General features: G+C 50.4%; 1 protein-coding gene across 1 annotated transcript; it reads left to right on the top strand.

Annotated features, from left to right (window-relative positions):
• The first annotated feature begins 42885 nt into the window (after window positions 1-42885).
• Window positions 42886-124883, top strand: SLCO2A1 (solute carrier organic anion transporter family member 2A1). Its single transcript, XM_047782840.1, has 14 exons — window positions 42886-43346; window positions 81319-81456; window positions 86246-86408; window positions 104739-104966; window positions 105770-105868; window positions 108139-108275; window positions 110799-110877; window positions 111345-111509; window positions 112540-112729; window positions 114350-114515; window positions 116853-117016; window positions 120508-120572; window positions 123020-123143; window positions 123960-124883. The coding sequence occupies exons 1-14, from the start codon at window positions 43251-43253 to the stop codon at window positions 124078-124080; spliced, it is 1935 nt and encodes a 644-aa protein (XP_047638796.1). The 5' UTR covers window positions 42886-43250; the 3' UTR covers window positions 124081-124883.
• Window positions 124884-142600: the final 17717 nt, after the last annotated feature.

Here is a 142600-nt window from a genome sequence, read left to right as displayed (position 1 = left end):
GGAGGGGAGGGTCCATGGGGAGGAGGGAGTCAAAGATCACGGCCCTTCCCTGTGGTCTGGGAGGACTGGGGCTTCCTCCCTGCAAGCAGATTTGTGGCAGACCAGGCTGCCAGGGATCTGTCCCTTCCCCTACTATGTCCCATGTGGCTGCAGAGAGGTGGGCAAAGAGAGAGAGGAGGGAGGATCAGCCTGATCAACCTGAGCCCAGGAGAGCTGATGGCGGAGTTATGGCACAGAGTGAGGGTACCTTGTGGATTCAGGGAGGGGGTGGGAGGCAGGGGTGGAGGAAGCCAGGACAGCATGTGAGTGAGCCCACTACCACTCCTGCCCAGTCCAAAGGGTTCCATCTTTTCAAGTGTATTGATCCCCTTTTGGTATCCAAAATTCTGATGTCTTTCACATGACTGACAGTATTTTTACCTCCTCTTTATGCTAACCATTTCCAGAAAGTAAATTAAAAGCAGACTGTCTACTGAGGTATGGACACTGGACAAAATATTCCTGAATGCTGCTTAGGAAGGAATGTCCACGTTTTTGAGAAAACTATCTTCATTTCAATAGGTTAAGTCCTTCTTCTCAGATTTGATGTACTGTTCTCTTTCCATCCAATATGTAACTGTGGTGTATTTGGATTCAATTAGTTGCATTATTTAAGAAGCCCACGAATTGTAGCATGTTGCTTAAAAATACTTTTTTTTTTTTTTGACTATGGAGATTTTCAATAACAAAAGTAAACAGTAAAACAAATCCCCATGTGCCTATGACCAGCTTTAATAATTAACATATGATGGATCCTGTTTCATCTCCAAGGCCCATTCTCACCCCTTCCCCAGCCTCTGGCCACCGGATTATGTTAAAGTAAATTCCAGACATATCTTTTCATCTGTGCATACTTTGTTTAAGAAGTAAGGACTCTTTCTTCAAAAACATAACCACATGCTATTGTGACACCTGAAAGTTAACAATTATTCATTAATAGCAAATATTCCATTATGTTTAAATTCCTCAGTTGTCTCATTAATGGCTTTTTACAGATGGTTTGTTTAAGTCAGGATCCAAACATTACACATGGATTGCTTTGGGCTGATATCTCTGAAATCTCCTGTAATATCAAGCAGTTCTGCCTCCCTCTTTTTGTTTTTTTCCCTGGTTTTATTGAAGAAACCAAGTCATCTGTCCTGCGGTGTTTTCCATACTCAGGACTTTGTTGATTGCACCCTCTTGGTGTCAGTCACATTTCTCTGTTCCTTCTCTTTCCTATGAATAGTAGTTAAGTCTGGAAGTTTAATTAGATTCATAGGCAATTTCCTTTAAGAACACTTCATAGATGGTGTGATTTAGTTCTTATTTTATTGCAGCAGGAGTCACAGAAATGCCTATTGTCTCTGTTTTGCGAGATATACTTCGTAGCGTGAGGCACTGCGGAGATTTCCATCAACATTCTAGCTCATGGTTTTGAAGGACAGTCATTGACAAACATCCCCTAGATCCATTATTACATTAGGGTGTACCAATGGATGATTTTCAAACCCTATCCCCCCCCCTTTTGAATTTATGAGCTAACATTCTTCTATAAAGAAATTTAGACATCAACTGTTTAGTGATATTGATATATAGTTTGCACAGGAATTGCAATAAATGATTGCTTTTAACCAATATTCAAAATAATAAGCTGGCATCCTAATAACTTCTAAAGGTGACCAGATTAGCGCTTTGGATGCCTGTCCGGCTGAGACTGGAACTTACTTACTAAGAGCCACTGAGTTCACTGCCACAGCCGATGGCTGTCAGCCAAACACAGCAGCTCCCGGCTCAGAGACAACAGACGTTTACTTAGGTCACAGCAAGCAGCATGGGCTTCATGTTGGGGTCAGTCCCTTTGTCTCCCAGGTCCTATGGGATGACATGGAGCACCCCAAGTGAGTATTACACATGCACTTGTGTTGCCTCACAATGTGAAACACTTAGATTTGAGGCTAAGGAGTCATCTTTGTCCTGGAGGGAGAGAATGCTCACCCCCAAAGTTGCTCTCTGTGAACATAACCCTGATGAAAACCCTGGACAAAGATTGGCTGGGGCCCTGCATCCTTTGCCTACCCATTGAAGAAGGCAGGCGTGCTCAGGGCCGTGGCCTACCCCAGGGTCTTTGTTTTTGTATTATGATGTAATGACTGAGTTAGTTTAAGTATATTTGACATGAATTTCATTGCGGTCACTATTCTTTTTGATGCTCAAATTTTTCCCTATCTGGCCAGTGGGACTTGACGCTTGTGATCTTCTGAAGTGATCCTAGTAGTCTTGGGTAGCATCCTTGCTTTCTAGTTTAACAAGGTTATTGTAGGATCATCTTGTAAATTTCTTGCTTCAACCTCTGGGCATTTCTCCCAGAAGTCTTTCATCAGGAGATGATAAGGACCATAATGCAGGTGCTAGAGGTGCTCATTGTTACTAGGTGGGTCATAAATTCTAGGTCTTTTCAGAGGGCAAAACTGGGAAATTCTTATTTGTTTTTAAATGTAAAAATAAATTATGAATCAATATTAATATTTCAGATTAAACTTTAAGATTACAGAATTTGACTTCACATTTAAAATTTTTGTATTTGTATCTCCTTTCTCTTACACTGAAAATTTTGATTCCTATAACACTAACATAATTACTTATTTAATTCTAATATAAAATAGTTTCAAAATAATATTACTAATACCATCACACAGTATGATTACTGGAATAAGCAATTTAAGATGTTGTTTCAGTTTCTTTATCACATGTCTTATTTGGAAGAATCAGCCAACTTACTGTATTTTAAGGTTGTTTTAATAATTCTCTTGATACCCAATTTGGTTCATTTGATTTAATTTTCTTTAATTACTTTGTAAAACATTAACTTGGTCCCAGAGTCAAAGCCATAAAGATAAATTCATAGAAATTCATGGAGTTACCATTGTGGCTCTACAGAAACAAATCTGGTTAGTATCCATGAGGATGCAGATTCGATCCCTGGCCTCACTCAATGGGTTAAGGATCCAGCATTGCTGTGAGCTGTGGTGTAGGCCAGCAGCTACAGCTCCCATTCGACCCCTAGCCTGGGAACCTCCATATGCTGTGGATGTGGCCCTTAAAAAAAAAAGAGAGAGATAAAATCATAGAAATTCAGCTTCCATTCTCTTCCCCTAAATCCTTTACACTCTCTTTTCAGGTAGGAAGCCGTTTTTAATTCCTCTTCAACATTGCTTTGGGTTTTGAAATATAAGCAAATATGAATGAATATATATATGCCCACAGTACTTATATAAAAGTAGTGTACTAGACACATGATTCTACACCTTCTCTTTTTTTCATAAAACAATGCATGCCCTATAGATTACACCAAGAATGTATACAGAAATCCTATTTCTCTTCATAGCTGCATGGAACCCCATTGTCTTGACTTTCTGTGGTTTATTAAACCAGTTCCAGATGGCTGGAAATGTGTATTTCCAGACTTTGGCTGTTATAAGCAGTGCTTCAGTCTTACATTAGGTTGCTTTGTATTTTTTGCTAGTGAATCTTTGGGATAGATTCCTGGAAGTAGGATAGGTGAGTAAAGGTGTAATTTTGCTAGGTGTTACCAAATTCCCCTCCATAGAGTTTGTGCTATTTTGCATTTCCTTCCTTGCATACAGTTTAAAGAGGGATGTGACTGTTTTAGTTACTATTTACAATATATCAAAATTGTGTATTTTAGAGCAATTTAGACTTGTGATAAAATACTTTAGAGTTAAATTTTGAAAAAGTACGGAGTGTTTCAAAAATCTTTTAGGACTTTCCGAGCAATGTCTTAAAAGACAAGTGGTATATATATGAAACAGTAGGATGATTGTCTGGTTTATATTCGTGTTGTTCCCAGGAGAAGGGTGAGGCTTTGACGTCAGGTAGACCTGCGTCCTCATTCCTGCCTTTCCATCTATTGTCTGAGTGACCTGGGAGAAGTCATTTAACCTCTCTGGGATTCCAGGGGAAAGCATTAGTGGAAAGTGTGAGATGAGATACAAGGTGTGAAAAGCCCTTGGCATAGAGTCTGGAGCAGGCAGACCCCCACATGGGAGAAATTACTAGGAGCTGACTTGTTCTTATTGGAACCACACTGCCTCTCCCCATCCTCACGGATCAGAGCAGAGAAAGCAGCTATGGCAGGACTAGGTTGAGAAATTTGTCCTGGTTTGCCCTGGACTTTTCTGGATTCTGCTCTGAAAGCCCCATGCCCTGGGAACCGTCTCAGTCCCGCACAAACTGGGACGGTTGGTCACGCTCTTGGGGAAACAGGCCTGGCTTGAGGGCCCCAGGACCCCTGCCAGAGGTTGGAGAGAGCACCACCCCATTGTTCTGGGGAGGTCACATGGCAGAACAAAACAAGCTACTACAGAGGGGACCCGAAATGTTTTGCAGTTGAACCAGAGCCCTCCTCTTGAAAGGCTGATGCCAAGGGAAATTGGGAGTGCTCTGCTCCTTTCTCTGAGTCTGTGGCTAGGACGCATTTTCCATAAGGCCTTTGGCCTCTTGCTGTCCACCATAACTGAAAGTCCTTTTGGCTGTCCCCAAAAGGTTGCTATCTTATTGATAACAATAGTAAGGTGTACAGTAGCCTATTAGGTATTTCAGAATATAAATTTTAATGTAATGAAAAGCAATCCCTGGAAACTTTATTTAATCATCCCTATTCACAGAAGGAAGTCATTGTTTAATATTGACCCAGCAAGTGAGAACACTGGTGTTTAGCAGCCTGAGCTTCAGGACTCACAGCAGGGATCTTCGTGTCAGACTTGTATCACTCAGTTCCAATTATTTCAATATCTTTGTAAAAGAAAAATGTCCTTCCATAGACTGCGGGGTGCCCCAAGATTGTCAAGAAGAAGGCCACTCAGCCAGAAAGTTCCAGAATGTGCCAGGACCCAGAGTCCATCTCTGACATTCTCCAGCGGCTGAGCCTCCCCAGGAACATCGCTGGCGCTCAGCTCTGATTCCTGCCAAGAACCAGGCTCAGGGTGTGGCTGTGGCACGCCAGCCACTCCAAATGTTAACCCTGATCGGCTTATAGCATGAGTCACACAACCAAATCCCATTAATTGCCTCTGAAATTGTAACTTCATGTTCAGAAGAGCTTTGCAGTCCTTCCAGACCCAGGTCCCTTTCTCCCACGGGGTGCTCTGTCAACAGGAAAGGCTCGAAGCCTCCTGGGGCAGGTTACTCACTCCCTCACTTCCTTTGATCTGCCCGCCCACTGGGCCACATTTCTCCCCTGTAGTTTCAAGCGTGGTGTGTTCCGTCACCCCCGAGGGGGATATTCAGCCAGTTGTGGTCTGACACCCGACAGCACCCAGTGGAGTGAGTGAAGTTTCTTCACTGTGGGCAGCCCTGGTAGAGGTGACCCCAGGCGCCATCAGGGTGTCCATTCCCAGCCCCAGGCCCTTCCTATTATCACCCAGATGCAGCCAAGGGCTGGTCAGTGGGACCTCCTTCCCAGGGACCTTGATTCTCCAACAGAGCCATCTGAGGGCTAAGCAAATATTTGGACTTGACCCCACTCGGGGTGCAGTGGCGGCAGTGGCGCAGATGCAGCCTGGCTCTCCAGGTCCCTGCTGCAGGCTCCCAGGCACCTTCCAGTCCAGGTGTTGTGTGTACAGGTGGGCCAGAGCCCGTAGTGTCCCTGGAGATGCAGCACTTCGCCGGCATCCACTGGTGGGGCAGGTCTGTGGGCTACCATGCTTGGGGACTTGCTTGTGAAGCAGTCTGGCTCCTCAGAGCCTGGGGATTTTTTTTTTAAGTGTTAAAAATTAGTTTCTTATTTTGATTAAGTCATACATAAACCTGAAACAAAATTCAAAATGTATCATAAAACACAGGAAAAATGAAATCTCTATCCCTCTCCTGTCCCCCACTCCATGCTTCCAGCATCTTAGTTTCTTCCCAGAGCTAACCTCTATCCATCCATCACTATGCTAACTTTTAACATCATCAATGGAATCCCCCTCCCCACGCGTTGTTGCACACCCTGCTTTTCCCCAAGAAGGACACCTTAGTGTCTCAGTGTTTCTGAAGGGAGGGAGTTGGGTGCTTCTGTTGGAAGAAACAAGGGCCACTCGAAAGGATTCGTTTCAAGGCAGGAGGCTGGCCTCCAGGGGCCTGTGGGCCAGCAGCTGGGGGCAGCCCATGGGTTGCTCTGTGGATCTTCCAGTGCCACTGCCTGTTTTCTTTTTCTTTCTTTCTTTCTTTCTTTCTTGCTTGCTTGCTTGCTTGCTTGCTTGCTTGCTTGCTTTCTCTCTCTCTCTCTTTCTTTCTTTCTTTCCTTCCCCTCTTCTCTCTCCCTCCATTCCTTCCTTCCTTCCTTTTTTGCTTTTGAGGGCCATACCCATGCATATGGAGGTTCCAGTCTAGGGGTCGAATAGGAGCTGTAGCCGCCAGCCTACACCACAGCCACAGCAGCGCCAGATCCAAGCTGCATCTGAGACCTACACCACAGCTCACGGCAACGCCGGATCCTTAACCCACTGAGTGAGGCCAGGGGGATTGAACCCGTGACCTCATGATATTAATCTGGTTCGAAACCATTGAGCCACAGGAGAACACTGATCACTGCCTGTTTTCTATTGGGAGAAAGTTTCAGAGACTTGACAAGGGCCACTGAAGAAACTCTCACCCAAATATGTCTTCTCCATGTAAGTGTGTGAAAATTCATTGTGTGTGTGCATAAGCGTGTATGTGTGTGTGTGTGTGTGTGTGTGTGATGCTGACTGCACATGTATTTCTGACACCATTGCCTTGTGCAGAGTGAGATAGGGCAGGGAAATCAAGCCTTGTTTGTCTTCTAGCACTGAGCACATGACAAGGACTGGAGAAACATTTAATCATCTCTTCCTGCCTCCCCCGCCGCCCCCCCAGCATGAATCCTACACTTTAGCCAATCTACACAAATGTTCTCCAGCTTCTCAGCCTCTGCTCAGGAAACAATTTTGTTGTTTCTTATTGCATTTTAATTCTTCTACGTGGAATATTCTCCCAAATTCATGATCACCTATTGAAGCTGAGAACACGCTTTTTGGCCCTCCTTCTCTGGAGTGATTTTTCTGGCCAGCTGGACTAGCCAAAGGCCACCAACGGCATTCCTCTGTCTCACACAAAACTGCTCTGAACCCTAACCCTAACACACAGTAATCCATTCCTTTCCCTGCTCCCAATTCTAACATCGACACCAGCAACACAACATTATACATGTAAATAGAACAGTCCTTCCCCAGGGCCTGGAACCAGAGGGTTGGGACAGCCTGGGGCTCATCCGTGGACTCGTGGTCTTTCCATGGGGAGCCACTGTCTCTGCAGCTGAGAACCCTCAGCAGGTAACTTCTATGCCTTGCTGTCTCCTGGCTGATCTTCTCTCTAAACTCCCAAGAAAGAGGAAACTGGAGTCCAAAGAGGGCCTTGCCTGCACAGCCCCAACTTGCCTGAAGGCTGAGTTTTTTCTAGGTGCTGGGTCACCTGGGGACCTGTGGTACCCAGTCCCATCTGCTATGGGTGGAGAAGCGGAGTCATGGCTGTCTGGCGCTGCCCTCAGCATCCACTCATTTAATCCTCATTTATTCAACAAGTGTTATTCCAGACCCCAACAAGCCAGTGATGAGCAGAGAGCTGAGGAGTCAGCAATGCTGTGAAGTGAATTGCAGAGGAGAATCGGGTATGCAGTGGAACAGACACTGGCAATTTGTCAGGATGGGTAGGGAAGGGTTCTCTGATCACGGGATCCCTGAGCAGGGACTCAGGAAGTGAGGAAGGCTGTGTGGAGCAGGGGGAACAGCTGGGCTGTCTTGGGGTCGGGATGGGGGAGTGTTCAGGGGAGAAGGAAGGTCTCAGTGAGCCTGGGAGGGGTGGCTGAAGGGACAGTGGTAAGAGCTGAGGCCCAAGGTTACTGTGCTGGGATCAGGGGTGGGGGTGGAAACAGGCAGTACAGGCCATGGAAAGGACTCTGGATTTGATTCATGTCAGCTGGGAAGGGTCCTCTTGGCTCTGGAACATTCTGAAAGAGTGACAACATCAGACTTACATTTAAAATTGATCATTCTGGAGTTCCCTGGTGGACTAGGATCTGGCATTGTCACTGTTGTAGCCTGGGCTGCTGCCATGGCATGAGTTTGATCCCTGGCCCAAGAACCTCATGCCACAGGCATGGCCAGAAAAAAAAAAAGAAAAAAAAAAAGAAGATGGTTCTCTAGCCAGTAGATGATAGAGGGGTGAAAGCAGAGACAGGGAGACCCAGGAGGAGCCACAAGAGTGACCCAGTAGGAGACGGTGCTTGGGCCGGGCAGCCACCATGGAGGCCGTGGGAGGTGGTCCAGTTCTGGGCAGATGCAGAAGGAAGGTCAGCAGTTGTAGGAGGGAGAGGCACCCGTGTTTGTCAGGAGCCCCTGGAAGGTGGAGATGGGGAAGGCGGCGGGCCCTGGGGTGTCCAGGACAAAACTAAGGAGCGCCCCTCAACCTCGCTGTCTGGCTCAGGAGAACCAGCCCTCTCCACAAGGGCCTTCCTTCGGTTTCTTCCTCATTATCAGAACTTTCGGGGTTAGACTTGAGGAAGACAAAGTCCTGCTCCCCTTCAGGCCCTTGGGGCAGGGCGGCTGCACCGCCAGCCTTCCACGGGGCCACTATTTTCTCTGCAACACCCGTCGGGTCTTTGTAGGAACACCTTCTGTAGCAAGTAAACCCATTGGTCATATTTAGACCAAAGTTCTCAAATTTGATACTGGAAGATGGCTTTTAGTAAATAATTTTGATAAAATGATGACCTTTTTTGGTAAACAAACAGCCCAGCCAGGACGGCCTGCAAGACGTGAGGAATTCTGACCCCATCCCGCCATTGTTGTGGGAAGTGGCCGCTGTGTCCTCTGAAACAATAGAGTCTGCAGAAATGTAAACAACGCCCTTTCCCCTTGGTGCCCTGGCTGGGACACCCCCTCTCCTCCTCCAAAGTCTCTGCAAATTGAATAGCGTCTGTAAGGAGGCTCTTCTCCTAAGTTAGAGGTCAGGGATGAGCCTGGAACCCCTCCAGCCTCCCAGGCAGGGCTCCAGCTTTGGGTGAGGAAGTGGGGGGACTTTGTGCATCTCTTCATCTGTACGTTTGGGGCTGGGAAGACCCTCAAGTGTCTGGGTCTCTGGACACTGTGCTTGGGGCTTTGTTCTGGCCACACAGCACTACCGCCCAAGAGGCTGCCCCTTGCATGGTGGGGGCACTTTCTGCTCCTCCGTGAAGAAGCCATGTCAGGGCTGGGCTGTGAAGCCAGACAAAGACCCAGGAGTCCGGAGGAAAAGAGGCCTCCTCCAGGGGCTGGTTCTGATGTGCAGGCTGCCGGACTCTGCAGGAATGTAATGATAGTGGTGGCTAATGTCAGCATTAGCTTCCTACAGGGCTTCCTACAGGTCTGGCACCGTTCTAAGCACTTGGCCTGGATTATACAATCTAATCTCAAAATCGGTAAATGGGGTAGGTGGTTCCGAGGTGCCAGCTCTCCATTGAGGAAAAGGCAATGTGCCTTGGGTCACACAGACTAGGGATAGTGGGGCCAGGGTGGGAGCCCTCATGGCCCAGCAAAAGAGTCTGCATGGTGACAGCGGCCTGTGGTCCAGTGCATGGTGGGTGGGGCATTGGCTACAGGGCCTTGCAACACTCGCAGACCCGCTCTGGGAGTCCAAGGATGAACAGGACAAAGTCCCTACCCTTTGGGAGATCATGGCCTAATAAAGCCAGGACCTGTGTTAAGTCCACTACCCTGGCCAGGGACCCTGACCCAGTCATCATTGTTCCCTAGTGTCCCCACGTGGGCAAGAGTAGAGAAGTGGCTTCTGCTGGGGTGCTAACCATACCGGGCTGAGATACTCACCTTTGGGGGCTTGGATGTTACAAAGCTCTTCCCTATAGCAGTAAGTCATGACCTTCAGCAGGGTGAACCCTGAGGGCTCATGGGGCTCACACTGTCCTGGCACGTTGCAGGTGCCTGGGGAGGTTCCAGTGAACAAAGAGCATGGCTTGTTGAGGGAGGGGCTGCTGCACCATCAGCCTGCAGCCCTGGCACCTGGTCACCCAGGTGACTCCAGATGGCCCAGGTGGACCCAGTCAATGACTCCCCGGGACCCTGTCCTGTGCCCTGGGAAGGGACAGCACTTTGGAAATCTCTCTTAGTTTTGAGTCCATTAACGAATATGCCTCTGAGCACCAGCCCAACTGCCACCCCTCCCCGCAACCCCACCAAGCAAGCCTCCCCAGGGTGTGCATGGGAAGCTAGGGGGAGCTTTTAAAGATGAATGGGAAGACTGGGGCCTCTCCAGACTGTGTCTAGACAGATACTCCCGACCACAGGACTTGGGGGAGGGAGATATGCCTGGGATGCCAGCGGCTCCTTTGAAGGAGTCAGTCTCCTGGGAACAGGGGTTCAGGACTTCCTCAGGGGCAATATGAGCAGCTCGACCAAGAGCAGCAGGGCAGCACAAGGCAGGGGCCACCAGCACTGCCCCCCGCCACTTTCCTCCCCTCCCCAGGGCTCAGGGGGAACCTCCAGGCCCTCGAAGACCTTTGGATTACATGTTGCTTTCATTTGATGAGTTTTTAACAAGCACCCACTTGTGCCAGGCACAAAGCAGCTAACCCCCTGCTCCTGTGGCACCCACCCTCCACTAGCAGGGTAAACCCCCTTCTCTAAAAGCTGAGAACACCAGAGGGGGCTGTGTCTCTCTTGCAGCTGAGAGGGGGACTAAATGGAAAGGGCCAGAGCTGGAGAGTCAGTCTGTGCTGTGTGATGAACAAATTCCAGCTGGACACCGGCTTTTGTGGCTACAGATTTTTCTATTTAACGAATATTACCTAGAGTTCCCACTGTGGCACCGTGGGTTAAGAATCTAACTGCAGTGGCTCAGGTCACTGCAGAAATGTGGGTTTGATCCCTGGCCAGTGCAGTGGGTTAAAGGATCACAGGTCACAGCCGCGACTCGGATTCAATCCCTGGCCTGGGAACTTCCATATGCGTGTGGCCATTAAAAAAAAAAAAAAAAAAAACTTATCTGGAATCCCAAGGAAACTGTGTTTTATTAAGCATAACTTCATTTGGTGCCTTCCTATCTGTAGTGTAGACTTAACAACAGTTGGGGAGAACAATACGGCAGTTTTGATCAACACAACCACCTGAAACCCAGGGTTATGAGAATTAGTGAGAGTCTTACTCCAACCTAGCCCTCAGCGCCTTCCCTTCATCAGAGTTCCTCAACCTCAGTGCTATTGACATGCGGGGCAGATGCTTCTTTATGGTGGGGGCGTCCTGCGCACTGTAGGATGTTTACCAGCATCCCCAGCTTCCACCCACTAGATACCAGTAGTAACACTCCCTTCACTTGTGAAAATCAAAACTGTCTGCCGATATTGTCCGGTGTCCCCTGGGGGATAAAATCCCCCCAGTTGAGAACCACTCTTGTCTATTTCGATTGAGTAAGATCAGGAAATCTAGTATTTGCAATTGTTAAAAGTGCTCTTTTTCTTCTTTTAAATCAGCTCTCTCTCTCTCTTTTTTTTTTTTGTATTTTTTTGCTATTTCTTGGGCCGCTTCCACGGCATATGGAGGTTCCCAGGCTAGGGGTCGAATCGGAGCTGTAGCCGCCAGCCTACACCACAGCTCACGGCAACACCGGATTGTTAACCCACTGAGCAAGGGCAGGGACCGAACCCACAACCTCATGGTTCCTAGTCGGATTCGTTAGCCACTGCGCCACAACGGGAACTCCTAAATCAGCTCTCTTGATCCTCCTAGGACCACCTTTAATTAAATAAAAGTTTCGTTCTGAGATCTGCACAGAAAACAAGTTCATGCCTCAGCCCAAGTTAATGTGTGGGTAGTTTTCAACATACTAAAATTTGTATGTAACACATTTGTGTGGGTATGTTTTTTTCATTACAATTTTGAGGAATAGGAAAATCTTCATATTAAAAACTTTCAGACCACACGTTGGCAGAACCCCTAAGCCTTCTGGAGGCAGGTTCAGAGCTGCTGGTTTCACACTGGGAAGCGGCCGCAGAGAGAGACCAGGATTTGATGAGGCTGCAGGTTGGGTGGGAGGGCAGGTTCAAAGGGCCTGTCTGCTGCCCCAAGACCCTGAGGCCTCATCAGACAAAGCCTGCAGGAGGTTGGGGGGAGCGTGTGGAAGACTGGAGCTGGCTCAGGAGAGGCTCCAGAATTGAGGGAAGACAAATAAAACTGATTCAGGGAGTGAGCAGAGGGAAAGAAAGGCCTCTCATCCCACGCGGTTCTAGGAAAGAACCCCCAGTTTTTGGTGACGCAGGGCCAGGAGGTTAAATCCAGAATAATCATAATGAAAACAATCTGTTTGCACCATTCATTGCTTCCAGAAATTCCCGGGAGCAAGTCCAAGGTGGAGAATCCCAGTGGAAGTGCTGCTGGTTGGAAGGGAGAGGGGGCTGGTGGGAGGGAAGGGTGGAGCATGTCTCACCCAGGTCCCAAGGGTGGGGGCACCAGCCACCCTTGGGTGATGGGGTGGGGACCCCCCTGCAGGCCTCAGAAACAACAGCTGGCTTTAATGTTCCAGAAAAAATTGTCCTTCCCTGGAATCAATTCGTTCTCCCTCCTCTAAAATTGGGAGCTGATTTCAGGGCTCACTCCTGCAAAATCTGCCTCGGCTGTGGTGGGACAAGCTGACCACAGGCCAGGACTTGCCACACAGCAAAATGCAGCCAACAGGACCAGGGGCCTGACAACCACCCGCTGGCTGTGTCCTCGGCTCCCCAGGCAGCTCTGGGAAGGAGGGGGGCTGGCCTGGGTGGACGGGGGGCCCCAGGCCTGGAGAGCAGGGGTGCAGCCCCGGTGCCTGAGCACCTCCTCTCCTCCTCCAGTCACTGGGGGGGAATTTCGATCTCGTGACACTACTGGGCACTTTCAACGCATCAGGGTTCTGGTGCTGAGAGGCAGGGGGTCCAACTCCTCACTTCAGATGGGAATCTGAGACCCTGCCAGTGACTTTTCCAATGTCATTGTCCAGGTGTCTTGGTCACCAGCTCAGGGAGCTCTACAACGATTGCTTCTTTCTGGTGGAGGAGGGTGACTTGTCCGGAGCCTCACACTTTATCATCCAACCCGGTGTCCCTCAAGAAAGGGTGCAGGGGTGAGGGAGCATGTGCTGGTGTGCGCCTGGCCCACCGGGAGAGCCGATGCACGTTCATCTGGTGGCACAGACCCCCTGTCCAGTGGTGGGATGGGGTAAAGCCTGGGGAAAGTGTTGGAGCTGGGGTGTGGGAGTGTTGAGAGTGGGGCGGTCCCTTGTAGGATGAGGCAAGTCCTTGGAGGTGTTTGGGTGGCACTGGGTTGGGGTCCGGCTGGTCAGAGAAGGCATCTTGGGAATGCGGGCCCACAGAGGATGCTCAGAACTTCAGTCTAGGGAGACGTGCTGCAGAAGGAACAAGGGCGGGGAGGCTGGAGAACAGGAGGCACGCTTGGGAAAGGGCGAGCCATCCATATTGACTGCAGGGCAGGGTATTTGGGGAAAAAATGATCAGCTTCAGGACACTTATTGAGCACTGGCTGTATGCAGATGCTGTGCCAGGTTCTAGAGACAAAGGTAGAGGAGACTTGAGAGTTTATCGAGTTTATGCTGCTCATTTTCCCAAGAGACGTACAGAGGCCCTGCTCTTTGGCACACACTGTGGGTTCCAAGGGGAATAAAGCACGGTCCAAGGCTTCGAGAACTCACTGGCCACAGGAAGGCTTCTGGAAGACAGACACACAAGGAATGCAGAGGGCTGTGGGAGCTGCCCGGTGAGGGCTCCTGCTTCGTTCTCGACTCCCAGCCTAATACTCACTCCAGCATGCCCACCTCCAGAGCCCTTATGCCGGGATCCTCACACCCCAGGGAGTCTCTGTGTGTATTCCCCCGCTGCCGTCAAAAATTCTCAGAGGAACCAGCATCCCCAGGGCAAGCCTGCATCTTGGCCTGTGCGGGAGTTCAGAGCTCAGTTTATCTGGGAAAAGAATCCCAGGGCTCTGGATTTCAGAATCAAGGATGCTGAGAACGTCTTCAGACCTTGCCTGACGCCTCATTCTGAGGGTCTTGCTGTGCCCTCAGGCAGCAGAGAACCCCAGTCTAGCAGCTTCTCTGCTCCACATTGACGATTGCCACTGGCTACCTCAGTGTCCTCTCCTAGGATGACCCGAGCCTGAAAAGAGTCTCACCTGTGCAGCTTCCTGTGACCCCCAAACACTTTCTTTGGCCCTGGTAGAGCAGCTGTGTTTTCCATTTCACAGCTGAGGCCCCTGAGGCTTGGGGAGGCTGAGGGTGAACTTCCTTTTAGCTTGCGTTCCTTTCCACACCCAGGCCCTGCCTGGTAGCCCCCTCTCCTACCCATCACCCGTTGAATTCTACACAGGCCACGTGTGCTCTCTTCCTATGCAACGGGAGTGGTTTCCAAAACCAAATGTGAGGTTTCCTGAAAGGTGCTCCGGGACTGCCAGCTTTCACAGGCTGGGGCAGGGCCCTGCCCAGGAAACACTGAGCCAGTACTGGCTGGCGTGCAGTGCTGACCCCGGCCTCAGAGGCCTTCCTCTCTTCATCAGGGAAGGATGCTGGGGAGGGTGAAGGAGGCCCTTCTGGGAACCATCCTAGGAGAAATGTCCCTCCTGCCTGGCCCTGCCCAGTGCTGGGTCATGCCCATACTTCAGCAGGACTTGGTGCTGGGAAGAATGGGCCTTAGCTCCTGGGCATTGCAGGAGGCAGAGGTAAGCACATTCCAGGGCCTGGCCTTTCTGCCTCAGTTGGAAACTCACAGCAGAAGGAAGGCTTGGGCCTCCCCCTGGGCTGCACAGAGCCGGCAAAGGGCAGGGTGTGGGGACTGACAGCCTCCCCTCAGCTGGGCAAAGCTCTTGGAGCTTTGCTTCCGTGGGCCCCAAATGACCCCAAGGAACTCTTGACAGCCTCCCCTCTGCTGGGCAAAGCTCTTGGAGCTTTGCTTGGCTTCTGTTGAGCAGGAAATGACCTGGGAGCCTCCCTCCCCAGGTGCTGCAAGGCCCTAGGCCCCTGCCTGCTCCTAGGACCTGGGCCCCAGCCATTGAGCCTTCTGAGAGAAGGGCATGCATCTCTGCTGGTGGATAAGACACAGTGCTTCTGGTCCCACCTCCTGTCTGGATGTCCCCAGTGGTCCTGCCTGATGTCCCCCATCAAGGTACATGGGCCTTCTCTGTCCCTCACAGCTTGGCCAGCTCCCTCCTCCGCCTGGAGCAATCTCTCCTCCATGTTCCCCCAGTGATTCTACTCATCCTTCAGCCCCAGCTCTCCTCTACCTTTCCCGGAACATCTTTGTGGATCCGGGGATGGCTGGTCCCTCCCCTGGCCTTTTCCTCCAGAGCAAGCCTCAAGGTCAAAGTTAATGACCTGAGGTGGACCCACTGACCTCCCCTTTCCAGTCACAGGAGGGTAAGGACAGTGCCCGCCTCTTGTGTGCCGGGCCAGACACAGTAGGAGCTGCCCAACTGTGTTTATTGGGTGAGTTAAATGTTCTAGTAGGGTTGGGATTTCTAGAAGTTACTGTCATGAGGCCTTGCATGCACTTGGGGTGTGAGGAAGTGGGCATGGCCCAGAGCAGGTCCTTTAAGACAGAGTGGGGTCGGGGAGTGTGGGCTCACATGGACAGGATACTAAGGCATGGGGCTGGGCAGCGAGATGGGAGGACAGCTAGTCCAAACAGGACACGGTGTCTTACCACAGGTCTGCAGAGAGAGGAGAGCCTTGTGGACGGGGCAGTGCCCTGCAGAGGATGGCCAGAAGCAGATGCCCTCATGCCTTCATGCCACCCAGGGCCACCAAAAGTCCCGTCTTACAAAAGAAATTCCTCCTTGCAGGAGGCAGCAGTGGACTCAAAGGCAGGGGGTTCTGACCCCGTCCTGTCTCTTCTCTGGAGCCCCGCTTTCCTCATCTGCAAAGTAGGGACCTAAATGATGGGGTTATTGGGAGGTCAGCTGAGAGAATGTTCTTGAAAGGCAAGTCAAATGTCATCTTGCTTTTTCCTTCTTTGCAGAATCATGGGCCAGAGGTGAGGCCCACAGGAAGCGTTCATCACTGTCTGGGCACTCGCCCTCCAGCGGTGGTGAAGGGTCACTAACCCTGCTCCTGTGATTCATGTGCTGGGAAGAAACAGGTTCCTGCACACACTGCAGAGGTGAGGAGAGGTTTCCTTGCCCTCCCAGCCTGGTTGTTGAACAAACATGAACCTAGCTCTTCCCAGGGACCAGGCACTGGGCAGATGGAATGACGCTCTGCCCTCAAAAGGCCCCCTTTCCTGGGCTCTGGGAGGCCTGAGCCCTGGAGGGGAGCAGACACTTTCTAGAAGAACCAGCCCCGACTGAGACCTTGGTGGGAGACCAGGGCCCCGCCAACACTCGCTCCTTGGAGGTAGTGCCGGTCACTGGCTGTCAATCCTTCTCTGTAGGTCTCCAGCCCAGAGTCTCTGAAACCCTGGGCTCCTAGGGCCAACCACCCCCGATCCTAGGAGCACCAACCTCCCCTGGCCCCCACCTCACCTCCAAGGACGGCGGCTCAGGCCTCCTGGTCTTCGGCCATAATCCTGGAGGCCCCTCTTTCTCTCACGGCCCACACCCTGTCTGCCAACCAGTTCTGTCCATCTTGCCTTCACATAGACACCCAAAATTAATCAATAGGGACAGAAAGCAGGCCCGAGGTTGCCTGCAGTGTCAGCAAGGGTGATGGGACAAAGGCACACAAGGAAACGTCTGGGGATGACTGGAAGGTTAAGTAGCCCGTCTGTGGCGATGGGGTAATGGGTGTGTATGGACATTAGGACTCATTCACCCGGGCCCTTCATGTGGCATTTAATAAGCCACTTGCACTTTGATAAAGCTGTTGTTTAGTAAAACAAACAGATGTTTCCAGTGACCTCTGTGAGACCTGGGACAAGTCCCTCCCCCTCTCTTAGCCTCAGCTTCCCCAGCTGTAAGGTGGGGGCCTCTCAGGGACTTCCAGCTGGACTGTCTGATCGCTCATCCACCGTGACCCCCCCTCCCCTCGCCTCCCCGAAACACATATGTCCTTCAGAAGCAGTGCCCTTCTTGTGTGGAAGGCATGAGGCCGTGTGGCCCAGGTTTGTCCCAGCACTTTTCTGACCCTGGCTCAGCTCACCAGCTCTGCCTGCAGAAGTGGCTCAGACCAAGTGCTTGCTTAGAGAGAGCTGGATGCCAGGAAACAGGGCCAAGTCATAGGAAAAGAAGGAAGTGAGTAACCCCGCCACTCCACAGCTCCCCAGGCTCCTCTCGGGCCCAGAAAACCATCAGAAAGCCAGAGCAGCACAGAAGTTTTGCCAAGACCCATGTCTGAGGGATGGAGGAACTGAGATCCAGGGAGTCGTTGTCTCTCAAGTACGCAAAGCTGAAACCTGGCAGAGCTGATGCTGCAAATGCAGGTTGCTGTTAACGAGACTTACCGCAGTGACCATTCGCAATGTATGCAATTATTACGGTTGTTCATCCAAAATGAATCTAGTTGTATATCAATTATATCTCAATTATTTTAAAGAAGAAAGAAGTGCAGGCTCCTAGACTCCTAATCCAGTGCTCACCCACAGCCCCCTCTTCTGAGAGTTGGGAGACATGAAGCTAATCCCTGGGTTCCTGGGCCTCACTGAGCTGGTCCCCCCATGACCTTGGGCTCTGCCTTTGGGGCCTCACTGAAGGCTGCATCCACCCCTGAGACCTGTGTGCTCCAAGGGCTCCCATTTGGGGCAGGAGGACAAGGGCTCAGAGCCTCCATCTGAGACAGAGTTCAGGCCCTGGAGGGACCTGGACAGGCCCAGGTGGGATCGAGCATCTATTCCCTGCTAAGTGCACCTCCTCCTCCTCCATCCATCAGCCCTGTGAGGGGGCACTCACCAACAGCCCTGTGAGGCTGGCCTCACTAATCCCGCTTTACCCCATTTTCTCAAGGAAAAAACTGATACTCTGAGCATGGAAGTGGCTTTCTCTGCCTCAGAGCTGCTCACTGGGAACACCAGGACTGGAACGCAGTCAGCCCCTTTCCATAGACTTTCCAAAAAGGAGGAGGAGGAGACAGGGAGAGGGAGAAACAGCAGCCACAGCAGCAGAGCCTGGCCCTTTCGGCATCAGGACCACCTTGTCCAGGCCACTGTCTGGATTCCTTCAGAAGCCTCTTAGCTAGTGTCTCTGTTTCCTCTCTGTTCCCTCGCCATCTGTTCTCAGCACATCAGCAGCAATCCTACTAGAATGTCATCAGACCATGCTCCGCCCACCTTTGCTCAGAGCCCTGCAGATGGTCCCACTTCTGAGAGCCAAGCCCAGGTCCTCAAGTGGCCTGGAAGCCTGATCCAGCCAGCCCTGTTTCACTCTGATTTCCCCTCTGCACCCCTCCTTCTGCCTGCCCAGTCACAGGACCAGGCGCCCTTCTGGCTCAGGGCCTTTGCACTGGTTCTCTCTGCCTGGAGCCCTCTTCTCCAGGCATCCTCATACTCTAACCTCTTCTTTCCCTTGAGTCTGTGCTCTAGGATGCCTTCCCGGTATGGCAGCTTCTCCTCCCTAGCCCAGCATTCCTGATCACCCCTTCTTGCTCTGTTTCTTTTTTCCACAGCACTTACATATAACACAATTAACTTATTTATTAATTTATTGTTTGTTTCCCTCTGGAAGACTCTAACTTCAAAAGGCCAGGGGTCAGTCTCCTTTGTAAGCGGTGAATCCCGTTCATCCCCAAGAACAGCCCGGTGCCTGGCAGAGAGCAGGCCCCTGATAAACACTTGCTGAATAAATGGATGTGATGAGGGCCATTACTCTGGAAAGACAAGGGCTTGTGACTTGTCCTTATCAGGGTTCAGTGCACCCCTCCAGCCTTGACTGGCTGCTCAGTTTTACTTCCTTAAGCTTCCATTTTCTTTTCAATTTTTTTCTTGAAATTACTATTTTTTTTATTAAAGTACAGCTGATTTGCGATGTTGTCCAATTTCTGCTGTACAGCAAAGCGAACCAGTTTTACACACACACACATACACACACATTTTTTTTCTCATATTACCTTCCATCCTGTTCTATCCCAAGAGACTGGGTGTAATTCCCTGTGCTATACAGTAGGACCCCATTGCTTATCCATTCTAAATGTAATAGTTTGCATGTTCTAACCCCAAACTCCGTCCACCCCTGACCCCTGCCCCACTTGGCAACCACAAGTCTGCCCTCTATATCTGTGAATCTCTTTCTGTTTTGTAGATAGGTTCATTTGTGCTATATTTTAGATTCCACATATAAGTAATATCGTATGGTATTTGTCTTGCTCTTTCTGCTTATTTCACTTAGTATGAGACTCTCTAGTTGCATCCATGTTGCTGCAAATTAAGCCTCCTTTTTCTCATCTACAAAATGTGATTTATTTTTTGATGTATTACGCATGAGGGGCCTTGCAGAGCGCCTGGCTCACAGTGGCCAGATGAGAGCCAGCTGCGGGGAGAAGTGACTTATTTAGCAAATAAATGTTATGAGATAAAGTTCTAGTTCATTAAATAGGATAGTAGAACAAGTGCCTGCAAACTTGATTCTTTTCAGAAGAAATATTTTCTTCCTTCCTTGGAGGGAAATGTTTTGGGCCCAGTCTCAGCCCAGCTTGCTTACTTCCTGGCAGGGGGCTCAGGGCCACCAACGTCACCTCTTTACCTCTTTTTTTTTTTTCATCTTTTTGCCTTTTCTAGGGCTGCTCCCACAGCATATGGAGGTTTGCAGGCTAGGGGTCCAATTGGAGCTGCAGCCGCCGGCCTATACCACAGCCACAGCAACACAGGATCCGAGTCACATCTGTGACCTACACCACAGCTCATGGCAACACCGGATTCTTAACCCACTAGCAAGGCCAGGGATCGGACCTCCAACCTCATGGTTCCTAGTCGGATTCGTTAACCACTGAGCCACGAAGGGAACTCCTCTCTTTTTTTTTTTTTTTTTTTTTTGTCTTTTTAGTGCTGCACTCGTGGTATGTGGAAGTTCCCAGGCTACGGGTTGAATCAGAGCTGTAGCCACTGGTCTATACCACAGCCACAGCAACGTCAGATCTTCTTTAACCCACTGAGCGAGACCAGGGATCGAACCCGCATCCTCATAGATACCAGTCGGGTTTGTTACCACCGAACCACAAAGGGAACTCTCACTTCACCTCTTCAGACATTTTCTCATCTGTGAAATGAGACAAGGATGTCTTCTCTGCTGACTTCAGGGGACTTTTAAGGATTAAAGGAGAAAGGCCATGTGAAATAGTTTATGGGCAACATGGGATTGCCCTTATGGGGGTAGGCCCAGCTGCATCCTGGATAGGATGCTTGTTGCTTTCACAGCTGTTATGGGCTAGACCGCATCTTGCCCTCATCACATGTTGAACTCCTTCCCTCGTAATGCGACCGCACTTAGAGGTAGGGTCTGTGAAGAGGTAATTCAGTTAAAATGAGGTCACTAGGGTCACTCTAATCCTATATGGCTGGTGTCTTATAAGAAGGGGAATTTGGGACATGGATACGCATACAGAGAAGACCATGTGACGACACAGGGAGAAGACGGGACATCTACAAGCCAAGGAGAGATGCCTCAGAGGAAACCGCCTCTGCTGACACCTTGACCTTGGATTTCTAGCCTCCAGAACTGTGAGATGATAAGTTTCTGTCATGGAAGCCCCCTCGCCTGCGGGACTGTGGGACTGCTGATGCAGGAAACTAAGAAGGTAGGTCTGAGTGAGATTCACGGAACGTAAGGAAGCCCCCAGAACCGAGAGCTTGCCTCCTCTCCTGCTGAGAAGCATCCTCCCCAAGCACACACTGACCCCAGACGTCAGTCCCCCGGGGCCCTGTGCTCACCCCCTGCCTCCCTGGGTCCCGGAGTTGTCCAGCTAGGTGTCTCAGGGGAATACCGAGTCTTTCAAGGGGAGTTCTGTTGGCACCATGGGGCTGTCTCCGGGTAAAGATGCAGAGGGACACACCCTGTCAAGGTTCCACGAGGAGGGGGTGTCTGGGAGGGTCTTGGTCACACTGATTCCGCTCACTTTTTTTCCCACTGGCAGTCCAAGGAGAGAGGGAGGCTGTTCTCTCTGGAAAGGGCAGGCACAGGCCCAGGGCCCTGTGCCCCCCCTTTCATCTCTCACCTGCTCCAAGACCCCATCTGGGGCACTGGGCTGTCAGGTTGGGAGACCTGCTCGTGATTGCCTCTGGGCAGCAGCGTCTCAGATCCTTCCCTGGAGAACGCAGAGCTCTGGAGAGCCGCCTCTGGGCCATCCTCTTGCCTCTCAGGGATCACTTTCAGGTGGTGGGGGGCGGTGGCAGTGGGCAGCCCATCTCCAGACCCTCCTCTCCTGCACTGGGTCTATTTAGCCATGACATTCGGTGGGTCCACTCGCCTCCCCAAGAACCACACTGCCCTGACCCCCTCTCAGGCCACACACCACTTTAAATTGCTTCCATCAACAACACAGGCTAAGAGCCAGGGGCATGAGACCCACCTAACAACTCTGTGAAGGTGGACCCTCCTGGAAGAGTTCGCAAGCCAGGTGCTGGGGTATGAATCCTGTGAAACCTTGGTAGAAAGCCTCCTATTTCTTCTGCAGAGTAAGGGGGAACATGAGCAAAACAAGGATTTTTCTTGGCCAAACACAGGCCACCCACACACACTCTTTTTTAAAAAAGCTAGGCATAACTGTGAGCATTGGTCTCTTGTCGTGTGTCACAGGGCAGCTCGTGGTCTGAGGCCATCTCCTCATTGGACTTAGGGAAACAGGAGCCCATGCCCCGGCCCGTGGGGAGAGAGGTTGAATTCCAGCTCCACAGCCTCGAGCCAAAGGGCCACTGGGGCTGAAGGAGACTCAGAAGGTCAACCCCACTCAGTCAGCTCCGGCACAGTCCCCAGACTGGCTGTCCTCTGAAAGCCTGGCCTGCACGGTAGCTGCTGGCATGTGGGGTTTCAGATCCGCAGGGAATCCTGTTTGACGTTGAATGGGGGCCGGGGTCCAGACCGTAATTTTGGGTGTGAACATTCTGTTCCACTCAATTATTCTCAGGGAAGGGTTTGGGATTTTTTGCTCCTTCCTTCATGCTTCTCCATAAAAAATATGGATGTTTTCTGACAGAAGCTGGACAACAGGCTGTTGCTGAGGTCTGTGGCCTCTAATCCATTAGTGCAATGGATCAAATTGAAATGGCCTTTTCCTGACAGTTCCAAGGGTGGATTAGCAGCCCTTGCTTGTAAGTGCTATGGGTTGAGTGACCTGAGACCCCACCTCCCATCCTCTGGCAGCGGGGAGGCAGATGACCAAGGCTGGCCTGGGCCCCACAAGCCCAGACATCCCCAGAAGCCTCTGGGTGTAGGCGGCCTCTGCAGCCTGGGCTGGAAGGTCCCCGGGGAAGGAAGCCGCCTCTTCCAGGGGGTCTGCCTGCCTCTGCAGCTCATACCAAAATGCCTGAGCTCACTGCCAGGGAATTTCCTCCTTGTTGTGGCCTCCACATTAACGTGAAGGCAAATAACCCATCAGGAATGTTTTAAAAGATGTTTAGGGAGTTTCCAGGTTGGCACCACACATTAGCCCTCCACACCTCCTCCTTCGGCGCCTGATGCAGTTGGAATTCAGGAGGATGCCCCAGGAATCATAAAATCCTGACTAATTTTTGGAGATATTCAATTATGCTCACTAGATGAATCTTACAAAGTCAGGAAAATATATTCGGACAAATTTCCAATAACAGCATTTGAAACCACAGGGGACAATTGGTGGTCAGTAGAGGGATGTCCCACCCCTGGGGGCTCAGAGAGTGACTGGCTGTCCTGACCACAGCTGAGCATCCCACCCTAGGCAGCTGCTGGCTGGTGGGAAAGAAAGGAGCCAGATGTTGGTCCAGTCTGGCCAGTGCTTTTCTGGCTTTGCATTCAGAGCAGTTCCACACTCAGAGAGGGTTCCTCTCTCAGGGAGTTTGGAATTGGGACACGCAGAGCAAGAAGGAGAGGGACAGACAGCCATGCAGAGGTGTGGGGAAGTCATCTTGAGAGAAAGGGAGGTCCACCGAGGCGAGAGCCACAGATGCCAGCCTCCAGTCATCCGGGAGCAGCAGGATGAGTGGTCACCTTGGCGGGCTGGTCTCCCGGGCACATGGGTGGGACCCCGACAGCGTGGGCTTGCATCCCAGCTGTGCGCTTACTAGCAGTAGGACGTCAGGTGGGTCACAGGCCCTCTCAGCCTCACCGTCCTCCTCCTCAAGTGGACAGGGATGGGAAGTATTCCAGAAGGCTGCCGTGAAGTCACACGATAACACACACTGGGCATCTGGTGCCCTGACCGGGACGCAGGCGGGGCAGGTGCTCAATGAATGCTCAGTGTTCTTAGTGTTAAACCCAAACCCACATCTTGACTGCAGGACACTGCTGAGGTCCTGCTCTGTATCACTCTCTGGCTTCCTTTCTTCCTTTCCAACAAACGGCCATCACCCCAAGGAACTTGAGTATGTCTGTGTTTCTGGCAGCTTGGAAATCTCTCTAGCATGGAAATAAAAAGAATCATTTCTATTTGCCCAGGAGCCCAGGTGGCCGAGACGCCCAGTTCCTCCAGTGCTCACTCTGTGTTAAACATGTGGGAAAAGCAGCTGGCAGGCAGTGGCTTGGCCCTTGAAGGGCTGGGTCTCAAGTGCCCTTTGGGTCAGTGCAAACACAACAAGATGCAGCTATGGGGCCCTGCCCAGCTGGTTGAGCTCAGGAAGGTGGTGGAAGCCACTCCAAGACTGGAGTGGAGGGAGGAAGCTGGTGTCCCTGCCCTGACCAAGCTCCAGGAGCTTGATGGCCATCAGCAGGGAGGCTGTGCACGTGTGTGTGTGTGTGTGTGTGTGTGTGTGTGTGTGTGTGTGCTGGGCATGAACACATGCAGGGAGGGTGGATACGCCAGAGTCCAGGCTGTCCTGTGTCTATGCACGCAAATGCGCTCATGCCACGACGGGCGTTTGAGGGCAGAGCTGGAGAAGGGGTATGTTGAGGCTCATGTTTGGGAAGAGCTGCAGGGGGACCTGAGAATGGTTAACGTGAACAGGTGTGAGCACGGCCCTGTGTGCAGACGGCCGTGCATACCCAAGCCTGTGTGTGACTTTATGCATGGCCAGCATGTGGGGGAACGACCTTCTGTCTTCAGTGGCTCAGCTGGCCCCAGGGCGGGATGGGGTGGGGGTGGGGCAGTCACTGGTCACCTGGCTGACAGGGCTGTCATGACAGCCCAAGCCATCCAGGAACTGGTGATGGGAGACAGGAATGAGGAAGTGCCAAATGTTTCTTTGGGTTTTCATTTCAAAGGAGACAAAGTGACCTTTGCCTCTGCCACTTGGGCCGCTGCTGCTCTGCCCTTATGCCCCAGGGAGGGGAGAGGCCAGTTTCACTTTTCTTCCTGTTGTTTTCACTTTCAGGCTCCCTTGAGTAAAGGCTGAGGAAGGTGGAACAGTGAGCGAGGTGGGTGCCAGCTCAGGTACCAATGAGGCCATCCTGCATGGAGGTGCAGGAACCTGCCTGGTCTGTAGCAACAGCTGTGCTGGGCCAGCCCGGCCGACCTGACGAGAGAGGCTGTGACTTCCTGAAGCACATAGAATGGGACTCCTTGTGCTGCTGAGAACCCACACCTGAAAGGAGGCATGGTTTGTTCAAAGTAACACAGAGATGGTGCCTGGCGGGGGACCCCGGTGTGGGTGAAAGACACCTGGTTGGTCCCTGGCCTCACTCAGTGGGTTAAGGATCCAGTGTTGCTGTGGCTGTGGTGCAGGCCAGCAGCTATAGCTCCGATTGGACCCCTAGCCTGGAAACTCCATATGCCGCGGTAGTGGCCCTAAAAAGAAAAAAACAAAAAGAAAGACACCTGGATGATTGGCCAACAGCAGGTAAAGGCAGGAGCTAAACCCTGACCTATGTGCTAACAGTCTAAGTCAGACAGGCTCCCTACACCTCTATCCACCTAGGCCACTCGGGGCACTTTCCCTTGTGATCACTCTGTTACTGCCCTCACTGTGCCCTCCGGCCCGATCAGGTGCCAGGCAGGTCCCAACCACTCCTACTGGGGCCACAATCACCCAACAGGCCCTGGGGTCCCTTCAAGACTTCTCCCAGGTGATAAATCTGGGCTTCTCAGCCCTAATCTCCAACCCTTCAGACAGGTCCCCCACTCCCAGGAGGGTCCCTTCTGTGGGACAGGCCCTGAGCTGACCCCAATTTCTCTCCTGGTGGCCAACCTCCAGCCCCCATGTCTCCTCCCACTTGGGCTGTGCCTGACTAGCCCTTGCCTATTGCCCTCCCAGGGCCTGGGGCTCTGGTGGATAGTCATCTGGGCTCTGAATTCTCCAGAGTGCCTCCAACAACACACACACACACACACAACCCCTAGGCCACCATGTGCACCCACAGATACTGTGCATCCTTAGGAAATACTCACCTTCCCCAAAACACTGCTTGCTTGCAGGCTGGCTGCCTACCTCTCCTGGCCACTGCAAGGTGGTCCAGCTCTGCCAGAGGCTTGCTCTCCTGCGTCCTTCTCCCATCATCTCCGAGGTCTCCATCTATGTTACGAGTTTGCGTTAACAAGATGTGTCGTGGTGGATCCTTGACATTCCTCAGGCTGAAGTAGGTATGTTTTGCATTTCAAATCCAATAATGATAGTCTTTTCCCAATTCACAGAGAAAGTTAATAGAGAGATATCTCTTTTAAGTCCTTCTCCCCTTAAACTTTTTTCTTTCTTTCTTTTTTTTTTTGCTTTTCTTTTCTTTACTTTCTTTTTTTTTTTTTTTTTTTGCTTTTTAGGGCTGAACCTGTGGCATGTGGAGGTTCCCAAGCTAGGGGTCTAATCAGAGCTGTAGCTTCAGGCCTACGCCACAGCCACAGCAATGCGGGATCTGAGCCTCATCTTTGACCTACACCACAGCTCATGGCAATGCTGGATCCTTAACCCACTGCCCAAGGTCAGGGATCGAACCCGCACCCTCAGGGATAGTAGTCAGATTCATTTCTGCTGAGTCACGACAGGAACTCCTCCCCTTAAACTTTTGGCATCTGTGATCTCAAAGAAAAAGAGAGAAACAATAACGATATCAAGCATCTTGATTCAGTTTGTCACCCTCAGTCTGCACATTATATTTGGCTATTGTTTATTTTTACCCCACTGACATGTTTGGTGTGTCTGAGATGAAATGCACGAGGACCCTTGCTTGTAGAATGCATCAAACAGCCCCATTTTCTGGGAGGACACCCAAGAATGGCTTTGCTGTCACCTGACCCTGGGGAACCCCCCCATCTGAGCGTCTCAGGAGGCCTGGCCAAGCTGGATGCTTGTCACCAGCACCCTGACCTGGTCCAGAAACGGCCCTTGGCCACCTAGTGTAGGGTTGCTAGATTTCGCAAATAAAAATACAGGGCACCCAGTTCGATGTGAATTTCCAGTAAACAATGAAAAATTTGTTAGTATAAGCATGTCCCATGAGAAAAAAAATCGTTGTTTGTTGAAAATTCAAATTGACCTGGGCATCCTGTATCTTATCTAAGGACTTTAACCTGGCACCTGCATCCACTGGTGTGTCCCAGGTGGTGTCAGAGACTCTACAAGCAGCTTGGAACTCACAGTAAAGAACTGAGGTTTGTCAATGATCTATACAGGAGGGCAGGCACTGGCCTCTCCTGGCATAATGCCGCTCTCTCAGGTTCTAGAAAGTACACACACCCTCTAGGCAATCTCACTGATGCCCAGCCCTTCAGCCCCTCAGAGGTCACTCAAGTGCATCAGTTTAGACTGGTCACCAGACATGCAGTGCTGTGGTTTATGTTTTCACCATCTCTCTTGCTTTCTCCTTTCTCCAATTGCTGAATGTTTATGTCCCTCAAATACCTATGTTGAAACTTAACCCCCCAGGTGATGGTATTTGGAGGTGGGACTTTTAGGAGCAGATGAGGTCATGAGGTGGAGCCCTCGAGTATGAGATTAGTGTCCTTATAAAAAAGACCCCAGAGAGCTCCTTTGCCCTTTCTGCCTGTGAGGACACAGCGAGGAGACGCTGTCTGTGAACCAGGAAGCCGACGCTGAGTCTGCCGGCATCTTGATCTTGGACTTCCAACCTCCAGAAATGTGAGAAACATTTCTGTTGCTTACAAGCCCCCCGGGCTGTGGTATTTTGTTACAGAAGCCTGAAAGCACTTGTAGAGGCAGAAGGCAGCTTGACAAGAGCCTCCAGCTCAGCATCCAGTCGGTCGGGCACAAAAGATGCTGTGAACATCTTTGTGACTGAGGCCCACACGAGCTCAGAGCTGGACAGGATCCAAGTAATGACACCGCTGTTTGCTTCTGTAAGTTAAATAATAAAGAGGGTTTCTCTATTCTTCATCTTTAATAGCGTTTCCAAACCTTCTTAGTAACACTCTGTGAATTGGAGATATGCAAGTGGAATCAACATTTATTGAAAAGTAGCCAGTATTGGAAACCTGAGACTAATCTTATTCATTTTTCCTATGAAGGGTCACATTTGTTTACTCATATACTTGTGAAATGCTCGGGGATGATTGCTCGAGAAGATGGCTTCTGCACCACACTCTGCCCTGCTTCCCTGCACAGGGATCAAGTCAGCCCCCAGGAGGAGTTAAGGGCTGGGTTCCTTTCCATTCCCCAGCTTCAAGGGGGTGGCCCACACATTTCCCTCGACATCAGTCTGGGCTGAAATCCCTGGCAGGTTGACTCTTATTTCTTCTCTTTGTGGTTTCCCTAAAGATGCCAGGTCACGAGCTGCATCAGATGTTGACAGAACAAGGGAGGAGAGAGGAGCCGCTCTGTCTTTTATTTGTGGAGGCGAAGGGCCAGGATGGGAGGGCGGCAGACCCTGGCCTCGGCTGACGGATGAACAGTCTTCCTGGTCTCTCTGCTTCAGGGGTTCTGCTCCAAGAAGTCACTTAGGCATCCGAGCCCAGAGAGGGAAACCTGGGGCTCTGACTTTGGGCCACATGCTGCCCAAGCCCATCCAGCATGAGCCCTGCTGCCTGCGGGGTCTTCTGGGGCTGGGGTCCTGAGGCAATACCGCCCAAGGAAAGGAGCAAGTTCCATGGTACATATTTGCCATGAGTTTAGCTGCACAAACTTTAGCACTTTTGTTCATGGTTTTAATTTTTTCCTAACACAAACTAGAAAAATGTGCTACCAAACTCACCAATATCTTTATTATGCAGTGGCACGGGGTAGTCTGCTTTCCTCAGCCCCACTGTGACATTGTGTAGTTGTTTCGATGAAGATAGCGTTGTCTGCTCAGGGAGACTGTGACGTCCTTACGGAGAGGGCTATGCCCGCATTCACGAGGTTTTGGCATTGAGAGCGCAATCAACACGGGGAATAGGCATGAAAAGAAGCGGAGCTGGGCGTGATCTTCCCAACACTTGGCTCCAAAAAGCAAGTCCATTTTACAAGTTGGCGACCAAATCAATTCTTTAAACACATCTTTCATCTGCCTTTTATTGACCCCTGACTCCCATCTCTGGCCTTTCTTTGTTCTTTGGTCTTCCTTTTAGATCTCAGATCTCCTGATGCCTGGGAGCAGTGGGTGACAGGGTTAGGGGGTGGAGAGGTACCACTTTATGAAGGATCTTCAACGGGAGGGACGCCTGCAAAGCGTCCAGGGGACATAGGCTCCTGCAGAGTCCCAGAGCTTTAAATCATCAGAGAAGGTAAGTCACTCTTACAACCTGTTGGGGGGCCATCAGAAGGTGGTCAGGGGCTCCTTCTGGAGTAGGGTCCATGGAAGCAGGGCTGGGCTGGCTGAACGGTCAGGGAGCCTATGGCCTGGGATTTTCATGTGTGCGTGGGTTGCACATGACTGCTCCATGTTCCCTGGCAGGATGAAAGAGGATTTGTTTTATGCCCCATCTGAGAACTTTTAAAAAGGAAGGATTAGAAGAAACAGGAGAAACTCAGTTTGGATGAGAGGAGCCAGGATCGCGTCAGATCTTCTGGAATGGACAGATTATCCTGGAGTGAATGCATTCATTCACTCAACAAATATTTATTGAGCATCTTCTGAGTGCCAGGCAGGGATCCAGGCACTGCTCCACAGGCTGTATTAAAGTGTAGCTGTTTTCAATGATTGAGTCAGATCTGGGTCTTGGGAAGGAAGTGAGTCCTACGTTATTACAGTATTTATCAAAGAAAGCATCCAACATTCTTAGGCTTCACGCAAAGAAACGCCCCCAACACCCCCTCAGCGGCTTCGTACATTCACGAGCACAGAAGCACCAGATGCCCCTCCTTCCTGGGCAGATAGGATCAGCCCTTGCCGGCTGTGGGAAACAGGGCAGACCCTTGGCAGGGGCTCAAGGTAAAGGCTGCTTATTTAGCCCCTCGTGCAGACAGAGGGCAGAGAGGAAGGAGCCAGGCAGCTCTGAGGCTCAGCCCCTGGGGAGCAAGGCTGGCCTGTGTCAGGGCTGTCTTCACGCTCCTGCAAAAGAAACGTGTTCACTCTGTTTTCTCTTCGGGGGGGGGGGGGGGTCCTTCCTTCCCCCGCAAACCCCCACCCCGCGTGGAGGATCCTCTGACTCTCAGCCCAGAAGTGGATGCTGGGGAGGGAGCTCAGAGGGGCCTTAGAGGAAACAGAAAGAATTCTGAATGCAATTATTAGATAATTTTTTCAAGGTCTTTGCGGAAGCATGGCTTTGTGTGCTTTTCAAACACAAAGGATGGGGCACAGAGAAAGTGCAGCCATAAGAAGGGAAGGTCTGAGTCTAACCCAGGAGCAGGCAGAGCACTCTCTGAAGGTCACTGCCACTTACCTCAGCCTTGAGCACCATTAATGACCATTAGTACCTATTTTCTGTTCTCCAGACATAGCAACAATGACCAAGAGTAAGTTGAAAGGAGTTCCCATTGTGGCTCAGCGAGTTAAGGACCAGACTTTTGTCTCCATGAGGATTCGGGTTGGATCCCTGGCCCGACTCAGTGGGTTAAGGGTGAAGCGTTGCTGTAAGCTGTGGCATAGGTTGCAGATGCGGCTAAGATCTGGTGTTGCCCTGGCTGTGGCGTCAGCCGCAGTTGCAGCTCTGATTGGACCTCTAGCCCAGGAGCTTCCATATGCCACAGGTGTGGCCATAAAAAGAAAAAAGAGTAAGTTGGAAAATGAGCCAAGAGTGGGTCTGAGCCAATGTCAAGGGCCTCACCATTGTGAGCAGAGCCCAAGGGGGGCCAGAACCTTCCCTGGGCTTGGTTCCCACTTTGGCCTGAGCCTGCTGTATCCACCTCTAAAGTGGTGGTTCTCAAAGCATAATTTGTGGACCAGCAGCAGCAGGAACACATAAGAAATGCAAATTCTTGGCCTCTCCCAGACTTGCTGCATTAGAAGCTCCCAGGGGCTCTGTACCATGGGGATGCCCTAGGGAGCCTGAGAAGCAGCACAAAGGGGGGCAAGGGAAATGGGGGGTGGGGGGAGCTTATAAACTAAGCTTCCATGGGGGCATATGTGAGACTGTGGAGATCCTGCCAGGAGCAGAACCCAGGTGTCAGGGAATAAATTAATAAGGTCCCTGGTGATCCTGTCAAGAGCAATCCTCTGTGGTTGTTTGCTTGTTTGTTTGTTTTTGCTTTTTACTTAGGGTTGTACCCTCAGCATATGGAAGTTCCCAGGCTAGGGGTCAATTGGGAGCTACTGCCGCTGACCTATGCCACAGCCACAGCAATTCGGGATCTGAGCCGCATCTGGGACCTACACCACAGTTCACGGCAATGCTGGATCCTCGACGCACTGAGCGAGGCTGGGGCTCAAACCCCCATTCTCATGAATACTAGTGGATTCATTTCCACTGAGCCACAGTGGGAACTCACAAGAGTAATCCATTGTGATGGTGAGATCCCCAGGCTAATCTACGGTGGGTTGAGCCATGAATGATAAATGAGAAAGCTAGAGACAACCTCAGGTAGCTTGACCATAAAAGAGGATAAAAAACAGGACGGTGGCAAGAGGAAGCTAAGGGGTGGTCCGTTGCTCTGTCATTAATGTGGGGAAACATGGAAACACAAGCAGATTTATTGAAGGAAGAGATTCAGAAGACAGGGAGAGAGAGAGAGTTGAATTTGCAGTGGAGATGGAGGAGGTTCAAAGGAGCAAATCGCTGCGCAAGAAAGCAGAAGGAGATGGACTCAGGGCACAGTCTGAGGGTTGGTCACTCTGGGTCAAGGTGAGGGACAGCACTTCAGGGAATTCTCTGGGTTCTAGGCTGGAAGGAAGTGGAAATAGGTGGGGTGGGGAGGCACAAATGAGGAAGGGGATGAGGGGGCCTGGGCTGGATGTCAGAGCCTTTCAGGAGGCAGGGCTTAAGGAGCAGAGGCTTGGAAGTAGCCTCAGGGATCCAGTAGCAAGCCTCCAGCCAGCCCTGCAGACACTGCCTGGGCCTGGGTGTTAGAGAATGAGCAGAAGGCGCAGGGGAGTGGGCCCTGAGGGCAGCCAGTTCCAGGAGACACAGTGGAGGAAGCAGAGGGGCAGAGGCTGAGAAGGTGGGGTATGGGGACCACAGACCCAGGGTTCACGGTGGGCTGGGCTGGGCTAGAAGGACCACAGGAGCAATTGGGTCTGGGAAGCAGCATGTTGGCGGGGCGGGGGTGGGGGTGGGGGGGGATGTTGGGGGTGGAGGAGGCAGAGTATCTGGCTCCAAAGACCTTGAGTTTGGGCCCTGTCCCTGGATTGGGCGGGCATAACTGAATGGCAGGGGGACAAGCCTCCACTCTGCAGGCTCCAAGTCTGAGAGAGGAGGCAGAGATGAGGGGACTGAAAACCCATCCCCTGAGTTAGGCTGGATGCACCTCCACAGAGTTGTGGTTGGTGAGGTCCTCTTGTTACTTTGATGGCCTCTTCTCTCACTCTGCCTGGATAAAGCCCATCCTAGTGCAGCTCTCACCTTCTCCACAAGCCTTGCCTGGTCATCCTGAGACACACTTTCACGTACACGGACATAGAAGCAAAATTATCTTTTCTGAGTCTAGACAATTCGTCACATCTATTTTATATGGATGTCGTGATATCTATATATAATGCATATTGTAAATGCCCAAAAATAGAAATGGAAAATTATTCGACAGAATACAGCTATAAATAGAAGCTGTGATATATTCCCACCCTGCACAAAGGACGGTCCTGCACCCCCACAGGCCGCACACGCTCCCCTGGAGATCGCTGGGCTGCATGATGAGTCGCTGGGATGTTCTAGGGCCTCAGATTTCCTCTGTGTCTCCTTTGTGAATAAGAATTGTGTCATGGGCATAGTGGGTGCTCAGTAAATATTTGTGAAAGGGACAAATAAGCAAGTGACCCAGGAAGGTTTTAGAATAGAGGCCACGTCACAGCACAGCCAGTGGCGTGGACTTTGGAGTCAGTTGGGTTGCCTTTCAAGTTCCAGCTCTGCCCCTCACCAGCCCTGGGACGGAGGGCAAATTCTCAGGCTTGCCAGACCTCAGTTTTCTCCCCAAGGGAGACAATGCCCGGAGCTCCCTATAGGCTTCTGTGGGCTGGAGTTTACTGTGAGGGGGGCCACCGCCCTGTAGCAGCCCCTTAGGCTGTGTGATGTGAAGGCTCCAAGTAGCCAAGCTCACATAGAAGGAAATAGAATGCGTGTGAATTTCAGCTGTTGTCAGTGACTGGAAAGTGAGTGCCAGGGAGAGTGGTCAAGGTAGGGCTGGACCAGGAGCAGCCTCCCAGATGACTTCCAGATAAGGGACTGATTTAATTTCAATCCTGAAAATGGTACTTATGAAAAACTGCGGAGTTTCTGTCGTGGCTCAGTGGTTAATGAACCTGACTAGCATCCATGAGGATGTGGGTTCGATCCCTGGCCTCGATCAGTGGGTTAAGGACCCGGCATTGCTGTGAGCTGTGGTATAGTTCACAGAAGCAGCTCAGATCCCGCATTGCTGTGGCTGTGGCGTAGGCCAGCAGCTGCAGCTCTGATTGGACCCCTAGCCTGGGAACATCCATATGCTGTGGGTGTGGCCCTAAAAAGACAAAGAGACAAAAAAAAAAAAGAAAGAAAATAAAAACTGCTATGCGATCAAGTGATTCCTTCCTTCCTTTGTTTTTTATAAAGCTTATTGCATTTGCTTCTTTATAATGTAAATTTATCGTAGAAATGAGAAAGACGTAGAAAAAATGAAATTGAAAAAACTCATATTCCTACCATGGAAATATCATCTTTATTAAAATTTTGCTATATTTTCTTTTAGTCTTAAAAAAATTCTATGCACCAGCTTTTTTTTCCCCTTGGCCTCACCCATGGCTTTCAGAAGTTCCTGGGCCAGGCATTGAACCAGAACTACAGCAGGGACGATGCTGGATCCATAACCAATAGCCCACCAGGGGACTCCCTGCACCAGCTTTTTGAAAAACATAATTGCAAGTATTAAGTATATGTGTATGTGTGTAACCTATAAATTTGTCCTATTTTTTAGTTGCCATCATGATGTAGTATTTTCCTCATTATTACAGATTCTCCGTGAGCATGATCTTTAGTGGCCATGTACACCCACGGAGCTGCTTCTCTACATGTTTTCAGAGCCTCTGCAGCTTGGTCATCTCCCCGAGGCCCTGGGCAGTCCTGCCTCTGCCCTTGCATCTTCAGCTGCCAGGGCCCAACTCCAGCACACCATTCGTGGCTCCTTGGCAGGTGAGACCCAGCAGAAGGACAAGATCTGTGTCCAGAAGACCCAGGTGCCAGGCCACACTCACCTCTCACCTTCATTCCTCTTCTTTGAAAGGAGAGTAATGATGATCAGACTCGCCTATCAAAGCAGCTTTGACTCTGAGGCCGCTCTGGGAACTGCCCGATGTCATCAAACCTTGGTTTATTGGACTCTTCAGAGCTCTTTACATGCCAGCAACAGGAAATCCAGCTTAAGAGAACTAAAATTGGCTCATAGAATTGCAAAGTCCAGCTGCCGTGACCCAGGGCCCTGGAGCCTGAAAGACACAGGTCTCAGTGACCTGTGTTCCATATTCCAGTCCTCCGGTGGTCACATCCTAGGACAGATTCTCCCAGAATGCCCCAGACCCCCGAGCAGCGGGGCAGGGAGGGGATGAGGTGCCCACATTGTTGGCACTCCTGGGGGAGTGCACGCTGTCCTCATGTCTCAGCAGAGGGCCAGGTCCCTGCCCTCCTGCCCCAGTGCAGTCAGCCCATCTAACCTCATAGCCAAAGGAAGATCAGGTGTTTCCACCAGGAGTGGAATGGGTTCGGGGAGGGACAAGCAGCAAATGTTCACCTCACTGGCCATCATTTCTACTACAAGTCTCTGAGCAGGAATCCTCACCATACCTCAGTGTGAAGGAGCTGTGGACCCCTAGCCTTGGGTTTGAATCCCCCCCCCCGCCCTCCCCCGTCCCCCTCCTCTGCTGGCTGCACAGGGAAGCTGTCAACATTCTCTTCCCGATTTCCCAGCAATGGGGCCACACCCCCAGGCGCTCCCTCTGGGGTGACCCATGAACAGGGAGGAGGCCTGGCTTCCAGTGACCTCATCAGGTGACTCAGTGCACCGTGAGCATGGCCCAGGGTGTGTGAGGGACCCCAGCCCAGGCGAAGGGCCCCACAGAGCTGGCAAGGCCCTGAAGCTTATAGCTGATAGGGCGGAGCTGATGCTTCCTGGGAAAGCTGGGGCAGGCTCAGGCGCAGGCAGGGGACAGAGCAGCAGAATGGGTGACTATGGCAGAATCACTGGCTGGGAGCTGGGCAGCAGTTGGGAATTAAGGCCTGTGTGATAAGCAGGTCCCCTCTGGTTGTTCGGGCCCTGGTGGGGAGGGGCCAGCTCTGCTGACAGCTGGGCTCCTGTTCTGTCTCCCCGGTGGCATCCTGCTATCTACATGTGTGTTTGTACTTGGTCCCTGCCCGGAAGGCTCACAATCCACCTGATATGGGGTCAGTCCAAACAGCACCAGAAAGGGTGTGCGCAGCCAGGCAGGACCCATTCCCTGTCCTCGGGGGAGAGAGAAGTAGGCCTCAGGATACTCTTGGGAGCCGTGGAGGGTGGGAGGGAAGGAAACAGGGAGCTGGAGGCCTTTCTGGTGAGGAGGCCACAGACCTGGATAAATATAGGAGGAGGAGATGTGGGTCAAGAAACAAGACTGACGAAAAATCAGATTCCTTCCAGAAGGAGGTGGATCAGGTGGGATCACAAGATCAGACCTTGACCCAGAGCCTGGGAGGCAGAGTACAGGGCAGGGTCCAGGTGCCCTGGAGGGAGGACCAACGTCATCTGGGCCATGTGGGAACTTTAGGAGATGGAAAGGGTGCTCCTCACGCCCCCCTCCCCTAGCCTTTGGGGCTTCCGTGGGCCAACCCTGCTGTGGACAGGTGTGAAGACTGAAAGAGAGCGAAAGGTGAGGAAGGGAGGGGACCTCTAAGTAGGAAATGCCCAGGGTGTGTGTGTGTGTGTGTGTGTGTGTGTGTGTGTGTGTGTGTTGCTACTACCAGGACAGGGCCCAGGCCTTGGGCTCTGGGGCAAGAGGGTAGAATTCCAAGGCTGGAACTGGGATATCCAGCAACATCAGTGCACACACGGGGGAAATCTCAGGGGCCCTGGGAAGAGGCTGAATCCTGCAGTTCCCCTCCTGGACCCCCAGCTCTATCCCCAACATTAAGGAAGGATGGGGCTCAAGTTAAGCTTCCTTAGAGATGCTCAGGCTTGGGCCCTGCCTTCTATCACCCCACTCAGCCCTCATGCCTTCAACCACCTCTGGTCTGGGGTGAAAGGTGACAGCCCCCCAGACTCAGCTTCCCTAGAAGGGGCTGGATTAAGTGTCTCCCAGGCTCTGCCAGGAGAAAGTAGGCCTCCTAAGGAGAGAAGGGAACAAGATGAGGAGGGAACCAGGGCCATCACGGAGGACTGCTGAGTAAGGAGAAAACAACAACGGTAACCATGGTAACCACTAGAAGGAGGGCTTATGAGTCCAGCTCACCCCTCACACAGCTCTGAGAGGTAAGTGCTGGAGAGAGAGGCTGAGCAACTTCCCTTACGTGACACAGCCAGTAAGCGACAGAGCAGGGAAAGAACAAGAGGTCCTTTGCACCATGACTATATGGATGAGGGGTCCCTCTCCGAGAAGCTGCCCATGCCAGCCTCTGACCCACAGTTCCTTCTCCAGAACTGGGGGTGGGGGACAGACTTTCTGATCGAGGCAGTCACAGTGCATGGCATCCTTAGATGAGCCCTGAGTTGGCTGTCAGTTCCAGGGCTCTGTCTGGGCTGTTGGAGACAAGACCCCAGGAGTCCCCAAGGCCTAGGTGGGCTTTAGAGCAGTGAGTCAGGTCATATCCCCTGGGGTGCCAGCCTTCCCCTATAGGGGCCAGGAGGGGTGTCGCAGGTGAGGAAGAAGGGGATAAGTGGTAGAAATGCAGCACAGGGAGTGATTTTGATTATTACAGAAAAAAATATCTAGAGGTATTCAAAATACACTGCTGACAATCAGTCCTAAGGCAAAGAGCTATTTGCAAAAAAGTTATCCATCAGGTTCCTGTGTGTAAAAGACAAAAGTGAGAGACACCTCCAATATTCAAAGGCAGCAGATGGTTTAAATAAACCCCGGGTGGTCCACGCAGCTGTTCACAGACCTGGTGACGAGCCCCTCTCATCGTGGAACAATGCTTATTGTAAAAAGTAGGAGCCGTATGCTATGCTATGGATTTTCTAAGGAAAAACATGCTGATGGGAAAGAAATAGCAAAAAATAGAAAACTCAGTAAAGTTTTAATAGTGGTGTGGAATGATGGGTGGAGTAGAATTCAAACAGTTAAATTATTTTTGAAAGACTATAAAGATTAACAGACAGCTGAAAAAACAAGCTTCATGGCAAAGAGACAAAGCATTGGTTTTCTAGTTACTTGGCAACATCCAAATGACAGGATTCCCGGGTCCCCGGGCTCTCACACTGCTGAGGACGCTGCAGGTGCTCCTTGAATGTGTGTGACGTGACCCCAGCAGGATCAGGAGGTCCAGGTGAAGTCTGAGCGCTGCAGGGCTGGCTGATAATCACAAAGGAGGACGGGCTTTGATAAGCACTGCTCCGGACAACCTGTGCTTGGGCAGGGCGAGCACAGAGGAAGGGGCTGGGCTGCGGCTCCTGCTCAGGCGGGGAGGCTGCTGAGGGGGCGGATGTGGGAGGCGTTGGCTTCCCCGGAAAAGCAGACATCCCATCTGTGTGTCCCGCCCTGAGTGCTCACTGTTACCCCAGGGAGCATGAAGGCAGTGGGGGTCCCAGCAGCAGGACACCCTGCCCCTCCCTCTCCTCGCTGCATTTTCTGGAAGGGAGAAGGGCAAAGTCAGCCCCAGAGCTGGATCTAGGAGGGTCCTGGCTGTCCCAGGCTGTGCTCAAACCCCCATTCACAGAGAGTCCTCCAGGCTGGGTTGCTGCTGCCCACGCAGTGCCAAAGGGGCAGGGATGGGCTTCTGACTCCTGAAGGGAGTGGCCTGCCCACCCACTACAGCTCTGTCTCTGTGAGCAGAAGACCCCAGAAGCTGAGACTCTGCACCAGGCGACTGGGACTTGAATCCTGGCCCTGTCACCTACTAGCTACAGTATGGCCTTGAGCAAGTTATTTTAACCTCTCTGTGCCTCAGTTTCTCCAAATGCAACATGGCACTAATAAAAGGAAGCCCTTTTATTAGGGCGAGGATTTAATGAATCTGCATTGTGCCAGGGCCTGGCAAGGACGGTCAACACTGCGTGTTTGTTCAATAAGAATATAAACTAGTGGCCAGGGTGGCTCACAGGGGAACAGGCTGCCCCACCAGTGACACTGACAAAGTGGGGGGGGCTCTTGGCTGCAGAGGTACCCTCCACCCCCACCACCTCGACACACAAGGAGCTCAGTGGTCAGAGTTAACCCATGACCACACTTGAGTCCAAACTGTCAACAGACCTTCATCAGCTGCTGCAGGAGCCGTGGGTGTGGCCCGGGGACTGATAAACACACCAAAGGGCCCCTGGCCAGCCACCAGTGACGACAAGGCTGACGACAGAAGCCTCCAGGGGGCAGAAAGGAGGAGCCTGGAATGCAGGCTGTCAGGGGGTTGACAAAGACAGTGAAGGCTCAGCAGTCTCAGGAGCAATGGGTTTTTTTGGAGTTTATTTCAGCTCAACTCCATTTAATAAACATTTTTAAGGGACAAAATATGCCAGGCCAAATGAGGGACACAGAGAATGAACAAAGAACCACGAGGAGAATTAACCCAAGGAGTTCACAGCTGACTTGGAGGAAGGGACACAGGTACACTTACCACCATTGATCCCCCCAACCACAGAGCAACAGCAGCTCCCACACCAAGAACCAGGAACTCTAGGCACCACCTCATGCATACTCATAATCATGTCTCTTAAGACACCTTAGGAGTTCCCATTGTGGTCCAGCAGAAATGAATCCGACTAGTATCCACGAGGATGCGGGTCCGATCCCTGGCCTTGCTCAATGGGTTTGGGATCCAGTGGCATAGGTCGCAGATGCAGCTTGGATCCTGCGTTGCTGTGGTGTGGCTGTGGCCAGCAGCTGCAGCTCCGATCTGAGCCCTAGCTTAGGAACTTCCATGTGCTGTAGGTGAAGCTCTAAAAAGCAAAAAAAAAAAGGAAAAAAGAGGAGTTCCCGTCGTGGCTCAGTGGTTAACGAATCTGACTAGGAACCATGGGGTTGCAGGTTCGATCCCTGGCCTTGCTCAGTGGGTTAAGGATCCAGTGTCTCTGTGAGCTGTGGTGCAGGTCACAGATGCGGCTCGGATCCCGCGTTGCTGTGGCTCTGGCATAGGCCGGTGGCTACAGGTCTGATTCGACCCCTAGCCTGGGAACCTCCATATGCCGCGGGAGCGGTCCTAGAAAAGGCTAAAAACAAAACAAAACAAAAAAACAAAACAACAACAACAAAAAAAAACACCAAAAAAAAGACACCTTAAAGAGAAGGCACAGAGGAGTCAAGGGGTTAAGCAGGTAACACAGCTGATATGAAGGGTAATGGTGTTGACATCTGATTATAGCATCTGTGCCCTCAGCAACACTGCGATCTGTGATAAAAGAGGCAGGAGCACTCAGTGTGTGTATTAAGGAAGAGCCCAAGCCTCCTTTGTTCATCTGTAAAATGGGCATAATGACCTCGAGTTTCCTGAGTGACAAGAGATACTGTTGTTATAGGGGCCCAGAACAGGTAGTCACAGGAGCTGCCCTTGGAGAATAGGAGCCAAGCTATATGAGGCAGGCAGCGGGGACAGGGCCACATCATGAGCAAAACCCTGGAGAAGAACATCTAACTGCTTCAGTTTTGGAAGGAGAGGAAGTGAGAGAAGGCTGAGAAGAAAGCCCAAGCTTCTAGCTCCTTTATCTTTCTCCTTCCCTTTGCACCCCTGGGGCAAGTTACTGTTGGCCGCTGTTTGCCTTTCTCCCTTCTGGTTCCTCCTCAGCCCATGTAGTCAGACCTCTGCTCACATCACCCACCGGATATACTCCTGCCAAGGTCCTTGGTGCCAGCCTACTGCCAATTCTCAGATCTTAATTTCCCTCCTCAGCATCCTAGGCATGTTCCTGACCTCTTCCTCCTTGAAACACTACTCCGGACTCTATCAGCAGACACTCCCAGTCTGTTCACTTCCCTCTGCACTGGCTCCCCTCTGTCTCCTTTGCTGGCTTTATACCCTGAGCCACCTGGATGTTGCTGGAGCTGGTCCTCGACCTCCTTCTCCACCATTCTCTCTGGGAGACTCGTCTGTTCTTGAGATGCCCACCGCCTCCACATGAGATGTCCAGACCCTGATCTCTAGCCCAGCATCCACCTTGGGCATGGTACCCTTGTACCAATCTGCCTGCTGGGCATCTTGCCTGCGTGTGCTCCAGGCAGTGTGAACTCAAAACCAGCCTGGGAGGATGCACCCCGTTCCCACAGTTGCTGCTGCCCCTTCTGGGTCCCCTCTGCCAGCAGTTGGCATCACCAATGCAGGTTGCCCAGTTCAGACCCCGAGAGTGATCCCTAACACCTCCCTCACTGTCACCTGGCTGCCATCTCCTTTCGACACCTCTTGGGCCTTTCTCTCCTTCCCAGAACCGTCCCACTGCCACAGAGCTCCTGCGATTCCTTCCACAGACTGTCCCGCTGCACTCAGACCCAGCTGCCAGAATGCAAACCAGCCTTCAAAGGCTCTCCATTACGTTGGGGATAAGACCTACACCTCACTGCACATCTCTCAGTGTTGCAACCTTTTCATCACACACCGGCCCGCCACTGTCCCCAAGTCTCATGCTCCAGCCAGACTGAAATCACTTCCTTCACCCTAGTCCCCCTAATCCTTCTGGTCCTTAGGGCTCCACTGGAAAGTCACCTCCTTCAGGAAGTCTTCATGCTGGCCCAGGATGAATTAGGACCCCTCCTCAGTGCTCCGGTAGCAGGTGTGCACAACTGCTCTCCTCCATCCCCACCGTGAGATCACAGTCTTTGACATCAGGCACTGTCCTTGTGCTTTGTTTTCCCAGTGCTGAGAAGTATTGGGTGACTTCAAAGGATCTGGGAAGAGCCTTAGGAACAGACCCTGGGGGTGCTCTTTTACGGAAATGGTTTACTCTGTGCAGACACTGAACAGAGGCAGCCACTGTATTAACATTTCTTAGCCGCTTTCACATGAATAAACAAGTGATCCAGTTTGGACCAACAAGACTTAAGGAACAGTAGCTGAGCAGGCACAGGAGTGATTGCTTCCCTGTGAGCACGGCTCCTTCCTGTTTCCTGTCTTCCATTTCCTCCCTGGAACTAGGAGAGAAGGCTGGCGGTGGAGCCCCCACTTGGGATGAGCCAGCCATGAGGACAAGCGCCTACACACTAAGGAATCTTGAAAGGACCTAGGTCACAACCCCTGGACTGTCTACAAGTGGCTTCTTACTATGAAAGACAAATAAATCTCACAGAAGCCCCAATTTGGTTGAGTCTCCATTACATTTAGCTTCACTCCTCCTAGAAAAGGCAGATGATGGCAGATAACCATCTGTGGACACGAAGCCTTTCCTTTACAGAGAAGGCTAGTCCTGAGAGTGGGCAGTGGCAAGGTGAATGGAGCAGGATGAGGTGAGGGTTAGAGAGGCTGACCCTCCCTGGGATTCTATCAGAGGAACACGGTAAGGCCTCATGGCAGCATTTGAGGAAGAGGCTCCAGCCATGGTGACCTTACCATGATCGTGACCTTGGCTTGGGCATTCTCTGGTCTCTGCTTGGATTTACTTGTGAAATCAGCTGGTAGAATAGGTAACTTTTCAAAGGACAGAGTGCTACAAGTCTGGGGCTTTGGAGTCAACAAAGCTGGGTTCAGGTTCCAACTCCATCACTTATTTGCTACGTGGCTTCCAATCACTCTTTTTGGTTGACTTCATCATGACCTGTAAAATCCAGATTGTGACAGAACCAATAACTTAGACTAATCCTGGGCTTCTTTGGAATCATCCTTGGGGAGGCCAGCAGAATCCCTGATGCAGAACGCCTGGCTATAACCATGGCTGTCACAGCCCAGTGCCCAGTGTGCATTGGGGGGTCTGTGGGGGCAGGCGTTCTTGTGCTGCAACTTCTCTAAGACGGCATACTGGTGACAAGTTTCATGCCTAATTTGGATCTGGGGCTGCAGCAGGACTCTGGATACCCCTCTATCTGTGGGTGAGTGAAGTGGCCAGAGGCCACCCACTGTCCAATGGCTTTTCCTCCTGCACTTCGCGTCCATAGTCCTTGGGTCACAGGGAGAAAGAAGAAGCCCCTAGACATAAGAGAGATGCCCAGAAAGGCATCAGGCCTTGGGTAGAAATAAGAAACCTACCTGGTCCATCTGTCCTGTGGCCCCTGTCTTATCCAAAGCTTCCCAGAAAGTGAGGGGCATCTTTGCCTGGAAGTAGCTGGAGAGGTGGGGGCTTGAAGAGTTTCTGCAGAGAACTGCAGGAATTAAAGAGCTGGAAAAATACCTCCAGAACTGCATTCCTTGCTTCAGCTGATTTTGGCAGAAACTTATCCTTCTCTTGAAAGTCTCACCTTCTTTCTCTTTTCTGCACTACAGTCTGGTGGAAAAATTTTTTGGGGAAAGAAATAAGGGTCTGTTCTATTCTAGGCCTGACAAGGAGATCAGTGGGGTGCATCCCTTTTGTTCCTGGCCTCCTCCCTTACCTCTCCTCCCCACCCCACCCCCACCCCCCGCCCTCCCCGCAACACCCTAGGCCAGACCCAGCCATGCTGACACTCGACAGCACCTCCAGTTTAACTTGGCTCAGGCCCAGAGAGTTCGAGCCCAGCCCGGGGTGGCCCCCACCTCTCCACCTTTGTTACCCGGCCCCTCTCCGGGCGCAAAGAGCAGTTTAAATATAAATCAGTCCTCGGCACAAACAGAGCCTCGGCGGCGAGTCTCAGAGCCATCACCGGAACCGAGAGCCCAGGTTTTCGGCGAGTGCAAACAAGCAGAGACTGGCTCCGTAAATCTTCCCGAGAGCGTCGGGAGGAGCGCAGAGGCTTCCCCTCCCTTCACAAACGCCGGCTTCTCTCCAGCACCCCCCCCCCCCCAACGCCCCCGGCTCCCGTTGGCCCCTCCAGCGCCCCTCGCTCCCCCTCCTGTCTCCTCCGGTCCCCGTAGCCCTGCAGATTCCTTCTCCCGTCCCCTCGAGCCTGCCAGCCAGCGGCACCCCGCCCCTCTGCGCCAGCGCTCGGGGCACCCCCACGCTCTGCAGCCTCCTGCCCCCTCCTGCAGACCTCCCCCTCCCGGGGCCCGCCACCCCCGCCCCCACCCCCGCCCCCACCCCCACCCCACCCTCCGGCGGGCGGGACCTTCTGCCGGGGCGGTCGAGCCTCGCGGGTCCCAGCCGGGTTGCAGGCACAGAGACAAACTCGGCCGGAACGAGGTCAAGCGCAGCCGGCCGCCGCGTCACACCTGTCTGAGGGGGTGGCGGCCGGGCGGGGGCTCACAGCGCCTTTGACACCGGAGGGAAGGAGGGAGGAGGGAGAGCGCATTTCATCATCGGCGGCGGCAGCAGCGGCCACTTATAAAACTTCTGGGCGCGCACCCTCGCACTCAGTCTTCGCGCTGCGTGCCTCCTCCGGCCACCAACGCCGCGCCCGCCACCCTCTGGCCGCCCGCCCCGGCCCAGGAGCCCCAGCCCCGCTCGCCCGGCCTCTCGTCCCGGGCCCGGCGCTGCCGCCACCATGGGGCTCCTGCCTGAGCCCAGCGCACGCCAGGGCAGCGGCGCCTCTGCGGGCCGAGCCAGCCGCTGTCCCCGCTCTATCTTCAGCAACATTAAGGTGAGCGGAGAACCCGGGCTGTTCCGGCCTGAACCGCGCGGGTGCACCCTCAGCGGGGTGCCGTGGGCGTCCGCGAGGTGCTGGGGGCGCGGGCTCCCTCCCGCGTCCCGCTCTGGGACCCATCCCCACGGGCCCCGCAGGGTGGGCAAAGGGGTGCCTGGACAGGCGAGCGCCTGCTTGGCGTATGTAATTGCGTGTGTGTGTGTGTGTGTGTGTGTGTGTGAGAGAGAGAGAGCGCGTGTGTGTGCGCGCGCGCTCACACGCCCCTGTCAGGGTAGGAAACAGGGCAGTGCAAGTACCTACTTATTGGGCCAACTCTACTCAGATAGTCGTGGCACTAGCTTAGGGAACTGTCCTGTTCTTTGATTGAAAAAGAACATCTCAGGGGTATCTTTTTGTTTCCTGTGTGTAGTTACTTCGTTAAGGGAATGGGCTTGGACGTGCCCTGGTCTGGCGCCTTGTAAGGGACAAGACTTGATCCTTCCGAAATGGGAATCAGCTCATCCTGGATGGGTGACAGAAGGGCTGGTCTTCCCCAGGCTTTCGTCTTCCCCAGGGGCAGTAACACCTGGGCTCTGCTGCCTAGAGCAATGTTGAGAATTCCCCCTAGGCTGGCAACCAACGCTGCAGCTCTTGGACCAGCTTTTCCCGGTCCAGAACTGGCCCCAGGAAAGAAGCAGGTTTCAGAGTCTGTTCAGTAAAGTTGAGGCAGATGATCCTTGTCTGACAAATCATGGGTAACAGTGAAGAAAAGATGGGCATAGGCAGTTGTGTGGTAAGGATGTTTTACTTCCCATGGGGTCAGGCGTGCTCTCTGCCCCCTCACAGGTCCAAGAGGAATGGTTGAATCCATGCTCAGGCTCTTTTGCCTCTTCTTGGGGGGCAGAAGCAACTGAGGAATGCAACTGTGGTGAGGATGTGGAAGGTTGCAGAGCCCATGAGGGCTCTTTGGTCTCTGGGTAGGTGTTATGGTGCAGAGAGGTTGTTTCCAGCCGTGTACAATCAGATGGGGCTTCGTGAACACCTCCAGTGGTGCAGTTGAGGGGAACCCAGATCACACAAAGGGAGGATGTCTCTGTGGGATGTTTAGATGTGTCCAAAAGAAATTGATCTGGAGGTCACAGTGGAGCCCATCTAAGGATTTGCGCATATTGTTAGCAGTGGAGCTGGGACCCCAACTCCTGCTTCTGCCCTTTCCCCACACTACACTAAATAAAGGCTTAATTGATTCCATGGTTAGGTATAAATAAGACACAGAAATTTTGAGATAGTTTAAAATAATTCTCAAATCTCTTCACTTTTGGCCAGACCATGATGAGAACATTCACTGTGTGTGTGGTTTTGGTCCCACTATTTAAAAGAATTTAAAGAAGTCTGAGCAGAGAATTGTGGACCATTTGGTATTTATAAATTCGGAATTGGGAGGAAAGGGTAGGGGCAACAGTTGGGTGGTCTGAAAAGAAGGGGCCAGGAGGGAACCAGAGCAGGGGCAACTCCCTCTGTTTTCACTATTCTTGGAATTAGAGGAACAGCTGACAGCGAGGGTAGCCCCGAGTAAGACTGATCCATCCACCCTAAGTCCCTAAAATAAATGAGTTTAAGGCAGCACTTTCTTTGAAGATCTATCAGAATAAGATAATTTATCACATGTTGATGATTTAGCCACACCAGCCTGAGGCATCGGCCCCAGGCCAATCCATCTTCTGAAGGTTCATACCAGTTAAGAGTCTTTCTCAACTCTAGAAACCAGATTCTTTTCATCATTGCTTCCGTTGATCCATAGTAATTCTGAGACCATAGTTGGGAGTAACTTGCACTTAGCTTCGCTTATCAGCCTGAAACCAGGTAGGAGACTGGATATCTCAAGACAGATCTAGGGTCTGGAAATTCCATCCTTCAAACTCCCTGAAGCCTTTTCTTCCAGGGGACAATGCTGGCTTCTGGGGGCTTTGCTGTTTGATGAGCAATTTCCTGCTCCCAATGACAGGTCCAGGGCTGCCCTGCACCCTCCTGGTGGTGTATGGACTACACATGTTTTGTGACAGGTGTGACATGGAAGGGACAGGGCACATCCAACATGAAGACCCATCACTTTTCTAGGTTCCTCGTTGCTGGAACAGACTAACCAATCAGCTTTACGACATTCCTTCCGACCCCCACATACTATATGGCTTAGAGAAAGTGGATGAAGTGTGGGGACTCAGAGCCAAGCCCCATGACATCCTCTTATTAACTAGGCAACACAGGGAGGAGTTCCTAATCCTCCTTGTGTGAAAAAGCCTGGTAACATGAACATTTCCCACCTCCCAGGCTCGGGGTAGGGAACCTCTATAAGGATTACATGGAGTGAGGTGTAGGAAAGGGCTTGGTAAACCATGCTGTGCTCTCTGGAATCAGCATCACTGTGGGGTCAGTTCTTGCCTCACCAAACAAGACTGCACATCAAACGTAACTTAGAATCAGTTATTCCACCAATTATACCTCATTTCCTGAGGCACAGTTAATAGTTAGGAGGAACTGCAGTTGGAGTTCCCCTCGTGGTGCAGCGGTAAACGCATCCAAGTAGGAACCATGAGGTTGCGGGTTCGATCCCTGGCCTCGCTCAGTGGGTTAAGGATCCAGCGTTGCCGTGAGCTGTGGTGTAGGTCAAAGACGTGGCTCAGACCCCGAGTTGCTGTGGCTGTGGTGTAGGCCAGCAGCTGTAGCTCCGATTGGACCCCTAGTGTGGGAACCTCCACATGCTGTGGGTGTGGCCCTAAAAAAAAAAAGAAAAAAAAAAGAGGAACTACAGTTAATAATATTGTCCAAAAGTGGTAATAGTAGCTAACAGTAAGGGATATGTCTGAATGTACTGGGAACTCTTGGAAATGTTTTTACCCATATGCAGTTTTCATTACTTTATCAACTGCATGTCATTACTGTCCCTGTTAATAACGAGGAAAACAAGGCTTCCTGAGGCTGGTCCTTTGGTACAGAAAGGGTGGAGTGTAGAGGAACCAGGAAAGAGATCCTCCGGAGTCAGACCCCGGCCCTCTCCATCACACGGTGCTGGGCAGCTCTGGGTTTGCACATGGGGAGATGCCTCTTCGAGTGGTCAGGGCTTTCTCCAGGTCCTGGTGATACACAAATCTCAGCAGTGACCAGGGGCCGCTGCTGTGACTGCAGCGCAGATGCACCCAAACGCTTAGCAGGCTCAGACCTTTTCATTCTTCCTAATCTCATCTCAAGAGCCGGGTGTCTGTCGTGCTCTGGGGTGAGTTTTTACAGGAGTAAATACAATCATATATCTTAGAAAACTATACATAGAACTACCGTATGACCCAGCAACCCCACTCTTGGGCATATATCTTGGGCATAGACAAAACTCTACTAAAAAAAGACACATGCACCTGCATGTTCATTGCAGCTCTATTCACAATAGCTAAGACATGGAAACAACCCAAATGTCCATTGACAAATGATTGGATTAGGAAGATGTGGTATATATACACAATGGAATGCTACTCGGCCATAAAAAAGAAAATAATGCCATTTGTAGCAATATGGATGGAACTAGAAGCTCTCATACTAAGTGAAGTCAGTCAGAAAGAGAAAGACAAATACCATACGATATCACTTATATCTGGAATCTAATATATGGCACAAAGGAACCTTTCCACAGAAAAGAAAATCATGGACTTGGAGAATAGACTTGTGGTTGCCGAGGGGAAAGAGGGGGGGAGTGGAAGCAACTGGGAGCTTGGGGTAAATAGATGCAGAATGTTGCCTTTGGGATGGATCAGCAATGGGATCCTGCTGTGTAGCACTGGGAACTCTGTCTAGTCAATTATGATGGAACACATAATGTGAGAAAAAAGAATGTATACGTATACGTGTAACTGGGTCACCATGCTGTACAGTGGAAAAAAATATATATATAAAGAAATTTAAATATATATATATATAAAGAAATTTTAAAAAAATATTATTTAACCTGGAGACAGTCTTGCTTGCCTCTGGCTTCCAGGATTTCTGCGAAGTAGAGGACCTGCTCACCAGTCTTTGTCAGAGGGAGCAGTTCAGCATCCAGAACTCCCAAACTCTAAATTAAAAACAGATTCATTCAGTGATGATGGGAGCAGGGGTGGGGGGAGGTAGGGAGAGCCGTTGTGGCTAACTTATCCTGGCAACCTCAGAGAGATCTGTTTCTTCTTAAAATGAAACTCTTGGGGACAAACTGAGGTTATCTTATAGAAGGAGTGGTTGACTGGTAACTGCTGCCCAAATTTCAGAAACTCACACACCCAGGGTCCCAGGGTAGTGAAATAATGGATAGCCAGTCAGGGGGGCGGGGAGGGGGGAAGTTGGGGAGGAACAGTGGAAAGAAAGGATTAAGGACATCTGCCAACTTGGCCTGAATGGCCCTGGTGACCTCTGACCTGGGAGGGAGGCCCCTAACTGAGGGAGAGGTGCTTTGTCCATAGCTTCCTGAGGCCCCTGACTGCCAATCATGAGGCAGCATCTTGGGTTTAACGCCTTAATTTCCGGAGGAAAGTGCTGTATCCCATCGACCTGCCATCCATGCTTGGGGAGGCACTTTCAAGGGACTCCCCTGGGCCAAAAAATTCCTTCACCAACCCTGTGATTTAAGATACGCCTGCTCCTCCCCAGGGTGTTTCTCTGACACTGAGAAAACAGCATTTATTCTGTTCTCAGGGTTGTCTGTCCCTGAGAAGCCCATCTTGCCCTGTTTGTGTGTGTTTGCGGGGATGGGGAAGAAGGGCAATGAGAATGGGTAGGGTGGGGTGGGATGGGGGTTGAAGGCCACTCATCCTGTGACTGTGCTCAGAGCCCTTCCTGGCTTTCATTTTCGTCTCCTGGTGATGCGTTTGTAACCTGTGCTGCCACAGAACAAATGGAAGAGGGACTTATTTTGAAATAATCATAGATTCATAGGGAATATAGTGCTGAGAGATTCCGTGTACCCTTTGCCCAGTTCCTCCCACGGGTTTCTTCTTACAGAGCTACAGTGTAATACCAAAAGCAGGGCGCTGACTTGGCGATGGTGTGTGAGTAGAGGTCCAGGCCATTGGATCATCCCACCACTTCAAGACAGAACTATCCCATGGAACAGAGATTTTGCTGCTCTCCCTAAGTCTTTCTTTAGTGCTGCAATTTTGTCATTTTGAGAACATTGTATGAATGGAGTCATGCAATATGTGACCTATTACGACTGACTTTTTCATTCAGCCTAATGTCCTTGAGATCTATCCAAGCTGTTCCATGTATCAATAGTTTGTTCCTGGAGTTCCCGTCATGGCGCAGTGGTTAACGAATCTGACTAGGAACCATGAGGTTGCGGGTTTGGTCCCTGCCCTTGCTCAGTGGGTTAACGATCCGGCGTTGCCGTGAGCTGTGGTGTAGGTTGCAGACGCGGCACGGATCCCGTGTTGTTGTGGCTCTGGCGTAGGCTGGCGGCTACAGCTCCGATTCGACCCCTAGCCTGGGAACCTCCATATGCCGCGGAAGCGGCCCAAGAAATAGCAAAAAAAGACCAAAAAAAATTAATTTGTTCCTTTTTATTGCACAGCATGGATGTTTTGTGACTGTTAGCCATTCACCCATTGAAGGATATTTGGGTTGTTTCCAACTTAGGGCTATTACAAATAAAGCTGCCACAAATGATCATGTACAGGTTTTTGTGTGGACATAAATTCTTATTTCTCTGGAGTTAATGCCAAGGAGGGCATTTGCTGGCTGGTATGGTAGTTGCATGTAGATTTTTTTTTTAAAGAAACTGCCAAACTCTTGTCCACAGTGGCCATAACATTCTACCTTCACACCAGCCAAGTATGAGAGATTCAGTTTCTCTACATCTTTGCCAGCAGTTGGTGGTGTTACTGCTTTTTAGTTTAGCTCCTCTAATGGGTGTGTAGTGACCTCTCTTCATGGTTTTACTTTGCATTTCCCTAATAGCTGTGATATTGAGCATCTTTTTATGTGCTCATTTGCCATGTGTATATTCTCTTCATAGAAATATCCGTTCATATATTTTGTCCATTTTCTAACTAGATTTTTAAACTATTATCTTGAGAGTTCTTTATATATATGAGATACAAGTCCTTTGCTGGGCATGTGGTTTGGAAATATTCTCTCCCAGTCTATAGCTTATCTTTCCAACTGTTTAATAGGACCTTTCACAGGGAAGAAAAAAAAAGTTTTGATTTTGATAAAGTTCAATTTATCAATTTTGAATTGTCTGTATCCTGCTTTTGGTGTCTTGTCTAAAACCTCTTCACCAAATTTTAATTCCTAAAGGAGAAATCCTGTTTTATAGCTGTACATTTAAATCTGTGATCCATTCGGAGTTAATTTTTGTATGGGTGTGAGGTTTGGGTCAAGGTTCATTGTTTCTGCCTGTGATTATGCAGTTGTTCTAGTACCTGTGGTTGAAAAGACTGTCCTTTCTCTGTTGAACTGCCTTTGCACCTTTGTTGAAGATCTGTCGGCCATACTTGTGTGGGTCTTTTCTGGGTTTTCTGTCACGCTTCACTGATGTATGTGTATATATCATCTCCAATACTACAACATCTTGGTTACTATAGCTAAACAGCAAGTTTTAATCTCAGGTAAAACTTGATTGTTATTCTGTAATGATATGGTTTCCAAATCTTATAACCCCTTCGGTTTCCCTTCCACTCTGCCCTTTTGGAAGATTTTATGAGAGATTCAAATGTTGCTTTTAATAACTGGATGGGATCTTAGGTCTTTTTCCTTTTCTTTTGTCTTTTTTTAAGGACCACACCCACAGCCTATGGAGGATCCCAGGCTAGAGGTCTAATCGGAGCTGTAGCTGCTCTCCTGAGCCACAGCCACAGCAACTTGGGATCTGAGCCTTGTCTGTGACCTACATCACAGCTCACAGCAACACAGGATCCTTAACCCACTGAGCAAGGCCAGGGATCAAACCTGCGTCCTCATGGATGCTAGTCAGATTCATTTCTGATGAGCTACGACGGGAGCTCCAGGATCTGGGGTCTTTTTTTGCTCTAGCTTTCCTTCTGGCCATAGCTGAATGGTTGTCTTTTCCCTTGAATTTGATTTTTCAGTCTCTATTCCTAAGCTGTTTTCTGTTCTCAGTGACAGCCCTGCAAGAGAGGTATCAACATCTCCATTTCATCCTTGAAATCGAGGCACATCTAAGACCATGTATCCAGTAAATCCCAAAGCAGGAATTCCCACCAGGGTCATCGCACTCCTAGCCCCTACTCACCCTAGCCACAGAATGCCTCTCAGTTATGGATTCTCCCATCTATGGACATTTGGGCCTGAGCTCAGTGATCTCTGAGGTCCTTTCAGTTTCTCAGATTCCTACCTCATGCTGTCAAGTTGTAGATTGACATGAGACTAGGAACAAGGCCAGTTGAGTCTGAGCTTTGCCTGGAGACCGGCCCTGAAACCTGGCGAGGGTAGAGGGGACGGGCCAGCCAGCTTGTCGTCAATCAATTCCAGCTCTCTCAGTTTAAAGGATCTTGATTCCCCGGAACAGAACAGATTAAATTTGATCAGGGTGGGAATGAAACCAAGGCCAGGAGTCTCAAGCCTCACTGTGGGGTGGGTGGGATGGCCCACTCCAGTGAGCAGCCTGCTTCCAGAGCCACCTTCCCAGCCTCGTCATGGCCTTGTTGGGTGGAGATGCTGTGGAGACGCTAGCTTGCGGGGGCAGGGGAGGCACCAGCCCTGGGCAGTAACTTTAAGATTTGCAACCTTTGGGACACTCAGTCTGGTCAATACTGGCACTGACCCCCTCAGGGTTGCCCCCTGCCTCTAGAAATGTGGGCAGACTCACTCTTTCTGCAAGTTCAGTGTGCATCCGAATTCTAAAGGAACCTGGGCATTTCACCTTGTCCACCCAAACATCAGCCGTATCTATTTCTGTTCTGAAGGATGCTCTGTCCATCACCTCTAGGAGATGCTGGCCTGAAGAGAAGGCTTCAGTTAGAATGCAGATGGCATCAGGGAGGCTACCGTAAGCTGGTATTTGCCAATCCGCCCCACCAAGATGCCCCGGATTCTAGAAGCGGGTGACTGGGTCTCCATGTCGAGGCAGGACAAAGAAATGAAGGGAGGTGTCTCGAGATTTGGCTTGACTTCCCGTGAATGCTACAGTTCTGTGGCATTTTATGTTTTACCTGAGAATCAGGTGAAGTTTCTATTTTCCTCGACAATAGATCTTTGTGTCTTCAAATCACAAAGTGTATGTTCCTCCAAATCTTGGAGGGACAGTGATGCTCCAGGAAGCTATGCCGTGTCTAGCTCTCATCTCCCAGATGCGACTCCCAGGTGAAACTTAAGTGAGTTTAGAAAACGATGCAACTCACCTCAAGTCAGAACGCGTTCATCTGGTTAATTCACCCAGTCAGCTTGTTGGGCGTAGAGGGCACGGTACTGAGACAACCGAAGCGGAACAGGGGCAGGGTGTGGATGACAGACAATTCCTGGGCTGCACCTGGGGGCACCCCAGGAGAGAAGCTGGCTAGAGAAGGCGGTATGGCCCCTATGAGCCCAGGGTAAGGGAGTAATGGGGGGAGGTTGGGGATGCAGGGCAGCAGGCTTCCAGAGTCACGCTGATCCTGCCCAACTGGCTGCCAGAGATTGCAGGATGGGATTGAACGGACCACATTCCCAGTCTGTTTTACAAGTCATTCCTGCCTGTGCTTCAGGCCCTTTTGTAATTGTCTGGCTTTGCCTTTGAGTCATGGTGCATTTGAGGGAAGTGGCAGGAGCAGAGTGCTGGCGCAGGAGCTGTTCCTTAGCCTTCGCTGCGCGTCTGTGTCTGCCGTGGGAGGCTCTTCCCCAGGCTTCACGGTGCACACTCGGCGCCCTAAGAGGAAATGACTCCTAAGAGTGGAATCATTCATGTTGATTCCAAGAAACAATGCACTGTAGGGCCCTGCTTCCCAGAGGGACCCCCTGCTTCCATTTGCCCAGGACAGAGATTGGTCCTGGGACCGAGGACTTTCAGTTTTAAAACTGGAAAAGTTCTGGGTGGATTGGGATGGATTGGTCACCCTACTGCCTCCCTTGCTGTGACATTTACAAGAATGAACTGCCATCCATGGACTATGGAAGGTAAGGGATGGTGCCCAGGAGTGGAAATGAGCCCCAAGGACCCTTGATAAGAAGGAACAGGAAGCTTCAGGGAGAACACGAGCGACAGGGGCCATTTCTCCCTCTTGACCTCCTCCTGCCCAGACTGTCTTCATTGCCATCATGATCTGTGTGGTGTTTTTAACTCCTCATTGTGTAGAATCCACACTAGTAATGATAAAACTGAGTCATGGTGCCCCTGGCTTACAGAACTACTGAATTTCAGAAATGAGCGTGACGGGGAAGCTCATATGCTCAAAGAGGCGGGAATCCTCTTGCCAATCTTGCATAGCCCCAGTGATGGGGAACTCACCACATCACAAGACAGGTTCAGCACCCTAGGCTTTTGGCCGGTCTCCCCTATGTTGAGCTGAGGCTGCCCCACCCTTCTGTAGACGGCCCCCAAAGGGAAGCTAGCAGACCCTCCTCTTCCTGGTTCCTCTCCTCACTCTTTCTGCTAGAAAGTGGTCTCCCCTCTCTCACTGGTCCCCCTGGCTGGGTTGAAACAGAAAGCCAGGCTACCTTTCTCTAAAAGCTGGGCTGGGATCTGAAGGCAGGCAGTGCTGAGGGCCAGGTGTGGCCCCTGACGCTTGTTGTCCCAGTTCACAAGGGTTTCCTCATGGGTTCTGGTTGTCACTCATGAAGGGGAGGCTGGTGGGTTTCCTGGGACCAGAGGAGACCTTCCCTTGACAGAGCCCCCACCCCATCAGGCCCCGCAAGCTTCTTATGCCCTCAGGAGCTCCAGGCCTGCCCCCTCCCACCCCTACCCTCACAGTCTTCCTTCTCACCCACATCCTGCTGTCTTCTCAACCCAACCCTCACTGCCCCCTGACTTCGGGAGCATCCATGGAGTGTCTGTGCCCAGCCTTGAAGAGCCCTGGACAGGTCCTTAGGTCCATCCTCCAGCCTCTAGCTGGACAACATCTCTCTGGAGCAAGTAGTCAAGGGGCTCACTGGGGACCAGTTCCCTGACTTTATCACCAGAGGGCCCAGCAGAGACCCTTACAGAGGGCTCCTGACCCCCTGTACCCCAGGCTGCACCCCCACATCCCACACGCCCAGACTGGTGGAGCCAAATTAGCGGAGAGGGAGCCTTGTCTAGCTGGCCGTCTCTAGCCCTGGACCTTGTCACTGACTTGGATAGTGAACTTCAGGACTTTCTAGCTGCCACTTCATTTTCAACCGGCCCTTGCAGTCAGGAGGCTGCCCTCCAGGCTTCTCCTGCAGTGTCCCAGGAAGGCGCAGGCCCACTGGCTCAGCGGGTAAATGTTATACCTAAACATGTACGGTTAACAAGGAGTGGGGACAAGTGCTAGTCAAGCCTGCTTTGGTTTATCTTAAAGTCACAAATATTTAGAGTTCCCACCCTCAGCACCAACACATTTTTTTCTGAACTATCTTTACAAAGACGAATCTGTTTTATTAGGACACGTGTGTGGTAAAATATATGAAGCACGTGGGTATTTAATTGTGCATTGGGTTGTGGGGGGGACCCATATGTGCCAAATTTAGTGAAATAACAAGGTCAGGTGCTTTCAGAAACTCTCTCTATGCTGCAGGGTGCCTGTTGTCTGTGTTGTGTAGGGGAGGAAACTGACAGGCAGATGGTGGGTATTGCCACATCAGGGAATGAAAGAGCTGGGATTCAGGGATGCTCTCATAAGACCCCATCCTCTGCGGCTGCTCCCCGGGTCCCACTGCACACCACAGCCAGCCAAGCCCAGGGCTCTGCTACTTTGGATGCCATACCGACAGACACAGCAGGGCTGCTTGTTTATATTGTTTTATTTCCCCAAGTTCAGTTTGACACTGGTGGCTTTGAAAGCCCTTCTAAGTTTTCCTCTCTTGCTGCACATTCATAAGGCATGACCCACGGTCATGAGGCAAAGCCGATGCTCCAGCTGGACAGTGCGCCGACGTTTGGACCAGGGACCCGGTGTGGAGTGGGTGCGGCCAACTAAATGGCTTAGAAACACTTCCTGAACAAGTAAATGAAAACCCAGTCTGCTGAGAAATGTTTTATCATGTAAGTCATCTGCTCAGAAACTTTTCATGAGGAAACGACTTGTATATCTAGCTACTGGAGAGGCAGTAAATAAATCATGGGACGTCCATCTATGAAATCTTTACAAGTCGTTTTTTAAAGTTTTATTGCAAATAGTTTCCACTCGGAGGGGGGAGGGTTCGTTGTCCAGTGTAAAGCAGAGGTGGAAGGATGGGCAATCGGATGTGGAGATGATCCAGTTTTTACAAGTCACAAGTCTGGAAGAGGGTAGACCTAAAGAGGGGTCTCTATGGGCAGCCTATAACATGGTTTCGCTTTTCTTCTTTGTGACTCTCTGTATGTTTTCCATACTTCCCCAATAAGCATGTCCTGCATTTATAACTAGAAAAAAAACTATCAGTAAAACAGTGCCCAGGTTTGTGGTGACCCCTGCACCCACCTCGGCCGCAGGCGGCAAGATCCCTCACTGAGGGATATGAGATGAGATGTGAGGTGGGAGGGGGCTGGTCTCCAGGTCCCTGAGGATGGACCAAGGATGCAGCCAGGAGGCCAGCCAGGGGATGGAGCTGTAGGAAGGACTGTCCTGTGCCCATCACCATTCCCACTGCATTTTTACATCTGTTATTTCATTTGAGTCTAATGGCTCCTCAGTGATGAGCTGAAGCCACATAACCATAACTCTTTAATTAAAGAGAGGCCAAACTATGGAACATTTTCTTTTCTCGGAAGATGGAGAGGTATTTCTGCCCAGGAAAGTCTCTCTGCTATTCTGGTGCCCATTCCCAAGGGCTGGCTCAGAGCTTGGGAATCCAGCCCTGAGGGTTGGCCAAACATCTTAGGGAAGTGAGTGTACCTGATGGGCTTTGTGCCATATAGGAAGTGTGAGCCTGCGGGGGAGGCGATGAGGACGGAGGCTGGGACTGGGTCTGCTAAGGGCTGCCTGGAGTCTGGTCTGAGCCTGGAGTTTTACACCAGAAAAGATGTGGCGACATCCTCAGGTGGGCTTTCATGACATCATTTTGGTGAACCTTGAGTCATTTGGTGACCCACTGTTTGCAAGGCAGCAGTTCTGCTAATGTCATAGACAGCAAGGGTTTCAGAACTTTGAGGTTGGGAATGGTGTCAGGGAGGCTGCCTGAGACGCACTTATTGATTTATTCATGCAACACGTAATTCTTGTCTACCTACCATCAAGCATTGGAGGTACAACGGTGGACAAAATGGAGAGGGCCAAGCCCTTGCGAGAGACATAAACAGTGGGCAGATGCACAAACAAATGCAGAGTTAAAAGATGTATCAAATTACAGGGAAAAGAACTGGGTTTTGTGAGGAAAGAGGGCGTAGATCCAGAACTGAAGTCTCCTCAGTGCATCTGGGGCCATGGACTCCGAACACTAACAAGTCACCTTCCTGCTTCTGCTCTGTAATCTCTGCATGGGGAACACGACTGTGAATCCGACAGGGTTCTCATGTCCAAAGGCTCTGGTTAGTTGGGATAAGATGGATCATAAAGAACTATAGTGAGTTGTGGTTTTCATCAACATGATAAGTTTACATAACATGGAATCCTCCTACTACAAATACCGAGAGATGCTGCATAAAATAGAACACCACCAAATATTTCAATACAGAGCTGAGCTTGCAAGAAAGAAAGTGAAATCTTCAGGGGCAAGAGATGACACATGAGTTGGAGACCCAAACAGTGACGGTACCAGCTGACCTTGCGGCAGGGGTTGGGGGAAAACTGTGTAAAGAAGCCCTTAAGAAACTCCTAATGGAAACTGGGTGTTAGCAGTCACACAGGCACCAAAGATGACTTGGGGAAGTGGCACAGAGACTCATGCATGAAGCTGGGCTCCTTGGTGTAAAGGGAAGCAGTAAAACTCTGGCCACCACTCCAGGAACAACAAAGAAGCTTGTCTCTAACAGGACCTCTGAGTGAGATGATTCCTGTGAGGAATCAGAATCCCAAGTCTCTGCCACATGGAATTGGACATAGAATGTTTACTATCCCTGTGGTATGGAAATTTCTAATAAATAAATTAGCATAAAATTTGGTTCTGGCCTGGTGATAACTCTTTGCCATGTGGTAAACACAAGAGTAACACCTCTCCGGAGGGATACTTCTACAATCCAGACCAACCGGAATCCCCAAGTGAAAACAATGCCCACGGAAGTGAAGCCTGCAGTAAATACACAAGGAAATAACCCACTATAAGCAATAGATGTATCAATGAGAAAGATTTTGAGATTTAAAGACTTTGAGATAATGGGACTTTTTGAAAGAGACTACAAACGTCTATTAAAATGTTTAAGGAAGTGTAAGATGAAATACAGATGCCATGAAAAATGAGGCAGATTTGAGAAACACACAGGGATTCTAGAAATGAAAGACAGAAACATGGAAAGCAGAAATTCAGTGAATGGTTAAATAGCAGATTAGATGCAGTGAATGGTTACTTAACAGATAATCACCAAGTTTGAAATCTGTGGCATCTGCACAGATGTGGAAGATGGGGTTGAAGAAGTCACCTGCATGCAGCACAGAGAAATAAAGAAGTGGAAACTATGAAAGGCAAGTTAAGAGACATGGAAACAATAAAAATAAAGTCAATACAAGCCTGAAATGAGCACCAAGGAGAGAACAGGATGGATAGGTGATAGGTAATATGGAAAAAATGAAAGAGATTTTCCAGAATTAATAAGACATATGGAGGTGTTCCTGTTATGGCTCAGCCTTAATGAGTCTGACTGGTATCCATGAGGATGTGGGTTCGATCCCTGGCCTCCATCAGTGGGTTAAGGATCCAGCATTGCCGTGACTGAGGTGTAGGTCGCAGACACAGCTCAGATCCTGTGTTGCTGTGGCTGTGGTGTAGGCCAGCAGCTGCAGCTCTGATTCAACCCCTAGCCTGGGAACTTCCATATGCCATGGGTATGACCCTAAAAAGACAAAAAAAAAGTTACCTCAAAATAAGAAAGCACAATAAGTTCTGACAGGAATTTATTTTAAAAACTACACCTATGCGTATCATACCGGAACTGCAGAACAGTGAAGACAGAAAAATTTTTAGAGCTACTAGAGCGAAATTACATATTACCTAAAAGAATTAGTAATTAGACCAACAAGACTGTCAGTGGTTCAGCTGGGCCATGTGCCCTGGGGCAGGGCAGGGTCTCTGGGGGCTTCTCTCAGAACCATGTGGTTGAACAGGTGCCCTTTTCTACAACAAGGTGGGCACTGTTCTCAGGAGGGGGTGGCAAGCAGACAAGACCCCTGAGACTTCTGTGGAAAGGAGAACAGACCCCAGGAGATGTGGAAAAAGGGGTGGGGGTGATCCTGCTGAAGGAAAAGAAGCCGTGGAATGAGGGCGCTGATGCTGGGGAAGGAGGGGAGGGCCGTAGGAACCAGAGTTTGTGTTCGTGTCCTACTGCTGCTGTAACAAATCACCGTAAACCTAGTGGCTTAAAACAACACAGGTTTACTGTCTTCCAGTTCTGGAGGACCCAAAATCGAGGTGTCAGTAGGGCTGTGCTCCTCCTGGAGGCTTTAGTGGAGAACCTGTTTCCTTGCCTTTCCTGGCTTCTCAAAGCCACTGACATTCTGTGGCTTGTGGCCCCTTCCTCTGTCCTCAGGGTGAGCAGCTCAGCATCTGGAAATCTCTCTCCCTCTCACTTTTTTTTTTTTTCCTGACTCTGACTTTCCTGCCTCCTTCTTATAATGATCCTTGTGATTACACTTAGCCCACTCATATGATCCGGGATAATCTCCTTATTCTAAGCATCTCAGTTCAGGCACACCTGTCAAGTTCCTTTGGCCAGGTCAGGCAACGTAGTCACGTGTTCTGAGCATTTAGGACACAGGCACTGGGGAGGCCATTATTCATCTATTTCAGGGTTCGATCAAACCAGGGCCAATAAAAGATACAAACACACACATGTATGTGTATATGTATATGCACTAAGAGATTTATTTCAAGGAATTGGCGTATATGATTTAGGGGCTGAATAAGCAAATCCAAAATTCACAGGGCAGGAAGTCAGGAAAGGATGATCATGGGCATTTGGTCAAACTCTTCAGGGGAATCTCTCTCTCTCTCTCCCTCCCTCGCCTGCCTTTAAGGCCTTCTTAATGAATTGAATCAGGCCCAGCCAGATTTTCTTGGATAATCTTCTTTAAAGTCAGCTCATTATGTATTTTAATTACAGTGGCAAACTTCTTTCACAGCCAACACCTAGATTGGTGTTTGATTGAATAACTGGGGGCTGTAGCCTAACCCAACTGACACATCAAAAACACTGTCACGACGAGTTCCCATTTTTTCTCAGCAGGTTAAGAATGAGGATGCGGGTTGGATCCCTGGCTCAGCAGGTTAAGGATCCGGTGTTACTGCAAGTTACAGCATAGGTCAAAGATGCGGATCAGATCTGGCGTTGCTGTGGCTGCAGTGTATGCTGGCAGCTGCAGCTACCATTCCACCCCTAGCCCAGGAAATTCCATATGCCGCAAGTGTGGCCCTAAAAAAAGAAAAACGAACAAAAAAAACCCTCTGTCACTGGATACTAGGGCAGTGGCATTCAGGACAAGTACAGGACAGAATGTGGCAGCAGCAGTAAGAGAGGGCTCCTGGAGCAGTGAGCACACCTGCACAATAGGCCTCCAAAAAGAGGGGTGCAGGGGCCGGAGACCCTTTGCTGAAGTCACTGAGGGGAGGAAGGTGTGCTTAAGGGCCAGCTTCTGCAAGGAGGCCTGAAATGGGGCATCCACCCTCTTCTTCCAAGTTTGAAAATCCTGTGTTCCGGGGTGCTTCTCTCCCTACACAGAGCAGACGCCCAGCATATCGCCAGCCTCTGGCTGCCACTTCCTATGCTGCCCACGAGTATCTCTTCTGTGCCCTGTGGCTGCGGTCACAGCCCCCTGGGCTGCAGACATGAATGGGCAGTGGCATTGGAGAGGTGGGTGAGCTCACGTCTGCTGCTACTAGGGCTGTGGCTGGTAGGCATCAAGTATTTGCTTAGCTCATCTTTCCCCATGGAAAGCTGCTTATTGAGGATTTCGTGCAGGAATCTTGAAACCTCCAGGTAAAGGGGCCAGCCAGACAGGCCAGGTGTGGATGACGAAACCACATTCTCTTGCACTTGCCTTCCAGAACTCCAGGGGAGGCAGCGGGAATGTTCAAAGGAGTTGAAAGGTGGACGGAAATGCACTGTCAGAGCTGGCTGTGGGGCTCTCCCTGCCCACCTGACAGCGTGGATGGACCCCCACTGTGTGAGCAGACCCCATACCCAGATGGGCAGATGGCCAAGGGGAGTCAGAGAAGTCAAGGGTGTGTCTCAGTTGTACCCCCATCCCTTTGTAATGGGTTTGCAGAGGTTGGGCCTTGTGTCCAGGAAAGAGGTGCCCGGAAGAAAGGAATTGGGTTAGCGTTTAGGGGGAGATCCTTAAGTCTGAGCCCTGTGGTTCCCAACGTGTGGTCCCTGTACCAGCAGCGTCAGTATCACATGGGAGCTTGTCAAAAATGCAAATTCTGGGAGTTCCCTTGTGGCTCAGCGGTCACGAAGCCGACTGGTATCCATGAGGACACGGGTTTGATCCATGGCCTCGAAAAGGATCCGGCGTTGCCGTGAGCTGTGGTGTAGGTCACAGACATGGCTCAGATCTGGCGTTGCTGTGGCTGTGGTGTAGGCCAGTGGGTACAGCTTCGATTTGACCCCTAGCCTGGGAATCTCCATATGCTGTGGGTGCAGCCCTAAAAAAAAAAAGACAGGAAAAAAAAAGAAAGGCAAGTTTTTATGCCCAGTCCCAGATCTACTGAATCCAGAGGCAGGGCCCGGTATGCTGTTTCAGCAAACTTTCCAGGCCATCCTGATGCACTGTGGAGTTGGAGAACCTCTGCTCTGAGGCCAGTCACGTATCAGAGCACCGATTCACAAGCAGAGGTCACTGCGGTGGCTGGGACATTCTTGTCCTCAAGGTATTCATTAAAGTGACTGACAGGAAGTAATCACATGAAACTGAAATGGTTGTCAGGGAACATGAGTCTCTATCATGGAGCTGTAATTGATGGAACTTTGGGGAGCATCCTCGACTGGACTCCCAGAGCTCCTGAGGGAGAAAGGAGGGTGGATAGAGCCTTCTTGGCTTTGAAAAGCATGGAGGACACGGGTCGGAATTCGGAGAACATCCAGGGGAGCTCTGGGCACCGAGGCTTGCTGTGCTAGGCTGAGTTCCCTTTCCATCTCTTTCGTCCCACAGGTAATTTGGAAATGGCCAGTGTTTTCAGAGGCCGAGGTCAGGGGTGATCTAACTAATGATATTTATAGCTGAAAGTTAAATACTGTAGGTAAACAGGGAATTTGAGAAATTGGCTTGCTTTCCCCCTTGCTCCCTCTCCTGCCCTCATTTCCTGTGTTTAGATTGGACATTTCATGGCACAGAGAAGACCTTGACGTCCTGAATGACCCCTCCCGGCAACCATGGAGATCACTGTGGTCCACTCCCCTGGTTGATCCCTGGGGTCCCGCAGAGCGGAGGTGGGAGGGCGCAGAGGGTGTGGGTTCCAGGGAAGGATGTTCTGGTGGCTTGTATCTAAATGTGGCTTTCTGATGGGAAAGAGGCTAGCATGCCTTGCTCGGTCTCTTGCCTTGACCTCTCCTGTAACAGTTTCCTTTCCTCTCTTACACCAACACTGGGACCTGGGGAAACTTTTTCCAAGAAAGGCTTTGGGCATTTTCAGGGCTGACTGGAACCTTTCTTTTCTGGATCCCACCCAGTTTCTTCTACCTTTCTCTCTCCAGGCCCCTCAAATGCTTCTCCCTCCTCCCCATCCTTGCTGATCAGAGGAGTGGAGGAGGAGGAAGGCACACAGAGCGGAGGACAGGGGAACATCTTGGGAGGCAGGTAGGAAAATCCATGAGGTGGGACGATGGAAGGAACAGCCTTCAGTTCAGAAAAGTCCAGAAATAAGTTGACATGATGGAGAGAGTAGGGCTGGAATGGAGGCTACTTGGGACAAAGATGCTGCAGGCCACTGTGCACAGAAGACCAAGAAGATGACCTGGCCACTTGCATCCTGATGCAGCCTTCAGTGACAAAGCTGCCCACTCCCAGAGAAGGGGGCCTGATGGGCAGGCTCCTACTCATTTAAAGACTAGACAAAAGACTGGACGTGGAGTTCCAGTCGTGGCTCAGGGATAATGAACCCTATCAGTATGCATGAGGATGAGGCTTCAATCCCTGACCTCAATCAGTGGGTTAAGGATCTGACATTGTCATGAGCTGTGGTGTAGATCACAGATGTGGCCCAGATCCTGTGTTGCTGTGGCTGTGGTATAGGCTGGCTTCCGATTGGACCCCTAGCCTGGGAACTTACATATGCTACTGGTGCAACCCTAAAAGAAAACAAAACAAAACAAAAAGACTGGACTTGGATCATATGTGTTATTAGAAATCAAATAGCCTATGTCAGCCTCCAGATTCTTTATCTTTCAAGTCAGAAGTCACATGTCTCAGGGAGCCTCATCAAAGGTCCACTGGTCCTCCTTGAAGTTCTGTTAGGCAATATCCCTGGGGCTCTTTGCAGGCAAACCCTCTATCTTACAGCTGGTGACTTGCAGCTCTGTGGAGTCTAACAAGGTTTGAGGCTCTGGCCTCAGGGAGAAGAAGCAAAAGGTAACAGAGATGATGGCACAATATGTCTTCCCACAGCTGTGGTCTTGCTCAAAAGAGTACTGACATAAACCCTAGAGGGATTTATTTTAAGAGTCACCATTTAATTTGGTGATTGGTCTTTGGATTCCAGATGGCCCCTAAGGGATCTTCTCCTTCCTTCTTGGGTATGGGATTCAACAGCTGTCAGAAGCAAGGATCTCTTTCCCTAAGGGCACCTGCTGGCTAGCCTGAAACCAGGCGTGGCTCCCCAGATGTCCAGTTGGGTCTGTCCCGGCCCCACAGCCATCCTCTGCCTCCTTCTACCCACCCTGGTCCCCCTCGTCTTTTGAACTCCTTGTTTCTCTTTCCTTTTCCTGAGCATCTTTAAGATGCTCACTCAGCATCCCCACCTCTCCTTCATCATCAGGTCATGACCTTCTCTCCTGCTGATGTCCCCTGGTGCATGCCACCCCTGACGAGAGGCTTCTTTGACTTTGTCCCAAGACCTTTCATTGGCCTCTCTGCCTCCAGTCTGTCTTCATTCTCCTCTGTTACAGGTTAACCTTTCTAAAAATGTTTGACATGCATTATCCCTGCTCAGAAGTCATCGGTGATGGCCAAAGAGAGATAAAATTCTATGACTCCTCTCGGACACTGATCCTCTGGCTTGCCTTGGTTTTGCTCCTCTCACTTAGCCAGCACTTTCTCAGATGAACCAGATTGTTTCCTGACCCGTAATCACACTTGTGTTTTTCCACTCCTTGTCTTGCTTCTGGGCCTGAGATGGCCCCTGTTTTTCCTCTCCACTTTCGGACCTTCTCTTCATCCTCAAAGACCTAGGTCCAACCCCACTTTTTCCAGAGGCCTCGCCCTGCCCCTCTTTTTTCTGAGTGCCTCTGGAACCCTTCCTTGTATTGTGCCTCCGGCATCTGCCATGTGGCCTTGAGAGTAGCTGCTAGTACTGTGTCTCCATAATTCATCTTATTAACAAACGGCTCCTGGGGTGTCTAGCCCCACTTGGCCCTTGGTCTCCCCTGAAATAGGCTTGCCCCATAATGATATTCAATAAATATTTGCTTATTACATTACTTCAGATGTTCTTTCTGGGAAAAAATAGCAATAATGTGCCCCCTGCACCACACACACACACACATACACACACACACACACCCCCGCAATTACACCTGTCAGAGCTAGCAGGCCAAGAGAATAGGAATCTGTGTCTGCACCTTTGCCAGAGGGAGACACAGCATTAAATGAAGGGGAAGTCTTGACTGGTGTGTGTTTTGAACTAAGGTCTTTGGAAGCAGATCCCTATATAACCCTGACTGCCCTGCAATCACAAGTGTGATGGTGTCGCAGAGAGAGAGGGCTGCAGGCTCCTGTGGGAATATGTGTCAGCAAAGGAGTAGCCTAAATAAGATACCAGGAAGACTTCCTGGAGAAGTGATGTTTAAACAGAGCTTGACAGGGGAGTCAGGCCAGCAGGAGGGAAGGAGGGGGCAGGAGAGTGTTCTAGGCATAGGGCAGCAGGCACAAGGAGCTGGGACCCCACATTCAAGGACCCAGGTTCAGTGTGACAGGGTCTGCTGCCTCCCTGAGCCAGCTGAGCAAAGGGAGGAGGCCTCTGGCAGGTATGCATGCTGCAGACTCAGGTTTAGAGCAAGTATGGAAAAGCCAATCCCATCTGGAGCTCTGTCTTACATAAGGTCCAGAAAAACAGGTGAATCGATGTTCTCAGGCTGGTGGAGAGATGCTACAGACCCACTCTCTGCTACTGGTGAGAATCTGTACAGTGGAAGATTGACAGAACACTGTAAACCAGCCTTAATGGAAAAAAAATCATTAAAATTAAAAAAAAAAAAAAAAAGGATTTGCCCGCAGCCAACAGCTCCCAGAGGAAGGAGGGAAAAAAGTTTCAGCCTATGGAGAGAAGGTAGGCCTCCTCCACTGCACACAGGTTTCCAGTAATTATTTGTTCACATGGCAGGGAAGTCCGTGCGTTTGGGGAACACTCTCCTGGGCCATGAGCAGTCAGGACCCTCCAGGTTCTGGATGGATATCCTCCAGGAGTAGCTAGAAGGCAGAAGAAGGGGGCACCCAGGGTAGGGGAGTGGGGCCTAGAGGCAGTCAAATCCAGGATGACGGTGGAGGGGGTCGAGGCAGGAAATGGGTGGCCAGCTCAGGTGGCCTCGGTGGTGGGCTGTCACGTGTTTGTCCACAAAGGACAGTAGTGAGGAATAGAGGATTTAAGAACATAGCTGGGTGAATTCGGAGGGACTTGAACAATTACAAAATAAAGCAACCTGCTTCCTCAATCACCTGCAGAGCAGGTAAGCTTAGACTTTCCCTGAAGGTGGAGGAGGGAAGGCGGTGGGCCCAGGAGAGGTGAACCAGGTTTCTGGTAGGGTCTGCTGAGGACATCTGGGCCAGAGGGACAGGATTCTGTTACTGAACTGAGGGGAAGAGGACCAAGGGAGTTGCAGGTGTGCTACTAGTGACTGCCAGAAATCTGTGGGTCCTTGGCTTGTGGCCACATCACTCCCTTCTCTGCCTCCAGGGTCCTGTGTCTCTTCTCTAGGATCCAGATTTGCTCTTCTCCTAAGGACCTCGGATTAAGGCCTGCCCTATGCCAGCACGACCCCACCATAACTTGATTATATCTGCAGAGACCCTCTTTCCAAATAATGTCACATTCACAGGTCCCAGGGGTTAGGTCTTTGACATATCTTTTTAAAGACACAGTTCAGCCCGCGATACCCAGCAAAGAGGCTGAGGCAGCATGGGTGATAGAGACTGTCCTTGGCAGAGGCAGAGGGAGCAGGGTGGAGAGAAAGAGAGGTGAGATCATAACAAAGATTCTGGGGGACCACCTGAGGGGCTGAGGGAAGAGGGGAGGCTTGTGGGGAGATGAAGTGGAGGCTCATGGGACATGGCGGCCACAGATATCCCAGCTTCCCTGCCTGTCACCTGCAGGTGGTGTAGTTCTTGGTGTTTTGACTGTCATCGGTCTGTGGGGACCTGAGACCACCAGGGTCCACGCCCCTCCAGGGGGCATCTCCAGGAGGTCAAGGGCTGGGATCTGGGTTTGCACTCATAGCTCAGCATTTAGGAAGGACGTTTTGTCCTCTTGAGGCATCTGACAGGATGGAGAGGTTTGAATGTTGGGCAAAGCCCTTTCCTCCTGCTGTCCTCCTTGCTGCCAGATAAGTGGAGGAAGGGCATGCCCGCGAAGTGTGGCAATCGTCCTGTGTAGGGCGATCTACTCCCAACAGCTTATCCCACCTGCCGAGGGCCCGCCCTACTTGGGACAGTTTTTAGGGAGCCGCCATCACTTTTGGAACTATGGGGTCTCAGAAAGAAGAGAGCACCTGTGAGAACAGCTGTGGTGGTGAATGTTGGGCGCCTGGCAGGTGGGGGAAGCCAGGGCGACCAGGATGGAAAGAGCCTCCTGCCAGTGACAGGCCTGTTGAGGGGAGTCCTTGCCTCTGTGAGTACACGCAGTGGGGTGGCGGCAGGCATGCCTCTCTGCTGCGTGTGTGCCACTCAGGGACAGTATAGCCTCAGGGGGGACTCTGACATCAGAGCAGGGAGAGGGGCCAGCTTGATGACAAGCAGACGCAGCATTGTGATGTCTCTGCACACACGCCCTCGTCTCAGGCGTCTGCTGTCCTTGACTGTTATGGTTTCTTAAAGCTTGGTTCTCAGACCTCTGCAGTGGCTTTGATCAGGCCGGGTGTGCTGTGGTTTATCAGGAATGCAGCGGCAGCCTCTGAAGGGGTGGGCGCAGGTGCCAGGCGGGCTTCCCTGGGCAAGGACCCCTTCCTTGTCCCATCAGGGCACCCACTGTTCCCCAATGGAACCTTGGATCCCTCACCAGGCTGCCCCCTCAGGACAGTAAGGGGGACACCCAGGAACCCAGCCCTGTTGCTGCTCAGCATGAGTCTCTAGTCTCTTGTCTGCTAGAAAACCTGGCAGGGCCAAGAGGTGAACATGAGTCCAGGGTTTTGTTCCTCCAATTGCAGGTATTTGGGAGCTCTGTTGCGTAGCTGCCCTGGGTACCATTCCTGAAAGAATCTACAAGGGTTCGCTAAGGAACTGATTTATTTCCTTGGAAGAGAAATGGGTACAACAGAAGGAAAAAAAGAAAACCCTGTTGCTTCAAAGAATTCACGGTGTACTTTGATAATTTTATGTCTTCTTACTCATGGCTTCTGGGTTACTACGTAGCCGGGATGTCATTTGCTGAAATTCCGTCTTTCCCACTGATTTTTCATCATCAGGTATTTGCTTAGAGGACTGCAGCAGTGCTTCCAGGTCATTTCCCTCCTCTACCCCGCTGGCTGGTGACAGCTGGGTGCTGGGTGCCAGGACTGCCGCAGGGCCCCAAACACTCAAGGTGGTTGTAAATTGCAGTCTGGGCTCAGTGCCATGAAGGAACAATGGAGGAGGCATAACACGAGGGACATTCTTTGTCACCGTATCATAGGTGGATAGAAGCTAACCAAGGGAGGGGGTGGAAATGAAGATGCCCCCCAACCCCTACAGAGAGAACGGCCCCCACTCCCAAAGGCTCTGAGGCAACACATCATCCCACATGGGCCGTGTGTTTTCCATCCAGCTACACATTTTAACTACTTACTACACCAGACGGAGTGTAGGTAGCCTAGCACCTGAGGAGGAGCCATTGTGGCAGGAAGCTCGGCGAGACCAGAGGTGGATGGCAGCTGGAGCAGGAAGGGCCCTATAGGCTGGGGTGATTGGCCTAATTTTGATTTGAGGTGGGGGAAATCCACAGGAGGATTTTCTCACAGGGTCATGACAGGCTCTGGTCTCCATTTTCAGATGATCACATTGACACACGCTGTGGTCGTGTTTGTGTAAACTACAAACCAGACAAACTAACCTATGCTGCTAGGGGCCAGGAGGAGGTAGTGACCGAGGGGACACCGGAGCTCTTCTAGGAAGCTGACAAAGTTCTCTTTCTCAGTCTGTTCCCTCATGTGTTTTCAGTGTGTGATGCTTTATCAAGATGTACCCTTATTAGTCGTGCCATTTTTGGTGAACGTCATACTTCCATAAAGTTTCATAAACGATCATCTGGCTGCTGGTTAAAGAATGGATCAGAAGCAAGAAGGCATGGGCTTGTGCAAAGGGTAGGAAATTGTGTTAGTGACCAGGTGGGACCCGACAGTGCCTGGATGGAGGACAGTAGTGGAAGTGGAGACAAGGTGTGGATTCGAGCCTTGGTTTGGAGGTTGAAGCACCGGGGTGGAGGTTGGGGGAGAGACCTGGAATTGGTTTGGGCTTAAATTTCAGATATTGATCATTGGGAGTCAAAGTTGAAATGTGTGGAAAGCAGGGCGGTGAAGAGGGAGGTCTCCACCCTAGTTACGGACTGGAGGCTCTGGCCAAGAATGACCTTTTGGGTAGATGGGTAGGATGCCCAGGGCAAGTGTGTGGAGAGAGATGGGCAAAAGGGCCAAGGAGAGAACCCAGACACTACCCACACTGGTTGGAGAGGCAGAAAAGGGCTCCCACAAGGAGGAACTCTTAGAGAAACTGTTAGAGCTTAGGGACGGCAGTGACATCACAGGTGGTGAGCGGAAACAGTGTCAGATGCATCATGACTTAGGTAAAGCCGTTGTTGGAGAGTCTGCTGGCTTTGGCACTTAGCTACCTGGCAGTCTTGGTGAAAACATTTTAAGTGATGTCTTCTTTGCCCAACCTCAGAAAATTGGGCAGCAGGGTGGAGCAGAATGATGGCGTGACTCGGTCCGTCAGTTGCTACCAACTGTGTGATCTGAGACAATTTTGTAAGCGTCCCTGAACCTCGGTTTCCTCAGGCATAAACCGGAGGAATCATTCTTGCCTCTCAGAGGATTCACTTTATGCAGCAAATTTTTTCGTGTGTGTGCTCTTAATACTTAATTTTTTTTTAAAAAAAATTGAAGTATAGTTGATTTACAAGGTGTTAATGTCTGCTATATAACAAAATGATTCAGTTATGCATAACTATACATCCTTTTTCATATTCTTTGCCCTTATGATTTATTTCAGGATATTGACTCTAGTTCCATGTGCTATATAGTAGGACCTTGCTGTTTATCCCTTCCATGTATAATATAACATATAACGCAAACATCTGCTAACCCCAAACTCCCAGTCCATCCCTCCCCCTTCTGCACTAGCCATCACAAGTCTAATCTCTGTGTTTGTGAGTCTGTTTCTGTGGGGTTTTTGTTTGTTTTTACTTTTTAGGGCCAGACCTGAGGCATATGGAAGTTCCCAGGCTGGGGGTCGAATTGGAGCTACAGCTACCAGCCTACACCACAGCCACAGCAACTGGGGATCCGAGCTGTGCCTTCGACCTACACCAACAGCTCATGGCAACGCGAGATTCTTAACCCAGTGAGGGAGGCCAGGGATTGAACCCACTTTCTTATGGATCCTAGTTCATTACCGCTGAGCCACGATGGGAACTCCTGTTTCTATTTTGTAGATAGGTTCATTTGTGTTGTATTTTAGATTCCACCTATAAGTGAGATCATATGACATTATATGCAGCACATATTTATTGACCATATATTATGTGCCAGGTAGTCAGCTGGATGCAGAAGATACAAGGGACCGCAAAGGAGAAGACAGAAATTAATCAGTAAACAATCAAGATGATGTGAGGAAAATAGCCCCGTGGTTCTTCCCTGTGGCCACAAGGCAGCCAGCCTTCCTGGGCAACAGGGTCCCTCCTTCCTCATGAGCTTCCAAGGTCCTGGGCTCTTCTGACACCACGTCCCCACACCCTACTCTCTCTCACTTTGAAACTTCCCCTCCCTTGAGGACAGGAAGGGAAGGGCTTAATGGGCAAAGCCTTTAGGGAGGTGAGGGAAAATACTAACATCTCATCCTGTTGCACAAAGAATAGGAAGAATATGAAGTAGGTGACATTTCCATATTAAAATTCTTTTCTTGCCACAAATGGATTCAAAGCAGTTTCCTTAATGGCTCCTTATTTCACCTAACAAATTCTTGTGCCAACTTCCAAAAAACGCAAATGGCCTATGTTTTCCATGAAGGAAAGTTTTTCTGACTTTAAAAAAAAAAAAAAAAAGGAGTGTCTTTGGGAATTTCTGAAGAAGAATTTGGACACATAGTTTTACATAAATGTCAATGATCGTTTTGTTTCAAAGTTGTTATTTTTCTGGGAAACCTTGAGCATTATGCTTCTAGATAATCTGATAAACTCATCTAGTCTCATGCACTCATGTTTCATCTCTTCCAGAATTTCCTTTTAATCTAAGATTTCTAAAGCCCAAACCGCAGGTTCTGGTCACCTTGGGCGGTCTCTCGCCCTTTGCTCTTTCATCTTCCCTCACAAGGGCCAGGGGGTCAGTCCATCTGCCTTCCTCATCCCTGGGGGCTGAGCTTCAGACAGGCACCACGAGAAACAAACAACTCAACAGCCACAGCCCAGAGTGTTTGAGGATTAGTGGTATTAGGACTAGAAAGCCCATCTGCCTCCCTTTTATGTGCCCACGTCCCTTCCAGCAAGGATGCTGCTATGGAAATGCGCGTGGTTCTCTACAGATAGTTCTGATCTTTATACATCCAAGGGCCTCAGGTCTGGTCTTATCAAAGGCCTCTTCTATCTCAGGATAACAGCGAAAACTACTGAATTGGGCAGATTGGGACTTCCAGTGTCCAATTCAATAATCCCTTACCTGGAGGCCTTCAGGTGAGATCTTATACAAGCTGAGTAGACTAAACTGAAAAACGGTCTAACCTAATTCCTTTAAAACCTGGCTCCCCGGGCGTTCCTGTTGTGGTGCAGTGGAAATGAATCCAACTAGTATCCACTAGGGCTGGTTCGATCCCCGGCCTTGCTAGTGGGTTGGGGATCCAGCATTGCTGTGAGCTGTGGTGTAGGTCGCAAACGCGGCTTGGATCCCGAGTTGTTGTGGCTGTGGTATAGGCCCGCAGCTGCGGCTCCGATTCCACCCCTAGCCTGGCATCTTCCACATGCTGTGGGTGTGGACCTAAGAAGCAAAAAAAAAAGAAAAGAAAAGCAAAAGACCTGGCTCCCAGAGATACTTTGGCCAGTGCCCCCCGCCACCCCACTGCCCCCTCCGCCCCAGCAGTGTGACCCCCAGAAGAGTCCACTTCCGTGCTATGGGCCTCTGGGCCTGTTGTGGTTTCTGATCACCTCCTGGCCTCCACTGAGGCTTCAGCTCTCCCTGGAGCAACTCCCAAAGACCTCGGAGATGACCTTCCTTGTTTGTGCTAGGAGAACCCTGCCAGACAGTAAGGTCACTGTGTAGACAGTAGATGTCGGCCAGGGGCGCTGGAAGGAAGAATTACACTTGGCAGAGGCCCTGTCAGGAGTCTGGTTCAGCTGGCCTCCTGCACCCCAGGAAGGACCCCAGGCCCAGCTCTCCAGCCTGGCCACTTCCCTCTTTAGGAACAAGGAAGCTGTGAGGGAAATCTGTGTTTTTTCCTTTCAGATTGTTCTAATTTTTATACTTTCAGGACCCCAGAGCTGTGTCTTTTTTTTTTTTTTTTTAAGTTTTATTGAAGTATAGTTGATTGACAAGGTTGTGATAATTTCTGTTGTACAATAAACTCATACATATTCAGTCATACCTATACACATATCCATTCTCTTTCAAATTCTTTTCCCACATAGAAGGACTGTGCCTTACCAAAGCCTTTTTCTGATTCATACTAATACCAATTAACCCTAAAGATACCTTCTCTTCCTGTGACTGTGACTACCACTAACTTAGACCCAAGGCTGGCTATTTTGAATCTCTGAACTTTATCTTGTACAAGCATTCTTCCTGAATGGCAACATCCTTGATTTTCTGAATCACCTCTTGAAAGACAAGGCCCTTTGGGGCCACCAGGCCATGGTTTGGGTCCAAGATCACATCCTGCTGAAGGTGTGGGAGGGATAAGCGGGCCGACTGGTTGAAGGAGGCCTTCCCTGCAGAACATGCCTTTGCTTTGCTTCCTTCTTCTTTTGACAGGACAGGGGGAAGGATCCCCTCTCCCTTCTAGCCCTGAGGGACCCCAGAGGAGCCAACCCACAGACTCTCCTCCCCTTTCAGGGGCTGTGCCTCTGAGGGCATTGGGAAACAGCTGGGGGTCACCCTTTCTGAGTTTCCTTCTTTGCCCCCATTGCATGAGGGCCTTTTGAGACCTGAGCCCCACCTCCCAGGTCTTACCTGAACTTTTTTAACCAGGACTAAGAATGGGCTATAAGAGGAGAGACACTGAAAAAATAGAAATTAAATATTTCTTAAATAGTGGAGATGGGAGTTTCCATCGTGGCTCAGTGGTTAACAAACCTGACTAGTATCCATGAGGATGCAGGTTCAATCCCTGGCCTCATTCAGTGGGTTAAGGATCTGGCGTTGCTGTGACTGTGGTGTAGGCCTGTAGCTGTAGCTCTGATTCAACCCCTAGCCTGGGAACCTTCATATGCTGCGGGTACAGCCCTAAAAAGACAAAAAAACTAAAAAAAAAAATAGCAGAGATGGGTAGATGCCAGAGCCAGCACTGCCCTCCAATCATGTGCCTTCTGTTGGAGACACACCAACTACTTTGGAAGAGTTCCCGTTGTGGCTCAGCGGTTAACAAACCTGACTGGCATCCGTGAGGACGCAGGTTCGATCCCCGGCCTCACTCAGTGGGTTAAGGATCCAGCATTGCCATGAGCTGTGGTGTAGGTCGCAGACATGGCTCGGAACCTGCGTTGCTGTGGCTGTGGTGTAGGCCGGCTGCTACAGCTCCAATTGCACCCCTAGCTTAGGAACCTTCGTATGTTGTAGGTGCGGCCCTAAAAAAAGACAGAAAGACAAAAAATAAAAAATAAAAATAAAAATAAAAATAAATGAGTGTCAGGATGCAGGAGTGGAGTTCCCATTGTGGCTCACCAGGTTAAGAACCTGACAAGTATCCATGAGGATGGTGGTTTGATCCCTGGCCCCACTCAGTGGGTTAAGGATCTGGTGTTGCCACAAGCTGTGGCATAAGTTTCAGATGCAGTTCATATCTAGCATTGCTTTGGCTGTGGTGCAGGCTGTCAGCTGCAACTCTGATTTGACCCCTAGCCTGGGATCTTCCATATGCCTCAGGTGTGGCCCTAAAAAGAAAAAAAAAAAAAAAAGGATGCATGAGTGAACTGAGGGGTGGGAGAGGGAGGTTTGTGGGTAAGGGTCTGGGTACACTTTTTGGTTTGACTACTTAACCCACTGACAAGTACATACTCCTCCCCGCACCCCAATTGAGAAGTATTAGTTTGTTTGCTAGACTTAGCATCAGGAGGTAGGCTAGGTTAATAATTCAAGATGGCAGACATCTTTATCTTCCTTCATTCCCAACATTTCATGATGAGAGCAATGAATTCAAAAATGGTGAAAACCAACAACAGAAAAAAGAAAGGAAGAGAGATCACGAGTGGATGAAACATTCCAATAATTTCAGCAAGATGGCAAACATTTGGGAATGTTGATGGGTGAAATAGAGTAGAAGAGGGGGAACTGTTAAGGGCAGACATAGGGCTGTCAGTGGGGGAGGCCTTGGACTTGGGACTTGGCACAGCCCTGGAGAGCAGCAGATTCAGAGTGGCCAGGTATGGCAAAGGCAGAAGTGACAAGTGGAGCTGAACCTGAGGGGTCGATGCAACCCTTTCCCCTGGGGAACCTGGAGACCATCAGTTTGTGCAGCTGTGTGCTCGCCCAGGGGTGAAGCCCCTCTCCTGGCTCCCAGCTTGCTTGCCACAAAGTGAAGCAACCCACTCAAGATACAAATACTGATAGAACTATTAAAAGCTGGGAAGGGAGTTCCCACTGTGGTGCCAAAGGACCGGCAGGGTCTCTAGAGCACCGGGGCGTAGGTTCCATACTTGGCCCAGCAGAGGCTATGGCATAGGTTGCAACTGCAGCTTGGATCTGATCCCTGGCCTGGGAATGCCGTATGCCATGGGGTGGCCAAATAAGGAAAAGAAAAAAGTAAAATAAAAAAAACAATCCATTGGGAGAAAAAAAGAAATTTTTTTTTTTTTTAAACAATTTAAGAAACAAAAGTTGGGAGGAATAGGGAGCAGGGTGGGAGATGTAGGAATAAGTGGGCTAAATCCTCTCCTGTCACAGCATGCGGTCTGAAGTAATCAGGAAGTGGCAGAACAAGCATATTATTTTGTGATGTGTGGATGTAATCAGCAGGGACAGTGGTCGTCCCTGAACTGCAGAACTGGCCGAGGGCTCCAGCTGGGTGCAGGGCTGGCCTTGTCGTTCAGAGCCCTTCTGTGTTACTTGATGTTTTTAAAACCCGTGCATGTGGTACATTGATTCAAAATAAAGAAAAAGAAATAAAGACTTGAAAATAAATGGAAGTGGATATATGATTCTGTAGGAGGGATTCCAGTTGACCATGAAAAGGAGCTTCTGAATGCCAGTATGGCTCAAACCCAGCTGGGGTATTGGCGTGGCTGGGAAGCTCTGGGGATGTGCAAGCCCCAGGCTATTCCTGCCTGTCTGGGCTGCAGTCTGCTCCAGCCCAGAGCAGGGAGGAATCACATGGACTCTGGGGCCAGATTTTGACCCGCAGAGGTTGGAGGAGCTAAAGCACGCAGCACCTCGGGGTCTCCTCTCCCTCAGGAGAACTGAGAGTGGCCCTCATCCCTCCTCTGAGCTCTCCCCGGACTGCTGCAGAGGCTGAGGATCAGGCTCCACTGAGCTCTTCTTTTGTCTTTCTTCTCCTTCTTCCTTCTCTCCCTCCTTCCTTTTCCTTCCTTCTGAAGAATAGTTCCATTTAGACTGCTGACAGCTGTCGTTTATGGATCGAAGCATTATTCTAAACTGGGAGGTAACCGCCTGTATTCCAATCCAGCCCCATCTCCTGCTCCTGATGCCTCTCTTCCCACTCCTGGGCTCCCTCAGCATCTTTTTTTTTTTATTATTATAATTGATTTACAATGTTCTGTCAATTTCAGCAAAGTGACCCAGTCACGCATACATAAATGTTCTTTTTCTCACATTATCTTCCATCATGCTCCATCACAAGTGACTAGATATAGTTCCCTGTGCTACATAGCAGGATCCCATCCCTCAGTGTCTTAAACTATCTCTGAGACATCCCATCCTAGGGGACCTTAGGCACCAGGTGAATTTTCTAGAATTTTGCCTTCCATAGGATGCATGTGGACAAAATCAGAGTCACCTGACAGCTGAATCAGTGGTTAAGCAGGTAATAGCCCCGTGGGAATCACACTTCAGAACTTCTGCCCTGTGTTCCTATAGCTCTAATTAGGTGCCTCAGATCATAGTTCTAATGTTTACTTTGGGAAAGAGGGTCATGAACGGAGCAGAGGAAACCATGGCTAGGCTAGACTTTAACCTCTTCTCATTCATCCTGAGCTGTGAGGGTTTCATTCCTTCTCCTAATGGTTTACCCTTTATGGTCTGATAACTTACTTATTTTCTTACAGCTCTGAGGCTTGGCTGGGGCATGGGGCCCCACACTGGACCTTCACTTGACATCTCAGCATCTTTTCAGCCTGTCTCAGCTCTTTGGCAAAGGTGGTAAAAAGAGTCCTCTTTATCAGAAGAAAGATCTTCATGACCACTCCAATTTCCCTGCTTCCCTCCTCTCCAAACTTCCTCTTCATGTTTGTTAAGATTGGAAAAAGAATAGAGCTGTGAACATGAAGAGTTAGAAGCTTTAGAGTTTCCTTCCCACCACACCCTGCAAGAATGTTGTTCCTCCAGCGTTAGTTTTCCCTTTGAGCTTCCTTCTGCAAGATGTGCCTAGAGTCATGTATAGTTTGAACACATGTGCGCACACACCCACACACTTAGATATTTACATTGGTTTTGAAGTTTCAAAGTGAGCTCCTTAAATAAACACGTCTATTCCAATGATATTGCCAGGGCTCCTGGTATCTTTTAAAACTATCTGTGGAATTCCCTTCAAAGCCTCCAGAACATTATTTTGAGTGCCCTGCTGGTTGCAAATCTTTTTAAAATTAAATTTTCCTTAAATCAACTTTATTGAAGTATGGTTTACATGTAAGACAGTGCACTGGTTTTAAATGATGGATGGGTTTTGACAAAGACATACATACACCTGTGTAAATACCACCACAGTCAAAATATAAAACATTTCTCCCACTCCAGAAAGCCTCTCGATACATCAATGCAAATCTGTAACTTTTTAGTTTGGTTTAGAAATATCCAAAAATAATTTAAAGCCAAGCCAAGTAAAGAAGTGGGGCAACTAAGCTGACCAATGATATTTTGTGTCTTGTAAATTTCGTGGCTTATGGACTTATTCAAGGCAATGCTGAAGGGGGAATTTACAATGATTGAGAACTGATCATTGGAACAAATCTGCAGCGTCCCAAACGGCCACTCTGATGGATATATATTTTGGACAAGGGTTCATCAGTTAGACTATTAAAAGACATATTCATTCACTTGGCAATGATTGAGCCCCAATTAAGGACCAAGCATTGTTCCATACCACGGGGATGTGGCATCTTAGAAACCACACGTCGTCTTTCCTCTGTGAAATCTGCATTCTGGTGGGGATAGATGTCCATAGGTGAGGACTCGATTACATGATTGTAATTTTAGGAAATAATAAGTGCTAGGAAAAAGGAAAAAAGTGAGGAAATAGAAAACGCTCATGCTATTTTTAAAAAGATAACATGCCCATGTAATATATCTTTATTTCCTTTTCCTTCTGTGAAGAAATCTCAAGACTTGAATTCTACCATAAACTGCTTTTAAAAGAGACATGGAAGAATTCCCTGGTGGCTCAGCAAGTTAAGAATCCAGCCTTGTCACTGCTGTGGCAAAGGTTCAGTCCCTGGCCTGGGAACTTCCACATGCCGTGGTTGCGGGCAGAAAAACCCCAAACAAACAAACAAACAAACAAACAAACAAAAAATGACTGATCACAGGTCACGATAACAAATATAGTAATAACAAAAAAGTTTGAAAGACTAAGAATTACCAAAACATGATACAGAGACACAAAGTGAGCAAATGCTGGTGGGAAAAATGGTGCTGATAGACTTGTTTTGTTTTGTTTTTTGCTTTTTAGAGCCATACCCACAGCATATGGAGGTTCCCAGGCTGGGGGTTGAATTGGAGTTACAGCTGCACGGCCTACACCACAGCCACAGCAATGCCAGATCTGAGCTGCGCCTGCGACCTACACCACAGCTCATGGCAGCGTCGGATTCTCAACCCACTGAGCAGGGCCAGAGATTGAATCCACAATCGCATGGATACTAGTAGGGTTCGTTTCCACTGTGCTACAGTGGGAACTCCTGATAGACTTGTTTGATGCAGATTTGGCACAGACCTTGAGTTTGTTAAAAAATGCAGTGTCTGCAAATTACAATAAAGCTAAGCAGAGCTAAGCAGGGGGAAAAGGGGACATGGAATCTTTCCCTAAAGTGTATTCTGTAGAATGCTAATGTCTGTCAGTGTGTGTGTGTGTCTGTGTGTGTGTGTGTGTGTAGGGGAAGATGGGGTTGGTTCCATGGCTAAAGCAGCTTTGGATAAAGTTGGGTAAAACAAAGTTAAGCCATCTTTACTGAAGGTTTTCTTAGAGACTTTAATATGCTAATGTGAATTGTAAATAGTCACAAGGGAGGCTTGTAGCATGCAAAGATTTCCAAACTTTTTTCTTCTGGGAATCCTTTCAACTTGGAGCACCTCAAGCAAGTGGTGTTCTGCGTAACACACTGTGGGAAATTCTGTCCTAGAGTTTTCATGCCACAGGAGACTTGAAAGCAACAGAGAGGTTCAATTACTTGGGTGAGTGGAGGGAGTGGAGGAAGCCTAGGCTTATTAAATATCCCTCCAGAATGTGGAGCACTCATTGTGGGCCAGGCAGGGTGCCAGGTCTTTAAACACAGTCTCTCTCGTGCAAGCCTCACAAGGCAGCAGGATCAGGTATTATCGCAGCTTTGGTTTACTAGTGGGGAAACTGCTGTCCAAGGGTCAAATACGTAGCTGAAGGTCATACCATTTCTTATAGAGTCAGGATGTGAACCTTGGCTTCTTCGACTCCCAAACCCAAACCATCAAATCCCATAACACTCTGGTGGTAGAAGGTGGGCTGCAGCCTTCTCCCTCTATTTCATCCACTTATGCTCAGAAGCCCCATGTTCTCACAAGGGTTGAATTTCTATTTGTCCTGTGTGTGTCCAGTGTTTGCTGCTCCACGTCATGCTGGCCGTGGAGTGGGTTCTTGGTAAGATCGAGCAGCCTGGGTCCTGTCCACATAAGCTCAGTAGGTGGGACCAGATGGCTGTCACTCTGAGTGGCCCTGGCCACAGAGCTCTACTGGAACATCCATCCGCTTCTTTCTCTTCTCCTGGCACCTTCTGCCCACCTTTCCCTCCCCTTCAGCCACGGATCTCATTCCTCTTCATGTGCTGGATCCACTGGTACCTAGCAGCCCAGATACACACCAGCACTTCTCTGGGGGCATCCATAAGGTACCCCGACCCGACAGGGCTGCTGTGGTCAAGAGCTGGTGGTGCAGTTGGCTCTGTGGGGGGTGTGGGATGAGCAAAGGCGCCAGCTGGCTCTAGGCGGAGTCTTCCACTTATCTGAAGGGAGTTTTGTATTTACTGGCAAGAGCAAAGGCATATCTTTCAGGAAAAGATCTGAGGGCTTTTTTTCTCCCACTATCCTCACCTTCCTCTTATGAGACTGGTTGGGAATTTGGTAGAGATGAGTCACTCCCCTTAATTTATTATTAATTTGGTTAGAGGGAGACTGGTCTTTCCTGAGCTCTGTGCTCAGAAACTCGGGTGTTCCAGACCTGAATCATCCTCCCTCTCCATCGCCACTCCTCCTGGGCCCCCATCTCCACACATGGCCTTGCCCCCTTCCTGGCCCTCAGGCTGGAAATTCTGCCCCTTCCCTTCCATCTCAAATCAGAGATAGCTTTGTCAACTCACACTCTGCCGGAGCCTCTGACCGGGTCCTTCCCCGCCTCCCCACTGCCCTGGACTTTGGTCCAGCCCTTCCTATCTCTCCCGCAAGCTGTTCTGAGAGCCCTCACTCCTCTGCTGGCTGCTGCCCTAAATGTCAGCCGGCCAGCCATGTGCCAAGCCATCAAGCTGCCTCTGTGTAGAAGTCAGCATGGGAAGCTGGGATTTTTAGAAGCTCTGCCTTGAACTAGACACAGACCTGAGCCCTGTGCTGGGCAAGGAGGCCACTGAAGGATATCGAGTCAAAGATGGGGAAGATGATTCTGAGCAAAGACACAGACAGTGAATGTGTACTGTGGGGTAGGGTGACCTTGATGAAGTTTGAAGGGCAAGGTGTTCCTGCTCCAGTGCTGGATGAGGAAGCAGCCCTAAACTTAGTGCTAAAACAATGGCAACATTTAGTTTGCTCACAAGTCTGTCATCTATAGAAGTGTCGATGGATAGCTCAATTCTGCTCCATTTAGCAATGAGGGCTGAAGCTGGAATCTTCTGAAGGTTCTCCCAGGAACATGTCTGACAGTTGATGCTGATTGCCAGCAAAACGTGCAACTGGAGTTGTCAGCTGTTAACACCACCATGTAGCCTCCCCATGAATAGGGAAGACAGGGCTTTCCTTACAAGGTGATGTCTGGGTTCTAAGAGCCCCTGAAGAGAAAGAGCCATGGGGATTTATTGACTGTCAGGCCTCAGAGATCACAGAGCATTACTTCTGCTTCCTTCTCTTCATTAGAAGCAAGTCATTAAGATTTGTCCAATTGAAGGGGAGGGAACACAGACCCCACTCCTTGATGAATGAATGTCACCGTCACATTGTAAGAGGTGTATGTGGGACAGGAGATGTTGGGGTAGCATCTTTGTGAAGTATGATCCACCATGGCAGGGTATGGGGCCAAAGAGGTGGGCAGGGTCTAGGACCTGTAGCATCTTGGGTACCATACCAAGGGCACTGGCTTTTATCTTGCAGGAAATGGGGAGCCAGGGAGAGGGGTTCATTTGGGTGAAACTTGATCACACTTGTGTTTGAGAAGGCTCTTTCTGGAGGGCTGAGATGGAAGGTTTGAAGGGGGAAGACAGGAGATCTTTGAGAGGCTCTTCCAAAGAATCTGGGGGAGAGAGGAAAGGGCCTGAGACAAGGCATAACCTGGGCAGGTCAAATGCGAGAGGCACCAAGACAAAAATCACAGGGCTTAGCAGTGGTGCCACATGCCAGTGATAAGAAACAGGCATCCAGGAAGATTCTGGGTTTCTGGCTTAGGGAACTGAGTGCAGTGAGGGGGAATGAAGGAAAAACAGTAGAGGTTTGTGGGGGAGGACATGAAACCCAAGTTTGAGCAGTCTGAGAAGGTCCAGGTAGACACGTCCCGCATGCAGTGGGAGGGACTTGAGCATCAAAGCTCTGGGGGAAGTTCTGGATAAGCGTCTGAGATGCGGGCACCACAAATGGGATTTCCAATAAATGTGTGCAGAAAGGGTGCCTTGTTCAGAGAAGGGGATTCCAGACAGCGTTTCGGGGGCATTAGCTTTTAGGGAATGGTCAGAAGAAGAGGATCTGGCAAGGCATCCGAGGTGAAATTGCCTCTGTCCTGGGTGTAGCAGGCAGCATGGACTTGGGGCCAGGCTCTTGAGATGCTGGAGGGGACCAGTTCTGGGTTTGCCTCTCATACCACAGATCTACCATAGCCCATTGTCACCCTCTTGGGCCCCTGGTTTCCCCAACTGTTGGGCACTAGGATTCCCCCCTCTCCCTCTCTGGCTTTCAGTTTCCCCATTCATAAGACAGACTAGATCATGTTCAAAAGCACTTTTAGCACATGGAGTTCTCTTGTGCTGCAGAGGGTTGGAGGATCCAGCGTCGTCACTGCAGCGGCTTGGGTTACTGCTGTGATGTGGGTTTGATCCCTGGCCTGAGAACCTCCACATGCCATGGGCACAGCCAAAAAAATAAAAGTACCTTTATACAAATGATTAAGAATTCCAATGTGAAATGAGCCTCCCTAGGCAGCCAAGGCTGGAGGGCTGCCCCTGCCTCCAGGTGGACAGGCTTCCTTGGCCCCGCGGGCTTGGGGGAGACAGTTTGGAGAGGTGCTTGGTTTAGTGATGACCTCTTTGGATTTAGATGCAGGGGCGGGTAGCACAGGCTGCTCCCGGGCCTCACAAAGGCTTGCCTTGGCAGGTAGAGAGGGGATGTCAGTTCCCATCCCACAGCCAGGAGCGGGGCCCCGTGGAGGGGTTGGCTTGGCTTTATGAGGAAACGGAAATGGAGGTGGAGCCCCAGTTGCTCCCCTGAGGTGCCAGCCCTTCAATTAAGGGAAGAGCCTTGGCAGACTATGAAACATAATGGCACCCCACCCTTCCCTGGAGGAAGAGTGTAGTCTCCAGAAGGGGCACCTCCAGGGGGCTCGGGATTTAGGGCTCTGGGCTCTGAGCCAACAGCCGAGAGCCCAGATGCCACAACCCTCTCCACCCTCCTTGCTGTGTATCTATCCCTGTCAACCACAGAAAGCACATTTACTTGTCACACTTACTCCTACCCACGGGACAAGGCACTTACCATCATCCTGGGGAGGAACCAGCACCATCGCAAATACCCCCGTAAGAGGTGGCAACAGGCTTTGGAATGTTCATGGAAACCAGCTAGTTTGAGAGCCCATCCTGGAGCCTCACTGGGAGGGAGAGAGGAGTGGGGAATGGATCCAAAGGAGTGGACCCGGCTGACCTCCCCCCCCCCCCACCGCCACTTGTTTGTGCCCCTGGGAGTGATGTGAACGGGCTAGAGAGTGGTCTTCAGCCCTCGGAGGATACAGGAGGGAGGGCAGAGCTGTCAGAGAGCAATTCTAGGTGCTGCAGGCCCTGGGCCACGGCAGATCAATCAGGCCTTTCCCCCAGGGATGCTTCTCCACCCCTCTGGTTTTCCCAGACCATTGATGATAATGTGACAAGAACAGAAGGAATGAAGAGAATGGCTCACATGCGTTGACTGATGCCATGGGTGAAACTGGTCTGAGGATGATGGCATTTCACCTGAGGTCCACCTGATGGAGACAGTACTCCTGACTAACAGGGGAGGGAACAGGCCAGGGTGCTGGGCCTTGAGGCCTCAGAGTGGAGGGTTGAGGTGGGCGGCCAGGGCTCCCAGTCCAGGACCCTCACAGCTGGGTCTGCTCCCCAGGTGTTCGTGCTCTGCCATGGCCTCCTGCAGCTCTGCCAGCTCCTGTACAGCGCCTACTTCAAGAGCAGCCTCACCACCATCGAGAAGCGCTTTGGCCTCTCCAGTTCTTCCTCGGGCCTCATTTCCAGCTTGAATGAGGTAAGCGGGATGTCTAGGCCATCAGACCCCACTTGTGCACCACTCTAATCATGGGGTCCGGGAGGGGCCTCTGGGAGGAGCAGAGGAGCGAATGGGGGAGGGTGGACCCATGGGGGATGGTGACAGCTGCGTGCATTTCCCTGAGTCTGCCCTGCACCAGGCACTGAGTTGAGAGCCTCTGGAGGCACCTGACCTGCTCATCCAGCACAGAGAGCAGGTGCTCTGCTCTCTCCCTGCCAGTTGAGGGCACCAGGGCTCAGCAAGGGCAGTGGCTTGCTCCAGGTGTATAGGGCAGCTGCCCCCCAACTCTATGCCTCTAATTGAGTTCTGTGACCACCCACAAGTTTCTGTGGCCTCTCATCCAGCCTCAGTTCAAGGGGAGACAAGCCCTAGTCATGCAGTTGGGGAAGTGGCCCAGGTTGGCAGCCACTCAGAGGGGGCTTCAAGGTCAAGCTCAAGGCTCTCAGCTTTTGAGGTAGCAGTAAGGGACTGGCTTGGTAGAGGGGGAGGTGAGCCCATCTGGACACGTGGGGCGTGCAGCCAGCTTCCAGGGGGCAGGGCCTTCAGGCTGCAGACCAGTCTCCACGCCTCATGGGGTCCAGTGGGTGAGATGAAGAGGAGATGAGGGCTGGGTGTCACAGGCCAGCAGCAGGAGGAGGGGCTTAGCTTCAGGGAAGACATCAGGCACCTGCCCCGTGAAGCAGCGGCTTTCTTTGCCCACCAGCCGTGGCCAGGGCTGAGCAGATGAAGTCAGCCACTATTTGGCCGCCCTCAGTTTCCCCTGGGCCCTTTTGGTTTGTGACATTGATAGGCGGGGATGTATTACAAATGGTCTGTGTAATAACTTTCAGATGCTCTAACAAGAAGGCCACAGAGCTGTTTTAGGGGCCACTCAGCACTGAGAGGCTGAGGCCTGGGCTGGGCTGCAGAGGCCCTTCTTTCCTTGGTTAGAATAGCTGCTTCTTCTTTTTTTTTTTTTTTAATATTAGACTGTTTTTTTTCAAACTAACTCCACTGCTGAAGAAAAGTTAGGGAAGCAAGGCCTTAAGCCAATATAAGCCATAACAGCTGTGGAGGCACAGCTTCCCTGCAAGAAGCCAGCCCAGGCCCCAGCTGGCCTGGGGGAATGCTGCGAGGTAGGTGGGGCTGGGTTCTCCCTGGACCTTCCTCCCTGAGTCCCCCAATCCCTCCCCCAGACCCTGTAAAGCCAGCCCCAGTTAGCTTAGCTGACATTTTTTTTTTTTTTTTGCAATCATTTCACGCAAAACGAATGGGGAAACAAAAAGGGAATCAGATCCAAGAAGCATGAGAATAAAGCTTTGTTTTGAGGTATGGTTCCGGGGTGTCCTAGAACCACGGCTGACCAGGAGCTGGAGCACCTTCCCAATCAGACAAGCTGCCACCTCACACACCTTCACATCCCCTTTCTCTGTGTGTCATAGACCATTCTTACTCCTGGCCACACAAGAGGGGTCTCTTGGGCAGCTGTGTCCTCTTCTTGAAAAAGCCTGCCATTTGCTCCTTCGTTCATCCCTTTATTCAACAAATATTTAATGTTGGGTCACCTATGTGTCAGATGCCATTGTAGGTGTGAGGAGATCGGAATGAGTAGACAGATACATTCTTCTCATGTATCATTCTAATGATAAACATGACATTGATTTATAGAAATAAATAAAACATGGTCAGATTATAGTAAGTACTATGAAGAAAAATAAAGTCATAGAGGGACCTGGTAGTTATATTTTAAATAACTCTTTATTTAAATGATATTTAAATATATGCCTAATTTAAATATAATTTATTGTTAGTTATTATAAATAGAATGATGTTTAAATAACTCCCTTTTTATTAAGCTATCATTGACATTTGACATTATATTAGTTGTATGGGTGTGTAACATAATAGTTCAAGATATGTATATGTTGCAAAATGATCACCACAACAAGTCAACACCCAGTACCTCTATAGTTCAATTTTTTTTCTTGTGATGAGAACTTTTAAGATCTCCTCTCTTAGCAACTTTCAAATGTGCAGTACAGCATTATTAACTATAGTTGCCATGCTGTACAACACATCCCCAGGAGCTATTTCCTTTATAACCGAAAGTTTGTACTTTTGACCCCTTTTGTCCATTTCACCCAGCCCAGCCCCCTTCTTTTTCAAATGAGAAGGTTTGATCTGAGCAGAGATCTAAAGTAGGCTAGATGAGAAGGGAGCCCGCAGACATGTAAGACGGAGCAGCAAGTACAAAGGCCCTGGGCTGTGTTCAAAGAACAGCTGGAGGCTGAGTGGCTAGAGGGGAGAGAGGGGGTGGGGACGGCAGGAGAGCAGATCAGAGCGGTAGCAGGGACGGCAGACAGGCTCCACAGGGGTCCCGAGGCTCTGGGACAGACTTTGAATTTTTACTATATCGGGTTTGAGCAGAGGGGATAAGTTCTGACATTTCAGCAGGACCACTGTGGCTGGAGATAGATAGCACTGAGGCAAGAGTGGAGACAGAGAGAAGGCTACTGCAGAAATTCAGACCAGGGGTGGTGATGGAGGTGGTGATGGAGGCTTCTGGGGGGCTGTCAAAGGGCCAGCCAATGAGATTTGCTGATGGCTGGGTGTGGGTGTGAAAGAGGAGCTGAGGAAGATGCTCAGATATTTTGCTTGAGCCCCTGGTAAGAGGAGTGCCATTTACTAAGATGAGGAGGATTGGGGAGGGGACATCAGGTTTGGGGGTGGAAAATGAGGAATGAGAGATCTGTGGGAATTAGAAGCACATACAGAGCTAGGAAAGCCATGGATTGGCCTAGCTCATCAGGACAAGAGCGGAGGAGTGAGGCCTGAGCTCTGAGACTTAAGAGATCAGGGAGATGAGGAGGACCCAGCCAAGGGGACTGAGAAGGAGCAGGGGCAGGAAGCTAGGAGAAGGTACTATCGTGGAAACTCTGTGAAAGGAGTGTTTCAGGAAGAGGGAAATGATCAACTGAATCCAATGGTGCCGAGAGATCAAGCGAGAAGAGAACTGAGAATCGGTCAGTGGATTTGGCAATGAGGAGTCATTGACATCTTGACAAGAGTCACGAAACAAGACCCTGGTCCCTATTTCCTGAGATGAGGGCACTAGCTTTTTTGGGCAGAAGGAAACTGTAGTATGGGTGGGGCGGGGCCTCTGAACGCTAACCTCCAGGGCTCTTCTGGTCCAGGTGAACTTACCTCTGGGGCAGAGGACCATCTCTTTGGACGGAGTCATGGTCTGAAGTTGTGTCAGCACCCATTCTACCATTTAAGATCCTGCTTCCCAAGCTGGGGTCTTCGGTTCCCTTCTTTGGTTCTGGGTGGGACTCAGAGAGCACTCCTTCCAGGGAGCACCAGGAACATGGAGTTACTGGTGTTTCCAGCCAGGAAGGGACTTATGGGTACTTCAGTCTTCATCCTTCCTTGACAGAAGTGGAAGCAGGGCCAGCGAGGGCCGGGGCAGATTAGGAACAGACCTGCTGGGAGAGAAACCCACTTCTCCAAGGGGCAGTAGACCAGTGTGGTTAAGACTGAGCACTTTGTGGAGTTCCCATCGTGGCTCAATTATTAACGAATCCGACTAGGAACCATGAGGTTGTGGGTTCGATCCCTGGCCTTGCTCAGTGGGTTAGGGATCCGGCGTTGCCTTGAGCTGTGGTGTAGGTCACAGACTCGGCTCAGATCCCGTGTTGCTGTGGCTCTGGTGTAGGCCGGCAGCTACAGCTCCAATTGGACCCCTAGCCTGGGACCTTCTGTATGCTGCAGGAGTGGCCCAAGAAATGGCAAAAAAAAAAAAAAAAAGAGCACTTTGTGCTGTACACCTGAAACTCACATGACATTGTAAATTAACTATACTTTAATTCAAAAAATTGGGGAGTTCCCAGTGTGGCTCAGTGGGTTACGAGCCCAACTAATACCCATGAAGAGGCAAATTCGATCCCTGGCCTTGCTCAGTGGGTGAAGGATCCAGTGTTGTTGCAAGCTGTGGCATAGGCCAGCAGCTGCAGCTCCAATTCAGCTACTAGCCTGGGAACCTCCATATGCCACAGGTACAGCCCTAAAAAGCCAGAAAAAATAAAATAAAAATACAAAAATGAGACAAAGATGGGGCACTTTAAACTCAGGCAGTCCTTACTTGAGCCACCTCCTGACCTCACGGCCATGGCAAGTTACTTAATATTCTGAGCCCAAATTCTGTCGTTTGCAAAATGAAACTTGTTATATGATGAAATGAGATTGTGCCTATGGCTTGGTGGTTATTCTGACTACAGAATCAGAGTCTTTAGGGAGTTTGGTTAGGGAATGTATATTTTTTTTATATAATGGTTTTTGGTTTTTTCATTATAGCTGGTTTACAGTGTTCTGTCAATTTTCTACTGTACAGCAAGGTGACCCCATTACACATACATGTATAGATGTTTGGGAATGTGTATTGTTCTGAGGAGCCAGCCACAAGAGGAGGCTTTCTTAAATGTTACCCTAACAGATTTGGTCTTAAGATCGTTGAAATTTAGGCTATGAGCTTTCCATGGTCTCTAGATACTTCCCTTGGTCTGGTCTAGAAGGCTGAGGCCGGGAAGGGTTTCTGACAACAGGGGAAAGCTGAAACTGCCTGCTCGGGCCAGGGCAAGGATCTCTGGGAAAGCTGGCACCAAAGCTCTGTTGGGCCCTTAGGCGACATCAAGTATCTTCTTGCCTCTCTGCGGTGGTACAGTCAGGCCCATTCGTGGGTGGGTAAGATCAGAGCCTGTGGTCTCACTTGGCTCCTCTGCTCTCTCCACAGATCAGCAACGCTGTCCTCATCATCTTTGTCAGCTACTTTGGCAGCCGTGTGCACCGTCCGAGGCTGATTGGCATTGGGGGTCTCCTCCTGGCTTCTGGGGCCTTCGTCCTCACCCTCCCCCACTTCCTCTCCGAGCCGTACCAATACACCGTGACCATCGTGGGTAAGTGGCCTTCCACTCCCACCTCAAGATAATTCCGTGGGCTCTGACTTTCATATATGCTCTGGGGAGAAAAGCCAAGGAAACTTTATGGTGGGAGAAGCCAGCATAGCCCAGAGTGGTTTCTGCTGCCCCAGAAGCAGCCCTACCAACTTTGTAAGATATCCACTCAATCCTCCTGCGCTTTGGGAGCATAGTTAAGAACTCTTTGCTTAATCTCAAGTCAGGAAAATTGTCTCCGGGGTGCTTTTCTAAGTGTCATAGATTTATTTTTACATTTTGAGTTTGTTTTTTATAAGGTTCTTTTTCTTCCTTTTGCATGTGTGTGTTAAATTGAGCATCGTTTGTCAAAAAGACTATCTTTTCTTCATTAAATATTGTTTGCATCATTATCAAAAGTCAATAGGCCATATTTTTTGTGGGTCTATTTCTAGACTTTCTCTTCTGTTCTAGTCTGTGTCTGTTCCTTTGCCACTGCCACACTATCTTAGTTACTTCAGCTTTATAATGAAGTCTTAAAATTGGGTAGTGTGATTCCTCCAACCCTGTTCTTTTGTTTCAAAATTGTTTTGTCTGGAGTTCCCATGTGGCTCATCAGGTTAAGGACCTGGCATTGTCACTTCAGTGGCTTGGGTCACTGCTGTGGGGAGGGTTTGACCACTGGCCTGGGAACTCCCAAATGTTTTGGGTGTGGCCAAAAACAACAACCAAAAAATTGTTTTATCTGTTCTCATCTGGTGGTCATTCCATGTAAATTTTATAATCAGCTTATTTATATGTAAAAAGGTCCTTCTGGAATTTTGATTAGACAGGCATTAAATTTATAGGTCAACTTGGGGATAATTGACATAAAGTTGAGTCTGCCAATCCATGAACAGAGTATCCTTCACTATTATCCTTACATTTTAACCTTGAACTATGATCTGACAAACTCTAAAGCTGATGAATATCTCTATTCTCCAACAGAAGAATAGAATAAGGACCCTAGGATGTTTGAATGTTCACTGTCATCTCCCATCTTCCATGAAATTGTTGACCAGTATTTTAGTTCTGCCTGTTTTTAACCTCCCCCTGCCACCCCCGGTGGTCATTATCATTATAGATGTTATTTACAAATAAGTCAATACGTATTTATATTTACCCACAAATTTACTGGTTTCTTTGCTCACTGTAGCTTCTTGGCATTTCATCTACTCTTGTTGATTTAACTTCCTTTTTCTTGAAGTATAGCATTTAACATTACTTTCAGGTGGGCCCAGGAGTGAGAAAAAGCTCTATGTCTGGAAACGTCTGAATCTCCCCCTGGTTCCTGAATTATGGTTTTGCTATGAAGAGGATTTTCAATTCACAGTTATTTCCTCTCAGCAGTTTGAAGTTTCCATGCCTCTGGCTTCTGGCTTCTCTTGATGGTGTTGGGACTTCTTCATCAGTGTCATTGCCATTCCTTTCTAGAAATTCTGTTTCTCCTCTCTAGTTGCCTTTAAGATTTCCTCTCTTCTTTGTTGTTCTGCCTGTTCCTTGTAAGGTGTCTGGTAGGGGTTAACTTTTATTTATCTGTTTGGAACTTCAGTATGCTGTTTCTTTTGAAGACTAAGGTTTTTCTTTAGTTCTGAATGTCCCCAGCCAAAAGAAGTTCCCAGCATTGCATATGCCTGTTTTCTCCATTCTTACCTCTATAACTTCATGTGTGTGTGTGTGTGTGTGTGTGTGTGTGTGTGTGTGTGTGACATTTTCATTTCTGGCTTCCTTGTCTCTTAAATTCTCTTTCATAATTTCCATTGCTTTGTTCACCTATGCCACATCTGTAAGATTTCCTCAGGTCTGTCTTTCTGTTCACTTAGTCTCTCTCTAGCACTGTTCATCTGATGTCTAACCTATACTTTACATTGTAAATATGAATGACTACATGTTTTACTAATTTCCAAAAGTTATTATGATAGTTTTTCAAATCTATCTGCTCTGTTTTCTTGGTTTCTTGGTATTTCCTTTTAATTTCTATGTTTGTTTCGGTTTCTTCAATTTTAAAAAATGTATTTTTTCATGAGGTCCCTTTGTGGCTCAGTGGTTAACGAATCTGACTGGGAACCATGAGGTTGCGGGGTCGATCCCTGGCCTCACTCAGTGGGTTAAGGATCTGGCATTGCTGTGAGCTGTGGTGTGGGTTACAGACGCAGCTCAGATCTGGCATTGCTGTGGCTCTGGTGTAGGCTGGCAGCTTCAGCTTTGATTAGACCTCTAGCCTGGGAACCTCCATATGCTGCGGTGCAGCCCTAGAAAAGGCAAAAAAGGCAAAAAAAAAAAAAAAGATGTATTTTTTTCAGTCTCTTTCAGATTGTTTTTATTAGTGCAAATTTTGGGAATGCTAATCCTCCCACATTCCACTTATGCTTGCCCTTATTCATGGTGGAGTATTTCCTTTACGTTCTGTAATGTTTGACAGTGGGGTTATTAGCAGTGGGATGTTTCCTCCTGTGGAAATGTTGTGTGGTCTGGGTGGGAAAGAGCCCCAAGAATGGTTTCGTATTTGCATTTACTTGGCACCCTGGGAACATTGCTGCTTTGGAGCTAATTTTATGATGAGGTATTGGCTTGGGAAAAATTTGCATTTGTTTTAAGGGATGTAAGATGAGGCAGTGGTTTTGTAGGAGCAGCAAGTGAGAGGCCCAGTCCTGAAATGCTTATTCTTGGCCCAGGTATTAGAATTGAAGATGTCTGAGGATAGAAGGGCCACCCAGGGCTATACTGAAGGGTAACACATTCCTGTTTGCTTAAATATCAGCCTGTTTTTTTTTTTTTCTCTCTCTTTTTTTTTAGTTACATGTGCAGATCGGGTCCAAGGGATGAATCACTGAAATGCTAGGAGGGATTCCTTGATAGGTTGTGAGACCTACAGTGAGGGGGGGTAGGTGGCTGGAATGGAAAAAGAGTGGAGCAGGGACAGCGAGATCTAATGATGAGATGCTTGCTGAGTTCTGGTCTTTTCTGCACCTCCATGGTAATCGCTAGTGAACTAGTCATGTCTCATAAATTCACTGTGGTGGCCTTGGATCTCTTTGGAGAATTTAAGGCTTCAAGGAGGCTCAGGAGGAAGACAGACCCAAACCTAGGGGTTCTGCCATGCTCTTTCTTCCCTTCTGTCTAGACAAGGAGTCAGAGGCTAGCTCTGTAGGAGAGTCACGGGCTGCTGGCCACCTTCAGAGAGCCGTGTGCCAAACCTACTCCAGACCCATGGTCCCTGCCCTTCCCCATCAGCATGAAGACTAGGCTAATGAAATCAGCAAGGGAGCCTGAGGTGCTGGGGACAGGCTGCGGGGACGGCATCCTGCCAGGCGCCACACACTGTGGCCTGCTTAGCCTGGGAGCTGGCTCCCCCCTGGCCTGGGCTGCATACCAAGGGCATTTGCTTCGCAAAGAGCAGCCACACGGAGGGTGGAGGGTGGTTGGAGCCGGGCGGGGCTCTGAAAGCAATCACTCTGCTCCCTGTTAGGGATGGTCTGCCACTTGGGTCCTTCCCATCACCATCGTCCCTGCTCCAAGGGAAACACTCTGCCTCAGTGTTCTTAGCCCCCCTCCACTGAGAGAGGAAGGAAGGGGACTATGGGAAGGACCACAGCTCGCCTCTCGGCCTGCAGGCAGGACTCGCTGGCCAGGAAAGTGAGCTTCATTGTTTTTTTGTTTGTGTAAATTCTATTCACAACAACAGGATGCAATCTTCCTCATGCTGGCTGGGATCAGAGCAGCAGCTGGAAGTGCTCAGGGCTGGGCTACCTTCAGGGCATCTTCTTGGTGCCAGGGGGTGGGATGAGGAGGATTTGGGTCCAGGAGCCACATCCGTGGGCTCTAACTGAGGCTGTGGGTGCCAGTGCAGTGTGGGCATGTGCTGTGCTAATGTGTGCAAATACAAATAGTCCCAAGGTCTCACTTCATGGGAAAAGTTTGAAATGCGGCTCTTACTTCCAGTGTATTCCTATGAGAACTTAGTTTTGAATTATGCAAGGTCATCAGAAACAAATGAATTTCATTAATTGCGCCACTCTGAATGGCGTCATGAATCTAGGAATGGTCTGGCATTGGATGGTCCTGGGTCTGAGGCTGGGCTTTGAGACCCCCTAACGGCACAGCCCTGGGCCCCTTCCTACACAGCTGAGTCCCAGTTGCTCCCTCTATAAAACCGACCTCCCTCGCAGGGCTGCGGGGCCTGAAGGGCATGTGCTCTGAATTTAGCGAATGGCTGGCGCGTGCAGTAACCATTAAGCAGTGGCGTTTAAAAGCAGCAGTGGAGACAATACATGTATCATGCTGGGTAAACTAGGGTCCCAAATGAGGAAGCGCCTGCTTCCTGAGGAGAGTCTAATAGCTCACGGCCAATAGGCTGGGCATCCTGGGGGCATCTGAAGGCAGCTTCTCTCTGGTCCTCACCGAATACCTTATATCCAACCTCTGCTCCAGGAGAGCAGGGCCCCTCCCTTGGTGTAGTCCTGGCTGCATCCTTGCGTGTGAGGCCGTAGGATTTCTCTCAACTGAGGCTTAGGCTGCTGCTCTGCTCTATTCCCAGACTCTCAAGTTGGAGCCACCTGGTGTGCTGGGTAGAGACAGAGCATAGACTTGGACATTCAAACCCCGGCCCAGCCGTTTGCTTGCCAAGTCTCCTTAGGCAAGCTTTTACCTCACCTTTCTTTTTTTTTCTTTTTGTCTTTTTTTTGCCTTTTCTAGGGCCACTCCTGAGGCATATGGAGGCTCCCAGGCTAGGGGGCTAATTGGAGCTGCAGCCGCCAGCCTATGCCAGAGCCACAGCAAGGCGGGATCTGAGCCACGTCTGCAACCTACACCACAGCTCATGGCAATGCTGGATCCTTAACCCACTGAGCAAGGCCAGGGATCAAACCCACAACCTCAGGGTTCCCAGTTGGATTCGTTAACCACTGAGCCACGACAGGAACTCCATACTTCACCTTTCTGAACCTCAGTTTCTTTATCTGTAAAATGGGAACAATAATACCTCCTCTTGCAGCGTGTTCTGAGGGCAACATTAAAAGGAAGGAGTGTAGGTAAAGTGCTCAGCCTGTGTTAGCTGCTCAGCACGTTTCTCTTTGCCGGCCCTTGATGTGGTATTTGAAATATCTTACTCATCAGTCACGACCCCCCAGACCTATTTTCGTGTGTTGACGGCTGATTCCTTCCCCTGGAGCACAGCTGCTCCAGAAATGAACATGGGAAATGGAAACTAACTATGTGTTTTGGGAGGAAAAAAAAATTAAAGAGGGGCTGGACGTTGTGGGAATCACGGAGACCTTTAACAACTAATTGCTAATTTTAAAAAGGCCATGCAGACATTTATGAATGTTTAGATTTTTCTAAATGTCAGTGGGGTCCGGAAATCTGCCTGGCGCCTTTAGAGAAAAGACTAGCTACCCAGCCAAAGCCTCTAAGACAGCTTCTGGAAAACTCGAAGAGGTTTGGGCAGGTGGGAAACAAGCCAATGCGAGACCAGTTCTCCGGGGAGATAAGAGAAGGGTCTTCGGAAACCAGTGTCTGGGGGGACTAGGTGTAACCTGTGAGAGCTCCCAGCCAAGTCCAGGGGAAGTCGGCCCCACGCAGACAATGGATGCTCGAGGAAGGGGGGCTTCCTGAGGGCGAAGCAGGGTGGGGGAGTCACTTGTATTTTTGGAGCAGTCAAGGGAAGAAAGGCAAGAGTTGCCTGCTCTCCTCTATTCATGAAGTTGCTTGACCCTCACCCACACTCCTACCTCAGAGGTGTCCCTAGGCAGGGCGGGTGGAGGGGATCCCCAGGCTCTGGCATGACTGCAGCCCCTCCTCAGTGGAGCACAGGGGCTCTGAAGCAGACCATACTCCATTGAGCCTCGGAGAGCAGCTCAGGGACCATGAGCTCAGGGCTGTTCAGGGTGAACACCCTGCCGTGGTGCGAGAGGGACACAGCTCTGAAGCTGTGGGGGGACGGGAAAGGCACATCATGTGCAGAGAAGGGAGTTGGGGGGGGATTGTGTGCAGCTCTGTGCGGGAGGGAGGCATTTCTCTGTGTAGGCAGTGGCCTGGTGAGGGGAGGTGACCAATGTGGAGGTGAGGAGGGTGGGGTTGGGAGGTGCGCGAGGGAGGAAATCTGCCGGGGGGTGGGGGTTGTGGGGAGTGTGGGGCGTCTGTGTGGATGTGGAGGCAGAGACAGGGGTGTATACACGTAGGGGGATGCGTGGCCAGGGTTGGGTGGGGGGGTGGAGGTGGGGTGTATGGGGGTAGGGGGAGTGTGTGTGTTGGGGGGATGGGGGGTGGACGGTCGGGGGCGGGAGTTGCACAGCCTGGCCAGTTGGATCTATTTAACCTGAAAAGGAAGAGAAAACAAGAGGGGTTTGAGAAAATCACGAAACACATGGGTGTTATTAAGTCAACCGACGGAAAAAGAGCCCCAAACGGATGAGAACAACAAAGCTAATGAGCCTTGATGTGGAACATATTTTCAGTGCGCAGTATAGGGAAGAAGAGAAACGTGTGTGGAGAAGTGACAGAAAGCACCAGGCCGCTGTGCTGCACATCAGCGGAAAAGCAGGCAAGGAGCGGGGGCCGCAGAGAACGGGCAACTCCATAGCAGTGGCCCCAGCAGCTGACCTGAGCACCGTAACCTCTGTCAGGCTCTCTTCACATCTATTTTGTGGGGGAGTCACTGTCCCCCTTGGCTGGCCTGGAAGTAAGATCCCTTGTTCTCCAGGGTCTCCTGCTTGGGCCCCAGTAGGGACTGAGCGTGACACTCCTTCCCCCAGAGGCTTGTTGGTCACATCCCTTGTTCAGGAATGGGTCAGGGGCAGGGGGGAGGACAGGCCTGCTTTAGGTCTGGTGTGTGGGGGGATGCCTGAGGGGCAAGCTGTGTCCCGCTCCCCTGGGGACAGTCATGTCTTGGGGACCCCTGGAAGACTGTGTGTCTGGGGCCCACCCAAGGCAGGGGGTGGAGGGGAGCGCCTGGGGTGGGGAAAAGAAAGGCAGGTCACTATTCCAGTGGCTCTGGAAACCCCAGGAAAACTGTCAGGGGGTGGGGGGTAGCCCCACAGAAGCGGGGTGCCAATCCCTGCCCTGCTGGGGCTGTGGTTGAAGGAACCATTGTTGCCTCCAGCCAGGGGCCTCAGGCTCCTGAAGATTCCCAGAGGACACATGGAGGACCACAGATGGGAGAAGGAGGCTGATGCTGCCCACCAAGCCCAGATTCCTCCTGTGCCCCAAAGGCTTGACAAGAGAACCAGAAGGCACCTATGGGCAATGGGCCACCCACCAGGAGGCAGGAAACCAGCAGGGGCAGTTTCTTTCTCTCAGGAACAAAAGGACTTCAGGATTCAGGGCTTGGATTGGCCCCAACCTCAGAGGGATGTGCCCCTCGGAGGCCTCAAGACAGGAAACAGCAAAGAGGATGTGGAATTCCAGGTATTTGGAAGAGGGGCGGTCATGAGAGTGGAGCCCCATGGTGGGGTCAAGGCCCTTGCAGAAGAGCCCAGAGAGCTCCTAGAAGAGTTCTTTCAGCTCCATGAGGATGCAGCAGGGAGTCAGCAGCCTGGCTCTCACCACACTGGCAAGCAGCCTCCAGATCTTTGAGGAATAATTCTGTCGTTGGTAAACCACCCAGGCTCTGAATCTCTAGTACAGCAACCCAACCGACTCCATTAGATTCATTCTCTTCGGTCAGAGCCCCTCTTCAGAGCGTTGGGTCCAATATTAGATTTTCAGCCTCTGGACTGTCTTATTAGCCATTGCTACCAGCTTCATGTCATTCATGTCATTCACCATTTTGTCAGCTGGTCTCAGCTCTCCCCAGGTCCAGGACAGTGGTGTTGCATGGTGTACAGGGAGGGCCACCGTCTTCCTGGTTGCACTGGCCCATCGGTGCCTGCACTGGGCGAGCTTTGAGCCATTCTCCCTAGAGGACTCTCAGCCACGTGTCTGCATCTCATGTGGATGTGGGTCAGGATATCATGACAGGCTTTGTCAAAAGGCTTCCTCCAGTCAACTAACACCAAGTTACGGCTTCCTGCTGGTCTGGGAGTCCTGTTAACAAAGGAAATGAGGTTGGTTTGGCATGACTGGCTCTTGATGAACTCATTTTGGCACAGCTAATCCTCTTTTTTTTTTTTCCCCCTTCAAATTGCTCCTCATCAGCCTGTTAATAAATCTGTGAACAATATGTCCTGCTTCACTCCCAATTGGGGGTGCAAATTAAGCATGCATTTCTTCGAATGGTAAAAGTAAATGGCTCTGAGCCACCATCCTTCTTCCTCAGGTATGTGTCTTCCCTCCTTCTATGCAATGAAAAACAATTTAGATGATGATTCGAGCCAGGCGATGCATCTTTCCTGAGCCAGGCTGCAGTTTCTCAAGGGCAGGCTATTGTGCAAGAGGGTGGGAGGGGGCAAGCCCCTCGCCAGCCTTTGGCACTGTGCACAGTGGACCTGGCCTCTCATGCCCAGCTTGTTGGTCACGTGGCCTCCGCAGTACATGTAAGCCTTTCCCCATGGCCTCTCTAGTGCCAGAGTGGTGATGTGGGAAGGGGTGTCCAGCCTCAGCCTCAGAACTAATCTTGGAAACTCAATCTTGAGAGCAGAGCAGAAGAACCCTCTTTCACTCCCCTGAGCTCCCTCTTTTCCCTACATGGATGTGAACTCTTACAAGCAACCCTCTTGCCCTGCAACTCGTCCATTCCTGGTGACCAGCGCTGATCACTGGTTTCGGGACCAAGTCTCCAAGTTCGTAAAAACCTGGGCAATATTGCCTGTCTCCAGGTTCTGCCATATCCCTCATCCATTTAAATGTCTCAAAATTTCTGGCTTCTTTGAATGACAATTGATCCTATTGTACAACCACCGCATCTCAGGTTATGGTGTTGTCATTAGTTTTAATCTGAATAAGAATATTGCAAGTTCAGTATTATTATTATTACCTACATCTGTTTTGGAGATGAAGAGACTGAGGTTCTGAGAGTTCCCTGACCAGTGAATGGTAGGACCAAGATTTGAACTTGGTCTGGAGTTCCTGTTGTGGCTCAGTGGTTAACAAATCTGACTAGGAACCATGAGGTGTCGGGTTCGATCCCTGGCCTTGCTCGATGGGTTAAGGATCCGGCGTTGCCGTGAGCTGTGGTGTAGGTTGCAGACACGGCTCGGATTCCGCGTTGCTGTGGCTGTGGCTTAGGTGGGCGGCTGCAGCTCCAATTGGACCCCTAGCCTGGAAACCTCCATGTGCTGCAGGAGTGGCCCTAGAAAAAGACAAAAAGACAAATATATATATATATGTCTTTTTGTACATATATATATATATATATATGAGCTTGGTCTGATTTCAAAATAGGTATTCCTTCCACTGCTCCACTATGTGATCCAGCTGTCAACTCCAACTCTGTTGGTTTATGCTGGTGCCAAAGAATACAGCCTCCTGGTTTCCCAAAATGAAATTCAAAATGCATATGCTCATAGAAATCCCTTTCTAAGTGGAGGCTTAGTCTAGTTGGAAGAGAACACATACTATCACAGGGGCGTGATGGACTAATGAGGCTTCATGAACTCCACTGGGGACCCAGTCACTTCTGATTTGCAAACAAGCCACTTTATAAATGACTTTGAGATCTCAATCATGAGTGAGTTCGGGACAGCCTGTTCCAGGCTGCCAGTGGGCGTTGTCAGAGTTTCGGGAAGAACTGTTGAGCAGCTGAATTTAGGAGGATGAGGAAATAGGTCCTTCAAAGTGGAACATTCTGAATGAGATTCCAGGAGTTTGCTGATAGCCTAAAGCCGTGGCACCTTGGCCACACTTCCAGAAAACTCTCTGGAAGCCCCGGCGCCATTCCCATTGTTCTCCTATGGATTACTCCGGAGGTTTGGGTCTTACTAACCTCCTCTGCATTTGGCCTTCCTCACCCACAAGCCATGTCCCCTTCTGAGCAGGGAGGTAATGAGTGGCTCTCAAGGACCATGACCTGAAGGAGAGGTCACTGCCTCCCTCCTGTCTCCTGGCAGAATTGTCTTTCCTCTACGAGAATGATGAGAAGGACTAGTCCAAGGAAAGCCCATTCACCATGGCCTTCCTATGTTGCTCCACCCTTCTAGGGTCCTCTCTCAGCCCTAGTGCTGGATCTTTGAGCCGAGACCTCTTATTAGACCCTTGACCGCCTCCCACTGGCCTCAGCCTGGCCTCACTTGGAACGCGTGTCCTAGAACAATGGAACGACCAGACCTTGGTCTGCCTAGATCTGTCCTGCCTCCATGGGAACCATTCCAGGAGGTAGACCTTCCTGCCTCAGCATCCCCTATCTTTCCAAATCTGTCCAGAAATTAGAGCTGAGATTCCACAGAAGTGAATTGTGGGGTGAGTCAGAAGGTTGACTGGCGTGCAGCTGGGCTGCTGCAGGGGTAGCTGGTGGAGGGGAGAGGTCCCGACCTGTTTCTAGTTAGCATCTCACAGCCCTGTGAAAACTGGTACAGCCAGACCTCTGGTGTCTTGTGGGAAGAAGAATGTGCTCTGATAAACCTGAGCCTTCCAGAAGGGGGCCTCAGGGAAGATGAGAAACAGACTGACAGCCAGCTATCGAACCCTCCCCGACCTCCCTTTCCCAGGCCTCCCAAGGCGGAGGCAGGCAAGCCAAGTTTGCAGTGGCTGAGATAGGCAGATGTTTCTCTGACATGGTGGGCAGGTCGCAGGAGCAGGGTGGTGAGCTTCTGTAGGTCAGTGAGGAAGCCCGGGTACAGGACCTTTGCTGGAACACCTGAGAAACGGGAGAGGAAGCTCTTTCTTCTTCACAGGGGCCAAGCTCCTGAAAGAAGCTAAAGAATCTGATCCAGGGAGGAGAGCAGTGGGGTGGGCTTAGGAAAGCTGAGACCCCCAGCTTTGCTAAAAGACTCCTAATGCAAGGTCTTTCCCTCCCTCCTCCTCCATCACTGTCTTTCTTCTTCTTCTTCTTCTTCTTTTCTTTTATCTTTTTAGGGCTGTACCTGTGGCATATGGAAGTTCCCAGGCTAGGGGTCCAGTGAGAGCTACAGCTGCCAGCCTACACCACAATCACAGTGACTCGGGATCTGAGCTGCTTCTGCGACCTACACCACAGCTCATGGCAACACCGGATCCTTAACCCATGGAGCGAGACCAGGGATCCAACTTTGTCCTCATGGATACTAGTTGGGTTTGTTACCACTGAGCCACAGTGGAACTCCTCTTCTTCTTTTTAAGAGAGGAGCCTAAATTCTAGAAGACTCTGTCCTCCCCAGAGTGAGCTGGCCACGGCCACCCTCTGCAGAGAGTCCCAGGCCTGGGTTCTTGGGTAGCCCACCCTCTGTCCGTCTCTGACAAAAACACCTGTCTCCACATCAAGCCAGGCAGCATCGGGTCTTACCCATTGTCACGCCCTGCTCTTCCTGTGTCCGAGGCACCCAGCATCCAGACCAGCCAGCCAGCTGCTGCTTCCTTTCTTGAAGGCAGTGCACCCAGGTAGATTTAAGGGCCCTTCCCCTTTCCCCTGTGTCAGAGCCTGACCTGGTGGATTTGACCCCATTTAGGGCTGGCATAAGGAAAAGAGAATTTTGTTGGGAGATCTGGAGTCAGTTTGAAATGCAAAAGAGGAACATAGTAGACTTGGATTTCATGGGAGCCAGTTGATTATTTTTAAAATACACGTTTTTGTTGTTGTTGTTGTTGTTGTTGTTGTTGTTGTTGTTGCTATTTCTTGGGCCGCTCCCGCGGCATATGGAGGTTCCCAGGCTAGGGGTCTAATCGGAGCTGCAGCCGCCGGCCTACGCCAGAGCCACAGCAACGCGGGATCCCAGCCGTGTCTGCAACCTACACCACAGCTCACGGCAACGCCAGATCGTTAACCCACTGAGCAAGGGCAGGGACCGAACCCGCAACCTCATGGTTCCTAGTCGGATTTGTTAACCACTGTGCCACGACGGGAACTCCTAAAATACACGTTTTTAATAAAGGCAGTTTCTGACATGTAATCTGACATTCTAGAAGTTGGTGATAACCATTGAAAGATCCCCAGAGAGGTCTGCCTCCTGAACACTTCACGAGGTGAAATTTCATGAAGGTGTTTGTGGCATCAGTGCACCGTGCAATGTGCCATGTAAAGACTTAACAAGCCAGTCAACATCTTTATGATCCTCGATGGCCATCGAATGGCCCACAAAAAATAATTTTGCCAGCCAAGCTGGCAACAAGGTTCTAATAAATGTGACTTGAGGAAAATAGTAAGAATCAGCACAATCAAGAACTAGAATCCAGAAAAGAGAAACACTTACTCTCTGGACCTTTTTGTTTCTCAGGCTCCTGCTCCCCCTTGTGTCCCTTACACACACTGGTTGTGGGCTGGGCATCCCCACGTGCACAGCTGTGGTGTGGACCAGAACGCCCTGCCTGCCTCTTGTGCAACGTGCAGCCTCGCCTGTCCTGTTTTACTGCCCAAGTAGCTGTCGACTGGGTCGATTCTGCTCTTTGCACGCAGCCTTGCAAAGTGGTGCAAGTTGATCCAGTGTGTTAGTTGAACTGCACTCTCACGATCTTCGCACTTCACCCTTGGGCTGTGGTCCAGGCCCCTTCGAGGGACACACCAGCCCTCCAGGAGCGGCCAGGCTCATCCTGTAGGTGTTTGCTTTACCAACCCCACCGAACCTCTGAGCTGCTCCTCTCCTTCCCTTCTGTCTCCTCCTGTGGATTCTTCTCAGCCCAGAGGCCACTTTCTCCAGGAATCCTTCCCAAACCCTCTCTCCAGGAGACACTGAGTTTGGTGCTCCCCCATGTGCTCCCTGGCCCACGATCCTTTCCCAGCTCAGTGGATACCAGGCTATATATTCTTTTATGGTGGTGAAATAAACATAACAAATTTGCCATTTGAATATGTCCAATTCAATGGCATTAAGTACCTTCACACTGTTGTATAACCATTATCACCATCCATCTCCAGATCTTTTTCATGTCCCGACTGAAACTATCCACTAATCACTAAGGCCCCATCCCCTCTTCCCCCAGCCCCTGCCTGGCACCACCATTCTACTTTCAGTCTCTATGAATTTGTCTATTCCAGGTTCTTCCTATCAATGGAATCATGCAACTTTTGTGCTTCTGGGTCAGGCTGATTTCAGTTTGCACCGTATCTTCAAGGTTCATTCATTTTCTAAGTAGTATGTGTCAGAATTCAACTGTACACATATATCACCTTGTTTATCCATTCATCCCTCGATGGACATTTGGGTTGTTTCCATCTTTTGGCTATTGTGAATAATCCTGTTGTGAAGACTGGTGTACAAATATCTGTTTAAGTCCCAGCTTCCAAATCTTTAGAGTAAATATCCAGAACTGTAAATTCTGGAGAATACGGTAGTTCTATTTCTAGCTTTTTGGAGAACTTCCATCCTGGTTTCCACAATGGCTGTACCATTTTACTTTCTTACCAGCAATGTACAAAGGTTCTAACTTCTCCACGTCTTACCCAACACGTGTTTTCTGGTTTTTGATGGGTGTGAAGTGATATCTCATTGTGGTTTTGAGTTGACCAGGCAGGGTTGTGGCTGCTTCTCTGATGGTGTGTACATCACAGCAGACAGAAGAGTTTGGCGGGGCAGCACCTGCGCCTGTCTCAGCACCCCAGCAGAGTCACTTTCAGCCCAGTAACTGAACAAATGAAAGTGAATGGAATTTTCTCCAGGTGTCTTTCCAGGACGCAGCATCCCGGCTCTCCCTGTGATGAGCTGACCGGCCTGGGTGTGGTCCCTTAGCAGCTGCACTGGCAGCAAGGGCCAGTCTTTGCACCTCTTTCCCCGTGAGGTCATTTGCCTTTGGGTGACCGTTATGCCACTCTCGCACATAAGGGAGCCCTAACCCTGCCTCCCGATAGCCAACAGCACAACATGTGACAGGGAGCTGCTGTCACACCTAGTCAGAGACCGGCAGCTCAGCCAAGCACATTGGCAAGTAACAGCTGCTCACAGTTTTAGAGAATTTCAAACCTGGCTCATTTCCTTGAATGAAACCTACTCACAATTTATTTGACTCTTCTGAAAAGCAATACCCATTTGAGAACTTGGCAGCAGCTTCTGTATTTATGAGCCCTTTAGACGTGCGTCAACTCAAAGTTGGCAGAGGGAAGTGAGCAGGGCGTGCGTGCCAATTGTTTGAATGACCGCACGGCTGCACTTGGCCAGTTGGCAGTGCGAGTCAGAGGGTTCTCAGGCCAGGCAGTCTGCTCTGCCCTCAGTCCTGAACATGCCTGTGTGGGCTCGAGAAGCCTAGTGGGGTCTTTTTTTAAAGACCAGCACAGCCCATAGCATGTAAATGCTCATCTGCTCGGGTGTCCTGTGTGGCCCCCACACCCAGTGCACCGTGAGCTGTGAGCCTGACATTCTGCCCGCCTGGCTCTCTGGCAACTGCCCACCCTCTGCAGTGCATGGCCCCTTCTCGGAATCCTCTGAGGTCTTTCAAAGTCAAAGTCACTGACATGGGGAGTCACAGATTCGGGACTAGAATCTGGGTCCCAGGCTCCCAGTCCAGCCCTTCCAACATCTGCGGGTCTTGCCTACCCACAGCCACTTGGGTCTCCCCTGGGGATGGGTCTGAGTCTACCAGCACCACAGCCCTGTCTGTGAGTGTTGGACACAGGCCAGTGTTGGTGAAAGTGGCCCTGAGTGAAGTGAGGGGTGGGCTATCCTGAGGTCTCTTTCTCAGCAGGAACGTGTCACAGTTTTGGGCCTTCAGACCTAAGTGATCTTCCTGAGAATCAGGCTCTTGCACCATCACTGAGCCACACTGGCCTTCCTAGAGGGAGGCAGGCATGGCCATCAGCCACACTGACTGACCAGCTGGTCCAACTTTTCATGCCTACTATGCTTTCTGAAATCATAGCCTTTCAGCCCTTTAATGCCCCATAGGGATGCTCCCTATTCAGTCACCTTACGGTTTCTTCCTACAGGGAAACAGGCTCAGAGAGGTTGAGAAATTGCTTAAGGCCACACAGCTAAAACAAAATTTTCTTTCCTTTGTTTTAAATGCCTTGAGTGAGATATGGTTAATATGTAAAAATCTGTATATTAATGTATAAAACTTGATGAGTTTGAGGATGGGTATATAACTGTGACATCGTCACCACCATCAAGGCTACAGACATATCCATCATGTCCCAAAGTTTCCTCCTGTCCCTTTATTATTTGTGTGTGTTTGTGTTTTAAGAATACTTAAAATCTACCCTCTTAGTAAATTATTATTATTATTATTATTATTTTTGTCTTTTGCTAGGGCTGTGCCTGAGGCATATGGAGGTTCTCAGGCTGGGGGTCTGATGGGAGCTGTAACCACCGGCCTACACCAGAGTCACAGCAACACGGGATCTGAGCCGAGCCTGCAACCTACACCACAGCTCACAGTGACACCAGGTCCTTAACTCACTGAGCGAGGCCAGGGATCAAACCTGCAACCTCATGGTTCCTAGTCGGATTTGTTAACCACTGAGCCACAACGGGGACTTCCCTCTTGGTAAATTTTAAGTATACAATGTGTATGTTTATCTATATGCCCCCCACCATGCTTTCTAGTAGTAGATCTCCAAAACTTATCTGACATAACTGAAACTTATACCCTTGATCACCACCTCCCTGTTTCACCCTCAAAGCCCCCTGGCCACCCCCATTCTATTCTGCTTCCATGTGTTTGACTATTTGAGATTCCACCTATAAGCGAGATCGTACAGTATTTGTCTTTCTGTGTCTGGCTTATTTCACCAAAATCCATGTCTTAACTCTTGATACTGTGTGTTTGTTTCATCTCCTTGTCTGAGATTTCAGCAACACTCCCAACCAGCAGCCAGCCCCTTTCCAGGACACCTCTGCCTGGGAGGAAGTAGGCGAAACTTCCCAGCCACCTACAGAGGTCAGAGGGCTCATGAGTTTGAATGTAACTAGCAGAATCTCCCCAGGCCTGGCTCCTCTATCCCTATAAAATGTGTGTTGTCTTTTCAAAGCTGCCATTTCAGACCTGATTTCATTAAGGACTTTGAGTCAGGCACACATGGGTTCAAATACCAGCTCTGGCCCAGTCACCTCTGTGCGTAGGACGCAATGTATGTCATAGCCTTGGCAGCGTCTGCCGGTGCAGTGAATGGAAGTTTAAAAATTCTGGCCCTGGGACTTGGGTCTCTACAGTAGAGTGTGTACATCAGAGAAAGAGTTAACACCCCACCAGGGAGAGACGGTGGAGGAGGTGGGATGGGCAGAGAAACTCAGCCCCAGCGTGCTGCATACTTTTGTAGGCCTAGGGCAACAGCTATGGAACAAAGAAATAACAAATGGGAAAGACATTGTTCAACTGGAGCTACATTTTTTTTTTTTTTTTGGTCTTTTTGCCATTTCTTGGGCCGCTCCCACAGCATATGGAGGTTCCCAGGCTAGGGGTTGAATCGGAGCTGTAGCCACCGGCCTACGCCACAGCAACAGCAATGCAGGATCCGAGCCGCGTCTGCAACCTACACCACACCTCACGGCAACGCCGGATCGTTAACCCACTGAGCAAGGGCAGGGACCGAACCCGCAACCTCATGGTTCCTAGTCGGATTCGTTAACCACTGCGCCACGACGGGAACTCCCTGGAGCTACATTTTTTAATGAAAAAATAGTTTTAATTTAAAAGCTTTTATGGCTGCTTTATTTCAAAAACATCATGTGCTCATTACACAAGAATTAGGAAGTATACTGAGGCAAACACGCACACACAGACACACACACAAAGTCACAGCACAGTCCCATCACCGCGAGAGAGCCATGGTCTTCCACACTTTCTCTGCCTGTTCGATGAGGCTGCATAAATTAAGGATCATACTCTTCGCCAAACTACTCCTTGTCTTTTGAATCTACAAGATGTGACAGCTGACTTTCTGTGTCACTGAGGCTGCAGCCCCAATCTAATTCTAAGAGGCTGCCTCCTGTTTCCCTGTTTGGCTGGACCACTCTCTAACCGAACCCTGCATTGAAATGTGGGATAGTGCGTGTGGGGTGGGAGGAGGAGGAGGGTACAGAGGGACACTAACCAAAGTCCAGGGCTGGCCGCTGGCCTGGCTGCCCACAGCTTCCCTGCACAGAGCTGGTGTCAGATCTGGATGACCTTGAGCAGACAGGCATCTTGGCCCCTTTGCCTTTCCTGGGAGAGGCCTTCCTGATGCATGGGGGAGCCCCTGGGCCAGCAGTTTTCACATGTATCCTATGCAAACATCAGTGTGGAGGACAGGAGATGAGGGGCCAGGCTGGACGAAGCACGTGTTTCTGGGTGAGGAGAGGGGACCATGAGGAAGGCAGACCCCTCCCAGGCCCCACTGTCCAGAGCAGCCCTGAGCTCAACAGCACTGGGCAGAGTCCAGTGTGATGATGGGCAAGCCTCATCCACGGCCCTTGTTTTCTCTCTCCATGGGACTCCGAGGTCCTCCCAGCTCAGAGCTCTGCCCTCTCTGGGAGGACCACAAATGAAAATGAAGCTGAACCCCATGGAGTGGGATCAGTGACGTCAGCGGTTTCCATCACCTCCACAAGGCTGGAAAAGAAGGCACCTCATGAAAAGGAGCTCTCCAGGGCCCTCAAGGCCTTGGAGAGCTGACAATGCTGATTGTTCAGTGTTGGCCAAATTGAAAACAGTGGCTTCGGAGTGGCAGTCCAGCCTAGCCAGGTCCCCAAAGCCACAGGCACTGGTGCCCACAGGCCACCCTGGGGCCTCTGGGGCCCTCACACAAGGGCAACCTCAGCCCTCTACCTGTAGCATGAGGAGTTGAACCAGAGGGTCTCAAAGTCCCTTCAAGTTCTTGATCAAGTTCTTGATCTTTAGGAGCTGCCCAGGTTTGGTAAGGACATGCAACATCTTCGAGAGTCAGGCTTATCCAGGAGCGAGGGCTCTGGGTGCCACAACCTCAGGGGAGCATCCCAGTCTGGGGGTAACACTGTCTTCTGTGGGACAGAATGACCTTTGTCCTGCTAAAGGGAACCACCCCTTGGGGGCCTGAGCCTGAGGCTGCACACAGGGGGGCTGAAGGCCCACAAGCCTGGGTGTTGATCCCAGCTCTGCCTTTCCCAGCTGGGTGGCCTGGTCTCCACAGAGGAAGACACTGATCCCTCCCTGCCCAGCCCCCTGCCTGTACCCAGAGAGGAGAAGGAATGGATGTCCCACCCCATAAGGGCTGCCCCCATCAGAGCAGGGAGCCCACACTCCACTGCCCTTTATTCCAGAGCCACTCCCAGAAGGACTGGGAGGAAGGCCAGGTCTGGAGGCCAGCTGGTGCAGCCAGGCTCCCGGGGTGGGGTGAGGTAACCAGCACCCACTCTCTCATTGCAGGGAACAGCAGCCGCCTCCAGGCCGAGCTCTGTCAGAAACACTGGCAGGGCCTGCCCCCCAGCAAGTGCCACAGCAGCACCCAGGACTCCCGGAAGGAGACCAGCAGCGTGTGGGGTCTCATGGTGGTGGCCCAGCTGCTGGCAGGCATTGGCACGGTGCCCATCCAGCCGTTTGGGATCTCCTATGTGGACGACTTCTCAGAGCCCAACAACTCGCCCCTGTACATCTGTGAGTCGGGCTTGAAGGGGCTGCAGGGTGGAGTCAGGTCCTGACGTGGCCCAGCCAGTGCGTGCAGAGGTTTGGGGATCTGACACACCTGGTTTGAGTGCCAGCTCCAGGATCCACAGCTGTGTGATCCTGGGCTTGAGGCTGAGCCCAGGCCCCCACCCCTCACCAGCAGGATGGGGCTCACAGTCTCTGTGCACTGGGAGCAGGGGAGCACCTGAGGGATGTATGTGACCCCTTGGCCCTGGGCCCGACACAGGGCAGCTCGTCAACCTGCAGGAGCTCCTGCTGCCGTCCAGTCCTGGCACAGGTGGGGCCCATGGATCTTCTGAGCCGGCCACTTAGAGACAAGTTGGCCTCAAAGAAGCGCATGCAGAACAGACATAGCCGATGACCATCTGACTACTCAAATCCTTCCCTTGGAATAAGCTACACTGAGCATTCCCAGGGCCCAGCCCCAAACCAAACAGACCACGCCCACAGGTTCTGTGGCCCCACAAGCTCCCACCAGGCCTGCCACATCGTACCTGCAGGGAGCTTCACCACTGCATGTGACTGGGCAGCACCTGTAAATGCCCAGGAAGCCATCTCCCCCCCCGCCCCACAGCAAGCGGATCTCTCTGGTATCTGGCTGGAGGAGAAACAGCTTTGGTTCTTCATGTCTCAGGATCTTGAGTGGCTCTGGCCTTGTTTTAAGGCCAGGGGACAGAGGAGGTGACCTCTCAGGAATCCCTCAGGGAGGGAAAGAGCCCGGTGCGGCCACCCTGCCCATCCCCCTCAGGCTCCTTTCTCTCTCCCCTTTCCAGCCATCTTATTTGCCATCTCTGTATTCGGACCGGCTTTCGGCTACCTGCTGGGCTCGGTCATGCTGCAGATCTTTGTGGACTACGGCAGGGTGGACACAGGTGAGTGTGTGCAGGGACGCTCGTCCCACCACTGGTCCCTTGAAGCAGCCTCCCCAACTCCCAGGCGATCAGGGCAGAGGATGAGGCTCCAACTTTAAATGCTCACTGCCCCCGGGAGTTCCCTTTGTGGTTCAGTGGTAACAAACCCGACTAGTATCCATGAGGATGTAGGTTTGATCCCTGGCCTCGCTCAGTGGGCTTAAGGATCCGCCGTTGCCATGAGCTGTGGTGTAGGTCGCAGGTGTGGCTCAGATCCTGTGTTGCTCTGGCTGTGGTGTAGACCAGCAGCTGCAGCTCTGGTTCAGCCCCTAGGCTGGGAATCTCCATATGCCCCTGGTGCAGCCCTAAAAAGCAAAAAAATATAAATAAATTAAAAAATCAATAAATGCTCCTTGTGACCCTACCTCCCCCACCATTCACTTGCTCACTGCTGCAGTTGTAAGGCAGCGGGAGCAGACAGTACGCACCTCCTCTAACCAGGGCCCATGCTGGACACTGAGGGATGCACTGCTGAAGAAAACATACTTTCTGCCCTCAAGACATGCAGCAGGAAACCTTGAGACACGGGGCAGGGCCTCAGGTGTTGCTACCACAACTACCCATCATGGTGGTGGTATTAAAAATAGCTCTATAATTCTTTAATTCTAAGATGGTTTTGATTTTTAAAAATTTTTTAAGAAGAGCTCTTTTGGAGAAAAGATGAAGCACCACATAAAATATACACATGGATTATGACCCTCTTCCAAACGGTATAACATCAGGGTTAATCATGTGGGCACAGGTCGTGGACAATCTGTGTCTAATCCTGGTTCTATCTCTTACTGGCTGAGTGATCTTGGGCACATAGCTTCATCTTTCTGTGCCTCAGTTTCCTCATCTGTAAAATGGGGTTAATGGCAGTGAAATAGAGTTGTTCTAATGTTTAGAACATGCCTGATAGCTATTGAAATTGACAGGAGTGAGCTCTTCCAAAAAAAATGATATGGATTAAGCCACTGTGTGTCTTAGGATGAGGAAATGTAGTCCATAGACAAGAACACACATAGTGAGTTAACCATTCAGGGAGCCAGCCTAGGTTGGATCCTGCAAGGGTGGTATGGCTGTTTTAAGGTTGTCCTACACCCTCCACCTCCCAGAAGGCAAGGAGGGCTGGCACTGTGAAAGAGGGACCAGCAAAGAGCTTTGGCAGTTCCAAGGTAGGAAGAGCCCTCCTGCATGAGGTGATGAGGGAGGGCCTCCCAGGGAGGTGATGTCTGCAGTCTGTGTGTCATGTGGGTAGGAATCCCACAGGGGGTGATGGGCAGGGCCTTCCCAGGAGCAGGAAACCACCTGGACCAAGCCAAGAGGGGGAACGCATGGGGAGTGTGTGGGTGGTAGGTAAGTTCTCACGGCCAGACCCTCGGAAACCTCAGAAATCACACTGCCTCCTCCCCATGCCCAGCATACAAATCAGAGCCTGCCTGTCTCACAAAGAGTATAGGCAGGACTTAAACCCAGTCATGCTGCCAGAGCCCACAGACCCCTGTCCCCGGGACTGTCTGACCACTGTCATCTGCTCAGTGTCATCCACCTGTACTTCAAATGAAAGGGCGAAGCTGGGGGAGCTGTTTGCTCAGGGTCAAGCCATCTTTGCCCCTGACTGGCACTTTCTGTGCTGAGTTCTGCCTCTTAGTTGCCCAAAGAGACCAGCAACTGAGCTCCCAGGCCACCAGGGACAGTGCCCAGGACAGTGTTGGGCTGAGGGCCGTTCTGCTATCGGCTCCCTCCTCCCATGCCCATGTAGCTTCTTTACAAAGAGAAACACAATGGCATACCCTTAAATGTGGAAGGGAAACTTGCCGGGAGAAAGCATCTCCTTCGAGGCCTGGAAACCCACTCTGTGGATGATTGGTTTTTCGAGCATCTGAGGGTTATGAGGCTTCCTTTCTTAGGAATCAATAAAATTGGAAGGCAGTAGCATTTAATGATTAAGAGGGAAGGTTTGGATACCACGAGGACATAGGTTTGAAATTGACTGATGAAACAGTGCTTGCCAGCCTTGACCTTGGAGGAGCTGAGATGAACCTCCCTGATCCTCCCAGTGGCCTCCATTCTCTGGGAAGACCTAAAATAGCCTGGAGAGGGAATGTTATCATGACCAAGGTGCTAGTTCATGGCTTACCTCTTCTCCATCATGGGGAGAAATCCCCCCTGATCAGAGGGTCTCTTTCCAGGAGGGTCAGGTCGAGCATTCAATCAACAAACACTTCTGTCCTTTGCTTTCTTTCCAGCTATGGTTAACTTAAGCCCTGGAGACCCTCGGTGGATAGGAGCCTGGTGGCTGGGCCTGCTCATTTCCTCGGCCTCCTTGGTTGTCTCCTCTTTCCCCTTTTTTTTCTTTCCTCGAGCGATGTCCAGAGGGATGGAGGTAAGCTTCTGAGAACCCACAATTGTCCCTATTATGAGAGTTCAAAAAAGGAGGTAGGGGTAGAAGATAAACAGAGCTAAGTTGCAGCAAGTTAAGTGAATTCTGGGTGAAATCTAAACATAATGCAGGATTCCTCAAAGGCGTCGAGAGGTGAGAGTGCTGGTAATGTTCCAAAAGATGGCATCTCCTCAGTGTTCCCTCACCATGTTAGCATCTCAGGGATTGGAAGGGCTCCAGGGAATGTAGTTTGGGAAACACTGAGTTCATCTAAAGGGGGATAAAGAGGGGCGTTCCCATCGCGGAGCAGCGGAAACAAATCCGACTAGGAACCATGAGGTTGCGGGTTTGACCCCTGGCCTCGATCAGTGGGTTAAGGATCCGGTGTTGCCTTGAGCTGTGGTGTAGATCACAAATGCGGCTCGGATCTGGTGCGGCTGTGGCTGTGGCGTAGGCCGGCCAGATTAGACCCTGAGCCTGGGAACCTCCGTATGCCGCAGGTGAGTCCCTAAAAGAATGGAAGACCCCAAAATAAATAAATAATAAAGGGGGATAAAGAATTAGGAGCCAGAGTTCCCACTGTCGCACAATGGGATCAGTGACATCTCTGCAGTACTGGGACACAGGTTTGATCCCGGCCCCAGCACGGTGGGTTAAGGATCCAACCTTGCTGCAGCTATGAGGTAGTTCACAACCGTGGCTCAGATCTGATCCCTAGCCTGGGAACGCCATATGCCGTGGGGTGGTCAAAAAAGAAAGAGAATAAAAAATAAGAGCCAATAAAAGGCAAAGATGTGGCCCGGCACAGTTGACTTTTGCACTTAATGGAGCCAGTCATGTCTAATCCTAAAGGACTGAGTAAGAAGGGGATTCCTAGTGCTACAGGGTGTGAGGGTGGGCTGAGAGTGGAGCATATTGGAGCAGACTGACCTGCCATGCATCTTTCACTCATATCTATTGGAGAAAGAAATGAGGAAGAGATACAAGTGGAAAACAGGGAGGAGAAATCTGGGTGGGGACCTTGACATTAGGGTGAAGGGTCTAAAGCTTGTTCTGAGGCACTGCAGTGACTGGTGACTGCTCTAGTGGCATTGTGGCAGATAGGTCAAGGGAAAGGTTGGGGAGTCGGGAAGTCATGAGTGTAGAGATGGGGGTGCAGCTGAGGACCAGGGCGATGGCTGCCCAGTAGCTGAGCCAAGGGCAGGGGTCAATGTTCTTGGATGGGCTGCTGAGAAGGACTCAGCAGTGAGCTGGATTGGAGGAGCAGAGGGGCTAAAGTCTGTGGCAAGGTTGAGAGCCAGAGGCAGAGCTGGATGACTGACAGTGAGGCGTGTGAGATCTAGGCCCAGCTAGGTGAGGAGGCGCTCAGCTTGTCTTGGGGAAGAATTTCAGAGGTTGGCAGTACATCATGGTGGTTTGGGTTCAGGCAGATCTGAGTCTGAATCCAGCTCTGCTACTTATAAACTAGCTGAGGGATCTTAGGCAAGCAAGTTTCCTTGCTCCTAAGCTTCCTCTGCCCCCCGCCCCTTTTTGGCTGCACCCAGGCCAGGGATCAAACCTGCACCATGGCAGTAACCAGAGCCATGCAGTGACAATGCCAGGTCCTTACCCCCCTGAGCCACCAGGGAACTCCTCCTCTGCTTTAAAACATAGGAGATAGACTTCCCAGGCAGCTTAGCAGTTAAGGATCCAGTGTTGTCACTTCTGTGGTGTGGGTTTGATCCCTTGCCCAGGAACTTCCTTCACGTGCTATGGGTATGACCCGAAAATAAAAATTTTTTAATTCTTTTAAAATACCCAAGATGGAGTACCTAATCTCAGAAGCCTCCTATGAGGAAGGGACAATGCACTTGGAATGCTGGGCACTATGCCCACTGTGGAGGAAGCACTAAATGAATGGGAGCTCCTGGGTCTATTGATGAGTCCCCTGGGGATCCCAGTGGCATTGGCGCTCAGGGGGCCTTGTGTCTGTGTGGTGGCTCAGAGCTGGGGGCCCCAGGCTGCGGCTGACAAGTGCAGAAGTGGTGGGTGAGTTCATTGAGGGGGATGCACAGAGAGTGCAGGCTAAGACCAGGTCAGAGCCTGGAGCAGGACTCAAGGGGCCAAAAGGAGGCAGGCACTCCTTAGAGAAGCTCGAAAGAGAGAGCTGGAAACAGAGGTCACTGTGGACCCTAATGTCCCAGAAGCCCTCGGCTCCTGGAATCTGAGGACAGGGAAGATGTGTAGCCATGACAGACAGACAAGGGCTGAGACCCACTCAGATGCCTTTTGGCATCAGTCAACAGTGAGATGTACAATAATCTGCCCAGGGGAGGCCCTGGCACAGATGCGTTCTGGTTGGCGGCCAAAGCACCAGATCCCTGACATACAAGTGATAGTTGCTTTGGACACAGTCCCACACACACCCGGGGTGGCTGACCACTGCCCAGCCGTGAGCCACTAAGATTAGAAGGATCAGGGGCCCAAGGAAGATGGTGGCTTCAGGGAACCTGGACCATTAACCTCCACCCCCTTTGCTGCCCTCAGAGGACCCCTGCCATGGCGGACGAGGCAAGGAAGATGGAGGAGGCCAAGCCAAGGAGCTCCCTGGTGGATTTCATTAAACGTAACTGAGTGGCCCGGCGGCCCTGGGTGGGCTGGCCTGGGGCCGGGCAGTCGGGGTAGCCCAGCCCGTGTGGCATTGGGTGTGGTGAGGGGCAGTAAGAGCAGGTGGTCTAAAATGGGCCCATCCCTCATGAGGGTTTCTGCCAGGGGCCCTGCTGATGGCTACTTTACAGATACCAGGCAACCCAAATTCAGGCCGAGGCAACCCCACCCCCACTGTCTGGCCCATGTCTGCCTCCCTCCCTTCACATGTATAGTCACCCTCCGCCTGATTTCTTCCAGGCCCGTCCTCATTTCATTCAGCCCATGAGCACACGGAGGGGAGCCTGAGTGCTGTGTGTCCCCAGCTGGCCCCTGAACAGCTTGGGGCCTGGCTTCTGCCCCGGGGGGAGGAAGGGCAGCGGCCAGCGTCACAGACCCCTGTGACCACTGCCCCAAGGCCCGGCCCTGAGGGCGGTCTGTTCACAGGGTTCCCCCGCATCTTCCTGCGGCTCCTGATGAACCCGCTCTTCATGCTGGTGGTCCTGGCCCAGTGCACCTTCTCCTCTGTCATTGCCGGCCTCTCCACCTTCCTCAACAAGTTCCTCGAGAAGCAGTACGGCGCCTCGGCGGCCTATGCCAACTTCCTCATCGGTGAGTCCCCAGGGCGCTGCTGCTGCCGCCGCCAGGCTCTCCTGCCGCCCATCCAAGGACAGGCGCAGCCAGACCGGACACAGACAGGAACCAGAGGGTTCTTGCCCAAGAGAAAGAATTTTAAGGACATTTTTCCTGGTCGGCAACCTAAAATGTTCTTGGCAGTTTTCTCAGTCGCCTATCATTCCAGGCAGGAGTGGGTGGAGGCTGGGGGCTGACTTCCTCCCCTCAGAGGGGCTGAAAGCCTGACTGCCTCCCAAAGGCCCAGACATCATCAGGGGCAACAGAGGACTGAACTGGGGGTGAGACAAGATGCCTCCTGGGTTTTCCCTCCTTCTCCAAGGACTTAAAGACATTTACCTGGGTAAAGAGTATGTGGCCCAATGATTCTCAACCCCCCCTGCACTTTAGGCTCCCCTGGAGAGCTTTAACAAACACAGACACCCAGGCCCACCCTCGATCAATGAAAGCAGAATCTGTGGGTGGAGCCCAGCATCCAGCATGGGTGTGTTTTGCAACTGAGTTTGAGAAGCACTGATGTGGTCCCACTAAGTACCCAAGTGGTTTATGGGGCCCAGTTCACAGGTGAAGTGACCTTGGCCCTGTGGAGGTGGCAAGGTGGTCAGGGTGTGACCCTTGACCTTTTGTGTGGCCCTTGGCTGTGACCTCACCCCTCTAGCCTTTGGCCTCTGACTAGCACATAGGCAGGTGGCACCATCAGTGCCTGGCTAACCCCATGCAGTCATTGTAAGGTTGGACTGAGGGGCCAGGTAATGAAAGGTGCTTAATAAATGCACACAACCCACATCCCACTGGCAGTAAGAGCTCCCCTTACTCCTCCATATCAGGATAACTCTGTGATTATACCTGGTAAACAGTAAATGCTCAATTAAGGTTATCTGTGACTATTGCAGTTAAACCCAGTGACTGTCCCTTCAGGATGCCATGCCCCTTCTCTGGGGTCCAGCTCAATGTGTGGCCTGCACACACTCGGAGGCCTGTGCACCCAGACCAGCATGTCTGTCTACAGGTGCTGTGAACCTCCCGGCCGCGGCCTTGGGAATGCTATTTGGAGGAATCCTCATGAAGCGTTTCGTTTTCTCCCTGCAAACCATTCCCCGAGTGGCTGCCACCATCATCACCATCTCCATGATCCTCTGTGCCCCTCTGTTCTTCATGGGCTGCTCCACTCCCAAGGTGGCTGAGGTCTACCCCCCCAGGTAATGGGCAGGAGGGGTGAGGAAGTGCTCTTTGCTAAGGCCAGAGCCTGGATGTGGCTGCCAGACACCTTCTTACCTGCTTCCTCAACTGTCCTCTCTCCTTTGCCCTTGTTCGTCTGTTCTCTTATGTGGCAACTGAGAAAATCAGATTTTGAATAATATGTTCAATTATCAGAAGAAGTCAGGGGGTCCAAGTGGGTCCCCAGCCATCAGGGGTAGGGTTCTGTTTTTTAAGAAACACCCAAAACAAATCAGTTTGGTTTCAGGATAATCTGTAGGGGTGTGAGGCTCAGGAATCAGGAAATAAGCTATGTTTTATCATGAGCCCTGTACCGGCTAGAATTACAGAGTTTCAGTGAGCTGCCGAAGAAAGATGAGAAACGGAGATTGAAAAGATCTGGAAAAGAACAATGAACGTGATGGCAGACTTGAAAAATTAGGGCAGGTGAAGAAGAGGGCAGGTTAAGCATACCTGTCAATTTGCATAAAACCACGTGGTTTTAGGTTCTAAGTCTGGCTTCATGTTCAGGAAGGACTTTGAGGCCCGTGAGGGGAGGTGCTGAGCAAGAAGCATTTGCTTTTTTTCCTGGGAGTCACCTTTCAACACCTCTTCCTTTAGATTTTGCCCAGTGAGGTTGCAACACCTGGAGATGCCATACTTTTCAGCCTTGGTGTTTTCTCTGTCTTTCTCTTTATGTCTCTGGTGGGCATGAAGGAAGGGAATGTCACTCAGGATGGGGATCCCCCCCACCCCGGTTTATTCTGCTCTCATGACAGTGGATTGAGAGGCTGAGAAGGCTGTGCTGGGAGTTTAGCACAGGGCTTTGGCCTCAGATTGGTCCCCATTCTGGCACTGCTCTTATTCGTTGAGCAAAATCACTTAACTTCTCTAATATTCAAGCTTCCCATCCATAAAAGGAGCATCATGAATTGTAGATGTACTGTGATAACAGTGCATGAAAAGCCCTCAGGCACAGTGCCTGGCACATGAGAGATGATCCGTTACAGTTAACGTGCATTAGTATAATGATTTTAGCAAAGCTCTGAACTGTGGTTCATCCCAACCCTCCCCAAAGAAGATCATGAATATCAGATACGGAGGATGGTGAGATTGGAGAGATTAGCCAGTGAAATCCCTTGCTCAGGGGGATGGAGCGACCTGGGAAAGGGCTGTATAGACCCAGAGGCAGGGGCCATCTAGACCCTGGATTGCCTCGAGGGGCTCCGGCCTGAGCCCAGATGAAAGAGAAGGCAAGGGGACTATTGCCTGTGACTTTCCTGTAGCATTTGCCATCTCTCTCATCAGTGTTCCGATAGGTTGGTTGTCTTGACCCCTCTTGCAGTGGGAAGTTTCCCAACCAAGCCTTTCTAATGACCAGTTGGTAGGTTTGGGATCCACTGGCAGAAGAAGCAGCACTGGCCAGCTTCATGAGCACCAGCCAGCTTGAAATTCTCCGCTGGCTCCAGCAGACATAATTCAGATCCCTGGGTGGCACCAGCCCAAGACAAACAGAGCCACACAGGCACACTAGCCAGGCGGGGAACTCACGCTGGGCTGGAGTGGAGAGGTTTTCCTTTGGTCTTGCTTTGTTTGATTCCCGCTTCCTGTTTTGCTGGCAGCACATCAAGTTCTATACATCCACAGCCTCTCGCCTGCCGCAAGAACTGCTCGTGCCCAGATTCCCTCTTCCACCCGGTTTGCGGAGACAATGGGGTTGAGTACCTCTCCCCCTGCCACGCCGGCTGCAGTGACATCAATGTCAGCTCTATAGCCTCTAAGCAACTGGTAAGGGCAGAAGGAGCCCAGGGTCTCGGTGGATGGGCTCCACCCCTGTCATTCCCAGCATTCTGGACACACCTACCTTCTCTCCACCGCCTGTTCATAAGGTCAGGACCAGATGCCTGCAGACCAAAGTCAATGAAAGATTGGCCGAGGTCCAACCAACTCACGTTCCTGAGGCCTAACAATGCTCAGAGCAGCACTCCTTCCGCTGAAGCCTGCCAGTCTCACCCTGGTGGAGCCTAAAGGGCACGTCTGGGTCCTGAGCCTTGGCCATGTTGCAAAGCCACATGGATTGGCCCGGATAAATGGAGCGGGGGGCGGCCTCTGTGGTGTGGACCTGGAAGGTTAGAGCCAGAAGAGGTGATGGAGGGCATTTGGTTCAACCCCTCGTGACCCTCTTGGGTGTGGCCACACAACTGGCCTGAAGCCTGCAGCTATTTAGGGGCAGATCTGGGACTAAAACCCTGAGTCTGACTTCAGCCTGGGGTGTGTCTGTGCAAGGTCAGGTGTCTCCTGGCCACTGGCCCACATTCACCATGCTCACTTGGCTAGGTCCCGGCCAGCACTCTGAACACTACGGCTCTTGGCCATCTAGGGTCAGCCAGCAGCAAACCAACTCAAGCCATTTGTGCTGTTATTCAAAAAATACTTAGCAAACCCCAGACATAGCCATGGGTGCTGGGAATTCACCTGGGAACCCATTAGCCAAGGTCCCTGCTCTCTTGAGTTTGCATTCTACCAAAAAAATGCACAGGGAGTTTTAGAAAGTAACTCATGCCAGGAAAATTCTTAGTGGGATGGAGTGTGCCTGGGAGCTCCCTGAAAAGGTGACTTTAGAACCGAGCCACCAGAAGAAGACAACACTCTGGAGACCAGGGAGGGAAGCGACGCAGGTGAAAGAACACAAGTGCAAGACCCCAGGGCATGAATGAGCCAGAGTAGAAAAAGACCAGGGCTGGTGTGGCCGGAGGAGATTACATCTGCCTGGCCAGAGAGAAGACAGGGGCCAGGCTTAAGATTTGGATGTTCTTCTTTTCTAAGAGTACTGAGAAGTCTGTGCAGTTGCCCTGAGGATGCCCTCGGAGTAGAAAGCCTCTTATGCCTTTAAGCCTGTGCAGAGGGCACGGACAAGGCTGGCCCTCATTTACCATCATCCCCTGAGAGGACAGGGCAAGGCTGCTTCCACAGCCACCTCTGCAGGCAGAGGAGTGTGGTTCTTAGTCAGTGGGAGGACAGAGAACCTGGACAAGATGCTCCCTCCGTTGCCTTCTAGTTGGAGGAGCCTGTGGTGGTTTCTGTGGTTTTTATATCTCTATTTACTTACCTCTGACTCATCTATTTCCAGAAATAATCTTGACAAGTTTCCAGTAACAAAGCACATCAAGACCAAAACCATTAGCATACTATCAAGAAAAAAAAAGCAAATTATAAAGAAAAATATCTATGGTTTTAAAAACCCATACTGAGGGAAGTAGCAGCAGCATTGTATATAACTTAATTATGAGCTTCCCAGCAGCCCAAGTAAAGAGGGTATGTAGTTCCAGTGCCCAGTAGAAGGAAGCATATCAGCTCATTAGTTCCAATATTAGCCCTATAACTGCTTCTACACTTAAGTGATCATAGGCTGGTCCATCAGACATTGTGAGAAGGAAGGTAACATAGGCAGTGGCCAACAAAGTCAATTGTGTTGGGTCATGTGGATTCACAGACTTGACACAGAGACCTTCACCAACAGTAGGGATTCCTCTCAGGCAGAAAGTTCAGTGGATTCCACTGTGTTCCTACTGCTATATCTTCACCTTTTTTGGCCGTGCCCGTGGCATGAAGAAGTTCTGAGACCTGGGATTGAACTGATACCACAGTAGTGATCTGAGCCACAGCAGTGATGATGCTGGGTCCTTAACCACTAGGCCACCAGGGAACTCCAGATCTCCTATTTTTATCTTCCTTGAACATCCCCGCAATAAACACACAAATAGGAAAAACATCAGCCCACAAAGCCACTGCTGCTGGGCTCAAGGTAGCCTGGCCCAGAGAAGAGCCCTATCAGCTGGAATCCTACATATCTCATCCCGACCTGGGTGTAACTACAGGAGGAGCACAGCCCATGCTGGACAACTGGCTTTGGTGAAGATGGTGTCTGTTGCCCAAACCATGGTCAGAGGTGGGATCCATGGGGCACCTTGAAACCCCCATCTGGTCTCCTCTCTAGCCTCTGCATCCACCATCACCAGCTCTCCAGGGAGGGCAGAGGGGCAAGAGCTGGGGCAAGCGTTTGAAGTGTGTGGGGGGTGAAACATTAACACAGGTTTCTCCTGTTCTCCTCCCTTTCCTTCCAAGACCTACCTGAACTGCAGCTGTGTGAGTGGGGCATCGGCTTCAGCAAAGACGGGCCCGTGTCCCATCCCCTGCGCCCACTTCCTGCTCCCAGCCATCTTCCTGATCTCCTTCGTGGCCCTCATAGCCTGCGTCTCCCACAATCCACTCTATATGATGGTACTGCGGTGAGTGAGACTCTCCTTCCCCTGCTTTCCTCCTCGGCTCCCCCGCCTCTCCCAGCCCTCAGCATCCTTGGGCCATGAACGTGCAATGTTCTTGGGGTGATGCAGGAAGCTAAGACTGAGGCACCGGAGCAGAGCACTGCCTGTGCCAGGCCTGTGCGGAGCCCCTTGCTGTGGCCTCATTCCGTGTCACACGTCCCTGCCCCTCTATCCTGCACCTGCACAAGGAGGGCGGAGCTAATGTGACTGAGCTGCATGACCAAGCCAGGCTGCCTGGCTCCACGCTGCCAAGAGGCCTATAGATTCACTTATCTTTAAGTCCCAAGAGGAGGAGAATTCAGCTGGATACACAAAATTGAGGAAGGAACATGAGGAGAGTTCTCGAGACAGAATGAGGGCCACAGCAAGGATGCAAATAAGGAAAGCCAGTGTGCTTGGAGCCAGGTCAGAAGGGAAAGGTGAGTCAGGAGGGCAGAGATGTCCCACTACAGGGGCACTGAGGTGACACTGAGGTGCCCCTGAGGTTTGGACAGGGAATGAGCCTCCCTTCACCTCACTCTCTGCAAAAGAGAAAATCAGGTTTCAACCGAGTTCACATAACTCACCCCCTGCCTGCCTCCCTCCTGTCTTCACCTGCGTGCAAGCAGAGGGAAAAACACAGGATTTGGAAGCCCAGGGTCAGGGTCAAACGCCCAGCTCCACTGTGTACTGGCTGAAGGTCCTTGGGTGTTGCTGTCTTCACAGAGTCTCAGTTTCCTCTGAAAAGGGGTTAATGATACTGATGTTGAAGAACTGGTGTCAGGGGTATATGGTAAATTGCTTTGTAAATACAGGGTGCTTTGCATATTGGTTAATGATCCCTATTAACCAAATTATTATTAACAGCTAACTAGGTGCCCATGACCTATTTTCCCCAGAAGCCTAGGAGATGACGAAGGGTCTGGGATTTTATACATTTAAAGGTTAGCTTTGCCACCTACCAAGATCCTATGTCTGTTACTGTTTCACAAGGATGCTTACAGACTTCTGGGTCAAAGGCAAAGCACAGCAAGCAGTATGAGCCTCGTATTGCATCATTATCCTTGCCCACCAAGTCCTCCTGGGTGACATGGAGGGGCCCAGGTATATGTTTCACCTGCAGTGGGCGTAGGTCACAGCTGAGGAATGCTGAGCATGGGAGAGCCACTGCTTCTATAGACCAAGCCTGCTACTGGTCTAGAAGGTTTTTACCTCCTGTCTCAAGGTTGCTCGTTGCTACCACAACCCTGAGAGATAGCCCAAGACGCGAGCAGTCATAACCCTGCCTTCTCAGCATGTTCTGCAGAAATGTGTAGAGATGCTCAAAACTGACTGCCTTCCCAACACCATTGCCTCCCTCTCCTCTGCCACTTCCCATCCATGCCTTCCAACTACGTGTGCCTTCATCCAAGGCCCCCTGAGTGGAGTTCCCTGCTTGCACGCAGGTCAGCTGGGCCAGGGTGGACCCTGTAGTCCTGAGAAAGGTGTGAGAGTGGCCATGATGAAGAGAGGGAATAGGATAAGGAAATCTTCTAGGGAAATCTCTGAGCGCGAGGGAAGGGCATTCCTGTCACCTCCCAGAGGACTCCTGTCCAACCACGGGATGGGCGTCTCTAGAAAATCTCTCCCTTCCAAGGTTGGTCAGGGGCTGGCGTGAAAATGGAGAAGAGGCCCCAGTATCCCAAAAGGGTTTAAAGATAAATCCCACTGGGAGAGATGAAAGTATGGATGCTGTGTATTGTGGAGAAGGAGAGGCCTCAAGATGACTTTGTGAGTGAGCCAGGCCTTATTTGTATCAGTCCTGGCTCCCAAACAGGCATAGGCATACAGGCAGGGAGTGAAGGTTTGCTGAAAATGTGTCAGAAAAAGAGAGTGGTCAGAGAGGCAGCATTAATTCAGGGCCAAAGGGGCAGAGACCAGAAGGGGCTCAAGATCTCCATCAGAAGCCAAATCGGGGTTTCCCAGGTCCCAATTAGTTGAGAATCCAAGGGTCTGCCCAGGGATAAGGACCAAGACACAGAAGCATCTGTTAGGGATTAGACCCTTGAAGGATCTCTGGGCAACAAAGGAGCATCCGCTACATTGAGATCCAAGGCATTTTCCATGGGAGGGAATCCCAGTAGGTACCCCTCTACCCCTGTTCCATCCCTCAGATTAGCTGAAAGATGGTCGCTTTGTAGTTTGCTGGCAGAATTGTGGAAGAAAAACAAAAGGTGTGTGGAGACCTGGGGGTTGCTTCTGAGTTCCCTTCCTTACTGTCCCCTCAGCACACTCACTGGCACCCAGCCAGGAGCATGGGTGCCCAGGGCACGGGGAAGCCTGCTGCCCACCTCATGGCTCCCCACCTCATGAATGGCAGTATCTCTGCTCCACGCCCAGCTGTAAGGGCCTGGCAGTCCCTCCTCCAGACAGCCTCCCTCCTCCCTCTCTGAACTTCCTTCCTCAGCCAGGTCCCTTCCTCCTCTGGAAGGGAGAAGGGTGGAGGCAGGCCTGGCTGCATGATTTGCAGGACCCAGTGCAAAATGGAAATGCAAGGCTCCTGGTTTCAAAATCATTATGAATTTCAGGGTAGCCACAGCAGAGCCTTAAAGAAAAACACAAGGCTTTTCTGAGTGTGGGGCCCTGGCCACCTGGGTCATATGCCCAAGAAGCCAGCACCCACTAGAAGATTCTTTTAGTTGTATACCAGATCGGACAGCCCAGGGGCCCTAATCACACATTGCCTCAAGGCAGTCTTTTTTCTTTCTTTCTTTCTTTTTTTCCTTTTTTTTTCCCCCATATTTTTAGCACCACACCTGCAGCATATGGAGGTTCCCAGGCTAGGCGTTGAATCGGAGCTGTAGCTGCCAGTCACAGCCACAGCAACACTGGATCCAAGCTGCATCTGCAGCCTACACCACAGCTCAGGGCAACACCGGATCCTTAACCCACTAAGTGAGGCCAGAGATCAAACCCGCATGTTCATGGCTACTAGTTGGGTTCCTTACCGCTGAGCCATAATGGGAACTCCAGGGCTGTCTTCTATTGCTGGAAGATACCATGGGAGTTGGTCAGACCTGCTGCCGTAAACATGGCCTTCAGCATCCTCTCTGCCCCCAGACACTCTGCCCTCTACCTCTTGAAGGGGGCTCTGGGCAGCCCTGAAAATCCTAGAGACCAGTGCTTCTCAAACCTGCATGTGCGCAGAATTTCCTGGAGGGCTTCCCACAACACTGATCGCTGGGCCCCACCTCCAGAGTATGATTCTGTGTCTGAGGTGAGGCCTGAGACTGTGCATTTCTCGCAAGTTCCCAAGGGAAGCTGCTGCTCCTGGGCCAGCCGTCATGCCTTGAGAAGCACTGAGAGGAACAACAGGAGCACGGGGTCCCAGGTGAACCCGGTCAGGCCACACGAGGGCAAGTTCTGATGTGCCCTGAGGCTAGCTGCGGGAGAGAAGGGAAGTCCTCCTGCTGCTGATTTCCTGTTTGCCTTCTCAGTGTGGTGAACCAGGAGGAAAAGTCATTTGCCATCGGGGTACAGTTCTTGCTGATGCGTCTGCTGGGTAAGTGTCGGAGTGACCCCAGATGAGGGGGAACTGGAGGGCTGTGGGGTGCAGGGTGGTGACGGGGGAAGCCCTGTCTCATCTCTCTTGTAAAGAGAAGCTGCACGTCATCAACACAACCACAGACAGCAAACCCCGTATGGGTGGTTTCCCTGCCACTTGAGGTTAGGAAAGATTCTGTCTATGGCATTAATTCCAAACTGAATTATGTAAGAAAAAGGAAAAGTGGGCACAGCTTAGAATACCTAAGAGAACGCTGAAGGCAGGTATTTTTTTCATCTCTCTCTCCAAGAATTCACTGTAGGAACAAAACTTTGCATTCCTGTCCCAGCCAGAATAGCAGCGGAGCCCAGCCCTGGCTTCCCTTCCATTTTACAAAATCCACTCCTCCTGCCTCTAGTCAGCAAAGCGGGGCCCTCTGCCGGCAAACCCTGCTGTCAAGCAGCCCAGAGCCACGGAGGAAGGGACTGTGCACTGTGGTCAGAAGTGGCCTCAGGAGGGCAAGCAGCCTACGGGCAGCAGGGAACACCTGCCCTCCCCGGGCGCAGGGACATTGCAGGCCCTTTCCCAGACTGCTCACACTAGACTGTCCCTTCTGGACACCTCCAACCATTAGATGAAACACAGGACACTAATATGGAGACCCTTGCAGTGGCAGGTACATGAAGTAAAGGGACTGGTTCCAACAGAGGACAGATTTATTGAGGACCCGGGGGCACGCAGTGCAGCTGGGAATATGGTGACTGCAGTGGAAGGGCTTCAGTTGTGATCCAGCTGCGCTTTCTGACCTTAAATGCTGAAATCCCTGCAGAGCCCTCAGTGCGTTATCACCCAAGAGTCTGGGCTGCATTTCGCCCTATGGCAGCTGCCATGGTCCTGTTGGGGTGTGGGGGTGATGTCTCTCCTGGGGCCTGCCGGGCTGGAGCCTCTGCGGGGCACTCCCGCAAAGATTGGGTGAGGCCTGGGATGATGAGGACCGAACCAGCTTTTTCAGTGGGGTTTCTCAGTCTCGGTCCCAGAAGCCCCCCTTCAGACCCTGCTCCTCTGGCCTATGTTATAAGCACAGAGGACACAGGGTGCTGGGGTTACCCCACCCTGGTGACAGAGGCACGGTCGTCATCACAGTGCCATTCCTTTTATAACATATCATTTGTAACTTGCTGTGAAACCTCCCCTGGGAAGGAAGCCTCACATTCCGCCCAGCCCAACAGCAGCCAGGATGGACTCTGGAAAGCCCTGCCCTGTTTCTTCCAACCACTGTGAAAACAGCTCCTCTCTTGTGGCTTAAAGCACCTGCTCCTTTGTTTTTTTCATCTGAGTTCAGACCACTCAATGTGGGGCCGCAGATAGAAAACCCAGGCTGGAGGGATCCATTCATCACCTGAGAATGCAAGTCTACCCTGGGTAGAAAAAAAAAGGACATGGAAAATTTTAAACCACCCACTAGGACTGGGTTTGTCTGGACTTCATTTCTATTCAGGGAACATCTTTCAGGAAGGTCAGTCCTTGTGACCAGTTTCCATCCCCCGCTCACCTGGACATTCGGGAGTGAGCTGGTCTGAATAGAGAGGCAGGTTCTTGAAGATTTCCGCTTCTGGGCAGAGCTACAAGAAAATTGCCTCTTTCTTCCCTCCAGAAGCAGCTTAAGGGCCCTAAACAGACACTGGAAGGCTGTTCTCAGTGGTTCTGAGAACGGAGTGGTCTGGCCTGGGTGTGGATCTGTCCAAGCCCCTCCCCAGTCCAGCAACTGCCTAGAACTGTAGCTAAGGATACGGGGCAGGTCCACATAGTCAGCAGTCATAGGGCAGGACCCCTGCTGGACCATTTCTCGCCACTCAGCTGCCAGGAAGATCAAGGGGCTTGGGGCAGAGGCTCTGAACAGCCAGGGTGTTGGGGATGTTGTCTAAGCCAACAGGGAAGCTTGGTGTCGTGGAAGAACATGAGATTTGAACCTCTGAAAACGAGGGTTCAGAGTCCAGCCCTGACCCTTCTTGCTATGCAATGGTGAGCCAGCCAAGCCCACCTTCCTCCCCATTAAAATGAGGGCACCCACCCACCTCTGGGTGGCTGTGAGGGCGTGAAGAATTGGTGTCCTAGAGAGCTTCCAGGCCACCTCATGGAGCCCAGCACATCTCCACTTGAGGCCAGTCCCAAGTGTGGGAACTGTGTTATCTGTCCAAGCTGGCACGAGGTGACATCGTGACTCACTCTGCCCTGAAAGGATGGCTCGGCTTCCTGTTCTCTTCTAAGCCTCTAGTGAAAGGGTAATTCAGGCTCCAAGGAAGGCTCTTCTGCTTCCCCTGGTTCCGGGGGCGGGGCAAAAGCTGTTCTCATGTGTGTGGGCCGCACAGGGGCGCTGGGGAGCTCTGCTCCCCACCCTGTCGGGCACCTCTGCGGGCAGCTCCACGTGATCTGAGCTCTCTGAACTCTCTTCCTACTGATGCCAGCCTGGCTGCCATCTCCAGCCCTCTACGGCCTCACCATCGACTACTCCTGCATCCGGTGGAGCTCCCAGTGCTCGGGGAGGCGGGGGGCCTGTGCTTACTACGACAATGACGCTCTCCGAGACAGGTGAGGGCCCGCACAACAGCCAGGCCCCAGGCCCCAGCAGAGGGTGGTCATCTGCTCCAGTGGCAACTGTGGGGCTGTCAGGACTTGCAGGGGGAGGACCCGGGGGTGCAGCCATGGGCAGGGAGCGGGGCCACCAGTGACAGGCACATTGGGGCTCATAGAGAACCATCCAGGTAACAAGACCCAGCGGATGCTCTGACGTGGCTCCCATCTGTGGTCCCTGCTGGCCCTTGGGAGGGACAGCAGCAGAAAGAAGTTTGTCGGAGGGAGAGGCAGAAGCCATGGAACAGTGATGCTAGGGCAGCCTCCCCCTGCTTGGAAAGGGGTGGCCCATCGCGGCTCCTGGCAGAGGCCAAGGCCGGATGGGTCGGAGCCCAGCTGCAGTGCTACTGAATTCTGTACCCATCCAGCCTCATCCCACAGACGGAAACAGTTGGGGGAGGGGGCTGGAGGGAGCTGGAAACAGTGTGGGAGTGACATAGAGGGCTGGGGGAGGGGTGTGAGGAGGTTCCCTCTCCTTCTGGCCATGCTGTGTGGGCAGGACCCTCCAGGAAGCTGTGCTGCAGTGTGTGGGCCTCTCAGGGCGGGAGGTGGCACCCGGATAGGGAGGAGGAGCACTGGATGGGGAGTCTCAGGTCTGTTCCTGCCTACTCCCTCGGAGGTGTATAGTCCAGTGGATAAAAGGAATAAGGAAGTGGTCCCCACCCGGGGGGCCTGAGTGGTAAAGACACATGGCCTGGGCCACTGTGATGATGATGTGGGACACAGGCCACAGAGCCACTACACCCCTCACAGGTCCTGTCCTCCGCCCCACAGGTACCTGGGCCTGCAGGTGGGCTACAAGGCTCTGGGCACGCTGCTGCTCCTCTTCACCAGCTGGCGGGTGAAGAAGAACAAGGAGTACAATGTGCAGGAGAAGGCCGCCGGCCTCATCTGACCCTCGACTCAGCCACCACCCGGCCCCGAGAGCAGACCTGCTCCCACACCCGCCCATATTACTAATGTTAACACGGCATCTCCTTTTTGTTTCTTAAGTAGGAAGAAAAGCCCATCACCATTTGCCTCCCTGTCCCCTCCTCCCAGAGCCCTCCACAGACCCTTAGGGCCGGGTGGGTACAGAGCTGGAGGGTGGGATCTTCCCTGGCACATTGGGAGGGGCCCCCACAGGCCCAGGCTCATCTGGCACAGTGGGGACGCTCACGGAGGCAGCCCCTGTCCCCGAGCCCTCAGGGAGTAGTTTTCTAACTGAGGAGACCTTGGGTATCTGCCAGAGGAGAAGGGAGGGGGCTAGGGACAGAGAGCCTGGTTGCAGCCCCCTACACATCTGGGCTCGGCCCCCTCTGCGCCTCCTCTGAGCCCAGGAGGGTCTGGCTCCCTTCCCCTCCGATCCTCACTTCCTGCCCCAAGAGGCCACTTTGGGAAGTATGGCCAGCTGGTCCCCTCTCCATCACCCACACTCAGGCACCAGAGCTGGGACCAGTCCCCAGGGATGGACCGTCCCAACGCTGTTCACATGAACTCTAGACCCTTCTGGACACGGGTCTGCGCACGTTCATCTCTGTCTTTCCAGGGGCACATCTCAAACGGAGAAGGCCGTGCGGTGGTGAGGACCTGAGGCAGGCTGTGATTCCCAGCCCCCGCTTTCACCCCACAGCACGAGGGCCAGACGCCTCACCTCTCAGGGGTGGGAAGACCTCCCTTCCTGCTGCAGACACACACACACACACACACACACACACACACACACACCCCTCCACGGGCGCAGATGAGGTGGCACACACACACACACACACACACACACACCCCTCCACGGGCGCAGATGAGGTGGCTTCACACAGGCTTCCCGTCTCGCCTTTAGCCTGAACATCGCAGTGTAAAGAAGCAGTCGGGGATGTCAGCAAGACCAGTGAAGAAGCCTAGGGAATGTCCAAATCCACCAAGCCGCGCAGCCACCTGCAGCCCAGCAAGCAGAAGCTTGAGAGGTTGACGTTCCTGTTTCAAATAGACTTGAGTTCATCCACATTTTCTCAACCTCTTCTCACCATCTCCGGGGAGGTGGGCGCCTCTCCTGGGCTGGGGCTGAGAGGTGCTGCTGCTGTGCGGTGGAGGTTCAAAGACAGAAGCCAACAAAGGAGGCCTTTATCCACAAATATCTTATTTTTTGGAGACCGACTTTGTGCAAGGCAGCACTGGGGCATGGTTTTCCCCGAGCTCGCCTACCCCCGCTCCATCCACAGTAAGGACCTCTCCCAGAGTGGGGCCTGCTGGACAGTGCAAGGGATGCACAGCAAGAACCCGGACACTGTCAACGGGACCTTGACCGTCCACGCCCTACCAGACTGAGCCTGCTCCTGGCCTTTGCCAGACAAAGAGCTGACTTGCCATGTCCTCTGGAGCAGCTGAGCGCTGGCCGTGGTCACATATGGATCTCTTGAGTGCTGCTCCCTTTGGTAGACCCTTCCAGAAACCACCTCCAGAAAGGCCCCACTGCCACGAGACCAAAGTCTTTGTGAAAGCCACTGTTACAGACAGCCTGATTCCAAAGCCACTGGTTCTGTGTCCTTGGATCTCACTCAGGAAGGATGGCTCCATGCAACCTCAGGGGCAAGTTTCAGCCTTTAAAATGGTCCTGCTTAGAAAATGATTTCCTGCAACTAACCCTGGTCCTTCTTGCTGCAATTTAACCGAATTCTGAAGGCACTGTCTTCAGCTGAGCTCATGAACAATGAATGTCAACCTTCAGATTATGGAAGATGGTTGCCCTCCTAAACCTTTATTCTATTATGATATTGCTATTAATATATTATAATTTTGCTATCGATGTAACTTGGTCATGAATGTGTGTTGTCATGTATATCTGTCAGAGAGCAGGCAGAACCTGGGCCTTCAGGGCAGAGGAGGTGGCCTTGCCCCAACCTTTGGGGGCCCATGGCCATGGGGATGGCAGGTGATGCCACTCTCAACCCACCTTCCTGGTACAGGGCAGGCAGCAGGTACCTGTTATCCCTTCAGTGAAGCTCTACAGGTAACTATCAAGGTCCTATAGTGCTGGGCTCTCAGGAGGCCTGATCCCTGCCCTTGAGGTTTTGCTTTTGTGTTTTGTGTTTCTTTGCCACATGCATGGCAGGTGGAGGTTCCTGGGCCAGGGATCGAACCTGAGCCATAACACTGACGATGCTATATCCTTAACCACTAGACCACCAGGGGACTCCCCTTGAGTTTATCTGCAGAAGTGGGATTGGACACAAATAAGTCCATAACCCAGAACAGAACTAATGCCAAAATCATTACTGATCCCTTGGTCACAGCTGGTACTGCTGCTCCCACAGCAAACCTGACAGCAGGGATGATAATGGTGTCACCTTCATTTCACTTCTGGAGCAAAGCTGGACAAGCTGCCTTGAGTGTTAGACTCTCATAAATGCACATTCCCAACCCTCTCCACCCAGCCCCAGAGACAGTTTAAATGGGGATGGGGGAGGCCAGGAGTGGCATTTTTAACTGGCCCCTCGTGCAGGGCTGATGTGGATGGGTGTCAAACCCTGTGTGGTGGGTCCTCAGAGCTATGGGGCACCCACTGGTGCTTAGACCACTGAGAAGCAGACACTCAATAGGTTTCTGGTCAGTTTAAATGTGAGTGGAAGAGAACAAAGTGAATGAGATGTCCTGGGTGGCCGCAGTCAGGGGCTAGTGGGCATGGCAGGTGATGCAAGAGCCTACATTTATACTAGATCCTTACTGGTCCTGGGATGGACTTCTACCTCTGCAAGCTTGAGAGTGCAAAACATGAAACAGTCATTCCTTTACATCCGTTGTGTCTGACCTCAAGCCTCCTGCTGTGGGCTGGATGGAAATGCAACAGCAGCCAGCCTTGGGTCTGGCTCCCAGAGCCACCTGCAGGCCCTTGGGTCCTGCCATTGTGGGTCTTGGGTCCCTTCCCAGTCCGAGGCACCCTGACAGCCCTGCCTCGCCCTTGAGCCTGGAAATCCTGCAGAAGCCAGATCCCAGGACTAGAGCCACCTCCTGAGCTCCACCCAGTCCTAGGAAGCCCACCCCTCTGCTCCACTTCCTCTCTCAGTCCTTCAAGGGTGGAACAAAAAAGCCAGGAAAGGAAGGGTCTGCGGGAACCTTTATAATCCCATCCTTCCTTGAAGCTTCTTGGCACAGGAGTAGGGAAATGCAGTGAGCATTCAACACCATAGCTCCACAAAGTATCCTTTGAGCCAGCGCCCTCTGGGCTGAGCTTTCCCATAGCCCCGTGCTGGAGGCCAGACCAATCTCAGGCCCCATTTGAAAATGAGGAATCTGACCTCAAGGACGTAACCATTATGGTCAACTTTATGCAAATAACAACTGGCCAGCCCTCTCTGTCTGCTCCACCTCCCCTTCTGAGTCATTCTGAAATTGGGGGAGGCCCCTCTGTTCCCACAGAAGTTCACTGACGCAAGGAAGGGAGGCGGGGGAATCTACCAAGGGGAGTGGAGGTGGAGAGAACCAGGTAATATTTCTATTCAAATAACAAGAACATTACAACTGTTCATGTACCAGGGCTGGGTCAGCCCCATAGCAGCAGGAGTTAAAGGAGAGTCATGGAGAAAAGGGACAAAGAGGAAAAGGCGTTCAGCAGAAAAGGCCCTGAGTGAGAGAGCGGCACACAGACAGCCCTTCAAGGAGACACCCCCACCTGCTGACGGGTTAGCAGAGTCTCGCTCAGGAAGCAAAGCCAAATGGTGATTTTCTTCAATGGCTTTCAAAGATGGAGAGATATAGTTCATCTGAGACTGACTCCAGACAGTATCAAATTGATATGAAAATATTATATCACAGATTCCCAGAGAAATTGGCAGGGGCTGTGTGTGTGTGTGTGTGTGTGTGTGTGAGAGAGAGAGAGAGAGAAAGAGACAGAGCCAAAGAGGAAAAAACAAACAAAAACCCCTGTGAATCCAAGAGAGACATACCTCCTTTTACAACCATAGGAAATAAATACCTGGGAGAAATGTTTTTCTCCTGCCAACAGCACAGAATTCATCATAACCTTTCATCAGAGATTAAATATGTAAACAGGTCCTGGGCAAGCCCTTGGCAAACCGTAAGTGAGAGAAAGTTTTTCTCCCAAGACACACCCTGCCCATTTATCCACTCTCTACCCCCCTCCCTACCCCTGCAGTGTTGTTACCATGCTACGCAGGGGTCACTGCAGCTTGCTGAAGTCCCTGCGCCACCCCTGGGGCACCTGCTACAGCTTGATGACAACAACAATACCTAGAATATGCGCAGATCTTTGCAGCTCACAAAGCCATCCATTCATTTAACAAACTCTTTTAACTGGAAGCTCAGTCAGGACAGGCATGGCTGTGCTATGGTAACAAACCTCACCAGTCTGTCACATGACACAGCAGGAGTTTGTGTCTTGCTCACCTAAAGTCCACTGTGGGTCTGGGTGACTCTCTGGGGCAGTGACCTCCAAGGGGTGGCTCCATCCATCCATGTCATGATGGGCAAGGCAGGCCCAGGGAGTCCTTGAAGGCCATGCACTGATAAGCAAACGTTTTGGTCCAGAGGTAACATGCTTCCCCTCTGCTCCCAGCCCACTGGCCAGAACTAGTCGGTGTCCCTGCCGTACGGCCACAGGGATGGGGAAAGAGAAAACGTCTGTGACTTCAGAAGAGGCAGAAAACCAAAAGGGACAAGCTCAAGCCTCCTCCACCACCAGGGAGAACCTGGATGGACATAGATGTTCATCAGACACTTAAGCCAACATTGTCAGGCAGAGGAGGGGGGAGGAGCCAGGAGACGTTCTCCAAAGGAGGCAGCATCAATGCTGGGTCCCCGGAGCTGAGGAGATGATTTCCAGGCAAGGCTGAGCAGCCTGTCTGCAGTTTGCAGAGGAACAGGGAGGTGAGGGGAAGGCTGGCTCAGAGGAAGCAGAGATGGAGTAGTGGCAGAGGACACGCAGGTTCTCCTGAGATGGGAGGGACTTGCTGGTGCAAAGGGTCTTGTGGTGGAGCCAAAGAGAAGGGCCTGGAGGAGGCGGTGAGGCTGAGCCGATCCCCAGGGGAGGAATCTCACCCACAGCTTCCACCAGCCCTAAGGAAGCCAATACAACCAGTCTTACCCTCCAGATGGAGAACAGGAGGCCCCTCCCAGCTGTCATTCATTTACGTATTCACTTTGTATCTGATGACACATAAATGATGCTTACTCTTCAAGGACACATAATTAGGAGCGAGATTAAGACCTTAACGAAGTCCAAACACTGCGTGGTCATTCAGCAGAGAGGTCAGAGAAGGGGCTTGATCCATCCTCATGGAGTGGACTAGATTTCAAGGTACCCCAAAAGGTGCAGGAGAAGACATTCCAGGCAGAGGTCAGGAAGTGGGAAAATCTGTGCCAGTCCTGAGAACTCACTGGACACAGGTGGCATCAAGGAGAGCAGAGAGAATCTCTGGAGAGGCGGTCAGGTCTGGGCTTAGAGGTTCCTGGAGGCTCTGGAGGGTGGACTTACAGCAGGCTGTGATGGATGGAGCCAGCCTGGTGCTAGCTCCTAGGTCAGTGCCTGTGCCCACCTCTTTCCATCCAGGCCTGGAGGAGAGCCTCAGAACCCCAGCCAACCCATCCCAGGAAGGTCCTCCTAGCTCGGGTCCCCACCTGGACTCTGTCTGCCCTGGGAAGGGGCTTCTGGATGGGCCCTGCCATCTCTCCGGGAGTGGTCCTCTTTGTACCTCCAGCCCACACGGCCCACCCAACACATCACAGGGAGCCCCCACCTCTGGTGTTTGTTGGAACCTCCTATTTGCAGCCTCCCCCTTGACCAGAGCTCCATGAAGGCCCCTGCACAGGGTGAGGTGGAAGCCACTCTATTCCCTCCCTCCCCTCTCGCCTCCTCTCTCTCCCCATCTGTGCCCTGAAACCCCAGGCCTGGGGCTGGGAGTCAGAAAGGCTGAGTCTTGGGGCAGAATGAGGCAGCTGGTTTAAAGGAGCATCCATTCAGGCTCCCAGTGTGTTGCTCACGTCATGGTCCATCAGTATGCCTTAGCCCAGGCATCCCCTTCTACAGACACCAAATCCAAAAACGTGACCTCAGAGATCCCAGACGGGGCCCAACATTTGTTTAAGCTTTGGGCTTCTTTACACCTCACCACAGAGCTTACATAAGAGGAACCAGTGCGTCCAGATGAGACCAAAGCTCTCCCTTGCGTCCCCACTGAGAAAGACCGAGGCAGGTTTCACGCTTATCTCGTCTCGCTTCTTGACCCCAGCCACCTCTCCGTGCACAGCCAGATTCCAGAAGGATTCCTGCAGCCCAGCGTTTCTACAGCTCAGGTGTGTCGAGCACCTAACCATTGCCCTAAGAGCATCACGTGCGTTTGCACCTTTAATCGTCACCACAGCCCAGTGAGATGCAATTATCATGCCATGTCCTTATGAGGAACTTGAGGAGCGGACCGTGGTCAGGGCCTTTTTTTCTCTTTCCACCGAAGGCGGCAGTGGGCAGGCGCTGGGGTTTGCAGAGCCGCCCTCGCTGGGGCCACCGGAGCCAGGCAGAGAGGCAGATGGCCACTAGAGGGCGTCGCTCGCTGCGCTGGAGCCCTCCGGTGAGACGCTGGGGACACCACGCCCCGCCCGTCCGAGAGACATGGGGGTACCAGCCCTGCGTCCTGACTGAGCGTCAGGCCCAGGGGCGCCGGGTTACTTGGCTCTGCGCGCCTCCAGCAGGCCAGCGTCCCCTCCCCGGCACCCCCGGGGCCAGCCGGGCTCCTCTTGCCCACCCCGCTCCCAGCGTGCATCCCCGATGGCCATTCGGGAGCCCCGGGAGTCTGATCCCGCTGGCGCCTGCCCGTGGTCCCCCGCCCCGCGTGGTCTTGAGATTTCCTTCTCGCGCACCGCAGTAAAGCAACGTTTAGTCTGTTTATCTGTATTTTCAGAACCAAGGTGTCATAAACACATTAAAGAAAGAGGAAAGTAGAGAAAAGCTACCAGAAAGCACCGAGAGGGCCCGTGAGCACAGATACAGCTTCTTCCACCTTGTGGGCAGGGCGGGCACCCTAGCCCGCTGTGTGGGGTCACACTCTCCCCACATCACCGTTGCCTGGGAACCACCTTTCTGTGGCGTTCAGGTAAGCTCCCGTCCCCCCTCCCTCAGGTTCCTGGAGTACCTCTTGGGGGCTTTGCTTTGAGACAGGAGCTGGCATCAGAGAGAAACCTATGTCTGTATCAGGGCCCTTGTCCATCTTGGGGAGTGTCCAGTTGCCCATCCTGTAGCAGACTTGGGCCTCAGGAAAGAGCTGGGCACCAGGCTTGTGCCTGAACAAGACACACAGAACCTCTCCCCCCCATGGAATTGACAACTTGGGAAGGAAGACAGACATAACCAAGAAGGCACACAAACTGGATGGTTGTGATTGGCCAGTAATCAATTACAAGTTCAATAGTACCAGGGAGAAGGGCAAGCAGACAAGACAGAGGCCTGAGTAGGCATGCAGGGGGAGAAGAGGGTATGTGGTGGTATCACAAAGATGACAGAGGCCAGTTCTCCAGTGAGTGGGGATCAGGCATAGAGGAGGTGAAGTCCAGCTGAATCTTGAAGGATAGGAGTAAGTTTGTTGAATGGGTGGCCTTAGAATAAAGGTGTTCTGGGCAGAGGGAAGAGCAGTAAAGAGTCAGAGGTAACAAAGCTTGAGATGTGCTTGCCTGGAGGACAGGGGCTGGGTAGCACAGTTATAAGTGGCTGGAAGCAGAGTGTAGCGGAAGGCAGCCTTTATTGGAGGAGAGTTCTGTGTATACCTCCTTCAGTGGCTGAATGCTGCCTGTGGGTAATGGGAAGCCACTTTTTAAGAGGCAAGATGCAAGCAGATTTCTAGGTTTAAAGGCTGCTGGGCTGCATGTACACTTGGTTAAGGGACCCTGGCTGGCAAAGGCAGGTTTTTAGGAAGGAGGCCTCCTTCTTGTCTTTGTGACTGCTGGGGGCAGTGGTGCTGGAGAAGGTCAGAACTGAGATGCTGCAGTGAGGCAGGGCAGGGGGAAGGACCAATGGGCAGCAGAAGCCTCCCAGGTACCCACAGGCTCACCAGGGCCAGCTGAGCTGCCCAGAGTGCTGAGGATTAGCATGAGAGCTGCCAGGGCTTGTCCCTGCACCGAAATGTGCCTTGTTATAAAGCAGATGTTGGGAAATGGCTGTCTCTGGGCTCCACACATGGGCTCTAATTGGCCCACATGACATTTGCGCTTTTATTTTTAAATTTTTTTTAATTTTTATTTTTACTGCTGCTCCTATGGCATATGCAATTTCCCCAGCTAGGGACTGAACAGGAGCTGCAGTTACAAGCCTACAGCCACAGCCACGCCAGTTCCGAGCTTAATATGTCACCTACGCCTCTGCTTGTGGCAACACTGGATCCTTAACCCACTGAGCAAGGCCAGGCATCGAACCCTCATCCTCACAGATGCTATGTTGGGTTCTTAGCCTGCTAAGCCACAACAGGTACTCTGACATTTGTGTTTTTAAATTAGCTGCAAATATTGGGACAGTTTGAATCTTGAATTTTTTCTTGAACAAGCCAGCATTCGAGCCCCACCAAAAGGGACTGGAGCTGAGTAGAGCCCACCCTTTCAAGTGGTCCCTTTAATCTTAGGGTTGTTGTGGTCCCCAAATCACCTGTTTAGCCCCTGTGGGTGTTTAAATTTTCAGACATAGCCAGAGTCTTAAAGAGTCAATCTAAAACACTAGAAATTCAGGTAACTGTTGGAAAGGACCAGTCCAGGACTGGGGCCAGGAGAAGTGAAAGGCTGTGTTTGAGAAATAACCACCAGGTGGGTGAGTGCCAGGCGGAAGCTGTGAGGGATGGTGGTGACTGCAGGTGGCGTCCTGGGCCCTCTGGGGAAGGAAGTCCGAACTGAACTCCCAGCTCTCTCCCCAAACCGCCTTTCGCTGACTTTCCCATCTCACTTAATGGCACTCCAGCCTTCTAGCGATTTAGACCAAAAACTTGGAGATAATAGAAAATAATATATTTTTTAAAAATCAACTTTATTAACATATAATTTGCATACCACAAAAAGCATTAATTTTAAGCCTACTGACAGTTCCGTGAGTTTTGACCAGTGCATACAAGCATGCAACCACTGTTTTAATCCAGATGTGGGAATGTTTCCATGACCAGCAGAAAAGCTTTTGACACCTCTGTGCAGTCAATACTACCCTGACCTCCCTAGCCCATCCCCCCTCCTCATGCCAACCATCACTAATATGCTTTATTTCCACAGATAACTTGACCTGTTCTAGAATTTCATATAAATGGGATCACACCATACATACTCTTCTGTGTCAGGCTTCTTTGGCTTAGCATAATATTTCTGAGATTCATTCGTGTGGTTGTGAATACATAATAGTTCATTCCTTTTTATTGCTGGTTAATATTCTGCTGGATGAGTAGACTGTGATTTGTTCATTCACCTGGGCATTTAGGTTGTTTACAATTTTGTTTCCTGCTATGAACATTTGTGCACACACCTTTTTATGGATCTATGTTTTCATTTCTCTTGGGGAAAAAACCTAGGAGTAAAAATTGCTAGATCAAAGGAGATGTGTATGTGTAACTGCAAAAGAAAATGCCTGTTTCCAACGTTGAAATGGAAGTGGAAGACCCCAGTAATTATGTCCTATGTAGGGTACAAGTAGCACTAACCATAAAAAAGATGGATAAATTGAACTACAAGAAAATTAATACTTCTTTTCATCAAAGGTATCATTAAAATAATGAAACAGCAGCCACAGAGAACAGAAAGAGATTTCCAGCATGTATTGATAAAACACTTGTATCCAGAATCTGTACATAAAACTCCTATGCGTGTAAACAAGAAAAAGATGCACCGACAGAGAAAGGGGCAAAGGACTTGAACATATACTTCCCAAAAGAGGATATCCAAATGGCCAATAAATATATTAAGATGTACTTAATATCATTAGTCATTCAGGAAATAAAAATTCGAACTACAACATAATTCTACTACATCTCCACCAGAATGGCCAAAGTTAAAAAGCCTCATGAGGAGTTCCCATTGTGGCACAGTGGTTAACGAATCCGACTAGGAACCATGAGGTTGCAGGGTTGACCCCTGGCCTTGCTCAGTGGGTTAACGATCCGGCGTTGCCGTGAGCTGTGGCGTAGGTCGCAGACGCAGCTCGGATCCGGAGTTGCTGTAGCTCTGGCACAGGCTGGTGGCTACAGCTCTGATTCGACCCCAAGCCTGGGAACCTCCATGTGCCACAGGAAACGGCCCTGGAAAAGGCAAACAAACAAACAAACAAACAAAAGCCTGATGATACTAAGTGTTGACAAGAATAAAAACATGTTGCTGGCGGGAGTATAAATTGCTGTAATAATTTTGAGAGCATTTTGGCATTTCCTTCTGAAGCTGAACACATGCATATCATCTGACCCAGAATACTCGCTCCTAGGCATTTACCCGCAGAAACACTGCCTGTGTGCAATAGACATGGGCAAGATGTTTCATAACAATGTCGCTTATAATAGCCCCATATGGAAACCACACCATACACATACACAAGCACACACCTCCATATACAATACATACACGACAAATGTAGTAATCACAGCATCACGGATGAAGTGGAACACTAAAGAATTTACACTCAAAGATTCCAGAATCAGGCAAACGAAACTGCCCTGATATAAGTCAATAAAGTGGTTAGGTTTGGGAAGAAAGGAAGGCTTAGTAACTGGGAAGGGCAGGAAGAAGACAGCTGTGATTGTAACAATGTTCTACTTCTTGAACTCCTGAGGGTTCATTGTTTAGTGATAATTCCTTCAGCCCTAGTATTGTGCTTCTAGGTATTACAGTTCACAGGATAAAGTGCCAAAATGGCCTGCATGCGTCTCTGTTGGGCACCATTGTAACTGCACTATTGCCCCAGGGATGAAACACAATCATCCTTAATGCAAAACTCGCACCTAAGATTTGATTTTCCAAAGGTTTATTAAAGTAGGGGTTTTAAGTAAATTCTCATTTTATTTATTTATTTATTGCTATTTTAGGGCCACATCCACGGCATGTGGAGGTTCCAAGGCGAGGGGTCCAATCAGAGCTGTAGCCACCAGCCTATGCCACAGCCACAGCAATTGGGATCCAAGCCGCATCTGCGACTTGCACCACAGCTCACAGCAATGCCGGATCCTCAACCTACTGAGCAAGGCCAGGGATCGAAACCATGTCCTCATGGATCCTAGTTAGGTTCGTTAACCGCTAAGCCAAAAAAGGAACTCCAAGTTTTGAGTAAATTTTAGATTAAAATCAACGCTCATGGTTTCAGGAGTTCCCACTGTGGCACAATAAGGTGGGTGGCATTTTTGCAGTACCTGGTCACAGGTTCAATCCCTGGCCCGGCACAGTGGTTAAATGATCATCAGGTGTTGCTGTAAGTCGCAACTGCGGCTCAGATCTGATCCCTGCCCCAGGAACTCCATGTGCCGCAGGGTGGCCAAAAGAAAAAAAAATTCATGGTTTTATTGTATGATAACATGTTACTATCTTTTTAAATAGATGGTCCTTGTATTGAAAGTATTTCCAGTTGTAAAGGATTTTCACCAGTTTACCTTTATATTTATGATTTTTAAAAAATGAGGGCCAGGAGTTCCCATTGTGGCTCAGTGGTTAACGAACCTGACTAGCATCCATGAGGATGAGGGTTCCGTCCCTGGCCTTGCTCAGTGGGTTAAGGATCCAGCATTGCCATGAGCTGTGGTGTGGGTCGCAGACATGGCTCAGATCCCACATTGCTGTGGCTGTGGTGTAGGCCAGTGGCTACAGTTTCGATTCAGCCCCTAGCCTGGGAACCTCCATGTGCTGTGGTACGGCCCTAAAAAGACAAAAAGTAAAAAAATAAAAATAAAAATGAAGACCGATTTTATCATGTTACAAGGGACCACCTGCCCTGCCACTTACTTTAGACAGAGATGGCTTCAAGCCAAAAGTCTGACTTTTTTAACTTAATAAAGGAAAGAAGTGACTTTTTTATTCCTCGCTTTCTCAGTCTGCACTGTCTGATAGGGAAGAAAACATATTATGTGAGAAAAATAGGATTATCACTTTTAACATTCAGCATAAATTATAATAAATTTTAATCTTTATTCTTCAAAATTCATCTGGAACTTAAGATGTTCTCCTTAATAGCTCTTTACCCCCAAATATCTGCATATATTTGTTCTCTCCTGTCAGAGCACAATATTTACTTGTCAAATGGGAGCTTCATTATTAATACATAGTTTAATTCTATACTCACAAGATAAAATTTCAAGAAAAAACTTTTTTTTTTATAAAGTCCAGTCCTCTCTCCATGAATTTTCTTAACTCATTTAGTATGCTTACACACATTTTAGAATTTAAAAATCACACTCTGTGATTGCTGACGGGCAGTCCTCAGGGGCACGGAAAGGGCAGAGGGACGGAACAAAATGTTCACCAACCGTCTGGTTGTCAAGGCAATGAGTCAGGAATCTATAAATCCCTGTATTGTCTATCTGGGTACCTCTGAATCTTATGCCACGTCTTTGGATGGATAACCTCATGTGAGCCTGATTCACCCGTGCTGTGAGAGGATCTGCAGAGACACACCCTCTTCTCCCCTCCCGCCTCACTGCGGGAGTCCGTGGGGAACACCGTTCACAATTTAAAAAGGAACAGAGGAGTTCCTGTTGTGACTTAGCGGGTTAAGACCTGACAGTGTTCGTGAGGATGCGGGTTCTATTCCTGGCCTCGCTCAGTGGGTTAAGGCTCCGGCATCACCACAAGCTGTAGCATGTGTCGCAGATGGAGCTTAGATCCAGTGTTGCTGTGGCTGTGGTGTAGGCTGGCAGCTGCAGCTCCAATTGGACCCCTAGCCTGGGAACCTCCATATGCCACAGGTGTGGCCCTAAAAAAAAAAAAGCAACAGAGTTATAACCCTGTAACGGAGCTATACCACTAAGTTTCCCTTGTCTTGGTTCTGCTGACACCCATTTTGCGAAATTAAGGGCTCTGCTCTTAGCCCCTTTCCCCACCTTTCAGGAGCACTGCGTCTCCCTGAAATCCTGTTTCAGACCCATAGCACCACCTTGGGCTGAGCCTCAGTTCCTTTTTCTGTGTCAGCAAAATGTGCACAATCATGGGGATGTCTCTGAAGAGCCAGTGAGGTAGCGTGTCCCAAGCTAGCTGATGCTGTGTTGTATCCTCATTGTCACATGCATTAAAAAAGTTTCGAAGCTACTCTATTTACAAAAATACTTTTAACAATGAAATGGATATTGATTTTATCAAAGCCAAGCTAATAATAGTGTAACAATACGCATCATTTTAAGGATTACATTATTTTGAACAACTATGCTGAAAAATTAACATGATAAAATTCTTGGTCGTCATATTATTAAAAAATACAATATATACGTTGAAAATATGATTGCTTAAAACTTGAAAGTGGAAGTAAACTCATTTGGACAAAGTCAGAGTTTAACATAATCTTAAAGGGGGGTGGGGGTGGGGAAGCTCTGACCCACGTGAAATCTTTCAGGTTAACAAAAGAAAAAGGAATCTGAGTGCAGCCAAGGGGCGCTAGGAGGCCCTCTCAACCTACACATGCTGCCAGGACTTCATCAAGTTTGGGGATGTCCTGGGGTGCAAAGCAGAGGGCACACAACCAGAGAGGGGTGACGCATCCTAACACTCACACAGCAAGTGCCGCCTTTAGGTTCTGGCTCATATACTGTAGGCCCCATTGTTTCAATGTAAATGAACACCCCAGGGGGTGGGGGGGGGCAGTTAGGAAAAGGAAAGAGACTCGTGTGGTCAGAACTGACTCCTGCGAAAACAAGCCCATAGAGCCACCAACTGTGGGTGAAGGAGGCCCCTTTTGACGGATGAAGAAATTGAGACTCATAGCAGGAGGGTCAAATGAAGCTGCTTACCACGACAGACTTCTCAGGTTCAAATCAGGTGCTGGCACTGGCATGGACTAGCTCTGTGGTTGTGGACCTGGGGTCTCAGTTTCCTTATCTATCAAATAGAGGATATAAAAACACAGGAGTTTCAATTGTGGCTCAGCGGGCTAAGAACCCAGCTACTATCCATGAGATGTGGATTCAATCCCAGGCCTTGCTCAGTGGGTTAAGGATCTGGCATTGATGTGAGCTGTAGCACAGGTCACAGACATGGCTCAGATCCGGTGTTGCTGTGGCTGTGGCATAGGCCAGCAGCTGCAGTTCAGACTGGACCCCTAGCCCAGGAACTTCCATATGCTGCAGGTGCAGCCATTAAGAAAGAAAGAAAGAAAGAAAGATTGATTTTTTTTTTGTCTTTTTGCTATTTCTTGGGCCGCTCCCGCGGCATACGGGAGGTCCCAGGCTAGGGATCGAATCGGAGCTGTAGCCACCGGCCTACGCCAGAGCCACAGCAACTCGGGATCCGAGCCGCGTCTGCAACCTACACCACAGCTCACGGCAACGCCGGATCGTTAATCCACTGAGCAAGGGCAAGGACCGAACCCGCAACCTCATGGTTCCCAGTCGGATTCGTTAACCACTGCGCCACGACGGGAACTCCGGAAGATTGATTTGAAACTTCATAGTTTGAACTCTGAAGCCAGACTGCCTAGACTTAATTAATATAATCCACTGTATAATTTTGCTTATTACTTACCGTCTGGTTTTGGGGTTTTGTTTTTGTTTTTGTTGGAGGGTTTTTGGCCGTGTTCATGGCATGTGGAGGTTCCCAGGCCAGGGACCAAAACCAAGCCACAGCAATGACAACACTGGATCCCTAACCACTAGGCCACCAGGAGACTCCTTTTTACTTACATTCTGAATGCCTCAGTTAACTCATCTGTAAAATGGTTTGGGAAAGTTTTAATAATGAGGAAACTGTAAAAACAAACAAACAAAAAAACCCGAAAAACTTCTGCCTTCCTGTCCTCATGCAGGATCCCAAACAGCAAACCCTCAACAAGCACTCAGACCACCTGCGTGGGCGAATTCTCTAAGGCTTCATCCTCTAGCTGCAGAGAGACCTCAGGAAGAGAGGTCGGTGGGTGCCAGGGGAGCATTAAGGGGAGCCTGGCCTCTGCCTTGGTCTGGGGCAGTGATGGAAACCTCCCAGGTTGGGGCTTCACGATTCAGATCAGAGTAAATCCACACGTTCACAGCTTTCAGATGGAAGCCTTAATTTATACAGTGTGAGAAGAGGAAAACTTTGCTAGCTCTTTCTCAGTTGTACAATTTGTGGGAGGCTAAATGGTGGCCCCAAACATATATCCTTGCCCTGATCCCCAGAACCTGTTACTTTTTATAGCAAAGACTTTTCAGTTGTAATTAAGGATCTTCACATGGGGAGATTATCCCAGGTCACCTGGGTGGACCCTAAGGCAATCACTTGTCCTTCTAAGAGAGAGGAAGGGGAACTTCATACCTAGAAGAGGAGAAGGCAATGGACCACGGAGGCAGGAACCAGACTGCAGCGGCCAGGAGACGAGGGATGCTGGCAGCCACCGAAGGCTAGAAGAGGCAAGGAATGGATTCTCCCTACAGCCTCCAGAGGGAGCGCTCTTAATTTCAGCCCAGTGATCCTATTTCAGCCTCTAGAATTGTCAGGATAAATTTCTCTTGTTTTCTATCGGTTAGAACAAATTCTGACCAAATTTGTGGTCATTTGTTACAGTAGCCAAAGGAAGCTAGTATACCACACCTCAGCCAGAATGCTAAACTCTTAAAGAAAACTTCCTCTTGACAAAGTGTCTAAAATTTTGGTTTTCAGGTAGGCATTTCTTTTCTATATACAACTTAACACTTGTAAAGCATAATCAGCCTCCTCTCAGCTGTGGGCTGGTAGGGGATTTGCTGTGTGCACAGCACCCACCACCCCATGAAGCCCTATGCCTGGGATCTGGGCGTCCTGTCCCACCATGCCCTGCGACTTCACGATTGTCACGGAAGAGATTCTATGTTTTATTTTAAAGTCACTATGCATAAATATTCTTAGAAAAGAAAGCTTACCATTACATTTCTTATTCCCTGGAGACTACTTAGTTTACAGGCTCTCAGATTAATTATAACAAGGTCAGAGGGGACACAGTCAAGAATTGCTTGTCAAAGGGTTGTGAGCAAATTCATTTTCCTACCACAAATATAGTCTGCAAAAAATTTATAATGAGCATCTTAATAATAACACTTTTCTCTAACAAACTTACAAAATAAAACAAGCATAGCAGTTTGGATGTCTTGAGATTAAGGGTTACATTCCAAAGAGAATTAACAGTAAGCCTAGAGTTAAACTTAGGAGTTCAGCGGAAATGAATCTGACTAGCTAGCATCCATGAGGATGCAGATTTGATCCCTGGCCTCGCTCAGTGGGTTAAAGATCTGGCATTGCTGTGAACTGTGGTGAGGGTTGCAGACGCAGCTCAAATACCATGTTGTAGTGGCTGTGGCATAGGCCAACAGCTTCAGTTCCAATTCAACCTCTAGCCTGGGAATCTCCATATGCTAAGGATGGGGCCCTAGAAAAATGCCCCCCCCCCAAAAAAAGAGATGGTACAGAACATTCCTACAAATAAACTACTTAAGGTAATGATGACAAGATTTGAATAAGGAGAGAAATAATTTAAAAATGTTTTCTCTTTTATATGAAGGAAAACCAGTTTGAGTTTTGTAAAAAGAATGCATATTTATAAATTATTCAAGCACTGTGTAGAGGTTAAAAAATTCAAATGCCACTGCTCATAAATAATTAGTATTTACAGTAGGATGGTATCATTCTAGACATCTTTTCATGCACGTATTCCAGAAAAGCTAACTAGATATATTGAAATATTTTATCATTTCTCAGCCTTTTGGCTAAGAACAAGTGTAGATATACTGAAATATTTTAATAAATATGTGATTGTTTTTATACATCATTCAAAATATTATTGTACTTCAATTCATTTGTAGTTAAAACCTGAAAAAGAAATCAAAGGAACATGAAAGAATTATAAAATTTCAAATAAATGTGTATTCACCTCAAGTGAGTTTTTCTGCAAAAGATCTTTCTATAATCACAGAAAGAGATTTGGAAGATTTCTATAATTACAAAAAGAGATTTTCTTTGGAAAAAGAAATCAAAGGAACATGAAAGAATTATAAAATTTCAAATAAATGTGTATTCACCTCAAGTGAGTTTTTCTGCAAAAGATCTTTCTATAATCACAGAAAGAGATTTGGAATCTCCATTCCATTGAGATGAGAGTAATGGTTTTTATATTCCATACTTCAATGTAGGCATTATTATTTGACTCCCTGATATGAAAGCTGAGGTCATCAGATCCAGAGGCTTCCTTTCCCCTCTCTCACATCATCGTATATTGTGTTATTAATATTTTTACATACACAGCATTATATTATAATTTGTATTTATACTACAATAGTATTTATAACTATAACTTGTAAAATGTGTTGTATTATCTCATCTCATAGTTAAATGTTTCCAAGTCTTTTTTTCCTTTTTTTGGCTGTGCCATGGCATGCAGAAGTTTCCAGGCCAGGGATCGAACCTGAGCTACAGCCGTAACAATGCCAAATCCTGAAACCACTAGGTCACCAGGGAACTCATCCAGCTCTTGACACAGCTCCTCCACTCCTGAATTCTTCATTTTGAATTATAGAAATGTAACTTCAAGTAAGACCTTTACCTCTCTCTGATAACATGTATTTTCTTGAATGTTTTTATTCTCAAAAGTGCTTGTTTTCAACAATATTTCTCTTTAAACTTTTCACTCTAACTTGTAAATTATTTTTTCATGAATATTTAAAAATTTCCCAAAGCTTAGAGAGAAATTAAAAGATTTTACCCGATGTCAAATAGCCAGGATACAAAGTCAAGATGCAAACACAGGCCTAATTTCAAAGCTCATCCTGTTGTCATCTTTCCATTATCTACTGCCCTCAACCACTTACATATCATTCATTATCCACTGCTCCCACTTATGTACCCTGTCTCTATCCATCTGCTACCCTCGTCCCTCCATCAAACATCCATCTACCTATTTCTTCATCACTGCCTGCACACACATATGATGCAAACTTACGTGCATATATATGTAGCCATTTTTCTATCCAGACATTCCCCCTATTCCATCTGTCAGTCCACCCACCATCCTTCCAGCCACCTATCTATCCACTTAACCACATTCATTTGCTCCAACACCCATCTGTCTACAGGGATCCATACATAGATACATTCACTCCCCCAGACATTCATCTATTCATCTATTCACTCACAAAGCCACCCATTCAAAAATTTGTCCATTCCAGCTCCCATGGATCCTTATATTCTTTCTATTAATTCATCTGTTCATTCAATCAGTTTTTCAGTTTATCCAGTCACTGATAACTCTGAAACTCAGACCTTCCATAGAATGGGAAGAGCTCTCCTCCTAA

This window comes from Phacochoerus africanus, chromosome 1, assembly GCF_016906955.1.
Source record: "Phacochoerus africanus isolate WHEZ1 chromosome 1, ROS_Pafr_v1, whole genome shotgun sequence".
Taxonomy (NCBI): domain Eukaryota; kingdom Metazoa; phylum Chordata; class Mammalia; order Artiodactyla; family Suidae; genus Phacochoerus; species Phacochoerus africanus.
This window is presented reverse-complemented; position numbering and strand designations above follow the sequence as displayed.

What these genes read in the sequence shown, in the direction of transcription:
- SLCO2A1 (XM_047782840.1), top strand. Translation starts at nt 43,251, where the DNA reads ATGGGGCTCCTGCCTGAGCCCAGCGCACGCCAGGGCAGCGGCGCCTCT. An exon ending in GCTGAGGTCTACCCCCCCAG is followed by an intron (nt 112,730 to 114,349) that starts GTAATGGGCAGG and finishes TTTTGCTGGCAG; the next exon opens with CACATCAAGTTCTATACATC. An exon ending in CTCTATATGATGGTACTGCG is followed by an intron (nt 117,017 to 120,507) that starts GTGAGTGAGACT and finishes TTGCCTTCTCAG; the next exon opens with TGTGGTGAACCAGGAGGAAA.